The sequence below is a fragment of the Peromyscus maniculatus genome, chromosome 1 (assembly GCF_049852395.1).
Source record: "Peromyscus maniculatus bairdii isolate BWxNUB_F1_BW_parent chromosome 1, HU_Pman_BW_mat_3.1, whole genome shotgun sequence".
NCBI lineage: Eukaryota > Metazoa > Chordata > Mammalia > Rodentia > Cricetidae > Peromyscus > Peromyscus maniculatus.
Genome location: NC_134852.1, coordinates 35,898,039 through 36,038,374, shown reverse-complemented (window position 1 = coordinate 36,038,374; position 140,336 = coordinate 35,898,039). Strand labels below are relative to the sequence as shown.

The 140,336-nt window shown below is 50.0% G+C and overlaps 5 protein-coding genes, 1 long non-coding RNA gene and 1 other non-coding gene across 18 annotated transcripts in view; 1 reads left to right on the top strand and 6 right to left on the bottom strand.

Moving 5' to 3' along the window:
* The window catches only part of Dyrk1b (dual specificity tyrosine phosphorylation regulated kinase 1B), an 8,145-nt gene extending 708 nt beyond the window's left edge, over positions 1 to 7,437 (bottom strand). The window contains exons 1-12 of one of the 11 annotated variants that reach the window (XM_076574974.1): positions 7,223 to 7,437; positions 5,242 to 5,405; positions 4,319 to 4,438; positions 4,033 to 4,221; positions 3,590 to 3,737; positions 2,088 to 2,374; positions 1,376 to 1,522; positions 1,154 to 1,294; positions 839 to 874; positions 559 to 754; positions 131 to 237; positions 1 to 28 (exon numbers count right to left, since the gene is read on the bottom strand). The exon at positions 1 to 28 is cut by the window's left edge and continues 708 nt beyond it. In XM_076574974.1, the coding sequence (XP_076431089.1) occupies positions 1 to 28; positions 131 to 237; positions 559 to 754; positions 839 to 874; positions 1,154 to 1,294; positions 1,376 to 1,522; positions 2,088 to 2,374; positions 3,590 to 3,737; positions 4,033 to 4,221; positions 4,319 to 4,438; positions 5,242 to 5,304 (1,462 nt within the window). In that variant the 5' untranslated portion in view covers positions 5,305 to 5,405; positions 7,223 to 7,437. Of the gene's footprint in view, positions 29 to 130; positions 238 to 558; positions 875 to 1,153; positions 1,295 to 1,375; positions 1,523 to 2,087; positions 2,375 to 3,589; positions 3,738 to 4,032; positions 4,222 to 4,318; positions 4,484 to 5,241; positions 5,406 to 6,435; positions 6,761 to 7,222 lie in introns of those variants that run through there. The other 10 variants (XM_042273419.2, XM_042273414.2, XM_076574967.1 and 7 more) reach the window with 10 other exon arrangements.
* A 158-nt stretch (positions 7,438 to 7,595) lies between these two features.
* On the bottom strand, positions 7,596 to 16,333 carry Fbl (fibrillarin). Its single transcript, XM_006996453.4, has 9 exons — positions 16,198 to 16,333; positions 12,283 to 12,474; positions 12,076 to 12,183; positions 11,886 to 11,980; positions 10,971 to 11,141; positions 9,475 to 9,607; positions 8,432 to 8,544; positions 7,803 to 7,948; positions 7,596 to 7,702 (listed from the first exon to the last, which is right to left on the bottom strand). The coding sequence occupies exons 1-9, from the start codon at positions 16,205 to 16,207 to the stop codon at positions 7,678 to 7,680; spliced, it is 993 nt and encodes a 330-aa protein (XP_006996515.1). The 5' UTR covers positions 16,208 to 16,333; the 3' UTR covers positions 7,596 to 7,677.
* A 10,976-nt stretch (positions 16,334 to 27,309) lies between these two features.
* On the bottom strand, positions 27,310 to 74,854 carry LOC143273984 (IgGFc-binding protein-like). The gene is made up of 19 exons (XM_076574924.1): positions 74,702 to 74,854; positions 71,001 to 71,350; positions 56,526 to 57,096; positions 54,151 to 54,755; positions 51,961 to 52,522; positions 49,659 to 50,254; positions 46,329 to 46,914; positions 46,022 to 46,221; positions 43,044 to 43,185; positions 40,443 to 40,780; positions 39,630 to 40,203; positions 38,741 to 39,357; positions 37,878 to 38,418; positions 36,081 to 36,649; positions 35,186 to 35,759; positions 33,691 to 33,890; positions 29,260 to 29,643; positions 27,571 to 27,842; positions 27,310 to 27,476 (listed from the first exon to the last, which is right to left on the bottom strand). Exons 1-19 carry the CDS (start codon positions 74,754 to 74,756, stop codon positions 27,467 to 27,469), a joined length of 7,746 nt encoding a protein of 2,581 aa, XP_076431039.1. The 5' UTR covers positions 74,757 to 74,854; the 3' UTR covers positions 27,310 to 27,466.
* Positions 74,855 to 81,463: 6,609 nt separating this feature from the next.
* LOC121826948 (U6 spliceosomal RNA) lies at positions 81,464 to 81,569 on the bottom strand. Its single transcript, XR_006069107.1, has one exon. It is a non-coding gene; the product is annotated as a U6 spliceosomal RNA (small nuclear RNA).
* A 5,252-nt stretch (positions 81,570 to 86,821) lies between these two features.
* Fcgbp (Fc gamma binding protein) lies at positions 86,822 to 122,821 on the bottom strand. 2 transcript variants are annotated; one of them, XM_076574920.1, is made up of 21 exons: positions 122,729 to 122,821; positions 122,359 to 122,415; positions 120,321 to 121,568; positions 117,840 to 118,189; positions 114,205 to 114,775; positions 112,952 to 113,556; positions 109,120 to 109,687; positions 106,767 to 107,359; positions 105,221 to 105,803; positions 104,916 to 105,115; positions 103,529 to 103,670; positions 100,037 to 100,374; positions 98,915 to 99,488; positions 96,609 to 97,225; positions 95,588 to 96,131; positions 94,536 to 95,107; positions 93,636 to 94,209; positions 92,309 to 92,508; positions 89,273 to 89,656; positions 87,083 to 87,339; positions 86,822 to 86,988 (listed from the first exon to the last, which is right to left on the bottom strand). In XM_076574920.1, the coding sequence occupies exons 2-21, from the start codon at positions 122,411 to 122,413 to the stop codon at positions 86,979 to 86,981; spliced, it is 8,985 nt and encodes a 2,994-aa protein (XP_076431035.1). In that variant the 5' UTR covers positions 122,414 to 122,415; positions 122,729 to 122,821; the 3' UTR covers positions 86,822 to 86,978. The 2 variants fall into 2 exon arrangements, with proteins under 2 accessions (XP_076431035.1, XP_076431036.1); XM_076574921.1 differs by lacking the exon at positions 120,321 to 121,568 and having other exon boundaries at positions 122,729 to 122,820.
* A 9,072-nt stretch (positions 122,822 to 131,893) lies between these two features.
* On the bottom strand, positions 131,894 to 137,537 carry LOC121827997 (uncharacterized). Its single transcript, XR_013049366.1, has 3 exons — positions 135,463 to 137,537; positions 132,989 to 133,130; positions 131,894 to 132,327 (listed from the first exon to the last, which is right to left on the bottom strand). It is a non-coding gene; the product is annotated as an uncharacterized LOC121827997 (long non-coding RNA).
* A 118-nt stretch (positions 137,538 to 137,655) lies between these two features.
* The window catches only part of Psmc4 (proteasome 26S subunit, ATPase 4), a 10,103-nt gene continuing 7,422 nt past the window's right edge, over positions 137,656 to 140,336 (top strand). The window contains exons 1-3 of the mRNA XM_076574912.1: positions 137,656 to 138,260; positions 139,064 to 139,162; positions 139,273 to 139,459. Of these exons, the coding sequence (XP_076431027.1) occupies positions 138,225 to 138,260; positions 139,064 to 139,162; positions 139,273 to 139,459 (322 nt within the window). The 5' untranslated portion in view covers positions 137,656 to 138,224. The remainder of the gene's footprint in view (positions 138,261 to 139,063; positions 139,163 to 139,272; positions 139,460 to 140,336) is intronic.

The window sequence follows — 140,336 nt, the reverse complement described above, 5'->3', positions numbered from 1 at the left end:
AAGGGCGCAGAGGCTGGGAGGGTATAACCTAAAAAAACAAACAAAAACCAAAGGAATTGGCAGGTGTTGAGATCTTCAAGTTCCAAGGACCTGCCTGCCACGCACCTCCAAGGCCTCACAGCTTCAGTACCTGGGGGCTGTTCATCTCACAGTCGGTGATGGGGGGCCCGGGCCCCCCACAATATCGGTTGCTGTAGCGGTAGGCCCTGTTGTCACTGGAGGAGCCACTGGAGCCCCCTGGAAGCACAGGGAAGAAGAGAAGAGGGCGGAGCTGATAAGAGGCGGGGAGCCGGTTCAACACCTAGACCAGAGCCTGTGTGAAGGCCCTAACAGCCCAATTCTGAAATCTAGGGTCCGAGTTGTGTGGGAGGCTAGAGTCAGTTTTAGGGGCCGAATCTCAAGCCTTGATTGGGAGCTCCTGCTGGTCACGTGGGACTGTCCCCCCACCTCATCCTGGAGCTCAGAATCTGGAAGCTCTAAGGCTCTAAGACAGGCCCACTGGTGAGGTCTCCCAGGCTGGGCCCTCCCTGCAGCACACATCTGACACTGGGCACCCACCAGAGCTGGAGATGGAGCTGGCGGTGCTAGAGGAGGGGCAGGTGTCGAGGGGCGCGGGCGAGGTGGAGGCACTGCTGCCTGCCGGGCCCGTGTTGGTGGCCTCGTCGGCCGTGCGGCGGAAGAAGCCGTGCTGCAGAGCGCCCAGCGGGCTGATGCGGGCGGCGGGCTCATACTCCAGCATGCGCAGCACCAGGTCCTGGAAGCGGAGGTAGTCGGCGGGGCTGTGGCCCGGCTCCCCCGCCCGCCGGCCCCCGGGCCCGCCCGTCTGCACGCCCAGCACCTCCTGCAGCCGCCGTGTCCCGGGGCCCTGGTAATCCTGGCAGGGAGGGGGTCGGAGGGGGGGCAAGAGAGTGGCCGTCAGTGGGCAGGAGGGGCAGGGAAACACACACGGGGAAACAGAGGCACAAAAGAGGAAGAGGAAGAGAGAAGCTAACAAGAGCTGGGGGGTAGGACGGTGGGGGATGGGGTGGGCAGGGGAGGAAGAAAAGGACAGACAAGGGGAGAGAGACAGGGAAAGACACAGGGAGAGGGGAGCCCCAAGTGTGAGTGAGGGGCCACCCAGGGTGGGAGAAGTGGCACAGGGCAGGGGCCGCACCTTCCTGAGTTCCTTTGTCCTTCGTAGGGTCCAGCCACCCCCAGGCAGCCGCTCAAAGTACTTGCGAGCCTTGGGTGCCTGTTCCAGCATGGGCGCGGGCGGAATGCCCAACACCTCGACAATTCGGCTCATCTGGTCCACCTGCGGGCAGGCGGCGGTCAGGGGCGCCGGGCGGCCAGGCTCCACCCCTCCACCTCCAGCACACCCCTTCCAGGGGCACACCTCATTGGAGCCGCTGAAGAGGGGCTCTCCGGTGTGCATTTCCACAAGGATGCAGCCCAGGGACCACATGTCAATGGCCAGGTCATAGGGTGTGCCTAGGAGCACCTCGGGTGAGCGGTAGAAGCGGCTCTGGATATACTGGTAGATCTGGGGGGAGGGGACAGCAGTCAGGGCACTAGCTCCCCTGCTGGTTCCACTGGACCACACAGCTGAAGACAAGCCCCTGCTTGAAAACAGGACGCAGCTCCTAGGTGCTCAGCAAGGTTGCAAACCAGTCACTGTCTTGCTCATCAGCTTCCAGTCTTTGGCCTGCTTTAACTGTCTCCATTCCCAGCTCTGGCCCCTTCTGTTTAAGAGAGGCTGGCCATCCCATACTGAACTACACCACTGTAACCCCGCGACCTGCTCACAAGAGGCTGCAAGGCTTCTAGGTCCTCTACCTGTGCCCTCATGAACACAAGTCAGCAAAGCAGAGCTCAGGCTCAGACCTCAACTCCACTACTCTGAGAAGCTGCCTGCCCCTCAGGGTCACCCTTTCTCTTCCTTGCTTGGGTCTCCTCTGCCCCCTTCATCTCTGACCCCCTCCCTCCAGGCCCCAGGGCTCCCTCCCTATGCCCAGTGTCATCTCAGGCATCAGCTTCCAGGGCCGAAACGAAGCCGATCTACCCCATCCCACTCAAGACACCGGCCCTGCCCAGAGTCAGAGCCGCACCCGCTGGCCAAGCTGGCAGGAGCTGCCAAAGTCCACGATCTTGATAGCACTGCGCTTAGGATTGCAGAGCAGGATGTTCTCAGGCTTGAGGTCGCAGTGGATGATGCTGAGCTCGGGAGTGGCCAGAAAGAGCAGCGCCGTGCAGAGCTGCTGCGCCAGCTTCCGAGTCAGGTTCAGTGAGACCCCTCGGAAGTGTGTGTTGCGCAGGAGGTCGTACAGGTTGTAGGACAGCAGCTCAAACACCAGGCACAGATGATTCCGGAACATGAAGTGCCGCTTCAGGTGCACTGTGGGGGACAGCAGGCAGCAGATCACAAACAGACTGACGGGCAGACAGCCTGGGGCCACATAGTAAGCACCTCTGCTAGACTGCAGAGAGCCCTCAGCTGTTTGTGCACTGGACTCGGTGGCCTCCCAAAGCATGCTAATTCTCGAGGCTCACAGACCTTCCGACTGTTACCAAAAGGAAGGTTTCTGCCAGCAGGGAATAGTAAGCATGACTTCGTAATCCTAGCCTTTGGGAAGCTAAGGCAGAGGAGGATGAGTTCAGGGCCAGCTTGGTACATAGTGAAGCCTGAAATCAGGGGGGAAAAAAACCAAAGGGTGGTGCAACCTTGGGGTTACATTAGCCCAGGGTAAGGGATGGCCAAAGGGTGGTAGCATGTTTGCCTAGCAAGTACAAGGCCCTAGGTTCAAGCTCCCAGCACTGCAAAGGGAAATAAAATGCACCGTCACCTCCTCCTGGAGCTTCAGAAGATTCCATGGCCCCTCATCTCACTTTATAACACTGAGCTAGGCCTTGGGGGGCAGGAGGGGCAGGCAAGGAGACCAATGTCTTCAGATGCAGATACAGGGAGTCTAAGCTCAAGGCTCATCTGGATGACTTTAGTGAAACTCCATCTCACAATAACTAATAGAGGTCCGGGGATGCAGTCCTGGGGTGAAGTGCTTGCCTATATATGAAGCACTGGGTTTGACTCCCAGCCTGGCCAAACAAAACCCCAAGTAAGTTCTACCACCACCCAAACCCAAATGAACAAATGAACCTGCTCTCCTTTTAGCTGTGTCTATCTTTGTGGCAAGGGACACTGGCTGTCCTTTTAAGAGACTGTCAGTCCCTTTCCAGAGGAACTGAAGACTGGGACACATCATAGTCAGAGTTCCAGAGGCCAGTGCTTCTCCAATTACTAATCCTGTTGTGTGCAAACTGCTACCTTTTGTACATGACAGCACTGAGTGCCTCACTTTCCTATCTCCAGCATGTGCACAAAACTGTCCTATTCCTCACGGGGCTGGGGTGAGGTAATTAATGTCAAGTGTTTGCAACAGAGCCTGGCCCTTACTTAGTGAGCTCTGGATAAACGCTGACCACTGTTAATCAAGTGAGCAGAGAAGGAAAATCCTGACCACAGCAAGAGACGCACGGAGGCTGAGCAGCCTAAAGACCCTTACTAGCTCTGGCTCTGCATGGCACCCTGCACTCACTCAGGCCCAGGCCTCACCTATGTAGTACTTCATCTCTGTGTCGTGCTGGTTCATCAGCTCCAGCAGCCGCAGCTCAATCTGGGCCTGGTTCAGGAAGGCCTTCTTGTTCTTGATGATCTTGATGGCCACCAGCTCCTGGGTCTGGTGATCATAGGCTTTCACCACCTGTCAAGACATGGAGTGTTACCCCGGGAGGTGGGAGGCCCACCAGCCACACCTTTCCAACTAACAACTCACAGCCCAGCACTCACAGCCCTTGTACTGGATACAAATACCACAGTCCCTTGTGTGGAGTCTTGTTATTTATACTTTTACCGACACTGAGACAGGGGAACTAAGTGGCTTGAGTGACTGGCCCAGGATAGGACTGGCAGCAAGTGAGCCACTGGGGTGGAGGGAATGTGGGTAAGGTCACTGGTTGTCTGCACCCAGGCACTGGATGAGTGGGGGAGTCCCACACCTGGCCAAAGGAGCCTTTGCCAATAAGAGAGTCAATCTCATAGCGCTCTAGCCAGCGCTCGCCACTGCGCACAATGTAGTCGTGGTTGTCGTCGTCATAACCGTGGTTCAGGACCTTCTTCTCCTTTTTGGTGCTCGAGTCCTGGGGTGGTGCCTGTTGGGCCCGCCGTTTCTTCTTCGCATAGTATACCTGCTCAGGCAGCCAGGAAACCGGACCCTTGAGTGACCCAGGCGAGCAGCCAGGGCCCTTTCCAGCACCCAGCCAGGGAATCCCATTCCCCACCCACCTCATTGATGTGCTTGTAGGTCTTGATGAGGTCCACTGAGAGCTTGCGCAGGGGGGCCGAGGTCGCGTCCCGGAAGGCCAGGGGCAGTCTCCGAGGCAGTAGCCGCACATCAGGCAATACCTGTGGTGCAGAGGGGCAGACGCGGCACAGGCCTTCATCTCCCACCTCCAGGGAGAACGGTAAAGCTGATGGCCATTTGACAATGCCCACATCTGCCTAGCTCTCCACAAAAGTAGACGCTCCCCAAGGAGAGATTCTACCCTATAGGGCCTGTCACACATTGGAGTTCCCCAGATATCTGTTCATCGCGAGATGAAGAGAATGGTTTACCTCTGACCTTCCACCAAGCCTCTGGTTAGCTCGTTTGCCCTTTTTTCCCTTCTGAACCCCAGTGAACACACGAATGAGAAACCTGGGTTCTGTGCACCCGACGAGACCACCATTTTTGGGAACCAGGCCACTGATGAATTCCCTGTCTCTCCATGTCCTCACCATCAAATGAGTGTGCCCAGTTCCTAAAGCTCTTGGACTGGGGCTAGATTTCTTGGGTTTCCCACCACCCTCAGCTCACTTTCCTTCCAGGCTTTTCACTCCAGACCTCTGCTTGCTGTGGACACTAAGACTCTGTTCTGGTCTCTTGTGTGCCAGTGACAGTTCTGAGCCTGACAAACATTACACCTAATTTGCTCAACCCTCGACACCACTCTGTGAGAGATGTGTGATGGCCATGGAGCAGCTCAGGAATTCAGTCCTCACAGCAGGAGTAAGTGTGGACCCCCCAAACTCCACCTCAAACTCTTGCAGTATCACGAGGCCTCCAACATCCTCAGAGATCTTCCAACAATCCTGCTGTTGTCTGGAGACCCTTTTATCCTCAGTCTCTTTCTATCCCCAGGCCGATGAGAAACCAGCTGAATGCCTACCTGTGTGTGTTCCTGGGGCCCTGGAAAGCCAGAGAAGGGACCATGGCCTGGTGGGACGGCCATGGTGGGCTCAGAGGGCCGCAGGGGTGCGAGGCCTGGAGCGGGAGCCCGGCCGGGGGGCGCCTTCTCGCATCCTGCACCTCGGCTGCCACCGCCGCTGAGACCTGAGAACAGGTAGGAAGCAGGGAGACAACATGGAACAAGAGGGTATGCAGTCAGGGCCAAACAAAGAGGCGGGCATGAAGAAGGGGGCAGGGCGGGGGGCACCAGGTAGCGATGCAGAGGGGGCAGAGACAAGTGGCAGCTAGGCTGGCATAGCAGTGTTCCTCAACAAATGATCGGCCAAATAAAGGAGACAACATGAGAAAACGTAAAGGGGATGGTTAGAGCCAGACAAGGGTGGGGAGTGGGGACAAGACAAGGACAGGAAGACAGAAAAAGGCCAGCAATCGGGAGAGCAAAAGAGAAGACAGAAACCATGTAGAGTCTGGGCAGTAGAATTCATCTTTTCTTTGAATTTCTGATGGTCCCACCCCGAGTCCTTCAGATAAAGCCCCGCCCTCACACGGTCTTCCCTCAACATCAGTCTCTTTGGGGCCACAGAGGGCCCCATTTCAAATCTGGTCCACCCTCTAGTTCTTTCCACTCTAGAGAACCCCAGGGTCCCTCACACCGTAGCAGTCCTTGTGGACCTCCCAGCAGAATCAAGGTTATCTGAGAAGCCCTTTCTGTGTGAGTGCTATGGGTGTCTCAACCACCAAGGCACACTTTCCCGAGGACTGACTCGACACCCCACCAAGACTGCTCCCAGCCCTTTTCTAAGTAGTCTATATTTATCCCACTAGGATTTCCCATTACTCCAAGACCCCCACTCCTAAGGAAAATAAGAGGAATGTGTCATGTCTCAACAGTTCAAGAGCCACAGTCTTTTTCTCCCTTACACTGGGATCCCTCTACTTAAACCGGGTCATTCCACAGTTGAGCCTGTTCCTAGAAAGGCCCAACAGCCAAATCCCTAAATAACACGAGACTTCGCTCTCTCAAAGTGTTCTCTAGAATAAAATCTTCCCTCTAGAGCCTCCCCCATGTCAGATCCCTCCTGTCCTATGCCTCGCGACTCCAGGTTCCCTTTACTGGGGCTTCACTGACAAACAAGCTCTTCCCCGGCCCTTCCCTCCCAGCTCCCACCCCTACCCGGGTCAGGGCTGGCGCTGGGCCCACGGGGGGCTGGGGAGCGATGGGGCCCCCAGTGCGGTGGGCGAACGGCCAGCATGGTGGTGGCGGCGGCGGCGGCGACGAGAAGGTGGCCGCCTGTCCCCGGCCTGGCCGGCCTGGCCTGGCCAGCCCCGCGGCGGTGAGGGCAAGCGGGACAGGCGGCCCGGTGGGTGACAACAGCAGCCGCCGCCACCGCCGCCGCCAGGGGGGCGGGGAGAGGAGGGGACGAGGGTCAGGCCGGGGCACGCGGGGGACGGGGACAGCAGGTGGACGGGGGAGGGGCGGGCGGGCTAACCCTCGCCCTGCGGCCCGGCCCCGCCCCGCGCGGCCACCCGCCCCCAGGGACCCTGGCGGCCCGCCCCCCACCCGGCAGGCCCGCCCCGGCCGGTGGAGTCCCGGCGGGCGGGGCCCGACGAGCCCGGCAGGCCGCACCTCCCATGGCAACAACCGCGCCATTGGTTGTTGCTGCCGAGAGCTTAACCAACCAGCGCTCAGGGCAGCTGTTGCTAGGCGACAGCGAAGCGGCCAGCGCAGCCGAGCCCAAACAAAGGGCGGGAGTGGGGCCGGGCTGCCCCCTCCCAGACTCCCTTTCAAGAGGGCTCCCCCGGGCTCAGCCCCTTCCAGAAACCCAGCAGTAAATAGCCGGGCTCCGCCGCACTGGCCCGAACCCCCTCCTTTGCCTTGCTAAGTCTCGCGGGGACGGCAGGGCGGATCCCGGCTCGCCCTCCACCCAAGCGTGCCGCCCCGCCCGTCGCCATACCGTTACCTGAGGGCGTGGGTAAGGGGACGCAAACTGCTCGGGGAGTCCGAGCTCAGACCTGCCCACTGGCTGAGGGTGTCCGGTGGACGCGGCGAGCCAGGGCCCCGATTACCCAGTAATGCAACCAGCAAAATGGCGACCACAACAAACCGGCCCCCCTGTCCCGGCTCCGCCCCCACACCGCTCACGTGACTTAAGGGAGCACTGTGCGCCTGCGCCTTAAGGGCGCGGAGCCGCGCACATGCGTAGCAGCCATCAATGGAGCATGCACCATGTGACCGGATGAAACTTTCCAAGGCACCCCCCACCAAGCGCACATAAAGTTGGTCAAGGGCGCATGCGTCTCTCGGCCACAGAGCAAACAGCACCAGACAGGAGCGACAGTTGAGTCTTTTAATAGAAAAAAACTACACGTGCAACAGTAGCAACACACACTTCTTCCATCCAGACAGCTCCGAGTTTCAGTTCTTCGCCTTGGGAGGTGGCCTGTGAGAAAATCAGAGGGAGTGGAGGTGTCACCATTTTTGGCTCCCAGGTCTAGGGAGCTCAGGCTGCAAGCAAGGGCGAGGTCTCTCCTGGTACTTACCTGTACACACCCACAACCACAGCGTGGTCCCGTTCGTAGGGCTCTAGCGTCAGCTGCTCCTGGGGCTTCATGTTCTCTTGCTGCATCTTCTTCACTTCGGATGCAAACACAGCTTCTGCCGAAGCCGTGGAATCAATGCAGTTGGCCTACAAGGAGAAATGACTGGAGGTCTGCGCGTTGTTTTAAGCTAAAAGTACATCAGATGTTTGGAGTCCCAGGTTTCGCAATTATAAAACTCCATTACAGAAGTTTTAATTTGGCTTGGACTGAAAACAGGATGTTCTAATTATCTAAGGCAGTGTTTTACCTCAGGAATTTTCTTTCATGTCCTGGTAACAAACGCAGCAAACAAACTAGCTAATTTTTAACATGGTGAAAACGCCTGGGAGTTTTTTGTATTTCAAATTAAAATGTTTTGGAAACTGCACCTTGCACTTATTTAATATTTATTCTATGTAAGAATCTATTCTAAACACTTTACATGTATCCATTTTTACTTCAACCCTTAAAAGCGGACTAATAAATGAAGAAACTGAGTCAACCAGACTAAGCCACATGTCCAGGCACGAGATCCAGCACCCACCCACCACACTCAGTTGTCACCCCACCTTACATTCCAAGCCTCATACCTTAATGGAAATCACAAAGTGTCCTCCATTCCGCAGGAAGGTGTGGGCGTTCAGGGCCACAATCCGGGTTTGGTCTGGCTGCGCCACATCAGCAAAGATCACATCCACCATTGCTAGGGAAAAAGGGACAGCAGTTACAAGCAGAAGCCACCAGAGAACTTCCTGAGCCTCCCAATGGGGGCCTGTGCTCCATCACCACCAGGTTCCTGGGAGTCTCCTGCCTCCAGTCTCACTCCCCACCACATACCCTCCCTCCAAAGGCCCCAGAGGTGGGGCCAGAACCCAGTCACATCACTCATCCACTCCTCTTGTAAACATGGTTGCCACCTACTCTGTGGCCAGCCCTGGGCTGGGCGTGGGGGACACAGAGACGAGTCAGACCCTGCCCTCGAGATGCTCCCGGGTCTGGGGGGAGACAGACATGTCATCAAAAAGACAAGTAAAGGCGAGCAGTTAAGGCAAGACGTGGGCAGGGCTGTCAAATGAGGAAAAGGACCAGAGAGGCGCCAAGTAAACCGAGAAAATGCAAAGAAAAAAGAAAACAATAACCCCCTCAAGAAAACAAAAATCCCAAAACCAACAACAACAAAGTACAATGAAAAGGTGATGTTTTTATGCAGTATGATTTAAAATATTAATACATAAACAAAAATGATGGAATGAAAGTATCCTTTAAGAATTTGGAAAAGCAGATGCCAAGTATCAAGTACCTCTGGGGGAGTTCATGAGGCTTTCTACTTTTATACTAGACCTTTGAGGAGTTTAAAAAAAAAACAAAAACAAAGCCAATGGGTCATACTTGCTGTGTTCAGGGCTGGAATCTCATCAGATAACATACAGAGCACAAACCAGGGCGGTGTAAAAGGGCAGCGTGTAGAGAGGAGCCCAAGTGCGTGGCCTCAGGGAAGGAGTCAGATGAGCAGACACAATCTCTACCCGCAGCTCCTCACTCTAACTCCATCTGCTATGAGGCTCCCTTGGCCTCTCCTGGGAAACATGCAGTGCTTAGCCTACCTTCCCTGGGCTGCCCCCAGGCCCCTCACCGATAAGCATGCGGTATTTGTGTGGATGCCGAGCATCTTCAATCACAGGAATAATGTTGGTCCTCTTCTTGGCCAAGTTGATGAGGTCACGGCCAGAACGGTGGGAGAACTCAACTGCATAGACCAGACCATCCTAAAATAAACCCGACAGTGATGAGCACACACTTGCTCTCCACCATGGTTGCCAAAACTGGGCTCCTGTGCCTCTTGTAGCAGGCCCTCAGACCCTCAATCCAACCCGAACTGAGTAACTGTCATTATGTCCACAGTCCAGATGAATAAATGGGCCTGGAGATGAGAAGTCACCCGCCATGGTTATTCACCACCAACAAAGCTGCAAGATCCTAATTTATCTGACCAAGAGCCCAGAAGGACAGAGCCAACAGCATTTGCAATGGGTACCTACAGAAGTCTTGAGTTTTGTTGCTGTTTGTATTTAAACGAGGTCTAACTACATAGCTTAGGCTGGGACTACAAATATGTGTGCTTTCATACCTGGCCACGACAGGGTTTTCACCCACCAAATTAAACAGTCTATAATTCAGCCACCAGCAAGAGGTTATGAAGCGGGACACCCAAGAACCAGGTGCTCTCTGCACCAGGAACCAGTACTGCCACACAGAAACAAGTCCCCCAGTAGAATCCAAGGGCTGCGGATGTAGCTCAGTGGCAGCCTATGTGCCTAGCATTCAAGAAGCCCTCAGTTCAGCCGGGCGTGGTGGCGCACGCCTTTAATCCCAGCACTCGGGAGGCAGAGCCAGGCGGATCTTTGTGAGTTCGAGGCCAGCCTGGGCTACCAAGTGAGCTCCAGGAAAGGCACAAAGCTACACAGAGAAACCCTGTCTCGAAAAAAAAAAAAAAAAAAACCAAAAAAAAAAAAAAAAAAAAAAAAAAAAGAAGCCCTCAGTTCAACCGCCAATACGGGGAGGGGCACAGAAAACTATATTTGGGGGACATGAATATTCTGTGTGTATGTATGTGGAGCCAGAGGACAATGGTGGGTATTCTTCTTCAGGAACCCCACACATCCTACTTCTGAGAGAGGTCTCTCACTGGTGTGGAGCTTATCCATTAAACCACCCCCTAAAGGATCTGCATGCCCTAGAGATCGGCTTGTTGCTGCCCCTAGTGCTGTTACTACAAGGGCACATCACCACACCTGGCTTTTTAAGTCAATTCCGAGGATCAAAATCAGGTCATCCTGCTTGTGTGACGAGCACTTGAGTGACTAAGCCACCCTCCCAGCCCGGGGACATATATTTTTCAAGAGGGCAACCAAGACAGTTCATTTCGTCTCTGTGCTCCCAGCTCCAGTCATTTTAACACTGGCCACCCCCACCCCCACAACTCTTGGAATCCAGAACCCGGAGCAGTTTTAAGGAGCTCTGCTTCAAGCTGTCCCTCTCATGGAATGGAGGATGAACCTGGCTATACAACACGTGGTGTAGGTAAACAGCCAGGCCCAGTTCCCTCCATCTCCACACCCGTCTACTCACCGGGCCGACAATATCAGAGACGTGAGAGACGGTGGTGCCTGAGGCTGCCCCAAGGTAGAGCACCTTGGCCCCTGGCTTGATGTGGATCTGGTCTACGCCCCCCAGGATTGCTGCTGCCAGCTTGGAACGGAAGGGGTTCCAGGCTCGGTACTCAATTTTGTCATCTCCCTCCTGACAGAAGAGATGAGAACAGAAGTCAGTGCTGGGTTCTTGTGCAGGATTCCACTCCCCATAATGCTAGGAACCTCAAAGGAACAGTGTTCCAGTCACTGTGTAAGAAACCGAATACAGGTGTACAGCAGGGGCCAGGACAGAAGCCACCCTGCCATCCCATGGAGGCTGTCAAAGACTTGGGAAGAGGAGAGAACAGACAGTAGACAGAGGTGAACCCGGGTACTAGGCATCCCCTGCTGCTGTCCTAGCTCCTGTCTCAGGTGCGAGAGACAACAGTGACCAGGGCATGGGTCCTGCCTGGAGTGCTAGGTACAAACTGAACTAACATACAAACTGTTTCAGGAGATGGAGACAGGCTATACAGACCAAGCGAAGAGAGGATGTGAAACCAGAACAGAGCAAGGAAGCTGTGAAAAGGAGAAAACGGACCAGGAAGGGCTACAGCTGACCACAGAGAAGAGGACACGGGAAAGCTGGGGCTGTGAGGACTGCTTTAGAGAAGTAGGGTGATGTGGCAGAGGATAAGAAACTGGTGCGCTATGGAGCTGGGAAACAATGGGGCAAGGCCAGGGAATTGGGAGGCGGAGCTGAGACTGGCAGCATCTCTAAGGCTACTCTAAGAGCGGGCAGAGAGTCCCAAGGCACATGAACAGTGTGCACGGCCTGACTTAGGCATCAACACCCAACTGCAGGTGACACTATCGGCTGGGCTGGTACTTTGGACAGGGCTCCATGACTCACTGAAATAGAGACTCTCTTCTCCCCATATACGGATTCTCCAGGGACCAGATTCTTTGTGACAAGGGCATCCTCCTTTCCGCGACAGATAAAGACGCCTGGTGAGGGGAGCAGAGCAGAGCGGGGCTGAGGACTCAGAGTGGGGCCGTGGTCCACTTCTGGATTCACCTGCACCCCCACCCACCACACTCACCTTCATGCCGATGTGGTTCCACCATGACATTCTTCCCTGACTGGTTGCCTCTTTTGCCTCCCCGGCCACCACCTCGACCCCGGCCGCCCCCAGACTGGAAGCCTCCGCCTGCAAGAGAAAGCTGCGGGTGGAGAGGGAGGTCCCCGCCTCGCCCCTCCCGGTACCCTCTGAGAGCCTGCTCTACCTCCCCATGTCAACCTCACTCACCTCGTCCACCTCCTCCTCCTCCACCTCCTCGTCCCCTGAAGCCTCCGCCTCCGCCTCGACCTCGACCTCCACCTCCACCAAAGCCTCCTCGTCCCCCGCCAAAGCCTCCTCGTCCACCTCGTCCTCCTCCTCTACCGCCTCTGTCACCGAAGCCTCCTCTGCCACCAAAGCCGCCCCCACGGGGGCTGAAACCTGTAGTAGAAACAAAAGCAGGGACCAGGGCAATGAAGCTTAAGTTTAAACTAACCTTACCTGGCATTTTCACAAAAGTGAGAAGTCGGCTGTGTGCTCCAAGGAGGAAATGTCCACTGCAGTCAATAATGCTCACCAAGGCCACCCAATGCCCCATCAGCAGAAGGGACACACAGGAGTAACACTAATCAACAATGAAAATGGCCTTCAGTTGTGTAGTTTGGATGAACAAACCAGAGCCTCCCCAAAGTGAAGAAACGTGCTCCTACAAAACTACACCCAATGACACATGCTGCTTTTTTGAAATACCCTGAATCACTATGTAGCTCCTGATGCCCCCTCCCAAGTGCTGGGTTACAGGTCTGCACCTCTGGGCCTGGCACCATAGCCTTCTTATGAAGCATACGGCAAGGGACCACTAAAAGCAAAGCATGCCACAGACTCTCTAACTGGCTGGGGATGAGATGGAATACAGACATCCTGGTTTTCTTGGTGGGACAGCAGATTCCCGGAACTCATTTTATCCTTACTACCAGTGAGCCCTGTACATCCATGGGATTAGAGCAACAGGTTCTCTGCTGCCCTTCCAGCATCTTCAAGATCCCCTCATCTCCCTTCTTTCAAGATTGTAACATTCCTCCCAGCAGCACAGGGGGAAGAAGTAAAAAAAATCCCCAAATTTAAGGATGGGCAATGATCTAGATGGGCAGGTCAGAGCTCATTGTAAAGCAGGCACAGTAGCACAGGCCTGTGATTCCAGCATCCCAGGAGGTGGAGACAGAAGATCCCAGGGTGAAGCAACACTGTCCACTTAGCAGCCAACAATTTGCAGCACTAACAGACGTCTGATGCTGTTGCTGGGTTGGATATTTAGCTTTTCTATGATGGTTTAAAAAATGTTTTGAGTACTATGGGTGCCCCCCCCCGCCCCCCGCACAAGAGTTGATCTGAAAACATAGTTTGAAGATTAGTGTTCGCTTAAAATGATCTCACTTGATGTAAAATGTCAGATATAAATCTGCTTAATTTTTTGTCAAGGTACCTTGAGACTACATGCTATCGACAGCGTCAATCAATTCTTTTGTTTTTGAGACGAGGTTTCATCACTATGTATCCCTGACTAACCTGGAGCTATGTACACCAGGCTGGCTTCAAACTCAAGAGATCCACCTGCCCCTGTCTCTCAAGTGCTGGGATTAAAGGAGTATACCACCCTAAAAGTATTTTTAATGGTATTGAACAGTTTCATCTCCAAAACTCAGAAACATTCCCAAGCCTTATAAGAGATCCCATCCTGCTGCTTTCAACCTCCTTCTTCACAATCCACAATAAAATCAGAATACTTTTCTTTACAAAGAATTGCCGAGCCAGGCGTGGTGGTGCACACCTTTAATCCCAGCACTCCAGAGGCAGAGGCAGGCGGATCTCTGTGAGTTCAGGCCAGCCTGGTCTACAGAGTGAGATCCCGGACAGCCAGGGCTACACAGAGAAACCCTGTCTTGAAACAACAACAAAAATCCCAAACCTCTGAGGACTTTCTTTCCTTTTTTAAATTCCCCACAAGAACGTAAGGGGCATGGTCCTCCTGTGCCCCACTGCACTTGGGCTTCTGAGTGAGTGGTGCAGACTCCCCGACTCTCATCATACTGCATTTAGTACTGGCACTCTCCCTGGCCCCCACCAGTTCCAAGTGCACAATGACTTGTAATTGTTCTGGTCAGTGCAACATCCCATCACCAACAGGAAGTTCAATAAACATCAGCAAGTGTCTGGCCATATTCGCAGCCCTGCTGACTCAAGGCCCCAGGTCCCTCCCTCACAGAGAAACCACTAGAAAACCATCCTTTTCATCCAGAAGAGGATGGTGATGGGGAGGGAGTCCTGGTTCCTCCTCTTGTAGCTCATACAGGAAGATGGTCATGCCATTGTCATTCAGGACCCTAAGGTAGGGAAGGTACATGGAGTGAGTTGTAAAATCAAATGACTTTGTATACACAAGAGTACTTAGGAGAAGCTGCTGGCCAGGGCCTGACAGAACAGAGGCCTGGCAAGCTGTGGGTATCTTCACGGGGAGCAGTGGGCCGCAGTCTCAGTCCCAGATACTCAACATGGATCTCAGTCTATTTCAGGAAAATGAACAAAAAGGCTCATTACCCAGAAAGACTCTATGTCCACATATAATATGCTTCCCTCCAAGCCTTCCCACCTCAAAACTACCGACCCCAGCAGGGTGAGGTGTCACATGTCCGCAATCCCACCATTTGGGAGGGTGAGTCTGAGGCCAACCTTAGGCTATACAAGATCCCATTTCAAAACACAAACACAGAAACAACAGAGGATCTTACTTAAAAATGCCCACCAGTCTACAGCACACCTCTGCTTAAAAATCTCCCCTAGCTGGGCGTGGTGGCACAGGCCTTTAATTAATCCCAGCACTTTGGAAAGCGGGGCAGGCGGATCTCTGAGTTCGAGGCCAGCCAGGTCTACAAAGCAAGTTCCAGGACAGCCAGGGCTACACAGGGAAACCCTGTCTCAAAGAACCAAAAACCAAAACCAAACAAAAAACCAACTTCCCCAAGACTCAAACTGTCACCAAAGAATCAACTGCTAGAAATTTCTACTTCTCACTCATTTGGTAGAGAAAGGTTGGAGGGAAAAGCATTCCTTGGGGGAAATCACAGACCACAGGATGACCAACAGAACGCACAGACTAGCAATCCTACCCTACTTCACTTCATCAGATTTCCAGAACAGGGGAGCCCCAGATATTGAACACGATTGGGAGGGAGCCTCTGGGTCACTATCCCCTGCAGTGACTCTCATCTGTCCACACCAGACAAAAACCTGCAGTAGTGAAAACTGATCCTTGGGCAACGGTGAAAAGCTCATGTTAACATTACTGTAGCACAGACTGGTGTCAAACTCTTGATCTACCCTGCCTCAGCTTCCCTCGTACTGGGATTGACAAGCATGGGCGGCTACAGCACAGAGTAACATATTACCAAAAAAGCCACTTAGCATTAAGAATCCAAGAAAGAAATGAGACGCTTCTGTCAAAGCCAGAACCCTCGCCATGCAGTAAACTCATCAGAAAAAGGCGGGAAATAACATGACTATATTTTTGTCAGGCCAGGCGTGGCGGCGCACGTCTTTAGTCCCAGCACCCTGGAGGCGGAGAGGCTGGTGGATCTCCGAGTTCCAGGCCAACCTGGTCTCCAGAGTTCCAGGCCAGCCAGAGTCATATGGTGAGTCGCTCTCTAGTCCCCAAATCACCAACTTCTCCCTGCCTAGGACCCCGCCCCTCCCGGAAGCGCGACAAGCGAGAACCTGCGCACGCGAGCGCCGCCCATCATCGACCCGGAGGGCTTCCCTCATCCCCACCCCGGGGAAGCTGGGTTGAGGATCAAGGTAACGGTGACGGCGGGTGACAGTGGCTGGTGGCGGTAACAGGGAAGGCTTGAGTGGGGAGAAGGGTTCCTGGTCTCAGTCCCGGAGCCGTTCCATCTACGACCCCAGCCGGATCCCTCAAAGGCGCGCGCGGAGAGATCCGAGCCCCCGCTCTGGGTCGGGGTCCGGAGGGCCGCGCCGGCCGGTCCGGAGCGGCGAGCCTTTAGGCCTGCCTCTGGGAGCCGAGCCACCGGTCACATTCCCCGGGTCCCGAGCAGCTGCAGCCCCCGCCCGCCGCGCCTGGAGCCCCGCTCCTGCCCACGCCGCGGCCTCTACCTGGCTTCATCACTGCGTCCTGGTCGCGCGGCTCCGGCAACCTGCGGCGTCCCCTGCTCCACGAGTCTCAGGCTTTCGCACGTGGGAAGGAGCGCATGCGCGCGGCGACGCACGGCGCGTGACGGAAGCGCGTAACCCCGCCCCTTGCCCGCGCCCTCCTCCCCCGGAAGTGCACGCCTTGGGCGGGAGTTCAGGATCCTCTCCGTCTTGTTGCTGCGCTCTGGGGCGTAGAATTCAATCGCAAATCTGCCGCGGCTTCTCCCATCGCTAGTGCTAAGCACTCCAAGTATCAGAGATTATACTCACATTTTTTATTTTTCCAAACATTTGTTCATTTTTACTTTATCCTTACAAGTGTTTTGCCTGCGTGTGTGTCTGTGCACCACGCGCGCACAGTGCCCGCAGAGGTCGTCAGGGGGAGTCGGATCCCTTGGAACCGGAGCTACGGGCGGTTGTGAGCTGCTACGGGGGTGTGGGGCCCGAAGGTGCGTCTTCTGCAAGAGCAGGCTGTGCTCTTTACAGCTGGGCTAGCCCTCTAGCACAGCCTTGCGTTTGCTGATTGCTGTTGTTGATGTTGTTTGTAGTTTGAGACAGGGTTTCACAGTGAGGCCCGGGCTGGCCCGGAACTGGGGATCTCTTACAGTCTCCAGGTTGTACCTCGCTTTTCTATCTCTTTTTTCCCTTTACACTCAAAAAGCCCTCCTTCACTCACTTGCCCCAAGAACAGGCATCTCACTCTTCTGCTCCCGAGCCCTGGCCTGTTTGTTTCTGGAAATCTTCGGTCACCCTAATGTTGCTGCAGCTGCCTCTGAGTCCACTGCCCCGCTGTCGATGGCCTTGCTACTGCTGGTTCTGCTGCCTGCCCCTCCTCTTCGCATCATGGATTCTGCTCACTCTACCCATAAAAATCAACATCAGTCATTTAATGTTGCACCACCAGGGGGCAGCACAGCAGCGACCTGGTCTCCAGGAAAAGAGTCCCAACTACCGTATCACAGCATAGCCTTCCGGGCAACCGAAAGGCCCTTTGCACTAATCACAGACTTTGTGCTAGGTTATCAGGGAAAGAGTTTACCCCCTGGCCTAGGTGAAGTGGCCGCTAAGGCTTACAGAGGCTTCTGATGGCAAAAAGTCCATGTAAGCAGTCAGAGCTAGAACAGCGCCGCCCGGGCAGGACTTGTCTTTCAGAATTAAATGGTGGCCGTAGCAGTGCGGCTTCCTGGAGGTCAGTCTGGAGCATTCAAGAGCTTCCAGGCTGTGACAGCAGGTCAGGTGGCTGCCAAGAGGGGGCTGCTTGGATGGTAGTCACTCATTCAAAGCATCCAAGTGCAGGGAAAGGCTGAATTTGTCAGGGTGACAGATCACCCTAGCCTCCAATATCCTGTTTTTTAAAAAAGGACAAAATAAGCATTAAAGGGGATTCTTACTATAAAAGGATATCATAGACACTGACAATGCTTTAACGCTTACATGTGGGCTCTCTCTCTCTCTCTCTCTCTCTCTCTCTCTCTCTCTCTCTCTCTCTCTCTCTCTCGTGCACCCATGCCCACGGGTGATGTCCAAGCTCATGCACAGGCCAGGGGAGGGTGTTAGATCTCCTGTTCTGTCGTTCTCTTAACTGTTCTTGACATAGGGTCTCTTCACTGAATCTGGAGCTAGGCTGGTGAGCAGAAAGCCTCTGTCTCACCACCCCAGCCCAGAGGTTCCAGGCGTGCAGATGACCACTCATAGGTGCTGGGATTTGAACCCAAGTCCTCATGCTTGCTAGCAAGATCTCTTACCTGCTGAGATGTCTCCCGAGCTCCTAGTATTTCTAATTATTTAATTTAAAATCTTTACTGGTAAATAGGTCACATAGTATGAATTTGCCCATTTATACAATTCAGTGACTTTTCGTGTGGCATATTCATAGGAATTTTAAAACACTTTTGGCGATTCCAACATGTATAAAATGTATTGTGCTCATATTCATCCCTTTAACTTCATCTCTTTCCCATTCCTGACGACCCCTTTATTTTTCCCAACTAGCGCCCCTCCACCCCGCTTCCCTGTCTTTTTTGGTGCGGATCATGTGCAGGTAGACACAGCTGCCACGTGTTCATGACTGCAATGTCACAGCGCGTCCAGAAGACAGCATGTCACAGCATTCTTCACCACCGTCCAGCTCTTACGGTCCTTCCAGCCCTCTTCTTCAGCCTTCCCTGGCCTTGGTGAGGACCGCAGAGAAGTCGTATTTAGGACTGGACACCCATCAGCCACTATTCTCGCACTTTGACCAGTTATGAGTCTCTGCGGGAACTGTCACCGCGGCAAATGGCGGGGAGCAGCACTATTGTACGCGTAGAAACACAGACACCTAGAGGGCAGTGTTAGAAGTCCATTTAGTCCAACCCGCGGCAGACCCCACCCCGCCATGCCTCCTTTAGAGTCTGCCGTCTTCTCAGCCTTGGGCTTTTAACAAGGTTTATGGTACCAGGCACGAGCTCCTTCCTATGGAGCAAGCCTTAGATCCCATCGGAAGTCCTCAGTTGCCCCCAGTCATGCTGCTGTTGCCCCGGTGGGCATCGCTTGCCTCATCAGTTGGTATTGTTGGGCAAAACACTTGATGACTTTTCTGCCCCAGAGGGCTACAAAGCACATTCTGGTACCATGAAGCTAGCTAGCCAGCAGGGAGTAAGCTTCCAGTTCAGGTCCAGCTTGATGTATCCGTATCCTGCACCCAAAGTGTGTGGTGCCTTCAGTGATACGATTTTACCATCTAGTTCTGGTGGACAACCAAGAGAAACGGACATAGCCTGTATTGTTGGGGGACCTCTGGACCCTCCCTGACAAAAGACGCGGGCATTTTATGCACAGCCCTGAGATTTTCATTTAGTAACTTTGGCTTCTAGGAGTATTCAGAGGTATCTATTCATGTAGAATACCGCCATGCAAACACTTTTAGTTTTAATTTTTTATAAATAGTATTTTCAGTTAGTGTTCAGTTAGACCCCATCTTTTCCACATCCTCTGCTGCATCCCCATATCAACACTTTCCATACGTCATATCCCCCCCTTTAATATCACGTGTGTGTTCCCACTCCTGCTTAGCGGCCTCCCTTATCACGCTTCCATTCTTGCTTTCTGACCTCTGCTGACTTTCATTCCAATTTGAACACAGAAACCTGAAAATTCAGATCTAAGGTCTGCAAATGAGAGAATGCAGGTGGCATCTGTCTTTCTGTGCGCAGGCTCCCTCACCCAGGAGGTTATTTTCCAATCCCATCAATTTGTGCGTTACAAAGTGTGGTAATTTTAGAATCTATGCTGACTGGTTTTATGTAACTTGACACAAGCTAAAGTCATCCGAGAGGAGTGAACTTCAGTTGAAAAATTGCCTCCATAAGGCAAGTCTGTAGGGCATTTTCTTAATTAGTGATGAGGGCAGGGCTCGGCCCATTGTGGGTGATACCACCTCTTGACTGGTAGTCCTGGGTGCTATAAGAAATCAGGCTGAGCCAGCCATTAAGGGTCCTTCTCCACGGTCCCTGCCTCAGCTCCTGCCTCAGGAATCCTGCCTTAACTGCTTTAGATGATGAACTGTTGTGTGGAACTGTGAGTGAAATAAACTCTTTCCTCTCCAACTTACTTTTGGTCATGGTGTTTCATCCCTGCACAAAACCCTCAAGAATACATGTAGCTTTCATGTTCTCACAGAACTGTAACTATGGAAATTGAATACTTTTAATGTTTTCCTGCTCTAATTCCTCAGCATATAAATACCAAGTCGGTATGTCTCTGGATTGTATTGTACTAGAATGTTTTACTTTAATTTTTTGACAGAGTGTCACTGTAGCCCTTGATGGTCTGGGACTCACTGTATTCCACAGCCCCTTCCCCCTCTCCTCTAGCTCTTACCTCCTTTCTGCCTCCTCCTCTGTGATATACTCTGAGTGTTGATGGTGGAGGTGTTGATATAGGTCTGAGCACTGCACCAGGACTTTGAATTTTAAAAAGACCTTGGACTTTTAGAATGCTGAAAAATTTAAAGACTTAAGTGTTGGACCATTTTAAATCTTGATATTAACACAATAATTTGGGGGACAAGAATTGAATGGTTATGCTTAAAGTGGTAAGTTTGTGTATCAAGCTGATAAGGGATGGTGGGTTCTAGAAGAGCCCACTGTGGGTGGTGCCATTCCCTAGGCAGGTGGTCTTCGGCTGTATAAAAAAACCAGCTGAGGGCGAGAAGAGGATTCAAGATGGCGGAGACAAGCAGACGCAGGTAGGCCTGTGGCAGCGGCCCGCGGAGGTAGACGGGTCCGGCGGCAGCGGCCGACAGGGACATTTAGGCCCAGCGGCAGCTGGTGGAGACATTCAGGCCCAGCGGCGGCCCACAGAGTGGACAGGCCCTGCAGCGGAGATAAGCAGACAGAGGTGGACGGGCCCGGCGGCGGCGGCCGACAGAGACATTCAGGCCCGGCGGCGGCGGCCCACAGAAGTAGACAGGCCACTGGGCAGAGACGGGCAGACGCAGGTGGGTCCGCGGCAGGTGGAAGGGCCCGGTGGCAGCGGCCGACAGGGACATACAGGCCCAGCGGCAACCGGCAGAGACATACACGCCTGGTGGCAGTTCGCAGAGGTGGATGGGCCCTGCAGCAGTGACAGGCAGAGGTAGGTAGGCCCGTGGTGGCAGCCAGCAGAGATATACAGGCCCGTTGGCCGCCCGCAGAGGCAGACAGACCCAGCAGCGGTTGATAGGGACGTGCAGGCCCGGCGTTGGAGACAAGTGGACGCAGGTGGGCCTGTGGCGGCAGGCCGTAGGGGTGGACAGGCCCGGGGATGGAGAGGGGCGGATGCAGCTTGGAATGGGGACGCCCCTAGCCCCAACACCTGGGGAAGAGGCTATCTCCGTGGGTCAGAACCAGGGCGAGTCTGGGCACTCCGTTTGGGGACAACCCAGGGTCCAACTGCTGATCCTGTGAAACCCAACAACTTGGAGGTGTTGGTGAGACTACCCTGCTCAGCTGAAACCTATCGGGGAGAGGATTCAGATGCCTACAGTTTGAAGTGTGAAGAAACAAGATCAGCTGAGGAGTTGACAAATGAACAAAACATAACCTGGGAACACAGAAGAAGGCGCTACCCAGCCACTAAACCAGATCACCAGAATCATAAGTATATAATTCACCGACTGAAATCAGCTGTCCCTGAAGAAACAGCCCAATAGCACCAATTTAACCAAGAATCCCTACTAAACCAAGACTAAAAATTAGAACAAGAGAGGCATTCTCAGACACAGACACCACCTGCACCGCACAGAGGAAAAGATGAGTAGACGCCAGTGCAAAAATACAGGCAACAACATAAAGACCTATATGGCAACATCAGAACCTAGTGATTCTACACCTGCAAGACCTAAACATACCATGACAGAAGAAACAGAAGAGATCAACCCTAAAAATGACTTTAAGAAGATGATAGAGGCCCTTAAAGAAGAAATAAAACATTCCCTCAATGAGGAAATAAAAACTTTTCTTAAAGAGGAAATGAAAAACTACCTTAAAGAGGAAATAAAAACTTTCCTTAAAGAGGAAATGAAAAACTCTCTTAGAGAGGAAATAAAAACTTCCCTTAAAGAGGAAATGAAAAACTCCATTAAAGAGGAAATAAAAAACTCCCTTAAAGAAATGGAAGAAAAAACGAACAAAAAATGGGAAGAAATCAAAGAAAGCCAGGAAAAAGCAATTAAACAGATGAAAGAAACATTCCAAGATCTGAAAAATGAATTTGAGACAATAAAGAAAACACATGCTGAGGGAATGCTGGAAATAGAAATCCTGACTAAACGAACAGGAACTACAGAAACAAGCATAACCAACCGATTGCAAGAGATGGAACAGAGAATCTCTGACACTGAAGACACAATAGAGAAAATAGATTCGTCAGTCAAAGAAAATACTAAAGACAAAAAAGTCATAACACAAAACGTCCAGGAAATTTGGGACACCATGAAAAGACCAAACCTAAGAATAATAGGGATAGAAGAAGGAGAAGAATACCAACTCAAAGGCACAGAAAATATATTCAACAAAATCATAGAACAAAACTTTCCTAACCTAAAGAAAGAAATACCTATGAAGATACAAGAAGCTTACAGAACACCGAATAGGCTGGATCCAAAAAAAAAAGTCCCCTCGCCACATAATAATCAAAACACTAAACACACAGAACAAAGAAAAACTATTAAGAGCCGCAAAGGAAAAAGACCAAGTAACATATAAAGGTAAACCCATCAGAATAACACCAGACTACTCAATAGAGACTATGAAAGCTAGAAGATCATGGACAAATCTGATGCAGACACTAAGAGACCACGGATGCCAACCCAGACTATTATACCCAGCAAAACTCTTAATCACCATAGGCAGAGTAAACAAAATATTCCAGGATAAAACCAGATTTAATCAATACCTGTCTACAAACCCAGCCCTACAGAAAGCACTAGAAGGGAAAATTCAACCCAAAGAAGCTAAACACATCCATGAAAAATCAAGCAATAGATAATCCCACACCAACATACACCACAGAAGAAACAAGCTGGTGTAACTATCCTAATATCTAGAGAAAAAGGATGTTTCAAAAGAGAAGAAGTCTTGTGGCAATGCCTCAGTGGTCCAGGTAACTACCAGAACTCGGAAAAGTTGGTTGAACTTGGGATTGACTGGGAGGCCAAAGATTTAAAAAGCAGAAGATTCTCTCAAGATACAAATTGTGTGATAATAGTGTGTTTTGTGTGTGTGAATGAGAATTTGTAAATGTTGAATTCTAGGCTTCGACAATCATTGTCAGTGCAGATTAAGCTGCAAGTATTTATGTTCTAAAACTTAAATTATAAAGCTAGTTACGTCTTTCTAACAACTAGTTTTAATGTTTATGAGCATATTTTACCTACATTACCTTTTCAGGATGTTGAGAAAGATGCATCACAAGCACAGGCTGGAGGCTGGGGGCTAGATGGTTTTGAGGAAGAGGTCTTGGTGGACTCTTTCATAGAGCAAAGGGAAGCAATGCCTTCTGGGAAGTGAGCTAAGTTTTAATCTAGTCTTTAAGATTAGAAGTCAAAAACAAAAATATTAAGGAAAGGAAAATCTAATTGATCTTTGAAGTATTGTTATGTGGAATTGAGTGAGACTTTTGAGGCCTTTCTTCCAGAAAACAAGGACTTGGTTGTCAGGCCTATATTAGGCCTAAACCTTGGTGCCATGTAGTTGTACTTGAATCATTTCAATGGAAAGTGTCTTAGTGATTGGATCTTCTAGTGCAGTTTGGAGTTCTTTCATTTGAAAAATGTGATATTTGCATGGGATTGTTTGAATCTTGTTTTCTAGTCCCTCCCCATCACCACCCTCATAGTCTGAAGGTAGATTTTTCTCTTGATAAAGGAACAAAAAAGGTGAACATCTTGTTTGTAAATAGGTATCTAGTAACTAGTGGTAAACTTGAAATGGTAGAATTCTTTTTTTTTTTTTTTTTTTGGTTTTTCGAGACAGGGTTTCTCTATGTAGCTTTGCGCCTTTCCTGGAGCTCACTTGGTAGCCCAGGCTGGCCTCGAACTCACAGAGATCCGCCTGCCTCTGCCTCCCGAGTGCTGGGATTAAAGGCGTGCGCCACCACCGCCCAGCTGGTAGAATTCTTTAAAGCCTAATTCTAGGTAGTCTTAAGAAAATGTATCTTAATTATTTTTGAACCTGTATTCACCTTGTTTTTTTCAAATATCTTAAGTTATATTTTCTTTTTCAGAGCTGCTTCTTATTTGGGACTACTTTTTTTTTTTTTAATTGAGGCGTAATTCATAAAAGGGTATATTGTTTTGATGAGACTTTTTACAACTATGGCTGGATGTCTTTCTTTAGTCTTCCAAGAAGGGCCATTTTACTTTTTTAGAGTTACTTTTTAAAGTCATGAGGTCAACAACTTGGACTACTATGCATGTAAGTGCTAATGCAAATTAAAGCCCAAGTTGACCTCCAGCAGCAGTTCATTCTATGTTGACAGTGAGAGAACACTTTGCCTGTTAGGATACTGTTACTCGTGGACTGAAATGCTGAAAAAACCCCTCCCCCTATTTTGTTTTTTGCAAAAATCAAGGTATATTCTAGGGTTTCCTGGTTGACCTCAACAGATAAACTGAGATGATAGTCTTAGTTCAGAAATGATCTGAATGTAGATTTACAGTCTACGTGTACAGCTGGCTAAGTGAGATCGCTTTCACAGTTCTGCATGTATCCCATTGGCTCCCCATTATTCACTGAACTCTTAAAACTGGTATTGTAACATTATCACAATGTTTTGCGCCAATTTTATAAACTTTACAGTACAATATGTGTTCCTTTTCTGAGGCAAACCAAAGGTATATTTCTCAAGGTTCTGCTGCTATCAGCAGCGTTGATGGAGGATTTTTTATACATTTGTAATAGATAGAAATAAACCAGAAAAAAAGAAGAAAAAAAAAAGTGGTGGAGGAAAAGGTGAACACTGCAAGAATACTCAAAAGGGCTGAGAGTTGCAAACGCCAAGAATGGCTTTGCATAGTAAATGGAATAGAACAGCTCTGAACTATAGCTTACTTTTCCTGGTTTGGTCTGACAGAATGATTGAATGCTTTTGTACAAAAATCAGAGCCTTAAAAACAAGGATTTGGTGAGATTGTAAAATGGTGTGCCACTTTGGCAAAACAGTTTGGTGGTTGGTCAAAATGCAAAACATTGTTACTCTGTTACTCAACAATTCTACCCTTAGGAATATATCCTCAAACTACTGAAAATGTGCACCTATGAAACATGTACATGAAGGTTTACAGCAGTGTGTTGCTAATAGTAAAAAAGTTAAAACAACTCAAATAGCTATCAAGTACTGGAGAGAAATAAAATGTGGCTTATTCATACAATAGAATATTATTAAGACATAAAAATGAATGAGAAACTGACAGATTAAATGACTTTGGTGAACCTTCATAATTTCATTTGTAGATCTTTCCATTTCTAATTTATAAATACATTTGGGGTTATAAATTATAAATGTACTGCCTCCTGACAACATTGTATACTTCTATTTGATGATTTCTGTGTCAAACATTATATGGAAATGTTTTCAAGTATTTTCTGTATTAACTGTGAATGAATAGAACAAAATAAATTGCCTGTGATGGAAAAAAAAATAAAAAAAATAAAATGTAAAAAAAAAAAAAAAAAAAAAACCAGCTGAGCATGAGTCTGAGAAGGAGCCAGCAAGCAGTGTTCCTCCACTGCCTCTCCTTCGGGTTCTTGCTGGAGTTGCTGACTTCCCTCAGCAATTGGTTGTAACCTGTGAAATGAAGTAAGTCCGCGCTCTCCTTAGTTGCTTTGGCCATGCTGTCGGACACAGGGACCGAATGGAACAGAATGGAGGAGTAGATCGTCACTCTCCTCGGTGCTCTTGCTACACCCTTCTCTCTGCCTCCTGGCCACGCCGGTCGTTTTGGAAGCTGCTGGACTGTGCTCCCATCTCGATACCAGCACTGTCAATTTCCAAGTTACAGCTGCTTTCTTTGTGGCTTCAGCTTGCCCCCAAGGTGTAGCCCAGTCAGACTCTGTATCCCATTTCCCACCTGCCTGCTCTGCTCCCCTAATGCAGATGTCCCACTGAACCACTGAACTTGACCTCCTCTTCACACCTTACCCACTGTGACCACACTGCCCTCAGCTCCCACCACTGTCAGTCACACGCCTTCACTCACAGCCTCCAACTATAACACTGACCACAGCTCTCCATCTACGCTGCCCAGCACCCTAGTGGCTGAATGTGGAAGACTCTGCCTGACTCTTGAAAGAAATTTCTCTATTCACTGATTCACTATTTCTTGAACCTACCCCAGCCAGATTTTCCCTTCCACCATTCCACCAGAAACCCAGTAAGGACTCAAACCAGGAGCGTCATCCTCATCTGACGCTTAATGTGATATAATAGGAAATTAATGTGCTCCTTAAGCCTGGCTTTCAGAACCCTCCTATGTTCCTTCTCTGGTGGTTTGAGTGGGGATGGTTCCCATAAACCGAGGTCTTTGAGCACCTGGTTCCCAGTAGGTGGCGCTGTTTGAAGAGGTTTGGAGGTGGAGACTTGCTGGAGGATGTCCCTCTCTAGGGGCGGGTTTTGAGAACTCAGAGCTGTGCCCAGCTTCCTGTTTTCTCTCTGTTGGTGTTTGCAGTTGAGAAATGATCTCGCCATTTCCTGCCCTGGCCTCCTCTTGCACCATTATAGACTCCCCTCTGGAGCCAGAAGCCAAAATACAATCTTTTTCCTGTAAGGCACCTCTGGTCATGGTGTCTTGTCACAGGGTGGTGGTTTGAAATAAAATGGCCCCCAAAGGGCGTGGTGCTATAAGGAGCTGTGGCCTTGTTGAAGGAAGTGTGTCACTGTGAAGGTGGGCTTTGAAGCTTTCTATACTTAGGATACCACACAGTTTGGCTGTCAGTTGATTTCCTGTTGCCAGCAAGATGTAGGACACTTCTCCAGCACCATGTCTGCCTGCATGCCGCCACGCTCTCCGCCATGATGGACTGAACCTCTGAACTGTAAGCCAGCCACCACAATTAAATGTTTCCTTTATAAGAGTTGCCGTGGTCATGGTGTCTCTTCATAGTGATAGTAACCCTAACTAAGACACACAGCAACAGAAAATAATTGGTTCGTTTTCCTAGTATCATCTCTGTTCAAATTTTTCTTGCTGGGGGATTCCTATAGTAAATCCTCACTCGAACTTTATACCAGCCTTTGTTCTATTTAAAGGTGATGAAACCGAGTCAGAGAGGAACCAGGCAACTCACCAGACTTGTCAATGGTAAAGCCAAGATGTGTCTTTCTCTCCCCCTTCCAGGTCTCCCCCATCCAGTCATCCATCATCTCATCCATCCACTCCTCTAATCATCTGTCTCTGTGACTCTCCCCAATGCTTTCCCCCACTCTGGCCATCTGCTTCTTCGTCTGCCCGGGCACCCACACTGCAGCTACCTGTCCTCTCCTAAGACTCATCATCATCCATGTCTCCCACAGTGGGGAGGAAGTTGGAGACAGCAGGAGGCAGACACACTGGCATGCAACTTGGGTCTAGATATTTACTCAATGCTTCCAGATTTGGCCTTAGTGGCTCAACAAAGGGCAGGGACAGGGAGGGGACACACAGGACATCCTTCAGTCACTGGAACTTCTGGAAGAGGCAGGTCTTGAAGTGTCCGTTGCCAGTGATGACTGATCAGTTGGAACTGCAAGAGACAGACATTTAGCACTTCACGCTGCAGACCGAGCACCCACCCACACCACCTCTTCCCCAGTCTGGTTTCCATTCTCCATCCTCACCACGAGGAGAAGTCCTGTGCTTTCCACTTGTCCATCAGTGTCTTCCCCTGATATTTATGCACATCATTTTTCTGGTCCCCATCAAAGTTTCCACAGGCCCCACACAGCAGGGCTGCATGGTCATCTCCAACCATCACATCCAGCTGCCCATTGATTCCAAGCCGGACCTGGACCCCTGCCTTCTGATGGATGAGCATGGAGCCATCGGGCATCTTACTCACAGACACAGAGGTCAACACGTTAGCTGGGGGATCCACTCGGAGACCATTCACCTGGTGTAGGGGGAGGGGAAATGGAACCGTGAGACTTGGGTGACAATAGCTGAGTCTTCATGCACAATAACAAAGCGAAGTGGCAGGGACAGGTGCTGGAAGGGATGGGTCCTGGAGAGGAGGGTCACATGGAGAGATGGACAGGTGGGAAGACAGCTGGAGATGAGTGTCCACACACAGCTCACTGCATGCTCATGCCCATTGCAGTGTGACTCCCCAATTAACTTACTAATATTTTCAGAATCTCTTTGTTTAGTATTTAAGTTGTCAGTGGACAGAATGATGGATCAATGGATTCTTACAATATTCTAAGCTGGGGGAAGAGCTCCTTGGATCAGATAGATAAGTAAGCAACTGAGCAAATCTGGAGTTGCTCCTCAGGTTCTAGTTTCAGAATGAACTAGGCCACCTCTTCCCCGTTGCAGTGTTTGTTCACATCCTCTCATTGTCGTCTTTCTCGGCTATCAGTACAACCAGGGACTGAGTTCTTAGAGGGGACCATGGAGCCTGGAAATTAACTTGGGGAATCCCGACACTTCATGTGATATGATTGGCAAATCATAGCATCCCACCCTGAGACTAGAACATGCAGGCAGTCCAGGCTAGCTCAGTGAGATGCAGTCCTGGAGCTTGTGTTGGATCTGTTTCTGCAGAGGTGGTCAGGCTGAGGCAGGTGGCAGGCACATCCCTTCATGGAAACAAAACTGTCTAGGAATGAAGTTGAAAACCAGGCATAGGGACACTCCTCTTTAATCCCAGCACTCAGGAGGTAGACACAGGTGGATCTCTGTGAGTTCAAGGCCAGTCTGATCTACATAGGACAGCCAGGGATACACAGATACCTGTATCTGGTCTTAAAAAAATTTAGAAATAAACTGGGTGGTGGTGGCACATGCCTTTAATCCCAGCACTCAGGAGGCAGAGGCAGCAGATCTCTGTGAGTCTGAGGCCAGCCTGGGCTACAGAGTGAGTTCCAGGAAAGGTGCAAGGCTACACAGAGAAACCCTGTCTCGAAAAATCAAAACAAAACAAAACAAAAATTAGAAATAGACATTGACTTCAGGGACGAGGTGTAAACTCCTGACAGTGTCGCTGGGGTGTCTGGGGCTGTCTCTGGGTTTCCCAGATATGGAGCCAATCCATTTGTTTCCCCTGAGGCATTTGGTTTCCTGTCACTGGTAACCAGTGGAGGCTTGATTAAGACCAGCAGCAAAGCTGTGCTGTTACTCGAATGTAAGAACTCAGGCCAAGGAGACCAGGCTGACCTATAGAGACAGGTACAAATCCAGAAAGAAGAGTAGAGACCTGGATGAAGGAGACAGACCGCAAGGCCACTGGGTAGCCAGGATGTTGGCCACTGTGACAGGAAGAAGGAAAGCCCAGGGAACACATCCCTGCCTTCTGTGCCCAGGCTTACCCACACGCCCTTGCTTTGGGTCACAGTCACCATTCCATTCTTGAAGAAGACGTGGACCTTGCCTATGACCTTGTCATTGCCATGGCGAGGCTGGACATCAGCAACCACTCGGTACCAGGGCACAGTCTTCTGGAGTCCCGGGCATCGAGAAGAAAGCTCATAGACACCAGGGGAGCTGATAGCATTGCGAGCCCCATCGAAGGTGGTGAGGTTGGCCTCCACAGAGATGGAGCAGAGACCTTTGGCTGGCCAACAATCCCGGACTCCTGCTCGGATCTCACAGACGTGGCCAGACGGGCAGCCAGCTGCTCGGCATGTCAGGCCGGTTCTTGTGGAGCAGGAACAGCGCTTGGTGCAGTCTGAGGTCATCCGTGAGGTGTTCACCTGTCCACAGAAAGGGTGGATTATGTGCATTCGCGTGGGGAACCTGTCGAAGCTCCTAATGAGAAATGGTGTGTGTGTCCTCTACCCAATGGTGGAGTGTCAATGACCCTCAGACTGATTTGTCAGTAAAACATAGCAGAGGCCAGGCTGTGCTGTGGTGATATATTAGGTGTACCCTAATAAATTTGCCTGAGGATCAGAGGACAGATCCAGCCACTAGATTAGACATAGAGGCCAGACAGTGGTGGCACACACCTTTAATCCCAGCACTTGAGATCTCATGCCTTTGCTTGGGAAACACACACGCCTTTAATCCCAGGAAGTAATATGGCAGGGCAGAGAAAGGTATATAAGTCGTGAGGAAACAGGAACTTACTCGGTTTAGGCTGAAGATTTCGTACAGGTAAAAACTAGTGGCTGCCTGTTCTCTTTCTGTGATCTTTCAGCTTTCACCCTGATATCTGGCTCTGGTTTTTTTTTTTTTTGTTTGTTTGTTTTAAATTAAAAGACCATTTAAGATTCAAACAACACTGTGCCAAGCTCATGTTTTGACTGAAGAGCCTTGGCAGTCCGCCCCATCACCACCCTATCTCAGACTGTGCCGTTACTGTGAGAACAAGCCTGGGCTAATCCATTGGGGGATGAGTCACCACGTGGTGAGGACAGTGATCCCAGCTCAGGCCGCTTGCCATGGCTTGAATAAAGCCTGTTCTCCTGAACTGTGCAGGACTGTGGTCCTCAAGGTTTTGTATTAATGGTATGAAGTGGTTGGAGACTTCATCCAACTCTGGAGTTCAGAAGTTGGGACTCTGGTTAAGTTGGGAAAGTGAATGATCCTAGAAGCTCTTGAAAAACTCTTATTAGCCTATGACATGTGAGCATTATAACTGCAAGGGAATCTAGGACATGATAGTGTCTGGAACAAAAGAAAAGCGGGGGTGATGTGTGTTATGAGCAAACCAGCCACAAGGGGGCTGGGTGAGATTTGATTGATCTACTAGAAGGATACACTCCTTTCAAATGCATACAAACATGAAGACATAGTCATTGTAGGGGGAAAATGACTGGGGCTGGGCCTTGTGGCGCACACCTTTAATCCCAGCACTCGGGAGGCAGAGGCAGGCGGATCTCTGTGAGTTCGAGGCCAGCCTGGTCTATATAGTGAGCTCCAGGACAGTCAGGACTACATAGTAAGACCCTGTCTCAAAAACAGAAATTCCTTTTGTTTGTTATTGGTTTGGCAGGAGTTTGGCTGTGCAGATTCAGGCTCAGAAACCAGTGAGACAAAGCTGTAAGGACAGTACACATGACTAAGTTTTGTAAAGAAAGAACCCATTCTCCCTGGCAACGCTGAATGAGAAGGGAAGGGACAAAGTACTCAGGATGAAATGATGATAGTATCTTATTACAGTCCTTGACTCTCAAGTAAGAAATAGAAGATCGGCCTTGGGAAGCTGACTATAGATCAAGTCTCTAAGATGGCGGATCCCTGATAGACATCTTATGGCTTTTTAAGGAGAGAGACTACATGTTGACAGAAACATACAACTGCTTCCATGACGACAACATACAACCGGGGAGCCTACCCAGAGCCTGCACCATGAGCTTTGGACTTCTGTCTCCAAAGCTGTGAGCTACACAAACCTCCTTTACCCATAGAGAGTCCTCCCTAGGCATTGTCTTGCAGTAACAAAAAGCTAGTGGCCTACAGTAGCACCCTGTGCTGTCCTGTTAGGTGGCAAACAAGCTCAGAGGACATAAAAGCGGTCATTGTTTTAATCTATTATGTTCTGTAGTGATATAGTAACATATTAATTACATGAAGATATTTATTACTATAACACAGAAAAAACTTACTGGAGGAGATAAGGTGGATGCTGGGACATCTCAGTCCCCAGAGTCCATGGCCTGGAGCAAATGGCTTTCCCTGACTGGGTGTCTCTTTTCTGATCATCTTCTCCTGTTTTTTGCTTTCTCAGACCTAGGACCCTTAACCCCTTGCCCTGGGCTCCGTCCCCAAGCCTCATTCTTGCCATACCCCTCCTGGAGAGGTCATCAGATTTTATGGACAGAACACAGCGTCTGCCTCCTCAGGGGCCCTGGGTCAGAGAAGGCAATGATTACAGATGCTTGTATTGGAATAACTGGTGAAATCTGGGTGAAGTCAACTGATAATGGTATTGAGTAACTGGGAATTTCCTGGTTTTGATCATTATCATCGGCCACGTGATCGATTTCCTTAGTCTCACAGCACCCATGCTTAATGACTTAGGGGTAAGGGAGCCGCCATGTTTGCAAGAGTCTCAGATGGTTTATAGGAAGCAACAGGCACACACTCCCAAGAGAAGCTGGTGGGGCAAGCATGGCATCAGTGGCAGAGCCTCAGGAAAGGGGGGTGCCACCCCCAACACACACTTACACTTGTTCTGAAGATTGATTATTTAAAAGAACAAAAGTTTAAAAAAACACACACACACACACACATAAAACTATGAAAACTTGGCAAGAAAAAAAAATCAGTGCAGTTCTCACAACAGAGGGGTCCTTTGGTCCAGAAGCTCCTGAAGGTACCGCGTTGGAGGATGCTAAATCCACTCTATATGGTGGTGTTCTTGTTCTTGCACGTAACACACCACATCCTACTGTACACCTTAACCATGCCCAATACAATGCGGATGCTACATAAACAGTGTGGTGCTGACTAGGAGAGCATGAGAATAAAATTCTATATATGATCAGGACAGCTGTCATTTTCCCCAATATTTTGCATCCAGGGTGATTGGATTCCACTGATGTGAACTGAGATTGAGTGAGCTGAGTGTCCCACCTGTATTCCAAGGACTCGCACATTTGTATCTCTCTGTGGATTTTCCTCTGGATGCCGGCTTTACAAATCCAAAAGGGTTTAACAGTGCAGAGGTCAGGGATGAGATGGGAAGGCTCAGAAACCTGGGGATAGGAGGGGAGGTGTAGGAATGGAATGAGGGAGACAAAAATCGGGTCAGACTGGGAAGCAGATGAAAGCCCAAGGAGTTAGGTTAGGCTGCAGACCTAACCTGGGCGATCCTGGATGGCTTCCAGTAGGCAGTGAGACCCGAAGGAAGGGGCAGAAATTTGGTTCCACTTGCTCAGGTTAGCCCCGAGGCTGAGGAGCAGCTTTGGGATGCCTTCTCTATTGCACAACCTTTGTTGGAAACCTGTCTCAGACTGTCATGATCCCAAGACAAATTAACATGTCAAACACACTTAGTCACACAAAGAGCTTTCAAAAAGCATCAGCAAGGATAAATTAACTCTTAAATCCCAGAGCACACTGTTGACTGATTGGTAGCTGAGCCGCCCACTGCACTATTATAACTTCTGTTTGCTGAATGCGATGATGGGAGGATGAGGCCTATGCTCACTGGGTACCAGCTGTCCTGAGCATCAAATGTCTATGGAGCCAGGATGCTGACTCAACCACTCTGCAGGTGAAGAAGTTCAGAGAGGGAAGGTAGTGGAGGAATGCCCCCGCACCAAAGACAGCAATTCCCAAGTCCTGGGACCAAGCATGCTGCTTAAACGGAAACGTGTGTTTGCAGTGTGATTAATGCTGTTTAGATGGGGAATTAATCCTGATCATCTAGGTGGGGAATCCCACGAGCACTCATGAAAGAACTATACAGGGAGATGTCAGGTCACCCAGAGAAGCGATGGCAGAGATTGGAGTGGTGTGGCCAAGCCAAGGAATGACCGAGGCCGCCAGAGGGTGGGAGACACAAGGCAGAGATTTCCCTCCGTGACCTCTTAGACAGTGTCAGCTTTCCAGTGCTTCGACTTTAGTGCCGTGAGCTGGTCCTTGACTCCTGGCCTCCAGAGCTGTGGGCAACTTAAGCTCTCTTGCCAAGAGTCACCTGCCGAGTCTGGGGTGACTTAGCACTGCAGACGCAGCTGGGAACAGGTGGTGGCCTCCGGTGTCCCAATCCCCGAAGAGAAACCCAGAGCACAGCAGCTCTGAATGTCCCTCCAGCTCCTCCACCCCCACTGCCTGCTTGGATCCCTGCTCACCGGCATATATTGGCCATTGTAGGTGCAGCCGCAGTCGTGGGCAGGAATGCACACACCCTGGGAGAGCAGGTAGTGATTGTCACACTCACATCCTTCAAAGCAGCGAGTGGTGCATTGGGTGAGGCCAGAGAGGGCAGCGCAGGAGCCCTGGCAGGAGCTCATGCACACAGAGTAGTGGCTGTGGTCGGGACACCGGAGAGCTGGAGGAAGAGGAGGCAAGGTAGGTCACACCTGCTGCAGGACACTGACTAACCCGGCTTACTGAACTCCTAGCCCTGGCCAGGATGGTGCTGAAGATGGGAACGACGCGGTCCCCAGCCCTGTCTTACAAAGCTCACATCCAGGTTTACACATGCAGGTTTGCATTGCAGGAGAACAGTCAGAGGGGTCTGTGAAGACAAGAAATGTGAGACACAGCCAGGCCTGGAGAACGGAATGCTGGGGGAGGATGGGAAGGCACGGAGGAAGGCTGGGCGTGGATTCAGGGAATCAGCTGTAAGAAAGGGATGGGATGGGGAGGTCAGGAAGAGGGTGAGGGTAGGATGGAGTGGGCAAGCAGGTTGTCAGGATGGGCTGGGGATGTGGGGCAGAAACCTCCGATGGCATTGGGAGGCTCAGGCAGGTCAGACTGAAATGGGGAGCTCAGATAGTGGTGAGCTGGGGTGGTGGGAAGCAGGCAGAGTATCTAAGTTAGACGGGAGGTGCAAGCAAAGGATTGGGATGGCGCAAGAATAAATTTGAGAATGGGGCAAGAGAAAGACAAGAATAAGTGAAAGACACGGAGCTGTCAAAGATGAGGCGCTGGGTTCCAGCATTGAGGGCTGGCATGGCTTTCGTCACCACAGGGCCACTGGGGCAGGAGAGGAGGATCAGGCTTGGAGGGAAGTCTGATTTCAGTTGGAGACACAGCAGCTACAGAGACGTTAAGGACCACCAGGGTACACGTCCAGAGAGCACAGGGTGCCTGGGCCTAGCCTACTGATTGAGCTAGAGACGGCCAACCCCGGGCTGTTTCAGTGCCGTTGGGTAGGTGACGACCCAGGTCTCGATCCCGCCTAGGAGACTGAAGAAGAGGCTCTTCGGTGGAGCACCAGGGACCATTGTTTTGGCACTGGGTGTCTGAGGGGACCTGTTCCTACCTGTAATTTGGAAAGAGGTCTATTATCTTGGATTAGGGATCTATTGTCCATGGACTTGCACTGAACACAAGTGAGGCTGCTCCATCTGAGGGAGGGGTCAGTGAGCCACAGACTCAGGACACTCAATCCATCAGCCCCCTTCCAGGTCACTGCAGAAAGAGCTGGGAACAGCTCTGGGAAGAGGTGGATGGGAGGTCTGGGGAGGGTGGACTCTTGACTGGAGTCTGAGACCCCAGAGCCGCAAGTAAATGGGGGAAGGCACAGAGGATGCTGGAGCAGGGTTAGAGGAGGCCCAGTCACGGGCAGGGATTTCTCCAGGGCCTAGGAGGTCCCACGAGGGGCCCACAGACACTCACGGCAGAAGCTGTCTGTCCTCCAGGGCTTCACGGTTGCACCAACTGCCTGGCAGGCTGCAGTGTAGGCTGCCAGGCTACGACAGAGGTATACTTGTTTTCTCTTATGGGCACACATATTAAATACACATTGGCGGAAGTATTCCAAGGGACTCAGAACCTGGTGGCAGTCTTTGAAGGGGCCTTGGGGATTACTGATCTGTCCACAGGCTTCATTTTTCTCATATGCTTCTCTCTTCTCTGCCAAGCACACAGGGCAGCCTTGGGGCCCACAGCCTTCACCACAGCCCAGAGAGGAGCCGGGAGCCCTCCATGCAGCTCCAAAGGCCTCTACGTTAGGGGCCAAGGTGCCACTGGGCAGCACAAAGTCATCGCTTTGGTTCCCATTGAAGTTCCCACAGAGGCCGCAGATCCGTCCATAGAAGGGACTAGGGATGACCATGAGGATGTGGGCATCACCATCAAAGAGAAGCTTCAGGCCCCATTTCGTCTGAAGAAACATGTTTCGGCCTTCAACAGTTACATACATGGAGCCTATGACCACGGGCAGGGTCACAGCTTCACTCTCCACAGTCACCTGGAGGGAGAGAGCATGTCACTTTAAAGGACAGCCCTTCCTGTTCTGCTGTAGGAAGTCGTCCCTCTTAAACCCTCATGGTAGAGCTAGGTCCTTTTAGCTGGAGTGTATTTAGGCTCCCAGGGAAGGGATAGAGCCATATTTCCAGTGGGTTTCAGGGTGGGACCTTCATTTCCCCAATACCAGGTTCTGTGGTGCTCTCAAGACGCTCAAGTTGGTCAGTGTCCCCCAAGGCCCTCCAAAGTAGGGCATGACTCTAGATGACCCCATATATGGGCCTGTGTCCCTACCAGAACTCTGGATAGGTTTGTGTCCACTCACCTGTGGCCCTTTAGCCAGGACCACATCCTGGCCGTCCACTGTAACCACCACACGTTGGGGTTCACCTGCCAAGTTCTTCTCAAGCACAATGGAAAACTCCTTCAGTCCAGGTTTCGGGTAACAGACTTGTGCCAAGACGTAGGAGCAAGAGCCATAAAGGTCATACACCCGTCCATCAAGGGTGACATAATGAATGCCATTAAGGACCAGCACTGATTTAAAACTTTTGGGATGGCAGGCATGGATGCCGTCCACTATCTGGCACTCCTCATGGATGCCACAGGACTCTATCTGGCAGCTGACCTGGCCACCTGGCCCACACCCACAGAGCCGCTCACACTCAGGGCCTGGGTAGAATGTGGCACCTAGCAGGTAGTAGCGTCCATTGTGGAGGCAGCCACACTGGCCCACGGGCACACAGGTGTCACCACTGAGCACAAAGCCAGAATCACAGACACAGCCCTCACGGCAGGTGGTTTCACAGCCCTCTGGGGGCAAGAGGCTCGGGCAACTCACAGGGCAGGAGTCCCCACAGAGCTGGTAGTGGCTGTTGGCAGGACACTGGAGAGCTGTGGGACAGAAAAAGGAGAGTCAGGCAGAGGCAATGGAGGGACCGGAAGGGCTTGTGTGTAAGAAGAGCTGAGTCAGCCGGTGGCTTGGCATGGGACTTGATGTAGAGCTGTAGTGGGCAGCCAGTCCAGCCTTGGTCTGGAAGTCCCAACCCCATTGAGGCTTCGATAACGATCACACCTACAAGGCGGGGCCAAGAGAGGGCCCTGAAGACCCGAGATCCGGATGCACCGCCCCTCTTGGTTCCTGGACCCTGGACGCTGGAGGTCGACCGAGCAGAGTTCTCTAGAGAACACTGCCGGACTGCGCTATGTCTTTCCCAGACCCTGCAACCTACCTATCCCTTCATTTGTAAGTTACCCACTAAATAAACCTCCCTTTTAACTACGTGGAGTGGCCTTAATAATTTCCCCGATATAGAGCACATGGCAGGGACACTGACTTGGGACCTCAGGTGGGGGGTGTGAGAAGGGCGTGTCATCCTGACAAGTACTTCTACAAGTGACTGTCTGGGGGATAGACGGCATGTGTCTGACCAGAGCACACTAGAACCCACTAGGCAATGTCGGTGAGTGCCTGATGGGGGCCCCGGTGTGTGGGAGATCAGTCATCCTGACTGAAGAGAGTGAAGACGTGCGGACAGGACCGGAGCACCCGCTGGTCCCTCGGATATCCTCCGTTTCAGGGTGCGACTCTGCCAGTGTGTGCGTGAGTGGCTGACACTCACAGGGTGGACCTGACCCAGCAGATGTGCCTGAAGGAGCTGCCCCACACCCTCCTGATTCAGTCTGCTTGGATCTGCCAGGGACAGGTCCTGATTCCAGCTGAGGGTGTCCGATGTCTGACCAGCGTGTGCCAGGCAGTGTAGCATCTCCTACTACTGACCACTTCTGTGTGTCTAACTGTGGGAGATGGTCCAGGGGTGTGACTCACCTGGCCTCTGACAGGGTTTCTTACTGAGTAACTCTCACTGGGTCCTATCCAAGTCCACTAGCAAAAGGAAGCTCCCAGAGGGGTCTGCGCCCAGCCTTTGCGACTCTGGGTGTGTAGCTAGGTCCTTCCCTGCCCATTGGTGTTTTTCAGTATCAGGGCCAGGGTGCATCTCTGACAGCAGGTGGTGGGGATGGGCCTTGAGCTCCCCTGAAGCACCAGGACCCTTGTCTTAGAGCCCCTGGGAAGGGTTGGGGGAGACCCTGTTTGTGGGGAGCTGCACGGGTCAGTACTCACGACAGAAGTCTGGCTTCCTCCACTCTCCAAGTTGGGCCCTAGAATCCTGACAAGCCGCCACATAGGCGGCGATGGCAGGACAGAGGCCTCCTGGATGGCCCTGAACCTGGCAGGCATCCATCAAGCAAGCCTCGAAGTACTGTGTGGGCGGCACGAGGCTGTGGCAGGGTGCCAGCGGGCCTTCGGGGGACGAGATTATGCCACAGGCGTCGGGGCCACGGAAGGGTTCCTGTTGCTCAGGTGTGCAGGGCTGTGGGCAAGGCCCAGCCACGCACTGGTCACAGTTTAGGGTTCCTCCCACCTTCCAGCCCTCAGGTTTCCCAACTGCGGTCAGGTCATCCTTGGGATTTTTGTTGTAGTTCCCGCACAGGCCACAGAGGGCGCCTGCATAGGCTGCAGGCACTCGCAAGCGCACGAAGCTGTCGCCATCAAAAGCCAGGGAGAGCCCCACGGTGGTGTTCACCACCAAGCCTATGCCACTCAGATAAGCGAACAGTCGTGAATCCAGCTGGAAAGGCAGCATCATCATCTCTTCATTCACCTGTGGATGTGGGCGGGAGAAGTGAGTTGAGACCGGTCTACACAGGTTCCAATCCCGTCCGCACCATTCAGTATCAGGGATCTTAAGCACGTGACCACGGGTTATAACAATAGCAAAGAGACTAGTGACATTTGCACTCTATGCTCCGGTCAAGTAGGCACTTTTGACAGTCCCCCTACAGAGGGATAATGGAAGGCGGAGCCTGGGGAAGACACTGCTTCCAGCCTCCCTGCTCCCACAGGCTGGGGAAGGTGATTTGGGGAATGGCCCATCCCTCCTTCTCTCCTGTACAGCAGAGGCTCCTGGACCACAGCCCACTCACCTGCAGCTGCCTGGGCCAGCGGGCGCTAAGGGTCAGGCTGAGGCCATAGATGTTCAGAGTGACAGTGCGGGTGTAGCTGACAGCCTGGCTGCCCCTGTGCTCATTAATCACAGTGACACTGAAGAATTCAGTCCCAGTGGGTGGCACATGGCAGGGTGCGCTCAGCAGGTACTCGCAGGTGCCTTGGAAGTCAAACCGGTGCCCATCTAGAGTGATGTAATGGGGATCACCCCAGGCTTGGCACTCAGCTGTGCTTGTAGGTTGGCAGCCGAGCTGGCCAGAGGGCAACAAGGCACACTCCTCGCCCAGCCCACAGCTGGCAGATGTGCAGACCAGGGATTCACCTCCAGGTCCACAGTGACACCTCTTAGAGCAGGTGGCATCAGTCCAAAACTCAGTGCCTGGTTCATAGTATGTGCCGTTGGCCCAGCAGCCACAGCCACCGTCCAGGGGAACACACTGCTTTGCACTCAACACAAAGCCCTGGTCACACTGGCACCCCTCCACACAGGGCCCGTCACACGCAGCTGGAGTTGTGTGGCGTGCAGGGGGTGGGCAGCTGGCTGGGCAGGGTGGGCCACAGAGCTCATAGTGGCTGTTGTCAGGACAGGCGATCTCTGTGGATAGATGAAGGGAGAGAGAGAAATGAAGAATGGTGTTGGAGTGGTCTCTGGGGATGGAGTGGGAAAGACATCAACAGAGACAGAAGGGGACCGTCAGGGAGGGAAGCTGGGACAAAGTAGAGCAGATGGAGTGAGATGGAGAGAGAGATGAACTGGGGACACAGACAGAGACAGCCGGGAGACAGAGACAAGCAGAAGCCAGCAGAAAGACCCCAAACGGTGGGAGTGGAGCCAGCCCAGCCCTTTCCCTGGTCCCCATCACTTACCACAGCCTGCCTGAGTCCTCCAGTCCTTGATTTTGATGCCAGCAGCCTGGCAGGCAGCAGCATATGCAGCCAGTGCCTGGCAAAGTATGTCCTTGATGCCACCGCCCAGACAGACATCCAGCACACAGCCCTTGAAGAAACTTTCAGGAGGCACATGGGCATGGCAGCTGGCGAAGGGGCCCACTGTGCCAGGAGCCAGAGGTCCACAGTAGCCAGGCCCCTCATACATCTCCACTCGGTCCTCTGGGCACATTGGACAGGAACCCTGACATTCATTCCAGCAAAGAGGGTCCCACCCTGGAATCTGCCAGCTGCCGCCCCAGGTGGGCATTGAGGGTGCCACTGTGCCGTTAGGGAACACTAGGTCATTTTGGGGGTTTTTGTCCATGTTTCCACAGAGCCCACACACTGCACCATGGTAGCTGCTGGGCAGCGTGACCTCTACCCTCCAGTTCCAGTCGTAGGTGACCTGAAGCCCAAAGTCAGTCACCAGCACAGCCTTGGAGCCTCCGTGAACCACTGAAATCTGCCCACCAGCCAGGTAGACAGGCAAGGCCTTCAGAACGCCATTCACCTGGGGAGAGAGGGAGTTCAATGGGGTAAGGGAGCAGCCTATCTTGAACTGTAGCCCTTCCTGTCCTGGTTTCCTCATTCCGCCTGCCAAGGGCTTCCTCCTGACTGATATTATGGTCAACACCAGCTCTTGGGAACAAGACTGGGCATCAGAATCTGTTTTAAATCTACTTTGGAGTTGGTTGGGATTCCAACTCCGGCCTCTTTCGGGTACTTGAGCGACCGCCCTACTGAACGTACCTGGACTCTGCCGTTCCCTTTCTTGTGGACGGCGATGCTGGTGTTGTAGGCGGTCACAGTGACCTTCTTCACACTGGACACAGCAGGGTTGCCCTGGCTCTCGTGCTTGGTGATGACAGTGAACGGGGTCAGCCCCTCAGCACTGACCCCAGGACAGACACTTCCTGCCAGCAGGTAGCTGCAGGTCCCGTGGAAGTTAGCATTCAAGCCATCGAAGGACTGATAGTGAGGGTCTCCCCACACCCAGCACTTGGAATTATAATTGGGTACGCACACACCCTTGCCACCTTTCTCTCTGCATGTTTCCTGTGACCGACAGGTCACACCTTGGCATGGGTCTGCGGAAACAGAAGACAGGTTCTTGAGGGGCTGCGCACCACAAGCATGCCTGAATCTAACTCAGAATACACCAGGGATATTGGCTCTGAATGTTGCCGTGGGGTTTGGTTCATAGCATCCACATGGAAGTTCACAGCCATCTGTAGCTTCAGTTCCAGGGGATCAAACACCTTCTTCTGGACTCTGGCTCTCTGCTCTTAGGCTCAAGACCTCAGTCCCAGGACTTGCTGGTGAGATTTCTGTGTCTGGGGCCCCAACATTTCACACTTTGCCTCAGTCCCTAGTCTAAATCTCATGGCCTGAGGTGCTAGTTCCATTTGTGGGTGGTGGTGTGTTCTGCCTTAGGAATCCCATCACCGAGGCTTACCTTGGAGAGCGTCCATTCCCAAGGCTCCATATTAGTGTCACTATATACTGTCTCTAGTGTGGGAACACATACACACTCTGCGCCTAGGCATCCAGCCTGGAAGCTTTGTCAGCAGAGGGCGCTAGGGAGTCTCGGGGGAGGGGCCCCTGTCCTGACAACCTGCTCTGCTCTTCCAGGGGCTGCTGCTGAGCTGTGGGGCCTGTGGCCGGTGGACACGGGATCTCTAGCTAGTCACCAGACACACCAGGATCTCTAGCTAGTCACCAGACACACCAGGATCTCTAGCTAGTCACCAGACACACCAGGATCTCTAGCTAGTCACCAGACACACCAGGATCTCTAGCTAGTCACCAGACACACCAGCATCTCTAGCTAGTCACCAGACACACCAGCATCTCTAGCTAGTCACCAGACACACCAGCATCTCTAGCTAGTCACCAGACACACCAGGATCTCTAGCTAGTCACCAGACACACCAGGATCTCTAGCTAGTCACCAGACACACTAGGTGGCTGCTTCCAGCTGAGTTTCGCCAGCACTTGGGTGGGGGATGGGCGTTCACATCTGCAAGCCCAGCCTTGCAGGATCCTCTGCCACTCAGTGGCTGCAGGGATGTCTTCTTCAGTGAGGTCTGAGACAGTGAGGCTTAGGGTGTGGCACTTCCCAGTGCCTGCCTTCCTATGTGGTGAAGGAAACCCTGAAAGGTCACTCCATGTAGCTCCTGTTGCTTGTGTCCCTTCTGTCTCCTTACCCAATAGCAGCCAGTGCTGGTAGCACCCTTCTCCGGCTCTAGTGCTATGCTCGGTTGCTGTACATGCTAGGCAAGCGCCGAGCCACAGCCCTAAACATGGAAATCATTTGCCGTATTAAGCTTCCTTGCGATGTGACCCTGATCAATGCAGCCCATTCCTCGGTGACTCTGAAATCCTGCTCATCAGTTCTGAGTGTCTCAGCCCCACCCTCAGTTCTGGAGTTACCACTTTTTACTCATTGCGGGAGAGGGCTGCCTTCCAGGAGGGTGGTGTGAGGTTAAAATTGTGTCCTCAATTTTGAATGAGGGGGGTCTCTTCTGAGATCTGTGTTTCTCTTTCTTTTTTCTTTTCTTTTCTTTTTCTTTCTTTCTTCTTTTTTTTTGTTCTTTTGTTTTTTGAGACAGGGTTTCTCTGTGTAACATTCATGGCTGTCCTGGAACTCACTTTATAGACCAGGCTGGCCTCGAACTCACAGAGATCCACCTGCCTCTGCCTCCCAAGTACTGGGATTAAAGGTGTGTGGCGCCACCGCCGCTGCCACAACCACCACCACCACCACCAGGGGCAAGACCTGTATTTCTAAAAATCATGATCTTCTGCTCGAAGGGGATCCTGTAGTCAAGGTTCTTCCTTGATTTTGTCTCTGCCTCTGCCCTGGGGGCACCTGCCTTAGAAACTCAGTGCCCTGTTTCTCAGTGCCCCTGACTCTTGATGCTGGCGTTGGAAGCCCCATGCCTAATCCAGTGAACCAGTGGCCAACCAGGCATAGGACCTCCTGGTGCTTGAGGTTGTAAATAAAGCTGTGTTGCAGTGAGCAGTTGTATTCCAGGCCACGTGGCTTGCAAACTTAAATAATTATCACTGTGCATTTGAGAGAAAAAGTTCACCAGCCCTGCAGTCCTCCCAGGGCCTTTGACATCCATCATCGAAATCTTGCCCTGAGGTTCCCACAGCCTCAAATGCCTGAAGGTTCCCTGACACCCAGACTGGATGACCTCTTCCCTTGGCTCCTGGAATCCCAGTCCAAGGTCTGATACCTCAATCCACAGCCCTCAGCACCTCTCACCATGAAATTATGTCACCTTTAGCTCCTAGCCCCTGACCTGTGTCCCCCACACCAGCCCAGCCCCCCTTGCCCAGCACCTTTGGTGACGCAGGTCAGGATGCCTCCTGAGGGCTCGCACACCTGTCCTGGCTTGCAGCTGTGATCCTGGCACACCATGCCTTTTCCTGGGTGGCACACACACTGCTGCTGGCAGTTTTCAATGAGAACTGACTCCTCTGGCTGTGGGGACAGAGAGCATGCCATCAGTAACCAGAGGGGGTGCTGACTCTGGCGTCCCCAGCGTTCCAGGCACAGAGAGGGTTGGGGGCACAAAGTGGCAACTCTTTGCAGCGTGGTTCATTGTCAATGAGGCACAGCATGGCTTTGAGGCCCAGCTCATTCATTTATTCACTCACCCATTCTAAAATATGCACCGTTTGGAAGCAGAGTTAAATAGTCCATGGAAAGAAAGAAAGCCAGGCACAGCGGTGTGTGCCATTATCTTACCACTAGGGAGGCTGAGGCAAGAGGATTGCACAAAGTTTGAGGCCAGTCTGGACTACATAGTGAGTCACTTAGGGCCACACACCAAGGCCATCAAAAAAATAAACAAACCACAAAACAAAGCAAAGCAACCAGAGCAAAAGGTGTGGTGCGGATTGCTCTTTCCAAATTCTAGACAGCACGACTCGATGTCTTGATGTCTCATTTTCTTCATTTGCAGGCTGTAGGTAATTAATTACAGGGCAGAGCTAAGACAATACAATGGAGTTAATATAATGTGTAAAGTACAGGTGGAAGTCGAGAGGCGCCTTTTCAATAACCCAGGCCTCTCCGTAAAGGGGCGAAAGTGAGGCGAGACTGGGGTAAAGACGGTTGTTAAAGCTGAGTGATGCAGGTATTCAGTGATGTATTTCACCATATATGTGATGTGTGAGCACGCTGATCTATTGCTCTATTCTCTTGACATTGCACATTCAATTTCATAATGAAATATCTCTATCTGTATAATTCATGTGTGCACATCAGACAGGTCCGTGGTCAGTACCCCCACACATTTGCATCCATTACTATTGTTCACGGGATGAGAAGCACAGGGAAGGTACTGCCCTCAGAGTCTTCTCAGTTCTATAAACAAGGCAGAGTTTCAGCACACACACACACACACACACACACACACACACACACACACACACACGTTAAGGCAGAGCTCCGTGGTGGTGGTGGGGGAGAGGAGGAAGCCGAGAGACTGAGCAGCCGCTATAACACAAAATTTCCTTTTTGTGGTCACAGAACAGAGGAGAGGACACATCTCTCGTTGGACACTGGCCAGCTGTTATAAACTGGGGCTGGAGAAATGGCAGAGTGGTTAAGAACACTGGCTGCTCTTCCAGAGGATCTGGGTTTGATTCCCAGCACCCACATGGTGGCTCAAAATTGTCTGGAACTCCTGTCCCAAAGGATCCGATGCCCTCCTCTAGCCTCTTTGTTGACACCCACCAGGAACATACACGGTGCACACATATACAAGCAAACAGAACACTCAGGCATAAAATAAACATACATCTTAAAAACTATCATAGTCATTTTGTTAGGTTAAATTATTTGCTTTCTTGTTGTAAGTGCTCTTTCTAGTGTTCATTGTTTTGCAACTGAGCAAAGGTCTTGGAGGATCAGGTAATCTGGTTCCCCGCTTGGCAGCTGGAGGACTCTCCTGCTGCAGTGGCCTCCTTGAGCAAAAGGACTGTCACTCAGACGAGCCAGCCAGACTGAGCTCATGCCAGCCTCTGTAGTTTTGAGCACTCCATGGATCTGTGGAGAAGGTCATAGCTCGTTGTCCTGGCCCCTGAAGGTGCAGTCTAGCCAAGACTTTTTCCTAGCACAGATCTCTGTGAGCTCGCAATGATCCTATACTCATTTCTAGGCTGGAGGTGAAGTGCTTCCCCCGGTGGCCTGGTAGTGACTGTCATTGACTGATGCTCAAGAGGCAGTTGTGATTGGTGCAACCCCCCCTGCGCAGGCAATTTAAGCATGCCGGTCAGCTCGCCTAGTGAGTCAGCCGGGAGACAGTCCATCCCCTGTGGCAGATAAAAGGCCTCTTTGGAGTGGGTTTTTCTTTTTCTTTTTTTCTTCTTGCTTTTCAGTGTTGAGGGCTGAGCCGGCACACAAAGAAAGCAGCAGGACAGACGGCAGAGGGCAGTGGCAACAGAGACAGGGGAGTGGCCGTGGCAGCCGAGTGGTCGGCAAGCCCAGGTATGAAAGTCACAAAGCTGAACAGCCGAAGAAGAGGCCCGCTGACCTAGCAGAGGGCTGAGCCACGGAAGCGGCAGAGCAGCCAGCTGCTTAACAGCTGGAGCACGGGAGAAAACAGCTGCGCTGAGGATGGTGGGGGTGGCAGAATTAGGAAGGATGAAGGCATGGTGGAGAGAGGGCAGGCTATAGAGCCAGGAGAGAAACAGCAGACTCCGGTTGCCGGAAGAGTTCCAGAGAGCGTTGCGTGCCCCAGGCCTAGGATGTAACACTGGCTGCTGCCCAGGGGTAAGGAACCTTCCACCTCTTAGGCCTCCACTGTGACACTTTCAAAGCTAAGGGTCTTGTTACCCAAGTCTAAAGCAGAGCTGTGACACTAGAGGCCGCCACCTGCTCTTGTCTGCCGCTCTCAAACACCTGTGGATGCCAAGTGGCCAGGATCGTCACTTGAAAAGCTTTTCCTTTCTTACATGATTTTTATCTCAGCAGAGCAGGACTCCACCCAGCTGACTGACAATAGGCGAGTCATCTTGGCCCAGACATGGAACAAAAGGGTTAAATCTTGACTTTGGGAGCCAGGGGAGAGTTTAAAACATCACTACCCATGGTGACATTCTGAAAGGTCTTTTCCACTGCCATGAGGAGGGTAGACCAGAAGGAGGGAAACTCAGGACTGGATAAGGACCGGGTGACCCAGTCAGGGTGATGTGGGGCAGAGAGCTAGCTAGTCAGGAGGCTGCATGGTGTGAAGGCTATAGTGCTGATGAGCAGTGTGGGTCGGTTCAGGAGGAAGTCCCAGGTTCTGTCGGGACGGCTGGGTTCCTACCTCATAGTAGACCCCGTTGTGGTGGCAGCCGCATTTCTCCATGGGCACACAGGTCGTGAGGCTCTGAAGGAAGTCAGAGTCACATTCGCAGCCCTCACTGCATGTTTCCAGGCACTGAATAGGTGTGGTGATGGTCGAGCAGCCCAGGGAGCAGGTGTCTGCCAGGACCGCGTAGTGGCTGTGAGGGGGGCACTCCATCGCTGTGAGAAAGGGGTGCTGGTCAGGACTCCAGGGCAGAGGTTGGGGTTCTACCCCTCCTGCTCCCCAAGCGTCCCCTTTCCCTAGCCCTCAGTGTTCCATCACTCACGACAGAAAGTTTTGTTCCTCCATGGCTTGACATGCCCCCCAGCTGCCTGGCAGATGCTCACGTAGTTGTGGATGTGGTTGCAGAGAATGCTCAGGTTCCCACCATTCAGACAGAGATCAAAGACACAGTCTTTGAAGAGATCCTGGGGGTCCAGCAGCTTGTGGCAGGCAGCCAGTGGCCCCGTGGGACTGCTGAGCAGCCCGCAGAACTGTACCCCATGGTACTTCTTCTCCATAGCCGGGCTGCACTTTGCTTGGCAGTCCTGTCCCGGTTTGCAGGCAGGCTGGGGCATGCAGAAAGAACCTGGCACAGCCTTTGCCCAGGAGTTCCCCAGCTCACTGGGACTGACTGCCTGTGAGCCATCGGACTTCTGCAAGTCGTTCTTGGGGTCATCATTGTAGTCCCCACACAGGCCACACAGGTAGTTATAGTAGTTACGGGGGACGGTGACACGCACATTGTTGTTGAGATCATAGGATACTTGCAGGCCAAATCTGGTTTTGATTACCACATCTACGCCATGCTGGAGGGCCTGAACACTGCCCCCATCCAGCACCACAGGCATCTTCATGTTCACGCCGTTCACCTAGAAGGCGGGGAATGGCAAGCTTCAGAGGGCATGCTTTGAGACAGTCGGTCACTAAATATCCCTGGATCTAGTCTGTCCCTAGATGTCCCTGTCTGACACTGAAATCTGGAGTAACCCCATCTTTCTGACCCTCAGTTTCCATATTTGTAAAATGTGTATAACAGTGCCTTATTCTAGCCAGGACCTTGAAATGTGACCATATTTGGGAAAAGGCCTTTGTTGATGTAATTAAAAGTTACAATCTAAAAAAAAAAGTTACAGTCTTGACATGAGAACACTAAGGATCAGAGTGAACACTAAATCCAATGACAAGTGTCCTGGGAGGCAGTGGAGTAGAACAGAGGCCACAGAGAGGGTGGCATGGGAAGACTCAGTAGTCGGGAGGGAGTGTTGACATTGTAAGCCTAGGGACATCATGGAGCCACCAAAAGCTGAAGAGGCAAGAAGGCTCCTCCCCTGCAGCCTCTGGAGGGGGCCTGGCCTTGTTGCCATCTTGACTTTAGATTCCACACCCAGAACTGTGAGACTATAAACCTATGTTACGTTAGAAAAGTTTGTAAGTTACATTTTATTTCAGTATTTATTTGTGGGAGGGAGCGCACACATGTACATCAGAGAATAAATTGTGGGAGCTGGCTGTCTCCTCTCACCACGTGTGTCTCCGAGACTCAAGTTAGGTCGTCAAGCTTGCCGGCAAGTGCCTTTACCTGCCCAGTCATCTCACCAGCATGTGATTTTAAGTCAGCAAGCTTGTGGCATTTGGTCACAGCAGCCACCAGGAAACCACTGTAGGTCTCAGAGGGGTGATGACCTCACCAGCCTGGGTGACATGGTGACTGATATTGCAGGGACTGAGCCCGGAGGCACAGCCTACCCTTTACCCCTCTGTGCCCTGGGCAGAGATTCGCCTGTGTTTCTGCTTCCTGTCTGTCTAGGGGGACAGGGTGTCTTGTCTCCAGTGTGTCATCTAGGGTACCTGCTACATATAACATGTGCAAAGGCTTGTGCTGTGGACCCCCGTCCCCCGTGGCTGGGGTCCTGTTTGCAAGTCTTCATCTGGACAGTGAAGCAAAGTCAGGCTCCATTCCTCATCTGAAGATCACCGAGGGCTTTGGCTCCAACCAGGCTTGGGAGGTGCACCCCTGGTTACCACATCTGTGCCCTTCCTCATTACGCACACCCTGCACACTGGGTTTACAGAGCTGTGAGGCGACAGGGAGCGGGCAGGGGAAAGACACACTCTAGGCATGTCTGAGTGTCTTAAAGACGTGAACAACCATTCTATTCCATCAGGCTGGCCCTGCATAAGAGCAAGTCACTTAACCTCTGGCCTCAGTTTCTCCCTCTGCAGCGAGGGACAGTCGCAGGGAAGCTGGGGTTTGGTGAGATGCCAATATCGGACAGAGACTGTCCCCATGTGCCCGGAGCTGCCTATTTGTCAGGTGCTAATCTCAGAGCTTGGGGCTTGTTAGAGAAGACACTGCGTCCTGTAACCCACGCCAGGGCATGTGACAGCTCTTGTACCTACTGCTACCAGAACAATGACTGTGTGCTGCATGGGGGGAGGGGGGCGGGCGGGCGGACATTCCCACTGTATCTCAAATGCCAGTCTCCATGTGAGACCTAATCCTTCTTGTTCAGAAAAGCAACAGAATGTGGTGCAGAATCCAGTGTGCTGTTTCTTAGCAACACATATCTTGTCTTTGCTAAGGGATTTTAACACAGTGACGGGACCTTGTCTTCCAAACAAATGAAGCCAATCGTGGTGCCTTTTCTAGCTCCAGTCTCAAGGTTAAATTGATGATGAGGGTGCCAGGTGCTTGGCAGCCACTGGGCCTAGGGGCAGCATGCAAAACAGGTAGCTGCTCTACTGTTGTTGCTATGGTTGTTAAAGGGATGATGGGGGTCACAGACTATCCTCTGTCCCTGAACCTTTCCCACCTCTGAGCTTTTCTATGCTGTGACTGTATCAAGTGTTCCTTGTGGGTAGGAAACAAGGAGGTGGCTAGGACAGTGTTGGGTAGACATTTCCTGTGAATACATTTCATCCTTGAGGGAGGCTCATTAGGACTCAGAAGTTTGAAAAGGAAGCTCTATAAGACTTAGGACATAATGAGGACTAATAACTCACAAGTCACAGGAAGTTCCTAAAACTTAGCAGATTCACAAGATCCCTCTTCCCCAAGGTTATATAAGCAGCAGGGACTGCTTGGAGACTCTCCCACTTGCGGAACTAACTGAAGGTGGTGCAGAAAGCTCCAGGGTTTCAGCTTTCCTCAGTCATGACCTGTGCTGGAGTGGACTTTTGTTTTCTCAGCTTTCTTTGAGTTGTTCATGCTCTATGAGTTTATATTCCTATAAGTAACCCAAGAAACTCATTGTTAAACTTGGGTGGTATTTTTACTTTGGCCTGTCATGGGTTCCCATCTAGGGGTGAGTAGACATTTGTTCATGTCTTCCTATCAATAGTGTCTTACAACAGGCAGGGACCAGGTATGGTGGGATACATGGGAAGATGAGGAGAGGGTCAGTTAAGGGTAGAGCAGAAGGAGAGACAAAGGCACGTGGGAAAAGGCCCCAGGGCCCTGAGGCCTCCTTACTCTAGGCTTTCCATCAGTACCTCCTCTTGTTGAGGGCATGCTTCCTCACATGCTCTCGTGGTCTCTGGACACCCCCTCCTGGACTGTCCACGCTCCACCTCACATGTCCGCCCCCAAGGCCCATGTCTCCTCTGTCCTCACCGTGACCTTCCATTGATTCTGCTGCAGCTTCAGGGTGTAGTTGGCCACCTGTATGGTGATCATCTTGGTCACACTGACTTCTGTGTTGTTGCCCGAGACCGCATTTTCCTGCAGTATTGTGAACTGTTGCAGGCCAGGCCGGGTCCAGCAGGTTTGAACCAGCACATACACACAGGTGCCGATGAAGTCAAAGCGGCGGCCGTCGAAAGTGGTGTAATGGGAAGCTCCCGACACACGGCAGGTGGCTGAGTTCACAGCCACACACCTCAGGACGCCACTGGACACCTTACAGACTTCATATGGGCTGCAATACGAGGGCTGACAGGACACCAGGCCGCCCTTGTGACAGTGGCAAAGAGAATTGCACTCGGGTCCAGGATAGAAGTCCTCTTCTGCCTGGTGGTAAACGCCCTGGTACACGCAGCCACAGGAGGACAGGGGTACACAGGTCTCACCACTAAGGACAAAGCCTTCGTCACAGACACAGGCCTCCTGGCAATGTGAGCCACAGCCTCCGGGCACTGGCAGGTCTCCACAGGTCAGCGGACAGCCTCGATGACACAGCTCATAGTGGCTGTGAGGAGGGCAGTTCATTGCTGCAGGGAGAGGGCCGTCAGGATCAAAGATTTTTACTCTTGGGTGGACACAGCTGATTCCCCGATATACACAAGCACACACACACACACACACACACACACACACACACACACACACACACACACACAAAGTGGCCTTCAAGAAACTATCGTGCTCAGTAGGGTCAAGGGAACACCTTTCATCACAGTTTCTGAGCCTCAGAAATAAGATTCAGTTGTGATGCAACTGTGGTTTGTGGTCAATCTGAAATATATGTGTATATATATATATATATATATATATATATATATTTTTTTTTTTTTTTTCCCGAGACAGGGTTTCCTTGTGTAACATTCCTGGCTGTCCTGGAACTCACTTTGCAGACCAAGCTGGCCTTGAACTCACTGAGATCCGCCTGCCTCTGCCTCCCAAGTGCTGGGATTAAAGGTGTGTGCCACCACTGCCCGGCTAATCTGTGATACCTTTTTTTTTTTTTTCCGGAGCTGAGAACCGAACCCAGGGCCTTTCACTTGCTAGGCAAATGCTCTACTACTGAGCTAAATCCCTAACCCTTATCTGTAATATCTTGAATGACACAACTAACATTGGATATAAATGCTAATATGTGTTACATAGTCTAAATAAGCGTATGCATGCCTGTATGTATAATCTTTGCAGTATGTGAGTGAGTATGGCATTAGCGCCTTCATTTTATAGTATTAATAGAATATTAGTTTAGTAATTTCAAATATTAAGTAATAGTAATTAAAAATAATTACACAGTGCAGTTTAGCGAAAGCATTTAGTGTTACAATGAACAAACAAACGAATGAAGGAACATGGGGCTGGAGAGATGGCTCAGCTGTTAGGAGCACTGGCTGCTCTTGAGGAGGACCTGGGTTCGGTGCACAGCACCCATGTAGTGGTTCACAAGGATCTGTAAGTTAGGTCCCAGGGGATCTGCTGCTCTCTTCTGACCTCCTTGGGCACTGCATGCCCATCGGTGAATAGATGGATATTCGGGCCCAACACTCACACGCATAAAATAAAAATAAATAAACTTTAAAAACAACCAGCCAACCAAATCAAACCATGTCTTGCTTCCCTCCCTAAACTCTGATCACAAAGCAAAAGGAAGCACCCGGCCGAGCATGCTGGGCTGAGCTCCCTGACACAGCTCGCCAAGCTTGCATCAGGCTCTGTGTTTACACCCCAGCACCACATAAAATGGAAACTGAAAAAGGTGTCCAAAGCCCAAACCACGGGAACCAAGCCAAAGGACCTCCCCACCTCGTGTGACTGCAGACATACCCCGTGCTATGGATACCGTGGACTCTAGGCACGTTGGTCATTTAAGTGAAAGTAAAATAAAATGAAGGAAGAGGGAAGATTCTGTCTCTGGACCATGGCAGCCTCATTTCAGAACAGCTTCCCAGCTTCCTAATTGTGTCTGACAGCTGTCACTGGCCATCAATCAAACTTGGGGTCTCCAGGTGTACTCGTTCATAAGTGCTGCTGTCTATGACTTCTTAGTGTCCTGTTGCTGTCCCCGAGTTCCACGGCATAAGCAGGACTCCTTTCTCACCAGGTATCATAAAGATTAAACAATGCTGCTTGTGCGTTAAATTATGCTAATACCACTTGTATGTTAATTATGCTAACGCTACTCGTATGCTAACGAACAGACACCAGATCCAACCCCCTGGTCGCCACTCTTGGTACTCACGGCAAAGCTTCTCACTCCTCCAGGGATACACAGTGATCCCTTCAGCCTGGCATATGGCGGTGTATGTGGCCAGCGCGTCACACAGTGGCTTCGTTTGGCCTGGCATGCGGCAGCTGTCGTAGGCACACTCTATGAGGGCACTGTTGAACATGGGCACTTTCCAGCAGTGCCTGAACTGACCCTCCTTGTCCCTCAGGATCTTACACTTCTCTTTGTTCTTCACCACTGACTTGCTGTTCATGTGGGGACACCGAAGTTGTTCGTCCGTTCTGCAGCCAGGCTTCTCTGTGACCATCCACTTCTTCCCGAAGTCTCGAGGGTCGAGGGCTTCCCCTTTATCCTGCTGACCAAGGTCATCACGAGGCTCCCCGTTGAAGTTCCCACAGAGCCCACACACAGCTTTAGCGTAGCTGCTGGGCACCTTGGCGGTCACATGGGTGTCCCAGTTGAAGCTGAGGGTCAGGCCAAAATTCGTGCGCAGGACGGCGTACATGCCCCTGCGGAACGCGACGATTTTTCCACCTGCGGCTTGGAAGGGCAGGTACCGAATGACGCCGTCCAACTGAGTGGAGATGGAGGAGGACCAACAGGTCAGGGTACCAGCTCTGCCCATCTCCCCAGTACTGACAGCACTCTAAACGTCCCCACTTAGTCTGGTCTCAAGACCTTTGCATTTAGTTGTTTTCATACACATTGTTAATTAGTACTCAAGCCTTAGCTAAAATGTCATTTTGGAGAGGTGGGGGGACATTAATACCTACTAATAATTGCTTACTAATAAAGCCTTATTAGAAAGGCTCTCTTTATCTAGAGCCTTTCCACACCAACCACTGGGGATATAGAGCCCGGCACATGGAAAGTTATGTTTCCCACTTTTAATTTGCCCACCCTCCCTCTCCCCAGGGTGACAGGCCATCACCCAAATTCCCCTCCTTTAATTATGAGCTATTGTGTAAATATCCAACAACTTATTTCTCCACACAGACACACATATATTTTTTTAAATTTTCTTTTAGACAAGGTCTTTCTGTACTCACTATATAGACAGGCTGGTCTCGAACTCAGAGATCTGCCTGCCTCTGCCTCTGAAGTGCTGGGATTAAAACTTCAATATGTATATTGAGACAGGGTATCACTTTTTCTCCCTAATTGTCCTGGAACTCACTATGTAGACCAGGCTAGATTGGAACTCACAGATCTCTCTGTCTCTGCCTCCTGAGTGCTGGGATTGGTGTGGCTTTTACCACCTGGCTTTTACTGGTTTTTTTGTTTGTTTGTTTTTGTCTTTTTGTTTTGTATTGTTTTGTTTTTTGTGGGCAAGGAATGTCTGTAGACTTGACTTTACCTGTAGCAAGTCTCAAGAATGGCAGAGAAGCTATCTTTGATCACAGGACGGGACTTATGGTGGATTTGCAAAACCTATTTGGGAAAACTTGAATCAGGACAATTGGCCTCTAGGTGTGGACTTGTCCTCTGTCCCTTGCCTAGCCAGCCGGTCCAAGGCTCTGGGTTTTCAGTCCTAGTGAGTGACAATAGTGTGGCCCTCAGGGCAGCTGAGACAAGTTATGAATAGCACAGCAGATCGTCTGGAAAGAAGTGATGGAGCGGGGCCCGTCCTGGGGAGAAAGAGGGTGTAGAGAAGAGGCCACAGCCAGGCAAAAGAGCTTTCTTTTGTTTGTTGAAGTTTCTGAGACAAGATCTCACTCTGTGTAGCCTTGGTGCTGTGTGAGTGGACAGACATTCATTCATTCTGAGGGGCTGAATGAGGACCTCCATTTTCCTGCTAACATAAATGTTTGCTTTGCTCCTGATATTTCATGTCCCTCGACACCTTGCTCTGTGGACCATTCTTTAGAAAATGCACAAGTCTCTAATTCCAAAGTTTCTTGAGAACAAAACTAGGGACCACCAACATCTACTGAGCATCAAGACCTCTCTTAAGGACCCTGCAGATATAGATTCATCAAATCTCCACAACCACCCAGGGAATGGTGGCTCCTGGTGGCAAAGGGAGAGAGGCTGGACACAGTCATGGAACTGTTATCCCAAGGAGGAGTAGCAGCAGGACCTACATCTCGGGTCTGGACCTTAGCCATCCGTTGAATGAATCCCACTCCACCACCTCCCCCCAAACCACTAATCGGTCAGTGGATTTATGCCCTCCCCAGTTCCAGGACCCACAGCACTCACCAGCACTTTGCCTGGGTAGTTCCGGGGCACCTCCAACTTTACTCCGTAGACCTCCAGCTGCACAGAATGCACAAAGCTCACACTCTGGCTTCCCCGACGTTCGTTTTCCATAATCACTTTGAAGTCCGGGAGGGAGGGGTGCTGGCCACACGAGGTGGTAAGCATGTAGGTGCAGGTGCCCATGAAATTGTAGTTCCGCCTATCAAAGGTCATGTAGTGCGGGTCTCCAGATGCCCGGCAGGAGCCGAAGTATTCTGGGTAGCAACCCAAGAACCCATTCTGTATCCCACAGCGCTCCCCAGACAGACATCCTGATGTGTCCCTGCAGATCACCTTCTGGGTGGCCGCATCACAGGTGCAGCGTTGCCGACACAGGTCGTCAGCAAACACTTCCTGGCCTGGGGCCAGCAGGCGGCCCTGGAAGGTGCAGCCACAGGATGACACCGGCACACAGAGGCCTCGATTGCTCACAAAGCCTGGAAGGCACACGCAGCCCTCCACACAAGGGCGCCTAGAGCAGTTGGCCGGTGCAGCTTCTGAGTTGCAGGAGGCTGGACAAGCAGGGCTGCAGAGATCATAGTAGCTGTTGGCTGGACAGGACATGGCTGGAGGGTTGGGAAGAAAGGGTCATACTAAGGTGGGGGCTCCCCCGGACAAAGCCGCTTCCTCGGATCTCCACACTCCTCAATTAATGGCACTCATACCTTCTCGATGCTCAGGTCCCAATGGCCTCCTCTATCCCATCCCCGGACAACCAGTCAGTGGGCAAACCCTGTGACTTTCATAGTCAAAGCCACCCAAATCTGTCTCCACAGCCCATGAACCACAACAGACTCCTGCCTGGTATCCTGGTCCCCTGTCCCAAATCTGCTCCTCACAGCAGCCAGAGGAGCTGGGAATGCAGGGTCAGACCACGAACCTCACCCCCAACCTCCTGTGGCTCCATCTCGGGGGGGGGGGGGAAGCAGAGTCCTCCCCAGGCCCAGGGGCTTCCCTCATCACCTCCCTGTCCCCATCCTTCTCACTTCCCTAATGGATAGCGCCTCAGCGGACTGGCGCCTGTCCCCAGAGCCCCATCTCAGGCCTCTGCACCGACCATTCCCTCCACCATTGTTATTTTGTCCTCAAACAGATGATGCGGGTGAAAGCCAAGGCTAGACCGCCTGGATTCCAGCACCACTCTCTCCTTGCCCATGTGTTCATGAGCAAATGCCAGGAGGAAGTGGGGTGACACACCCTGGTTATGTGGATCTCTGTGATGGCTTTGCTGACTCCGCTGCCTGCCTGCGCTCCAGGGTCCGGTGTCATTGATCCCCAAAGTCTCCCGAGCCTCCGGACACTATCACAGACCTTGCATCCTTTGCTCTCTGAAGGTTTTCATAGTTGATCTGTGAACTGCCTGTCTGTCCCTCCCCACCCAGGACGGAAGTTCTGCTGGAGTGGGGACACAACCTGACTCAGTCACACTGAATCGTCATCTCTGACCTCAGGGCCCAAAAGATGGACAGGTGGGGCAATGAGCTCACTGCTGTCCCCTTTGTTTTGGGTTTGGAGATACTCAGGGAGGGAGGCTCACTGGACAATGGTGTGTCACAGTGATGCAGGCAAATTCAAACAATCTCCCTGTGGACTTATCTCCCTTCCGAAGTCCCAGGCTTAAGCACTGGGCCGGTTTCTTCCCTCACCAGCCTATATGCTTCTTCAGCATTTCTCTGAGCTGTCTGCAGGCCGCAGACACGTTCATGTGGGCTCTTACATTGTCCTCCACATCAGCAGCACGGAAGAGGCTGTCATGAAGACATGGCATGTTTGCTGACTGAATGCGTGACTGCTTTAGTGGGTGGACACCTGGCTAGTCATCTGTGGCTTAGTCCAGAGGGCAGGGGAGTCACGTGAGTGTTACAAGCGAAGATGACCACTGACTTTTATCTTGCAACTTGGCCAGACTCTTTCCTGCCAAACCTCTGTGGTTCCCTGGGTCAGGAGCCCAGATCCTCCGCCCCCTCCCCCGCCCCGTTTCTGGCTATTCCAGTCCTTCCCAGGGATTTCAAATTGAACATTCTTTTTCTAGGAAAACCCTGCCTATAACTGTATGAACCCTACCCCCACCGCTAACATCGTGTATCTCTGTCGAACTCCCCGCGTCTTATCCTGCCTCCCTCTCCATCTTGCTTCAGCGCCCTCTCATGCCTACCGCTGCGGTCTATCCCTGTTCTACCCCTATGTGTGGCCAACCTTGGGCTCACTGTAGCAGCGCTGGGGTCTCTCGGCCATCAGTGTCACCGGGCTTCCGCACAGTCAGTGCTCAGGTACCAAGCAGATTCAGCGGTTCCCTGGCCCCTCACCAACACCTCCCTACCCTGGCTGTAACTCACAGCAGTTGGTTCGTGACCTCCATTCCCGGACGGAGATGCCCAGGTCCGCACAGGCTCTAGCATAGGCACTGAGGCCATGGCACAGGGTGAGGCGTTCCCCTCTGGTCACACACATGTCATACACACACTCTTCCAGGAAAGGCTTGGGGTCCAGGAAGTCATGGCAGTCAGCAAACGGGCCTGTGGACAGAGTTAGGATGCCACAGAGACAGTCCCCCTTAAAGAACTGGGTCTGGCTTGTGGTACAGGAGGGGCAATTGCCAAAGCAGCCGTCATCACATAAGAGGTCCCCGTTATCCAGCTTCCAGCTTTTGGTGAAGTTTAGGACATCAGAAGCCTGCTTCCCATCAGGCATGCGGAAGTCGTCGGCAGGGTCTCCGTTATAGTTGCCACACAGCCCCGACACCTGGTCTTGGAAGCGCTTGGGCAGGCTTAGTGTCAGCTGGCAATCCCAGTCATAGGTGACCACCAGCCCAAAGTCCAGCTCTACCACACCCTGTGTGCCACTCTGGTACACACGCAGGCGACCGTCACTCAGGGAGGCAGGCAGGCTCGAGTACTGGTAGTTGATCTGTGGAGAGGCGGCAGCGGTCAGACCCCTGTGTTATCTCCCCTTCCGCCCTCATCTCCTCCACTCAAGTCCCCAGCTCTAGTCACACAGGACACTCTCCTCCTTGCCCTTCCTTTGTCCTTCCCAGCGGAGCCCAGGGATGCTTGCTCTTGCACCTCCAGTGGCCTGAGGTGTTCTTCCTGGGATGTGCATGAAGACCCCCCTCCGCAGCTAATGTCTGCCGAGGTGCCACAGACTCTGAGGCCACCCCTGACCACCCTTCCTGTTGCCTCTCCTCCTCTGCTTCCCAGTCCCCACAGCATCTCGCCTTCTCCTGCAGCACGCTAGTGTCCCGCATCCTCCATCTGTCTGAGCCACTAAAGGCCACCTCATGGTTTTCTCTCCAGTGCCTCCCGCAGTGCCCGGCAGGAGAGCAGGCTGGCTACAGTGGTGAAGCCAGTGTGAGGAAGGAAGCTGGCAGGTCTGGTGGCAGCAAGGGGCAGCTGCAGAGAACCAGTGAGACCAGCAGGACTCATGGTCATGAGCTAGGGAGTGAGAGATGGGAGGCTGTGGGCAGAACTAGTCAAGACCAGCAACCGCCAAGAGGACAGATCTGCTGGAGGGCTCCAGCCCCATTAAAAACCACCGCCAGTGTGCTGGTTTCCTTTCTGCTTCCGTGACACAGTGCCCTGGCCAGAAGCAACTTCAGGGGAGGAAAGGGTTTGTCTTACATGTTCAGATCCCAATTCATCAGTGAGGGAAGTGGGAGCAAGAATTCAGGACGGGAGCCCAAAGCAGCAATCATAATGAACACTGCTGGCTGGCTGGCTCACTGGCCCACATCTTAGCTCTCGTATACAGACCAGACCCACATACCTAGGAATGGTGCTGCCCACACTCAATGGCCAAGACAAACATGGGCATCGGCCAGACTGCTGTAGACCGTTCCTCAGCTGAGGCATCTCTCAGGTGACTTTAAGCTGTGTCTGGTTGACAGTTAGGGCTAGCTAGAACAATCAACGTGGGCAATGCTGGGCACAATGGGCTCAGTCCTCAAACGGTAGCACCAGCTTGCCAGTCACCCCAGGTCGTTCTCCCTATCCCGACTCCTACGTTTGGATCCCCCAGACACTAGGAGTAACTTTTGAGGATTCTAGCCTCTAGACTAAACACTTGTTGCTGACCTTAAAGTCCTTCCTCAGGTGTGAGTCCCTAGCTCTGCAAGGGCTTTGGGGTCTTGATTTATTTGCGTTTGAGATCAGACCAGTTCCATTGCTTATGTGTGGAGGAGCCCAGGTTCTTATCTAGAATCCTGACTGGTCAAGAAGTTCCTTTGGACTAGGTATCTGGTTTCCCACTCTCGTTTCTTTATTATCTATATTAACTCTGGATGCCTCTTCCTCTCTGTGTTAAGCGGCACAAGACTCTTTTTGAGCAGTCCTGACTGACATTTTGTTTGCTGATTTTTTTTTTTGAGACAGGGTTTCACTGTGTATCCCTAGCTGTCCTTGAACTCACAAAGATCCGTGCCTCTGCCTCCTGAGTGCTGGGATTAAAGGTGTGTGCCACCACCACCTGGCTTTGTTTGCTATTTTAATGTGCAGGACTGGTTGGGGTGCCCCTTGAGCGCCAGCTGGGAGGGAATCAAGTCCATGACCTGAATCTGCATAGAATGGGTTCAAGTCTCTTAACTAGTTGCAGCAGAGATTTAAAATTCTCTGTTATTAAAATTAAAAATTAAAAAAATTAAATTCCCTGTTAGGGGCCCAGTACTGCAATATAATATGGAGTCATAACTCTTAAATGGGCCATTGATTTTTATACTACTTTGCAGTTAGAATTATTTTGTTAAAACAATTATATATGCATATTGTGTGTGTGTGTGTGTGTGTGTGTGTGTGTGTGTGTGTGCATGCGCGTGGGTGCAAGAGAGAAAGAGGGAGGGAGGGAAGGAGGGAAGGAGGGAGGTAGGGAGGGAGAGAGAGAGAGAGAGAGAGAGAGAGAGAGAGAGAGAGAGAGAGAGAGAATGCAGGTGTCCACAGGGGCTAGAGTCATTGGATCCCCTGGAACTGGAGTTACCGACAGTTATGAGTCGTCTTCTGTGGATGATGGAATTTTATGTAGATAATGGAAACTGAATTTGGATCATCTGAAAGAGCAGGACATGATTTAACCACTGTTCTATAATCAAGATTCTTCTAATGGTGGAACAAATCTAAGGCATAAAGATCCCAGACATCAACGATAACCCCCTGCTGGTTCACAACGAAGACCCGAAGGGAAGGGAATCAATGTTACTATAACTTTAGGCCCCAAGTTCCCAGAAAGTCTCAGAAGATGTTCCACTTCCCTTTGCTGGACTTGAACCAGCTCCTCTTCCCTTGGAGAAGCTACTGGAGCATCAGAAGAGAACACTTCCTAGATGTGGCGGTGACTCTGCAATGGGCTCTTCCTGCAGAGACCATCAGGGCACCCAGTTTTCTTAGGGCGTCTGCTGCAGTGCGGCAGAGGGTGGCCCCACTGAGATGTACCTGGCAGGATGCTCAAATACCCAAGGCTAACCCTGGGGTTGTTGGGTCCATATCCAGCTTCTACTTACAGCCTCTTCAGTTGGTCAAAGGCTGGTAAACTCCTTGCCAGCAGTCCAGCTGCACGCTGCCCCTCTTGGGCTGCTGTATGAGCCCATGTCATAAACAACGCTAGTGAGATAACTGAGTTCCAACACTCCACATTCAAGAGATGTAGTAGCAGTAAACAGACAGGGAGGAACTCAGATTCCAACAATGACAGATGCTGCCTGGACCCCATCACAAAGATGTCCTCTTAGACACTTGAGCCAAGAAACTTAAATGAGATACAAAGCCATTCCAGGACAGCTAAGGCTCTTCTCAGCCTCGTCATAAAGACTGTATCAAACAACGAGCGCTGTACTGAATTACAGCCAGAAGCCTCCAGAAGTGTAAGGATGATCAATATCCTTCATTAATCTGGCAAGGTGTGTCTGATATTTGGCTTAAATGACAAGCAATTAAGGGGCAGAGGTATGGACCTTTCTTGATTGGTAGACACAGCCTTAGACAGTCTACGATGACCAAGAAGATAAGAAGATCAAACACTTGCTCTTGAGACCCTTTCCTCCTGCTGGGTTGCCTCGTCCAGCCTTAATAGGAGAGGAGGTGCCTAGTCTTACTGCAACTTGATATGCCATGGCTGGCTGATATACATGGGAGCCCTGTCCTTTTCTGAAGAGAAAAGAGGAGGAGTGGATGGGGATGCAGGGAGGGGAGGTTGGGGGGAGGGGCTGGTAGGAGAGGAGGGAGGGGAAACTGATCGGGCTGGGAGAAACTTAATTAGTTAATAAAAAATAAAAAAGAATAATTTTCGCTATGGAAGATAATGATTACAAATGAGAATCTTAATAAAACCCCCAAAATATAGCTATTAAAACAAAACCAACTAAACAAACAAACAAAATCAAACAAGCCACCACCTCCATCCAAAACTTGTAAAAGGAGTTGAAAACTTGGAACTGGAGCTTGGTCCCAAGGGGAGTGGCCCCATACCCTGTAAGAACAATCGCAATAGACAGCTGCAGCTAACAGGAGTCCATAATGACCTTGCTAAGGACTGAGGAGGCTTGGGGGTTCCCACAACCCCTTCGGCTTTAACCATTACTTTCCTGGAACCAGGGAACGGCTGATATGAGGTACACACTCACAAGCCCCTTGACTAACACGGGGATGTAATGACCCTTTAACAAAAAGAGCTAGCCAGGGGTGGTGGTGCACACCTTTAATCCCAGCACTCAGGAGGTAGAGGCAGGCGGATCTCTGAGTTCGAGGCCAGCCTGGGCTACAGAGTGAGTTCCAGTATAGGCTCCAAAGTTACACAGAGAAACCCTGTCTCGAAAAACCAAAAACAAAAGAAAACAAACAAAAACCAAAAAGAACTAATCCTCCTGCGTCCTGTTATGAGAACACCAGGGAAGTCCTCGAGGTAGGCTTTCCGACAGCCATGGCAGTGTAGCCTGGCTGACACTACCTAACCCGGTTTCCTGTTTGTACCAGAATGTCAGGTTTCACAGTCCAGGGAGAGACTTACTCTGTCAGCTCAACGCCTGAGACACCCTTTTCCCAGAGAGGCGGAAAGTGCAGGCAAAGGGACATGGGGCTGGTGTGTGCTTAGAAAGAGGATTTTCCCCAAAGCCACCAGAGTGCTGACCCCGCAGAAAGGGATGATGGGATTCCAGAGGGAGCCTGTAGGTGTTCTTCTAAAGATGGAACACCGACTCCCCACTTAAAGCCATGTATTGTGTGACAGGAGGTGCTGGAGGGAATCCGAACCACACCTCCAGAAAACAGTTTTTAAGTGCGAGCTGATCACCTAACAGGCGACTATGGTAGTATTTTATTTGTACTGAAATGTAATTTTCATTGTATGTTAATAAATAAAGTTGCCTGGGGGTCAGAGCTATTAGAGCCATAGAAAGAGTGTGGTGGTGGTGGTGGTGGTGGTGGTGGTGGTGGTGGTGGTGGTGGCACACGACTTTAATCCCATAGATCTCTGTGTGTTCAGGGATACAGCCAGCATTGGAGACATATGCCTTTAAGACCTGGAGGGCTGTATTTACAGGCAACGACGAGGCAGTCACGTGTTTGGGTTTACAACCAATGAGAAGGCGGAACAGAAAGACTATTTAAAGACAGACACATAGGAAGTAGCTCTCTTTCGGGGAGGTAGGAGCACCGCAGGAGGAAGGGTAAGATTTCAGCTCTGAGCTCTGACCTCTCGGCTTTCTTTTTTACATTGGTTCTGTGTTTCTTATTTAATAAGACGGTTGGTTACATCTACATTTGGCACCCAACATGACAAGAATCCATTAAAAACTGCTTGGCTTGGCAGCAGGTCCGGTTTCCCACAAGGGTGGCCGGCTCCCTAGGCCAGGCCCAGGTTGACTTGGCCTCAGGCGGGGCTAACCGTGAACTACTTGCTTAAAGCCAGAGCTACAAACAACTCAGGCCTGCCCTGCCAAACAGGGCCCCTGCCTGTAAAGCCAACGCACGTGGTCGGAGCTTAAGGAAGCCAGAGCCAAGCCTTGACTCGGCTCAAGAGGGAACACGTGGCTGGATTTAAGCTTTAGCCAGCTACGCTTTCTTGAGTCTCTCTCTCTCTCTCTCTCTCTCTCTCTCTCTCTCTCTCTCTCTCTCTCTCTCTCTTCACACCTCGGACATTAGGTGGCTGTTTTGAAATTCCCTCGGATTTCTACTGTTCTACGCAGATTTGGTAAGTCACAACATATCAAATATTTTAAAGTAAACTATTTAAAAGAGAATTTTTTCCCACATTTTTAAAAAAAATAGGTTTTATGTGTACATTGGAAGAATGGGTTTTGTTTGAAATTTTAGGCAGTCTGACGATGGAACAACTATATGAGAAGATTAATATTGATCAAATTATGCAGTTTATTACTATGCTTATCCTCATTTTACTATTTAAAAAGATAGTCAACTTAAGTGCCAGGATGACAGCTTTAGAAAAACTTGTTAAACCTGTAAAAATTCAGACAGAAGAAATTAACAGTGAAGCTGTTTCAAGTTTGGGTCATAAAGTTACAGAAAGAAAGCCTGTTTTCACACAGTCACCCTTAATTTATCCTGTAACCGTACAGCAGTTGCCTGATCAAATGACTACACAAAATATTTGGGCTCCAATTGAAATGTTGGGTTTACGAAGGTTTAAGGAGGCAATAGTATCTTAAGGCATGCATTCCCCATATGTAAAGCAAATGTTAAACTCTTGGTCAACATACAAAAGGATTGTACCACAGGACTGGCAGGAGCTGGCACAAGCTGTTCTTGAACCCAGCCAGAGGCTTCAGTTTTTAACTTGGTTCAAGGATGAGGCTAAAAACATAGAAAAACAATGGAGGGATAAAGGAATGCAAGTTTGCCAGGATCAGCTTATTGAAAAAGGCCAATATGATTCAGTACAAACACAATGTTTATATGATATCCAAACCCTAATTTTTTTTTTAAAGATTTATTTATTTATTATATATATAGAAGAGGGCACCACATCTCATTACAGATGATTATGAGCCACCATATGGATGCTGGGAATTGAACTCAGGACCTCTGGAAGAGCAGCCAGTGCTCTTAACCTCTGAGCCATCTCTCCAGTCCCCCAAACCCTAATTTTATGTTGAACGACAGCCTTGAATGCATGGGACAGAGTTGAGGAACCAGGAAAAAAACTGAGTCATTTATAAAGGTTATGCAAGGCCCAAAAGAATCTTTCACAGATTTTTTTTTACAAAGACTGGCTTCAGCAGTAAAGAGAATGGTCCCAGATTCAGAAGCTAGTAAGATAATAATTGAATCTTTGGCCTTTGAGAATGCGAATGCAGCATGCAAAAGAATAATCAGGCCGTTAAAGGCAAGATCTGCACCTTTGGAAGATTGGATTAGAGACACAGTTAATGTTGAGGCTCATGAGCATGATGATACGTGGGTAGGAGAAGCAATTTCAAAAGGTTTGAGGAATGTTAGATGTTTTGGATGTGGAAAGCAAGGACATTTGAAAAGGGACTGTAAACAAGTCATTCCTAGAAACAATGTTTCTTCAAGGAACAATGAAAACAGAATGCCCCTTCCTTCTGGAGTATGCAGAAGGTGTGGTAAGGGAAAACACTGGACCAACAAATGTAGATCAACAAAGGACAGACAGGGTAATCCTTTGCCTCAGTCTTTGGGGAAACTCCCAGAGGGGCCTCATGCAGGCCCCCATAGCAAATCTAGTTCAAACCTTTCCTGCAGCCATAGAGGAAATCCCTGCTCTGGAGAGCGATTAAATAACCAAATGCCTATTGGAATAAATCATGCTGGTCAAGATGGATGAAACAGAGAGAATAGGAAATTAAGGAGAAAACATAAAGAAAATTTTTTGGCAAACTTCTATTAATGAACAAAGACCAAAATTAACGATAAAAATAAATGGTGTTTGTTGTCTGGTCTGGTAGACACAGGTGCGGACGTTACCATAATTGCACCAGAATTTTGGCATCCAACTTGGCCTCTTCAGGAGGTAAACGTTCAACTGTTAGGAATTGGGACATTATCTCAGGTGAAACAGAGTGCAAGATGGCTGGAATGTATAGGTCCAGAAAGACAGAGAGGAAAATTAAAACCATATGTGGCTAACATAGCTATGAACCTGTGGGGTTGAGACTTGTTGCAACAATGGAATACTCAGATTAACATCCCTCCAATCTCAGAAACAAATTATAAACTAGCACATGTTTCTGAGAGAAATATTAGAAGATATTATTCTAATGAGTGGTTACTAGCCATCCATATTATACAAGAACAGGGCACAACAACTGATGATCTCCCAAAGACACCAACAGCTCTACCTTTAAAATGGTTAACAGACAAGCCTGTATGGGTCCACCAATGGCCCTTAACAACAGAGAAACTCCAGGCTTTAGAAGAGCTGGTAGAAGAACAGTTAAATGCTCAGCATATTGAAGAATCAACCAGCCCTTGGAATTCTCCTGTATTTGTTATTAAAAAGAAATCTGGTAAATGGAGAATGGTAACAGACCTTAGAGCAATTAACAAAGTAATTCAGCCAATGGGCTCTCTACAATCTGGAATTCCTTTGCCTACTCTGTTACCAAAAGGATGGCCTCTCATAGTTATTGATTTAAAAGACTGTTTCTTTTCAATACCCTTACAAGAAAAAGACAGAGAAAGATTTGCCTTCACGGTGCCTACTTATAATAATTCTCAACCAGTTAAAAGATTTCAATGGAGAGTCTTCCCACAGGGAATGTTGAATAGCCCAACTCTGTGCCAATATTTAGTACAACAGCCTTTGGAAGTGATATGTAAAAAATTTCCTAAATCTATAATTTACCATTATATGGATGACATTTTACTAGCTGACTCAAATGCAGATACTTTAGAAAGAATGTTTGAAGAAGTAAAGACAATTTTGCCTTGATGGGGATTACAAATTGCTCCTGAAAAGATACAAAGAGGAGATTCTATTAAATATTTAGGATATAAAATAGAGCTACAAAAAATTAGACCCCAAAAGGTGCAAATTAGGAGAGATTGACTACAGACTCTTAATGACTTTCAAAGATTATTTGGAGATATTTCTCATCTATGAATTATTGTTGGGGTAAAAAATGATGAATTGAATAATTTATTCAAAACCTTAGAAGGTGACAAGGACTTAAATAGTCCAAGAGAATTATCACCTGAAGCTGAGAAAGAATTGGCCTTGGTAGAAAAGAAAGTACATGAAGGGCACATGGATCGTATTGATCCAAAGCTGGATTGCATTTTGGTTATTTTACCTTCTAGGCATTCTCCTACTGGAATATTAATGCAGAGGGAAGATATTATATTGGAATGGATATTTTTACCAAAGAAACCAAATAAAAAATTAAAAACTTATGGGGAAAAAAATCTCTGACTTGATTTGGAAAGGAAAATTGAGACTTCATCAATTAGCAGGAATAGACCCAGCAGAAATTGTCGTACCTTTAACTAAGGAGGACATTGAAAAATTATGGGCAGAAAGTGAACCTTAGCAAACAGCTTGCAGTAATTTTTTTGGAGAAATTAACAGCAAATATCCCAAAAGTGATAGAATTGATCTTATAAAGAGAGCTGATTGGATTTTGACTTGAATTGTATGGCAAAAACTCATGTCTGGAGTTTGTACATTTTATACAGACACCAACAAACAAGGAAAGGCAGGTTACAAATCAGAAAATTTAAGTAAAGTGGTTCAAAGTCCTTATAATTCAGTTCAAAAATCAGAATTGTATGCTATTCTGTTGGTATTAATGGATTTTTCAGACCTCTCAACGTAGTAACTGACTCTCAGTATGCTGAAAGAGTGGTATTACATATTGAGACTACAGAATTTATCCCTGATGCTTGAGAATTAACTTCACTATTTATTCAATTACAAGATACAATCAGGAAAAGGAGTCATCCTTTATATATAACTCACATTCGATCCCATACTGGTCTGCCAGGCCCTCTAGCACAAGGCAATGATGAGATTGATAAATTATTGATAGGAAATTGCTAGAGGCCTCAGAATTTCATAAAAAACATCATGTCAATAGTAAAGGTTTAAAAAAGGATTTTTCCATAACCTGGCAACAAGCCAAAGAAATAGTAAAGAAATGTCCTACTTGTTCCTTCTACAATCAGACACCATTACCAGCAGGATGTAACCCAAAGGGTACTCAGAGGAATGAAATCTGGCAGATTTCATTTTGCAGAATTTGGAAAATTGAAATATGTACACCACACCATCGATACTTATTCAGGATTTCAATGGGCAACTGCTTTGAGTTCTGAAAAGGCTGATTCTGTAATCACTCATTTGCTAGAAGTTATGGCCATCATGGTATACCTGCACAAATCAAAACTGACAATGCTCCATCATATTTCTCTGTTAAAATGAAACAGTTTTTTGCTTATTACAATATAAAGCATATTACAGGTATAACACATAATCCTACAGGTCAAGCAGTTATAGAAAGATCAAACAGAACTCTAAAGGATATGCTAAATAAACAGAAAGGGGTAACAAAACCCCCAGAAATAGACTGCATAATGCTCTATTAACTTTGAATTTTCTCAATGTCAATGAGAAAGGAACAACAGCTGCAGAGAGACATTGGCTAATAGAAAAAACTACAGAATTAAATCAGCCTATATACTTTAAGGATGTGCTGACCTCAGAATGGAAACCAGGGTATGTATTACATTTTGGACGAGGTTTTGCTTTTGTTTCTACAGGAGAAGATAAGCTGTGGGTACCATCAAAATTGATAAAGGTTCGATTTGAACAAGAGAGACCTCTTAATTAGAGGAGGTGATAGTTCATCAACCAGCATGAACATCCAATTTAAACTAACTTGTATCAATAACACATGCCTTTTCATTTAATCAGATAATAACTTGCCAAAAGGAAACATCCCCAAAATTAGTCTTGGGGAAAGGTTTTTGTTTTTGTCTTTTAGGAGAATGAAGGTTAAGGAATCTGAAGAACACTGGACAAATGAGACAACTGAAGAAAAGGGACAAATCATCTATCCCAAGAAACAGAATGAAACGGTGTATGGGTATATATTATCTAAAAAATTTTATGTCTTCCTAAATGTTTGTTTCTGCTTTTCTCTAAAGATTTAACACTATTGGTCTTCTAATAGTCCCAGTTCAATTAAAATTTAAAGCTGACTTTGGAGTTGGAGAATGGCTCTCTCCTTCTTTAAACTCAAGCATGTTGTTAAAAGGAAAATGCAAACTCCCTGTATCATGCCAGAAGAAAAGAGCCATCTTCTGCTGTGGGACAGGACAAAAGCCAAATTAATTAAGGGACTATTCTATTACTTATCTCAACTCTTTGATTCTATTCTGATTCTTTAAACTTTTCTTAAAGTATGAATTTTATATCAAAATTTACAAGATTTATATATATATATACATACACACACACATTTTAAACTTTGTTAAGATATGAATGGTCATATAGAGTACTAACTAATTCCAGAAAAAATGCTTCAATTAGCTGCATATATATGTCTTTGTGTTTGAGTCTCTTATTAGTTTTCTGAAGGAAATCACAGCCAGGCCTAATATCAACTGAAGTCTCCAGAAAGAAGATGGGGCCCCACAACAACAACAATTCCACATGGATAATAATAATATCATTAAGCTGACAAACATCATCTACAGATCAACTTTGAACTACAAGGTGCTCAGAGCAATTTTGAAATGACTAGCTGAGATGATCCAGTCTCAAAGACTACTTGAATAAGACTTGAGATAAACCCTGAACTTTGGCATTATAGACAGACTGGATAATGAAGGATATAGTTACCTTTCCTAGAATTTGACAATTAACCTAAAATTTTTCTTTCAAGATAAAGATAACTTCGCCCATACCCAGCAGGAAGCAATTTTAAGAATAAGACGCCCACATTCCCAAAGAGGTGGTGTGGGGCGGGTGGTTTTTTGGTCTTTTTAATGGGTTTTGGGTCTGGGATAATTTTCATTTTTTAGGGGGGTTGGTTACAAGTTGTTGTCAACGGTTAGGAAAAAGGCTAAGCAAAGGAGATTAGATTTAATATTCTTTTTTTTTTTTAAAAAAAAAGGAAAGAAAGAAAAGAAAAAGACAATTACTAGTTTTAAATACTTTACGTTGGATTGTATTGTTTTGTATTGTATACAAATTTGAAATTGATATTGTTAGAAAATGCTAAATTTATATTTCTAATTGTGTTTCTGCCATTCATTTAACAATGTAATGCAATTTTCTGATCTTTGAACGTTTTTATTACCAACTATTAGGATATAAAGAAATGAAAGTTAGTAGTTAGACATTACAATAGAACTTGTAGTCATATTAGATATGTTTTAAAAATTGAGCAGATATATTTTAGATAGACAGGTCATCTTCAGACCCTTCAGAGATCTACAGAATATGGCATTTAAAATGTTTTAATAACTTAGAAATATTTTCTTTTTTGAGACATGTTGGCTCCTGGCAGCACCAATCTATTTCAGAGAAAATATGCACATTGAAGAAACTGCATATGAAGTTAACTTTCATTGTGGCAAAAGTTAGCCACTGGACAACAAAGTATCCTCGAATCAACTATTGACAAACAGGACAGACAGGACATGAAACAAAGGACTACTGATTCTTGCCAAAACAAGTTTGGTTATGGCTTTATCAAAAGGCATCTGCTGAGGCCAGGACAATATGGCCCCACCCCTGAAGTGGCCTTCGCAATCTGGAAAAGGTACAGTGCCCTTTTCTTCAAAAGCAGCTTAATAGGCAGAGGGCTGATGGCTTCTGTTGTGCAATGGAACAGCGACTGAAAGCTCACGCCTCTCAATAATAGACTGGCATTTAATCGAGTGATGTGGAGAAGCAGGGGATGCTGAGATGAAGCCATATATACACAGCCAAGAAGAATGGACAGCTGAATTCAAAAACCGTCACCATTTTCCAGAATTTAAAATCCTGGATCATGACATTACACTAGTGGAATTCAGGTGTTTCTGGTACATGGACTGCTCTCACCCAATGTGAGGTTGAACTGTTGACCTTGTGTACATCCTACTTCACAAATGAGTCTGTCAGATATGCTAAGCCTATAGGCTGAAGATGATGCCCCAACACTGCGGAGAAACCTCAGGTGACTGTCCAGGCAGCTGGCTGTTTCTGTCACCTCACAAATTTTTTGGAAGTTGCTTGCATGCATTTCCTGTTTTTATTTTTGTTAGCTAATATTATTTTTTTCTTGGGTCTCTGAGGGAGTTGAAGATTAGTTAGTTATAGTTGAAGATTAATTAGGATAGAAAGTGAATTAGATACATTTTGGACTTACCAAAATAGGATAGATAATGGAATTATTTTCTCTGCTTTGTCAAATACAAAGGGACTAGACATTGTTTAGGTATTTGTTACTTGTATATATTGTATATAGTTATTGTACTTTTGTATATGGTTTTTCTTTTGTTAGTTATAACCTTTTGCTTTTTTTCTTTTTATTAAAATAGAAAAGGGGAAATATGGTGGTATTTTATTTGTACTGAAATGTGATTTTCACTGTATGTTAATAAATAAAGTTGCCTAGGGGTCAGAGCTATTAGAGCCATAGAAAGAGCGTGGCGGTGGTGGTGCACGCCTTTAATCCCAGAGATCTCTGTGTGTTCAGGGATACAGCCAGCATTGGAGACATATGCCATTAAGACCTGGAGGGCTGTACTTACAGGCAGTGACGAGGCAGTCATGTGTTTGGGTTTACAACCAATGAGAAGGCAGAACAGAAAGACTATATTAAAGATAAACACACAGGAAGTAGGTCTCTTTTGGAGAGGTAGGAGCACCGCAGGAAGAAGGGTAAGGTTTTAGCTCTGAGCTCTGACCTCTTGGCTTTCTCTTTTACATTGGTTCTGTGTTTCTTATTTAATAAGACAGTTGGTTACATCTATAGGCGACCTTATAATATTCCCGTTGTGACAGAGTAGTGTCACTTTGTTCAAGACATAAGCTGCTGATGAAATTGCCTAAGACATCCACCCCACAACCGAGTCCTTACAGTCCTCTGAGTATCTTACCAGCATAAATGCTTTGCTGTGCTGCGTTTAAAAGAGGCTTTTAAAAGATTTGTTTATTTAATTTTATGTATATGAGTGTTTTCTAAATGTAGTGACCAGCATACATACAGTGCCCACAGAGGTCAGAAGTGGGCATCAGATCCCCTGGAAATGGACTTCCAGGCATGGGTGCTGGGAACAGAACTCCAGTCATCTTCAAGTACAGTAAGTGCTCTTAACTGCTGAGCATCTCTTCAGCCCTGTTTTGCCTCTTAATTTTCATTCCCTCCTCAGGCACTCTCTGTCTGCCTCTGTAGATCAACAGACATCTGTACGGCAGTGGACCAAAACTGCTCATACCAACAGCAGGTCGCCTCACAAGATAGGTCACCACGTTGAGGTCGCCCCCAGTTGAGAACTACTGTCCGCAGTGGCCAGGACATACCTTTGGGTAGAAGTGATCACTTCACGTCTAGATCCGGAGCTAAAATGATGATCGTTCAAACCAGGCCTTAAGCACCAGTGCCTGCTCTCTTCTGCGCACACCCTGAGCAGCTCCTGTTTCCTGCCCCTTAAGCTCACAAAGTTCCTGCTAGTCCTCTGGAGAGTCTTCAAGGTCATTTCTTCTACCCGAAGTAACCACACCTAGTCAGTCTTTCTGTGCGCGCCCCCACCACCCATCTCTTTGGTTGGCATATTTGGATGCTGGTAGAGCCAAGGCTTGACTCCTTCTTCGGAACTGGTAGCTCTAAGGCCTTAAACTCAAAGCCCGGGGGAACTCACCTGGGCAATGCCTATTTCTCCATAGGCCAGGGACACAGTGTGGTTGTAGGCACGCACGGTGACAAAGCGCACGTAGGAGACTTTGTTGGTGCCCCGGTGCTCATTCTTGGCTTCTACCTTAAAGGCCAGCAGGGATTTCTTGGTGCTGTGCAGCTCAGCCATGGTGTAGGAGCAGGTGCCCATCATGTCATAGCGACGGCCATCGAAGGTGGTGTAATGGGGATCACCCTGGGCGCGGCAGACAGCTGTGGACTCTGCCACACACCTGGCCTTCCCACTCACCATCTGGCAGCGCTGCCCGGATGTACACTGAATGCCTTGGCAGGAAGCCTCTGCTGGGGAGAGCCGAGCTGGGGAGGGAAGAGAGTTAGAAACAGAGTTAGAAATGTTCGTGAGGTCAGAAACCTGGGGTCCTCCTTCAGTGTGGACGATGGGCAGTTGGCTCACAGCCACCCATTTTACAGGTATAGAAACTGAGGTTTGCAGTCTCATGGAGAGGGATTCTCTGGGTTTCCTGACACCCCAGAGTTTCTTTTTCTTTCTTTTTTTTTCTTTTTTTCTTTTTCTTTTCTTTTTTTTTTTTTTTTGGTTTTTCGAGACAGGGTTTCTCTGTGTAGCTTTGCGCCTTTCCTGGAACTCACTTGGTAGCCCAGGCTGGCCTTGAACTCACAGAGATCCGCCTGGCTCTGCCTCCCGAGTGCTGGGATTAAAGGCATGCGCCACCACCGCCCGGCTACTTACTTTTTTTTTTTAAAAGATTTATTTATTTATTAGGTATACAGTGTTCTGCCTGTAGTCAGAGAGGGCACCAGATCTCATTACAGATGGTTGTGAGCCACCATATGGTTGCTGGGAATTGAACTCAAGACCTCTGGAAGAGCAGCCAGTGTCCTTAATCACTGAGCCATCTCTTCAGCCCCACCCCAGGGTTTCTGATTTCACTGTTTAACACAGCTTGGCCCAGAGGAGTGGCAGGGAGTGAAGAGGGACCAGGAGCAGCCACTGAAACATTCAGCTGTTCATGGTTCCATTTCCCTCTTCCTTGTCTTCCCATCTGCTGGAATGAACAAGGACAGGAAATGGAGGACAGGACGGGTGTGTGTGTGTGTGTGTGTGTGTGTGGGTAAAGCGCTTGCTGTGTGAAAGCTGGGCACGGTGGCATGCACGGGTGTCAGCTCAGTGAGACTGAAGGGAGCAGTGACAGGCAGGTCCCAGGGCTGGCTGTCAGCCAGGTCTGCTGAGGGAGAGCTCCAGGTTCAGAATCTCAAAAGGGAGGCATCAGAAGAGGATACCTGACAATGATCCCTGGCCTCTGCACATGTGTGCTGGGGTATGTATATCTGCATACACACATGCATGCCTGAGTGTACATACCTGCTTACACACATGCATGCCTGAGTGTGCATACCTGCTTACACACATGCATGCCTGAGTGTGCATACCTGCTTACACACATGCAGGCCTGGGTGTGCATACCTGCTCATACACAGATACACATATGCATGCCTGAGTGTGCATACCTGCTTACACACATGCAGGCCTGGGTGTGCATACCTGCTCATACACAGATACACATATGCATGCCTGGGTGTGCATACCTGCTTACACACTTGCATGCCTGGGTGTGCATACATACAGATACACACATGTTGTAAGTGCCCCTTGAAGTGGGGTGGCATTTTTGCCAGGATAAGGAAGCCCTGGTCTAGGTTCCCAGTTGGAGAAGACAGTCTGGGAAGAAACAGCCCTTCCTGGTCAGCCTCCAGCCCTCAGAACTCTCTCTTCTGACCCCCCTGAAACAGCTCACCCCTCACCCCACACCGGCCTGACCTTCTGCCACAAGGAAGTGCATTCATTTGTTCCACTCTCACCACAGTCCTGGTGTGGGTGGGTGTGGGGGGTCAGGCATTATCCCCACTTCAGAGTCTCAGAACCTGAAGCCCAGAGAGGTGGGGTGGCAGGCCAAAGGTCACACAGGCACAGCTGGGGTTTAACCCCAGGCCCTCTGGCTCTGGCCCTGTGTTCTCACAACCCTGAGCTACCTGCTGGCATCTTCTGAACGGGCTGAGCCTGAGACCGCACACAGGGCCAGACCCTGTCCCTTAACCACGCCAAAGCACATGAAGCACCCAGGGAGGCTGGAGTGCAGACGGCCCCGTCTCGGGGTCCTCACTGTTTGGATCTCCAGACTTTGAGCATCAACAGTCCTCCATGAGGTGTGCAGTACTGCAGTTAGCAGCGGCTATAACTGTATCAGTTACTGAGGTATCAAAATATTGACCAGCCCCTTCCCAAAGATCCCCCCGCCCTGGCCTCCTGGGTCTCCCCAGGGAGCACAACCTCCCCCAAAACCAACATACGAAGGCTGGTGCTGGAACAGTGGGGGGATTCTCACTACAGTGCTCTGCTTCATGTGCCCTGCGTCACTCTGGCTGGTAAAGATTTTGAATCTTGTTCTTGACTAAAAGGGGAGAATTAAAAAAGGATGCCAGGGCTGCTAAGGTGAAGGTGGGCAGGCCAGCTGGTCCCAGGAGCCAGGGAAGAACATGCAGGAAAGGTGGGGAAAAGGTGGTCAAGGGAGGTATGGGAGTGAGCACAAAGCCCTCGGTGTCCAGGGCTCCAAGAGGGCCACAGCAGCGTCATGTCAGTCCAGGCTGGGCTTGGCACTTAAAGTCCGCTCTGCACCGGTGTGCTCAGAGTGGACCAGCACAGAATGTTGGGAAGTGTGCAGTTGGCCACCTTAGCCTTGACACTGGCGCTGGCCGTGGCTGACTCCCTGCCCTTCACTGTGTCCTTCTGGGAGGTGTCATCCGCCTGGCTGAGGATGGTGACAGAGGTGATGCTCTCTGACAGACTGGAGATGAAGAGGTGGAGAGAGGCCGTGCCGTACCCCGGCTGGTCATTCTGCAGGAAGGCTGTGAGGAATTCTTCCCCACCAGTGTTCCTGGAGTTCACTGTGGCCTCCTGGGTCACCCCTTAAGAGAACGCAGGTGTGGGTCCACTTTTTCGTCCCCTTACAAACCCAGCCCGCTGGCCTGTACCTGAGAACCTCTTGAGATAACTCCCCTCTGCTCCCACGTCCCTCCTCACTCATGCGGCGCTCATCCACACGCCGTTCTGGCTTTCGCTGCCCCAACACCCGAGCGCTTTGCACAGTGCTCTGGAACTCAAATGCAGCGGGGCCAGAGGAGGCCCAGAAATGAGTGAGACCGTCCAGAAGGGGACCGTGGACCCTGGAGCACCAGGCTCCATCTAGAACAAGTTGCCACCATTCTCTTTTGCTGACTGGGATTGTGGTTTGGTGGTGTCTCATTTTTCATGCCACATCTTCTACCTTCCAGATGAAACTGTTTGCCTAGCTGAAGCTTTATACGAAATCTCCGACCCATTTTTTTTTTAGTGTTGTGGGAGCTTCCAGTCTGACTGGGCTCAGTTGCCAGCATGGTTTCTTTCTTAATAGGTCTGTGTGGTGAGAACCAGAGGATGAAGGGAAGTATAGACAAGTCTCCTAAAAAGAGAAGCAGCTAGCTAGACTTGCCAACACGCTAAACATGGGTGAGGGAATCCTAATTTTTCACAGGCTCTCAATCCCATGTCGGCTAGCCTGGGGGACACTGAGGATGATTTACGGAAGGGTTATAGATGAAAGACGCTGGCCCAGGCAGGCAAGTTTCCCAGATATGGACAAGGACATGACTTACCCCATAGGAGGGATGCTGCAGCCCAGAGTGCCCAGCAGCTCCATAGGGATCCCATACCTGCAGCAGGGCGAGATGGAGGCTCTTATAAGGCTGTCCTGTGGTCCTGTTGGAGACTCATGGAGATGGCAGAAGGGGACAGTCCTGGGACTGGGGCTACCTGAGTGCAAGGAAGTCTGAGGGAGGAAATGAAGTTGGGTAGATAGACCAGGTGTGTGTGTGTGTGTGTGTGTGTGTGTGTGTGTGTGTGTGTGTGTGTGTGTGCATGCAGCTTCTAGCCAGTACATTGGGAATTCAGAATCCAGGGAAATAGGTAGAGGAATCAGGTATTCAGATGCTGCGAAGGAAGAGATAGATAGAAAGAAGGGCAAGAGGAGACTAGCTGTCATACTTCCATGGAGAAACCCATTCCTTCCCACCTGCAGGTCCCTGGAGCTGCAGGATCAGACTGTGGGCTGAGTTATATAGTGGAGTTTCTCATTCCCTCAGGCCACACCACTGGCCACACGCCAGGAAGACGATGCCAGCTTCCTGGAAGAGGCTGCTGATATCAGGCCGGGAGGAATAGTGAGTCCTGAAGTTTTGTGGAGGGTGGAGGATGAGTCTGTAGCCTGTGCTCCGAGATGGGTGAGATCAGCCAGGGGCAGCACTCCAGGCAATGGGAAAATTGGGTCCGGGAAGAGTGGTGTCCTTAGGGGAACAGCTGGGGAGTAGTGTGTCCGCAGAAGCCTGGGGTCCCTTGAGCAAGGTAGTGGGGACTGAAGGGTGAGGTAGCATTGATTATGTTTGTTAGCTTGCTGGCAAGATTCCTATCTTTGGTCTTTACCTATAACAACATCTAAAGGTCCATATCCGGCTTCTGGCTCCTTGCAGTCCCCATGGGCTGATCCCTGGTCCCAAGCCACCCACATCCAAATCCCAGTGAAGGCAGTTTCTAGGAATGTGTTGTCTGAAACCCTGACTAGTACTGTTTGGTGAGGTTATGGAATCTGAGGTTTGGGACGTGAGGCCTCACGAATCGAAGCAAGGCCTTGAAGGTTATCCATGCCTCTGTTTCTGTCCTGCTCTGATGCTTGTCTGTTTGATGTACCCAGGCACCCCTGCTCCCGCTTTGGATGGAGTCACTCCAGCCATGATGCTCTGTGCACCCCCAGAGGCTGTACTCTCTCAGACTTGGGCCCAAATAGTTTCTCCCTCTTGTTACTTCTCTTAGTAAAAAAAAAAAAAAAAGTAACAGATACAGAAAAATTGGTCCAGAGAAGAGGAGTCATTAGATAACTAAAACTGACCGTGTGGTTCTTGTACCTTTGGAAGGGTTTGGAGACAGAAGCCAGAGAAGCCCCAGAAGGCAGTAGCAGAACCTATGGGCTAATGTGATGGAAATTTGAAGGCCCAAATGTCACCAGAAATATGGACAATATAGGCTGTACTCACGAGGTTTGGGCAGAAATAAGGACTTGGGAACTGGGGTAAAGGCCATTCGCACTACATTCTGGCAAAGATTCTTGCTCTATGCCACTCATGAACTGAATCTAAAAGGAATGGAGTGATTTGTTTTCTAGAGGAATTATCTCTGGTTGCTCCTAATCAGGCCTGTGGTGGGAATGGAGGGAGAAAGCGGGGCAGGGAAGCGGGAACAATGTGTAGCTTGGGGCTCGAGAGCATTTGAAGCCACAGACAAGGTGAGTGTAAATAAAGCCAATGTAATTGTTCAAAATACCGGTGCTGTGGGATGTTCTGTATGGCAAATGTGTTGCTCTGATTGGTCAATAAATAAAACACTGATTGGCCAGTGGCTAGGCAGGAAATAAAGGCGGGACTAACAGAGAGGAGAAAAGAAAGAACAGGAAGGCGGAAGGTCACTGCCAGCCACCTACATGACAAGCAGCATGTGAAGATGCCGGTAAGCCACAAGCCACGTGGCAAGGTATAGATTTATGGAAATGGATTAATTTAAGCTATAAGAACAGTTAGCAAGAAGCCTGCCACAGCCGTACAGTTTGTAAGCAATGTAAGTCTCTGTGTTTACTTGGTTGGGTCTGAGCGGCTGTGGGACTGGTGGGTGACAAAGATTTGTCCTGACTGTGGGCCAGGCAGGAAAACTCAAGCTACATACCGGTACAATTAAACAGAAGCTTCACATGGTAGGAAAGGTGCCTCAAGGAAGACACTGCTCCCACCACGCTTGATTTCCAGGCTATGAGATGCATGGAAAGGATCTTCTTTAAAAAGAGAAAAGTACAGCCACAGGGGTGCCTTGATTGAAGATGTCCATGCAGGGAAATGTTTCTCTGGCTCAGAGGCACAGGAACTAAGAGGCCACTGTAGCCAAGGTCCAGATGAACTGGGCCACATCTTGAGTTGGCAGCCAGAACTTGGTATCATGCATGTGGTGCTGGATTTGCAGGCATGCACAAAAATGCAGTAGCGATGTGGTTGCAGAAGCTTGCACAAGGTTCCAGAGAAAAGCTCCTGTTAGGTTCTATGTGGCAGAGACAGAATCTTTGGAGGGCGGTCCTCGTAGGGCAATGCCTGAGGCAGTAGAAGTGAGGTCCAAGTTGCCATGGACACCCTAGGATGGCAGTGGTGCCATAAGTATTGCATGCATATTAAGAAAAGCTACAGGCACTGACTGGAGTCAGAGTGAAAGGTCAAGTGTGCCAGGTCATTGGGATAAGTATGACCAAGCCCATAAGAACCCAGATGGTGCCAATGATGCAACCATGTGCTCTAAATTCTGGTCTCTAGCTACAGTGTTTATAAAATATTCGCCTTACTGGTTTGGGGTACGGCTTTGCTCCAGTCCGTCCTTGCTAACCGCCTCCCCTACTGCATTCCTCTCTTGTAGAACGAGAATATTTACTCTGCACCATTGGGTGTTGGTAGAATGTAAATGCTTTATTACTTAAGGGCTCATAGCTAACAGTGCCTTGAGTCTTAGAAGAGACTGTTGACCTTGTGACTAACTGAGACTGTTGAAACTTGGGGGGATTCTTGAAGTTGGATTACTCATTTTGCACGATCAGATGGCCAGGCATCCACTGGGACCAGAAGTGGACTGTTAGGGAATGGACCTGAAATGCCCCCAACCGATGTGTTCCAACATGAGGGTCTTTTCACTGCGGTCACTAAAGTATCTGAAATACACAACCTAAGGAGGGAGCTGAAGGTTTGTTTTAGCTCACAGGAGTGGTGATTTTAGTCCACGGTCACCTGGGTCCATTGCTTTTCAGCCAGTGGCAAGTCACTCACATCGTGGCAGTGGGACATGGCAGAAGAAAATGGGGGGTAGGGGTAGGGAGCTTTCAAGGGCATGCCCTCAGTGACCGACTTTCTTCAATCAGGCCCTGCCTCTTAGTCTCCACCACCTGCCAATAATTCCATAAAACTATAAACGTGCTAATGGATCAATCCACTGACAGTGTCAACCCCCTCACATTCACGTAGGGAACTGAGGCTGGGCAGACAGATGCGAAGTGAAGGAAACTGTAGCGGTGACCTGTAGCTTTGTCTCCGACCGTCGAAAGCGCTCTTTGAGTTGAAGGTCCAGTTTTGAGGAGCTGCCGTTGAGCTCCTTCTGCTGTATCAGGAGCTAAGTGCCAGGGGCCTATCTCAGCTGCCACACGTGCACACCAGTGAGGGATCTGCATCCTCTAAAGAGTCTGGCTTACTTATACCCCCTGCACTGCGGTTCTGACCCTCTCTTGTGAGCTTTTCAAGAGGATCATGGGAAGAAAAGCCCTAAAAGGGAGATCCAATGTACTATGAAAGGACCACATTACTCCATGACTATTCTATCCACCTCGTAAGTATGCGTAAAAACCTCTTCCACAAATATCAAATCTGGATTTCATGCTGCTGTCTTCTCATTTGAGTCTGCCTGTCCCAAGCTCTCGGGACTATGCCATCCTTGTGCCTTGCTTTACTTAACAAACTTCTTAAACTATGATTTCCTTCAAGAACAAAGAACTGAGGGAAAGTCCATCCGAGTCATAACTCAGGTAGCAGCATGAGCACAGGGCCATGCTTTCTGTGTGAGTCTCAGGCTCCGTGTGCGCTCTCCATCCTGGCTTGCTCTGCAGTTCTTTTTTCTGTGTGGGGTTTTCAAGGACCTCGTGGAGGAACTTCTCAGGCACGGGCCACAGCAGTGTTGCACTCCATCAACCTGCTGTTGTTACAGAGAACCACCTAGTATTTAATGAATGTCTCTATGCTGAATATGGGGAACTGGGACTTTCCACTCCCACCTCCGAGTTATACGGAATAATAATGTCTTGCTAAAGAGGACATGGCCACCGGAGAGGATACGGCCATCAGAGGCTGGTCTTCCACTTTCTTGTGTCTGATAAAAGCTAGGCCAGCCACATGAGACCCTGTGGAGATGAGACAACTCTGAAGTGACACCATAGTAATTAGCACATCATGGTGGCCAGGCTCGCCCTTCAGAACCTGTCTTGCAGTCCTTTGCCTGCAACCCTGTCTGCCTCACCTTTGGACACTAAAGACCACCCTCGCTTGATCTCTACTTCCACCTAGCCACACTATGTCTTCTCTTTCTCTCCCAGGCATAAAAACCCCAGAATGGCAGACGCTCACATTTTACTAAAGTCTCATGTAGAATGTGTGTGTGTGTGTGTGTGTGTGTGTGTGCGCGTGCGCGCACACACACACACAGGCGTGAGTAGTTTGGCTATAAGCCCTACCTGAAGCAGGCCCAGGATCTCAAACTCATCCCTTCCTCACAGGCTGAGTCAGATGCCCAGATGTCTTGATGTGGGGGAATTATCAACCATGCTGAGGGGTGGGTGTGGCTCTGTTCAGCCTGGGCAGACTCTAATTTTGCTTTCTCTAGGTCCTTCAGTCTCTGGCCCCAGGTGAGCGAGCACTCTTATGTCTTGCCATTGTAAGGGGACAGAACTGGCAGGATGCCCAGTCTCTGGGATCGTACTCAGCCCTGGTCCCTTGGTTATAGCATGTATAGATGGAAGCACAAGGGAGAGGGGACGGAATCTGAGGCTCCCCAGGTGAAGAGGCTGCTCTCACCTCTCTTCCCTAGCCCAAGGCGTGAGTAAGGAACACCTTTCTCCTCCCAGTGTCCTGTTTTTCTCTTCTGGATGTGGAACCAACCATCCATCCCCCGGGACTTGCCCTTTGACTACATCATTTAAAAATGGAACCAAATTTGATCCCCAGTTGCTTAAGAAAAAAAACAAAATCCACTTGCACTTCCTGTGTATCACAGCTTGGCTGCAATGGTCTGAATGCTGTGGAGGTCTGGCCTAAGAACGGGACTATAGGTTTGAACACTGTCTTCTGCCTGTATCTCCTTTCCCAGAACTCGGGCCCACGGACAAAAGTTCCTCATGTTCAGATCTTTATGGCCTTAAAGGACAGCCCTGACTGTAAAGCTGTAAGTTGGATCCTGATTCAAATGCTTTATTCCTGTAAGCAAACCTGTTTCATGACTTACCATACTTATCACTGGATAAACATTTCGTGGGGAATAAAATTAAGCATAATCTCATTTATAAGGGTACAATTTGAAAAACATTAGAAGGTCCCTCTAAGACTATTCCCCCACCCCTGCTCCTGAAAGCTTTTCACTATTCCTGGTTGTAAAGGATGATCATCCAAATGGGAAAATGGAAGGATGAACAATTAGATGCTAAGTCCTGAGATCTACATCCTAAAAAGGACTGGCTCCGGAGCCTGCAGATGCTGGGATCAGGGGACCAATTCTAAGACACTGGGATCCACAAGTTCGTGGGTTACCACTAGGTAGTTCTCTGTTAAGTGGAAAATACTGTAAAAAGAACAAATGTTCTGGGCTCATCTTTCCATCACAGCCTCAACAGTGAGGCTCCTGTTGGAGAATATTATTTTAAGTTGTGTTTCTTTTGTTTATATTTTTGCATTTGTTCAACTCTGTGAAGTTGTGTTACTGTGCCTGCCTAAAACATCTGATGGTCTAATAAAGAGCTGAATGGCCAATATCGAGGCATGAGAGAGAAATAGGCAGGGCTGACAGACAGAGGGGATAAATAGGAGGAGAAATCTGGAAGGAGAAAAGAAGCAGCCAGAGAAGGAGGAGGACTCCAGTGGCCAGCCACCCAGCTACACAGCAAGCCACAGAGTAAGGGTAAGATTTACAGAAGTAAGAGAATGGGAAAAGCCCAGAGGCAAAAGGTAGATAGGATAAGTTAAGTTAAGGAAAGCTGGCAAGAAACAAGCCAAGCTAAGGCCGAGCATGTATAATTAAGAATAAGCCTCTATGTGTGATTTATTTGGGAGCTGTGTGGCAGGTCCCCAAAAGAACAAAAACAACCAACATCATCAGGCTCCTGTCCAGCTTGTGCCACTGTGTTCTCTCTTCCCTGGGTCCTTATGAGGAAACAACCATTCACTATGACCTCCAGCTCCACAGAGAAAGCTGCTGTGTCCCAAGCTGCAGTACAGGGGTAACACATAAAAGCCTTTTCCCCCTCTGTGTATTTTCTCTTCCTTCTGCTTTTTCTTCCTGGTAGTTGGTAGTAAGTGACTTTTGCAGTCAAGTGTCCCTTGTCCTTGGAAAGCTTCATTGTCATGGGAGTTCTTGCGGGACTTTAACATGCTGGATGTGTTAGCCCATAGCTTAGACTCTGAAAAGGCAGATACTGCCCAAGGCCCGCAATAGACAAGAATATACCCTCTCACAGCATCTGGACAGCTACCTGTTATTTATTTTGTTCTGCTGTTCAGCTTCCCTTTTCCATATTCAAGTTCATAAAAATACGGACTTTTTTCACGAATTTGTGTGTCTTCCTTATGCAGGGGCAGGCTAATCTTCTCTGAATTGTTCCAATTTTCTTATACATGCTGCTGAAGCGAACACTCCACTTCCTTTGAGTACACTGGTAGACTTTGTCATGTTTCTCTGCCTCATTAAGGAAGGAATCAGGGTAGAAAGGAGCCAACAAGCAGGGAACAGACATAGAGAAGGGTATAGGATGTGATTTTGATAAGAAAGAGCAAAAAGAGCCAGGTGTGGTGGCACACGCCTTTAATCCCAGCACTCAGGAGGCAGAGGCAGGCAGATCTCTGTGAGTTCAAGGCCAGCCTGGTCTACAGAGTGAGATCCAGGACAGCCAGGGCTACACAAAGAAACCCTGTCTCGAAACATCAAACCAAAAAAAAAAAAAAAAAAAAAAGGAGTGGGGGCATAAAAAGAAAAGACAATATTTATGAACAAGGAAGGACTGTGGACAGTAAAGACAGTAAAGTGAGATTTCTGTTTTAAAGTGAAATGACTGGATTCTTTCCAAAATGGAAAAGGAAAGACGAAGACGAATCAGAAACCTTAAGGATGTTGCAGGTCTAGATAGGTGGACAATGAAACTTGAGGATTATATGTAACACACACACACATTTAAAGAATTCAAATTCCCTGCAGGGCAGTGGTGGTGCATGCTTTTAATCCCACACCAGAGAGGCAGAGGCCAGCCTGGTCTACAGAGTGAGTTCCAGGGACAGCCAGGGCTACACAGAGAAACCCTGTCTCAAAAAACAAAACAAAAACAAAAAAGGGTTTAAAGTTCATAAAGTCAAAACTCAGCATACTGATATAAAATGGAAACCCGGCTCTTTATTTAGAACAAGGAGGTTTTCTTAAGATACTGATCTGTTCTTGGTAACATTTATAAGAACCGGCTTAAAGAAGAAACGTTTCATGCTTATCAAGATAATTACTGTGTTTTCTATTGTTTATCAGGCTTTTTAACTGTGTAGGAACCCGAGTCTTTAATAAAATCAGGGCCTATTTACATGTTTATTTTGAATGTTACAGAGAAGTTGGAATGAGGGCCCACCACTTCCTCTTTGGGATGGATGCAAGTTTCCTGGGGGGCGGGGGCGGGGTGTTCAACCAAAGGATGGTGGTCCAAGCTGAAGAGGATAAAGGGACTAAGAAGATATCCAGTATTTTGGTCCTTGCCCTGCAAGGTCATCCAGGACCTCGGAGATGACATGGCATCTCTAAAGTGGCCCTAGAACTCTGATATGCCACCTGTCCTGTTGATCAGAGAGGCGTGGGGTCACCAGAGGTTAGATGCCAATGGTACACATCCTGTAAAGAGGAGAGTCACCCAGGGAAGAAATGTCCCCTCTGTGTCCCAGAGAAACCACATGGTCAGTGAGATCCTGATAACCTCTGCAAAGAGACAGAGGGCCACCTTCAAACCCCTTGAGAGTAACCCTACTGAGTCAGGATTATCTTAACAGTAAAAGAAGGGAAGATTGAGGTCAGCCAGCTGCTGACATGAGACCTGCATGGTCTCAAACGCCCAGCAGGAAGTGTAACTCAGGAGAGTGGTCAGGCTTGGCAGTGAGAAGGCTTAGCAGGATCGGACTTCCCATCGACTCTGCCGACCTGAGTTTAATGAGGTTAATCCGTGGGATTCTCGGGGCAAAAGGGGGTGGGTTGGGGAGGAGGTTGGGGGGCAGGAGGATGGAAGAGGGGGATCTTTGATTGGTGTGTAAAATTAATGAAAAATTTTAAATAAAAAAAGAGAGAAATCAACTCCCACAAGTTGTCTTCTGACCTCCATGTGTGCTCTCTGGCTCTCTCTCTCTCTCTCTCTCTCTCTCTCTCTCTCTCTCTCTCTCTCTCTCTCTCTCTCTCCCTCCTTCCCCCTCCCCCCAATGTAATAGAAAGTAAAGTTAACTGATAATAGTAAAGGTTCTACAAGTGCCCAACTAGGCTTCTGACCTTGGCCTGGTTGAGCCGAGTGCTCCTAAGGCCCTCGGAGGATAGCACTTCTGATGGTCAGTTCCAGCCCACCTAAGTCCTCCAATGGCTGCCAAGCATCAAGGGCATTACTACTTTGGTTCACTTGTCCTTCAGAAAACCCCATTTTTCAGAAAGTGTTCATGGTGAACACTCATGGTGAGTCCTATTCAGAGCAGACAACCAAATGAGAACTTACATATCTTCTTTAAAAGAAACCTCAAGGGCCAACATCAAATGAACAACCTATGGACTCACCATCCTAACTCCTGAGTTTGGAGTTTTCCTCATGGGATGTGTCTGATAATGCTTATGCTCACTTGTACCTGTGCCTCACTAAATTAATCCTTTCTTGACTGCTTTGAAAATTCTTTTAAGATACTGTATTTTTTCTATTAAAAACTAATTTGTTAAAACAAAACTAATTTGTCTCTGAGTGAATGGAAATCCGCTGTTTAGGATCTCCTCTGTTGGGGATACTCTCTTAGGGCAATGTCACCACAGCTAGGTCTGTCTCAATCTACAGTCTCCACCTTATTCCAATCTTGAAAATATATCCACTAACTTTTAGCCCTGGGACCCTCGGGGCGTAACTGAGTAGCTAGCACATACTCAATGGTCATAGCTCAATCCATCTCCCATCCTGGTTCCCTTTGCTTCATGGGGGCTTCCAGAAAAACAAAGCAAAACAAAACAAAAACTAAACATCCAGATCCTCCTCATGGCACGACAGGCTTTTGATTCCTGTTCTCTTCCCTCCTGGATGTTCCTGTCCCCGGGGTCCCTTTTACTTACTGCTAGAATTTCCCAGTCATTTCGTGGATGGATGTGACCATGGCTGGCCTCTCTGTTCCTCTGGTAAAATGTATGTTCAATCTGCAATTTTGGTCCCTGCTTCCTTTAATGGCTGCCCTGGTTTGGTTCTTTCAGAATTCAATAAATTTGGCTTCAGATGGTCATATGATGAAGATATTGATCCATCTCTCCTGGATCAGATCTTGAAGCATCATACTCTACACTAGATCAAACAGGACAAAATTTCTGTGGGACTTTCCAGCCAACAAAATATGCAGCTATTTATGTCAACAGTTTATGTAACTGCCTTGGTTACCAACAGAGACAGCAGTGACACTGGACTCATAGGCAGGGTCTATGTCTTAGGAAGTTACTGAAGTAAGAGACCTCTACTTTACCCTCTTATAAAAGTACAAGGGTCCACATTGATTGAGGGAGAGGATGAGACCAGGTAGACAGATAAGACTAATTGATATGACTAGTTAGGATCGCGTATCATTGTTGGTCATGGTAGAAGAAACAGCAGCTGTATCTTGGAGGCTGTGGCTTTTGATCGCCAAAAATGTCCCTTGGTGACTGAACATCCTTGATGCTACAGTTGGGTTCTTCCCACTATATCAAAAACAGAGACTTTGAGGAATTTCCCAATTGCCACATTTGGACTTTAGTGGAGGGTTTGCATGGTTAAAAGACCCTGGCTTCATTATAATATAATTTGCATTACAACTTTGTCCTCCTGCCTCCCCGGAGCTTTTCAAGGAATCATGGGAAGAAATACCTTTAAAGGATGAATGGGTGCACCATGATTTGGGAGAGAAAAGCATCCTCTTATTCTCATGAAAATATATCATATATACACTCATATCTCATATCACTTATCTCCTATCCATATAAACCTCTTACAACCATAACAAATCTGCCATCTCTTGCTGGTATCCCCATCTCAAGACAGCCCACTGTAGGCACTCTGATGTGTATCCTCACTTTGCTTTGCCAAATACAGTTCAGCTTAAAGTGTTAATGTTTCTCAGCTGAATTCTTTCCTTTGAGAAGAAAAGAAATGAGGAACTCTCTAGTGCAGTAACAGAATCAGCTGCCCAAAGGCCACCTCTGAACATGTGTTCCAGGCTCAGCCACAAACATGCAACAGTTTGAGGGACACTTCATATCCAAAGAGTACAGGGTCTGCAGCTTCTCTTCACTCTGCTGCTCTACCCAGGCATTGCTGCCCTGTGAAGAGACAATTTGCTTCTACTCCACCCTCACGTGCACTGCCCAGGTAGAAGGGATAAGACTCCCAGCCCTTGCTCTTTAACGCCATCTTGGCATCCTTTCTCCCTCGTCCTTCACCTCTAATACTGAAGTCCACAGTCATACTGAAAGATGTATTCCCATCCTTGTGATTAGCACCACTAACTCCCAAGCTCTCCCAACATGCTCCTCCCATCACGATTCTTCTCCAAAATCAAGCAGATCCCATGAACACTGTGGCTTCTCAGTACCTTGCTTTCTGCTTGTCCAGTGACCATGTCCTCAAACCAAGCTGTCAATCCCATGGTCACACTATGCTTTGTGATGGGAATTCAGGGGCGTTGGTGATAGCCCTGGAGGTCCTAGGCCACTGGAAAGGAGTTACTCATTTCTAGATAGCATTAGCTCCTGAACTACAGTCCCTCCAGAGCCTCAGCTCTGCCCACGGGCTTCCATATCTCCACCTTATCCTCTTTAGTATGAATACTCCAAGCATCGTTCAGTCCCAATCTCCATTAAGCTGTCTATAAACTCCTGGTCCAGCACCTCCTTATGACGATACTGCCCTCAGCATCCATCCACATCCCTACCCACCATCATCACACACCTTCACCCACATCCTCAAACTGTAAACTGACTCCAGCTCTCCAGCTACTCTGTGCCTACCTCTAGAAGCTGAACGTAGAGGATAAAACCCAGGACCACTCCAGCTAGGTTGTAATAATGCTCCTCGAAAGAAATCCTTGTACTTACTGTCTTTATTCCATCTCTGCTTCCTGGACTCAATCCAACAAAGCTTTCCCTTCCACCAGTTGACCAAAAGTCACAAAAGACCTCCATGTTACTAAAACCAGAGGTGCATTTTCTGTCATCTTAAAGCAGTGGTGTTTGACGTGCCCTTCTGCCTGCTTAGCATGTGTGTTCTCTACCTAGCTTTCCATGGTCTCCATCAGCTTCTCAGTTCACTTTTACCAACTCTGTGAGAAAATACCAGCCTTTGTTCTATTTAAAGGTGATGAAACTGAGTCAGAGAGGAACCAGGCAACTCACCAGACTTGTCAATGGTAAAGCCAAGATCTGTCTTTCTCTCCACCTTCCAGGTCTCCCCCATCCAGTCATCCATCATCTCATCCATCCACTCCTCTAATCATCTGTCTCTGTGACTCTCCAATGCTTTCCCCCACTCTGGCCATCTGCTTCTTCGTCTGCCCGGGCACCCACACTGCAGCTACCCGTCCTCTCCTAAGACTCATCATCATCCATGTCTCCCACAGTGGGGAGGAAGTTGGAGACAGCAGGAGGCAGACACACTGACATGCAACTTGGGTCTAGATATTTACTCAATGCTTCCAGATTTGGCCTTAGTGGCTCAGCAAAGGGCAGGGACAGGGAGGGGACACACAGGACATCCTTCAGTCACTGGAACTTCTGGAAGAGGCAGGTCTTGAAGTGTCCGTTGCCAGTGATGACTGATCAGTTGGAACTGCAAGAGATGGACATTTAGCACTTCACGCTGCAGACCGAGCACCCACCCACACCACCTCTTCCCCAGTCTGGTTTCCATTCTCCATCCTCACCATGAGGAGAAGTCCTGTGCTTTCCACTTCTCCTGGGAGCCAAGCACATCATTTTTCTGGTCCCCATCAAAGTTTCCACAGGCCCCACACAGCAGGGCTGCATGGTCATCTCCAACCATCACATCCAGCTGCCCATTGATTCCAAGCCGGACCTGGACCCCTGCCTTCTGATGGACGAGCATGGAGCCATCGGGCATCTTACTCACAGACACAGAGGTTAACACGTTAGCTGGGAGATCCACTCGGAGACCATTCACCTGGTGTAGGGGGAGGGGAAATGGAACCGTGAGACTTGGGTGACAATAGCTGAGTCCTCATGCACAATAACAAAGCGAAGCGGCAGGGACAGGTGCTGGAAGGGATGGGTCCTGGAGAGGAGGGTTACATGGAGAGATGGACAGGTGGGAAGACAGCTGGAGATGGGTGTCCACATACGGCTCACTGTGCATGCTCATGCCCTGACACAGATGTGGAGGTCAGCTGGCACCTTGGGAGTTGGTTCTCTGCTTCCATGTAGCTCCAGGGACCAAATTCAGGTCCCATAGGCTTGGAGGTTCACTTCCCCACTCAACCATGTCCCTGGCCCCATAGTAACTTATTAATCTGTGGAGAGTATCTTTCTGTATACATTGATAAGGATAGAAAGAGGAGGTGTGGAGGCATGGATCAAAATTTCTCCACAACTTTCCAAGGTCTGGTGCAAAACATTTTTTACCAGACAGATTAACCAAGCAGGAATTCCAGACTTAGACTACGAAGTCCTAGTTTTTAAAGTGGAAGACCCCCAGGTCGCCTGTAAGTAACTGGATCTGCAGCAGAAGCAATTGTGTCATCTCTTCTTGGAGGGCCTGTGTCTGAATGAAGACAATGGTCCCAGCAGTGTAACAACCGTGGGACACTGTCAGCTTCTTTTCAGGGCTGCAGACTCGGCAGCCTTGTGATCGTTTTCCAACTTCTGCCTGTCTCCTCGATGGCTATGAGTGGCTATAGATGCTGGAAGCAAGGAGGGGAGAAGGGTGGATACGGAAAAGGACACACAGAGACTCACTCCGTGGATGGGAAGTCTTACTGGCTACAAGCTTTGCGGTAAGAATTGGTTCAGTCGTGTCAGGGACCCAGCCCAGGGCTTTGAGAAGGGCTGAGTTTATTCACAAAAGCTGAGATTTCCTGGCACCTCCGGGCTATCAGGCTATCTAGGTACTGGCAAGAAGTGGTGATCTGGACTGGCGTGGGTCCCGGTAGGCTGTGCTCGCACTCCCAGGAGGACAGCAGTGGCAGCCATTTTTGCCCATGCTAGGCAGACAGTGCCGATGTAACCAGCCTCACTGGAAACGTGAAGCGTGCTCATACGAACCTCCCTGAGCACACTTCCCAGGCTTTGTTGTGACTATTGCTGGAGGATGTGTGGACTCTGTGATTCCAGCAGGGGACTCCTGGGAGTGAGTGCCTGTGTCCCTACGATTGCACTGGACGGCTCCTTCCCGCTGGCTGGTTTTGCCTCCTGTCCTTTACTGGAATCGTTCTTAGTTATTAGCACAGCTCTACACTGAACCCTCTGAGGGAATCACAGTGCCTCCCTGAGAATGGCTCCATGTGACTCCAGCCTGGCCAATCATAGCATTCTATGCTTAAGACCACAGCGATACATTCCAGGAGGGGACATGTGGTCCAGACCTGCCTAGTGAGATGCACCACTGGGACCTTTGTTGGATGACTTTGTGCTGGGTGGCAAAGACGGCACACTATAGGCCTAGGGCAGATGCTGATCACCTTTGCCCCCGTAAGAGGAAAGCTCTGAGAATGAAGGTGATTAAGTGGTAAACAAGTCTGAAACCTCAGGTGTAACTCCTGACAGTATCGCTGGGGTGTCTGGGGCTGTCTCTGGGTTTCCCAGATATGGAGCCAGTCCATTTGTTTCCCCTGAGACATTTGGTTTCCTGTCACTGGTAACCAGTGGAGGCTTGATTAAGACCAACAGCAAAGCTGTGCTGTTACTCGAATGTAAGAACTCAGGCCAAGGAGAGGGACCCAGGCTGACCTATAGAGACAGGTACAAATCCAGAAAGAAGAGTAGAGACCTGGATGAAGGAGACAGACCGCAAGGCCACTGGGTAGCCAGGATGTTGGCCACTGTGACAGGAAGAAGGAAAGCCCAGGGAAGACATCCCTACCTTCTGTGCCCAGGCTTACCCACACGCCCTTGCTTTGGGTCACAGTCACAATTCCATCCTCGAAGAAGATGTGGACCTTGTCCACAACATTGTCATTGCCATGGCAAGGCTGGACATCAGCAACCACTCGGTACCAGGGCACAGTCTTCTGGAGTCCCGGGCATCGAGAAGAAAGCTCATAGACACCAGGGGAGCTGATGGCATTGTGAGCCCCATCGAAGGTGGTGAGGTTGGCCCCCACAGAGATGGAGCAGAGGCCACGGGCAGGCTGGCATTTCCGGACTCCTCCTTGGAGCTCACAGACTTGGCCAGATGGGCAGCCAGCTGCATGGCATGTCAGGCCGGTTCTTGAGGAACAGCAACAAAGCTCACTGCAGTCTGAGGTCATCAGTGAGGTGTTCACCTGTGCACAGAAAGGGTGGATTATGTGTATTTGCATGGGGAACCCGTCGAAGCTCCCAGTAAGACATGGTGCGTGTGGTAGAGTGTCAATGGTCCTCAGAGGCCAAGCAGTCCACACCATGACCACTCTGTCTCCCCCTTCAGATTGTGCCTGGGTACTGTGAGAACAAGCCTGAGTTAAGCCAACTGGAGAATGAAAGACCACATGGAGATCCTGATACTGGCTCAGGGTATTTGCTATGGTTTGAATATGGCTTGTCTACCTGAACTCATGCCAAGAGTTTACTCCACAAAGTGTTACGTATAAAGAGGTTAGAAACTTCATGTTTAGAAGTGAGGACTTTGGGGGTGATTAGATTAATAAAGTCACCAAGGTAGAATGCCCATGATTGAAACATGGTGGCTTTTAAAGGAGAGAGGGACCACACACTGACAGAGGCATACACATGCTCCCGCCATGGCATCATGCAGAGGGGGCTTCATGAAAGCCTGCATCATGAGTGCTTTTTAGACTATTAGCCTCCAAAACTTCGAGCTTCATAACCCCATTTTCTCCACAAAGTAGCTTGCATTAGCTGTTTTCTTACAGCAACAAAGCAAATGCATTAGTCCAGAAACCAAACAAACTTCATGGTGAATATAATACACAAAAGCAAAGTGAGGGGATAGAATCCTTGGCCCATACTGGAAACACATGGTTCTAAAAACAACTAAAACTGGCCTAAACCACCCATTAGAAGCGACTGGTAACACTGCACGGGCTGACTTTATATGTAGAGTAGGCAGTGCGTCCCCACAGTGTGCTGGTGCGAGAGCAGAGAGGACACTGCCCTGGGAATGCAGTTCTGTGTGTCACAGGCCCCTGACTTGAACACAACTGCCACCATGTTAGAGACACCATTCTGACCTTAAAACGTAGGCCCCAACGCCTGCCACCATGGAAAGAAGACCTAATCCATGGGAGAGACCTGGTCCCTAGTTCCAGAAAAGTCCCTAAACCTTGCTTTTTGGTGTCTTTAGTTCTGCTTCTTACTAACTGAAGTGTGACAACCAGCATGTGATTTTAGTAGATAGAAGACAAAGGGCTGTAAGATGTGAGGCCAAGAGATTTGGACAAGTTCCCCATGCAGATGCCGGCTGACAAGAACGACTTGTTTTCAGCTTTGTCTATGTGCTGGTCTCTGGAGGCCTCACCTCAACAACACATGAACCTTCTCCGTGTCTCCTCCCTCACTAGTTGCTCCTCCTCCATGCCTGTGTCTGGCTCCTTCAGCTCTCCCAGACCCCTGTTCTTGGGTCCTAGGCTCTGCAGATAGTTTTGTCTTCTAGCTACCTTCTACATCTGCTGATTTCATCAGATTCTATGAAAGCAATGCAGAGTCGGACCCTCACTTGGCCCCTGGCCCAAAGAGAAGTAATTGCTGTAGAAGACTTTACTGGAACAACTGGTGAAATATGGTTAAAATCTACAGATTAGATAATTGCATTGAGTCAACATTGCTTTCCTGGTTTGGATAATCGTCATATAAATACATTTCCTTATTTTTAAATGTGAGTTTAGGAGGCGCAGGTAGTCGTTCAGGAATAGGCTAGAAGGTAGGTGAAGGGGGCCAGCACTGGGATGGGGAGCACAGCTGGATGTGGGAGCCCCAGGAGGCTGCAGACCTAAGCCAGAGGATCCCTGATGGCTTCCAGGAGACAGTGAGAGCCAAAGGAAGGAAGGAAGAAGTTGGGCTCCCTTCGCAGCTGGCACATGTTGACTAGGAACAGTCTCTCTGTAAAATGGGAAGAACAGCAATCGTATCTCTCTGCTGGACTGCTGTGACTACAAGACGAATTAACATGTCAAACACACTTAGTCGCACAAAGAGCTTTCAAAAAGCATCAGCAAGGATTAATTAACTCTTAAATCCCAGAGCACACTGTTGACTGATTGGTAGCTGAGCCGCCCACTGCACTATTATAACTTCTGTTTGCTGAATGCGATGATGGGAGGATGAGGCCTATGCTCACTGGGTACCAGCTGTCCTGAGCATCAAATGTCTATGGAGCCAGGATGCTGACTCAACCACTCTGCAGGTGAAGAAGTTCAGAGAGGGAAGGGTAGTGGAGGAATGCCCCCGCACCAAAGACAGCAATTCCCAAGTCCTGGGACCAAGCATGCTGCTTAAACGGAAACGTGTGTTTGCAGTGTGATTAATGCTGTTTAGATGGGGAATTAATCCTGATCATCTAGGTGGGGAATCCCATGAGCACTCATGAAAGAACTATACAGGGAGATGTCAGGTCACCCAGAGAAGCGATGGCAGAGATTGGAGTGGTGTGGCCAAGCCAAGGAATGACCGAGGCTGCCAGAGGGTGGGAGACACAAGGCAGAGATTTCCCTCCGTGACCTCTTAGACAGTGTCAGCTTTCCAGTGCTTCGACTTTAGTGCCGTGAGCTGGTCCTTGACCCCTGGCCTCCAGAGCTGTGGGCAACTAAGCTCTCTTGCTTCGACCTGCCGAGTCTGGGGTGACTTAGCACTGCAGACGCAGCTGGGAACAGGTGGTGGCCCCCAGTGTCCCAATCCCTGAAGAGAAACCCAGAGCACAGCAGCTCTGAATGTCCCTCCATCTCTTCCGCCCCCACCTCCTGCTTGGAGTCCCTGCTCACCGGCATATATTGGCCATTGTAGGTGCAGCCGCAGTCGTGGGCAGGAATGCACACACCCTGGGAGAGCAGGTAGTGATTGTCACACTCACATCCTTCAAAGCAGCGAGTGGTGCATTGGGTGAGGCCAGAGAGGGCAGCGCAGGAGCCCTGGCAGGAGCTCATGCACACAGAGTAGTGGCTGTGGTCGGGACACTGCAGAGCTGGAGGAAGAGGAGGCAAATCCATCAGCTAGACTGTGCCTTTAAGAATGTCCACTGCCCGCCCCCCACTTCTGTCTCTGTGCCTGGCTCTGTTACCTCCATCTGCTTCTCTCTGCCGCAACCCTGTCCTACGTCAGGCTCAGGGGTGCATCCAGTTACCTTGAACAGAAATGTCTGACACCTCGAATCACCATAGAGCCTCAAAAACTGTTTCTCTCAAGCATTTGCCACAGTCCAAAAACCTAACACGATGTTGAGGACACAAGCGCCGAAGAGCCTGTGCTAAAGAACTCGCGCCCAGCGCGCTGAAGAGCTACGGCTCAAGTGGTCCTGGCTCATGGCTCATTGAGAAAATCAGGTAGAGGCTTGAATGGGATGGGGAATCACAGGCAGAGGGTTGAGACCAGGACAAAAACAGGCAAAACTTTGGGCTCTAAGTAGCCCCAGGATGGCGAGGCTGGCATCTAATGGGCACTGGAAGAGAGAAGGGTCAGGCTTGGGAAGAAACGCTGCATTCAGCTCCAAGGGTCACCAGAGATTACCCAGGAGGCCATGGATACACCAGCCTAGTACTCAGGAGGAAGTCCAGAGCTGGAGACAGTGTCTGCTGTCATCACTGGGACAGGTGCTACACTACGGAGTGATGATGGCCCTGGGTTTAGGTCCTGCCCTCAGGGGACTGAGGGAGACACGGCTCTGCCATGAAACAAACGTCAGTGGCCACGGTCTTGTCATGCAGAGCCTGACAGGACTTGTGCCTGCCCTGCAAATTGGAAGGAAGTGTGTGGACCTGGATTGGGGCGTCTGCTAGCTGGAGCCTTGCCCTGAGGATGCGAAAGGACACAGGATCTGAGGTAGGGGCCAGTGAGCCACAACTCAGGACTCCTGTGGGCTCTCAATCCATCAGCCCCCTTCCAGGTCACTGCAGAAAGAGCTGGGAACAGCTCTGGGAAGAGGTGGATGGGGTCTGGGGAGGGTGGACTCTTGACTGGAGTCTGAGACCCCAGAGCCACAAGTAAATGGGGGAAGGCACAGAGGATGCTGGAGCAGGGTTAGAGGAGGCCCAGTCATGGGCAGGGATTTCTCCAGGGCCCAGGAGGTCCCAAGAGGGGCCCACAGACACTCACGGCAGAAGCTGTCTGTCCTCCAGGGCTTCACGGTTGCACCAGCTGCCTGGCAGGCTGCAGTGTAGGCTGCCAGGCTACGACAGAGGTATGTTTTGTTGCCCTTATGGGCACACAGGTCATACACGCATTGGCGGAAGTATTCCAAGGGACTCAGAACCTGGTGGCAGTCTTTGAAGGGGCCTTGGGGGTCTCGGATCTTCCCACAGGCTTCATTTTTCTCATATGATTTTGTCTCCTCGGCCAAGCACACAGGGCAGCCTTGGGGCCCACAGCCTTCACCACAGCCCAGAGAGGAGCTGGGAGCTCGCCATTCAGCTCCAAAGGCCTCTGCACTGGGGGCTACTGTTCCATCGGGCAGCACAAAGTCATCACTCCAGTTCCCATTGAAGTTCCCACAGAGGCCGCAGATCCGTCCACGGAAGGGACTAGGGATGGACATGAGGATGTGGGCATCACCGTCAAAGAGAAGCTTCAGCCCCTTGCTTGTCTGCAGAACCATGTTTCGGCCTTCAGCAGTCACACTCACGTGGCCTTTCGTCACAGGCAGGACCACAGTTTCACCATCCACAGTCACCTGGTGGAAGGGTCAGTTAGGATGAGGGGGAGAGCACCTCAGTGTAGGGCCGGTACTCACAGTCCCTGCGTAGAGTGTGGTCTATCCCAGACCTTCTTGGAAGCCCCTTAGGAGCTAAAATCAGGCCCTGTTAAGCACCCAGGTTGGGGCCGTGACTACAATAGATTCCGAGATGGGACCTTTACCCACAAACCCGGAACTATTAGGGTGTGGCAGTGATGTTCCCATACTCTGGAGCCCTCCAAGGTCTACTGAGACCCTATAGGGTGAGGCCAAGGTGGGGTCAAGTCCCTACCAGAACTCTGGGCAGGCTTGTGTCCACTCACCTGTGGCCCTTTAGCCAGGACCACATTCTGGCCGTCCACTGTAACCACCACACGTTGGGGATCACCGGCTGAGTTCTTCTCAAGCACAATGGAAAACTCCTCCTCTCCAGGTTTCGGGTGACAGACTTGTGCCAAGACATAGGAGCAGGAGCCATGAAGATCATACACCCGTCCATCAAGGGTGACATAATGGATGCCCCCATTAGCCAGGCAGTGGCCACAACCAGTGGGATGGCAGGCCTGGATGCCGTTCTCTATCCGGCACTCCTCATAGGGCTCGCAGTCTGCACCGTCCTGGCAGCTGACCTGGCCACCTGGCCCACACTCACAGAGCCGCTCACACTCAGGGCCTGGGTAGAATGTGGCACCTAGCAGGTAGTAGCGTCCATTGTGGAGGCAGCCACACTGGCCCACGGGCACACAGGCGTCACCACTGAGCACAAAGCCAGAATCACAGACACAGCCCTCACGGCAGGTGGTTTCACAGCCCTCTGGGGGCAAGAGGCTCGGGCAACTCACAGGGCAGGAGTCCCCACAGAGCTGGTAGTGGCTGTTGGCGGGACACTGGAAAGCTGTGGGGTAGAAAAAGGAGAGTCAGGCAGAGGCAATGGAGGGACCGGAAGGGCTTGTGTGTAAGAAGAGCTGAGTCAGCCGGTGGCTTGGCATGGGACTTGATGTAGAGCTGTAGTGGGCAGCCAGTCCAGCCTTGATCTGGAAGTCCCAACCCCATTGAGGCTTCGGTAACTGTCACGTCTCACTTGGCCTCTGACAGGGTTTCCTACTGAGTAACTCTCACTGGGTCCTATCCAAGTCCACTAGCAAAATGAAGCTCCCAGAGGGGTCTGCGCCCAGCCTTTGTGACTCTGGGTGTGTAGCTAGGTCCTTCCCTGCCCATTGGTGCTTTTCAGTATCAGGGCCAGGGTGCATCTCTGACAGCAGGTGGTGGGGATGGGCCTTGAGCTCCCCTGAAGCACCAGGACCCTTGTCTTAGAGCCCCTGGGAAGGGTTGGGGGAGACCCTGTTTGTGGGGAGCTGCACGGGTCAGTACTCACGACAGAAGTCTGGCTTCCTCCACTCTCCAAGTTGGGCCCCAGCAGCCTGACAAGCCGCCACATAGGCGGCGATGGCAGGACAGAGGCCTCCTGGATGGCCCTGAACCTGGCAGGCATCCAGCAAGCAAGCCTCGAAGTACTGTGTGGGCGGCACGAGGCTGTGGCAGGGTGCCAGCGGGCCTTCGGGGGACGAGATTATGCCACAGGCATCGGGGCCACGGAAGGGTTCCTGTTGCTCAGGTGTGCAGGGCTGTGGGCAAGGCTCAGTCACGCACTGGTCACAGCCTGGAGTTCCTCCCACCTTCCAGCCCTCAGGTTTCCCGGCTACTGCGGTCAGGTCATCGTTGGGATTTTTGTTGTAGTTCCCGCACAGGCCACAGAGGGCGCCTGCATAGGCTGCAGGCACGCGCAAGCGCACGAAGCTGTCGCCGTCAAAAGCCAGGGAGAGCCCAAAGGCAGTGTTCACCACTACATCTGCTCCACTTAGGTAAATGCTCAGTCGTTGGTCCAGATGGAAGGGCAGAGCAACGAACTCTCCGTTCACCTGCGGGGCGGGCGGGGAGAGAGTGAGAGGTAAGACACACCAATAGTTTTGCATGTTTCCACCACTTACAAGATAGAGATTCAAAGTAGGTTACTGCCCTGCTATTGTTAGGGTAATGAGATGTGGCGTGGTGGACTCTTTTGGTTTTGTTTATTTTCTGTTTGTTGCCTCCTGTAACAAGGAGTGAGTATGGCAGGCTAGGCTTCTGCAAGTCTCTGCAGCCCTCTGACCCCAGTCTCTGAAAGCTGAATTAACAGAAGTGAACCAGCCCCTCACACCATCTCCCTGGTTCTCTGTGCTCCCGTCAAGTAGGCACTTTTGACAGTCCCCCTTCAGAGGGATAATGGAAGGCGGAGCCTGGGGAAGACACTGCTTCCAGCCTCCCTGCTCCCACAGGCTGGGGAAGGTGATTTGGGGAATGGCCCATCCCTCCTTCTCTCCTGTACAGCAGAGGCTCCTGGACCACAGCCCACTCACCTGCAGCTGCCTGGGCCAGCGGGCGCTAAGGGTCAGGCTGAGGCCATAGATGTTCAGAGTGACAGTGCGGGTGTAGCTGACAGCCTGGCTGCCCCTGTGCTCATTAATCACAGTGACATTGAAGTATTCAGTCCCAGTGGGTGGCGCATGGCAGGGTGCGCTCAGCAGGTACTCGCAGGTGCCTTGGAAGTCAAACCGGTGCCCATCTAGAGTGATGTAATGGGGATCACCCCAGGCTTGGCACTCAGCTGTGCTTGTAGGTTGGCAGCCGAGCTGGCCAGAGGGCAACAAGGCACACTCCTCACCCAGCCCACAGCTGGCAGATGTGCAGACCAGGGATTCACCTCCAGGTCCACAGTGACACCTCTTAGAGCAGGTGGCATCAGTCCAAAACTCAGTGCCTGGTTCATGGTATGTGCCGTTGGCCCAGCAGCCACAGCCACCGTCCAGGGGAACACACTGCTCAGCACTCAACACAAAGCCCTGGTCACACTGGCACCCCTCCACACAGGGCCCGTCACACGCAGCTGGAGTTGTGTGGCGTGCAGGGGGTGGGCAGCTGGCTGGGCAGGGTGGGCCACAGAGCTCATAGTGGCTGTTGTCAGGACAGGCGATCTCTGTGGATAGATGAAGGGAGAGAGAGAAATGAAGAATGGTGTTGGAGTGGTCTCTGGGGATGCAGTGGGAAAGACATCAACAGAGACAGAAGGGGACCGTCAGGGAGGGAAGCTGGGACAAAGTAGAGCAGATGGAGTGAGATGGAGAGAGAGATGAACTGGGGACACAGACAGAGACAGCCTGTCTTGTATAATACTAAAAGGACCAGCCTTAATATTATACTTCCCAGGGGCTCAGGAGAGAAACTACGAACTGCGAGAATTATTTTCGGGAAAAGAATCTAAGTACTCCAAGCTCTTTAGTCCACTTGCTTTGATTTATCTGGGATAATATCCTATCTACACAGCTTCAGTTCTGCTCTTGTGCCTAGCTCCTTTCTTGCCTGATTTCTCTCTACCTTTATCTACTGTTCCTGTAAGTTCTATCTTAATTCTCTCATCTTAATTCTGCCTCATCTAGTTCCTTTTCATCTCATTCTTACCCAGCTAGTACTTACCCATCTGACTCTTCCTCATCTTCCATCTCGTCCACATGTTCTCTCTGGTCAAAATCCTCCTTACCCCTCTCAGTTCTCTGTCCTCAAGTTCTCCACTCCTCTCTTCCTCTCTGTCTCCTTATACCCCTAAGTCCTTATCTGAAAATACAACTCCTTTTTATCCCTTTGACCCCTATCTCTCAAGCTGTTTCTGTTCCCACTGTTTCCGGTGAGTGGGCTCCATCCCTAGGCAACTTGGCTGGTCAATTTCCATCACAGCTGGATGCACCTGTAAGTTGGGACCCTTTGTTCTGAGTTAATTGTTAAGGGTGGATCTAAAGCTAGAGATAAGTCTTTGGAATGGAGAAAGTTAAGCATAATTGGCACATCCACCAGGCCTTCTCAAATGGGTAGTCTGGACGCTTAAGTCTGTTCTTAGAGAGTACAGAGGTGTCTCTGATAAGGTACTTTCCTCGGTCTGGGGATGGACCTGGCCGGATGCTACCAATAATGATAATTACAGGGAGGCTTGAACTGGGGTTCTGGCTGAGCATAGCTGTCAGTGCAGAAGGTTATTTAAATATTCCTAGAAGTGGTTAGGTAAGGAATTAGAGGTCTATAAAGTTAGTAAGGGTATAAAAAAGGGAGGGTCCGAGCTAAATTGTGTGAAGCTATTACTTAAGGTCCACCTGACCTAGGCAGTGTCTCCATGTGGAATTTCCCTTAATATCAGGAGACTTATTATGTGGTGGTCTGGACTGTTATTCCTGTTAGTCCTTGAATGTGGCTAAGGGAGATTTCTGATTCCAGTGCTGAAAGGAAAAAAATGGATGGGCCTGAGGGAAGGAAGCCTTTCTTGAGGCTGTTCTCCAAATACCTCGAACGTATATGTCCAAATAGTGATCAGTCCACACTGTTAGCAATTCTTAGGAAAGAATGGATTGGGAAAGCTATGAAGGCACACATGATTTTCATAACAGAAGACTGCTGGTATATAACAAGCCAAATAGCATGAAAAGCTCCTTGGAATTTGGCTTCCTCTGAAGGAATTCCTTGATCCCTCCAGGTAGTGGTTTTGTCATAACCAGCTGAGTTCTTATATTCCTGCAGCCCGTAGCAAGCCGGGAGACAAAGACAAGCAGAAGCCAGCAGAAAGACCCCAAACGGTGGGAGTGGAGCCAGCCCAGCCCTTACCCTGGTCCCCACCACTCACCACAGCCTGCCTGAGTCCTCCAGTCCTTTATTTCAATGCCAGCAGCCTGGCAGGCAGCAGCATAGGAGGCCAGTGCCTGGCAAAGTATGTCTTTGTTGCCACCACCCAGACAGACATCCAGCACACAGCCCTTGAAGAAACTTTCAGGAGGCACATGGGCATGGCAGCTGGCGAAGGGGCCCCCTGTGCCAGGAGCCAGAGGTCCACAGTAGCCAGGACCCTCATACTTCTCCACTTGGTCCTCTGGGCACATTGGACAGGAACCCTGACATTCATTCCAGCAAAGAGGGTCCCACCCTGGAATCTGCCAGCTGCCGCCCCAGGTGGGTATTGAGGGTGCCGCTGTGCCGTTAGGGAAGACTTGGTCATTTTGGGGGTTTTTGTCCATGTTTCCACAGAGCCCACACACTGCACCATGGTAGCTGCTGGGCAGTGTGACCTCTACCCTCCAGTTCCAGTCGTAGGTGACCTGAAGCCCGAAGTCAGTCACCAGCACAGCCTTGGAGCCTCCGTGAACCACTGAAATCTGCCCACCAGCCAGGTAGACAGGCAAGGCCTTCAGAACGCCATTCACCTGGGGAGAGAGGGAGTTCAATGGGGTCAGCTTCCTTTCCCACTGTCCTTCTCCTCTGTGAATTTCTGTTCTAGATGTCTCCCTCCAGCAGAAGACACCCTGGGCTGAAATCTAGGTCTATACCAGCAGTTTTCAACATATGGGTCGTGACCCCTTGGAGGGGGTCAAATGACCCTTTCACAGGGGTCACCTAAGACTATCGGAAAAACACAGATATTTACATTATGTTTCATAACAGTAGCAAAGTTACAGTTATGAAGTAGCAAAGAAAATAATTTTATGGTTGGGATCACCACAATATGAGGAACTATATTAAAGGGTCACAGCATTAGGAAGGTTGAGAACCACTAGTCTAAATGAAGGCAGACATCGTGGGTCTACTTTGAGCTGTTAGCAGAGGGCTATGCTTAATTTCCTGTGATTTCCTCCCACGTGGTTAATGTCTGTATGAAAACTGACACTTTTCAGCTCCTAATACTGCTAATAATATCAGGGTTCATCTGGCCTCCTCCCCCAGGGTGTTCCCGGGACCATCCTGTTTAGCATACCCGGACTTTGCCGATCTCATTCTTGTGGATGGAAATGTTGACATTGAGGGCGGTCACGGTGACCAGTCTCACGTAGGACACGGTAGGGTTGCCCCGGTTCTCATTCTTGGTGATGACAGTAAAGGGAGTCAGGCCCTCGGCACTGACCCCGGGACAGTGAGTTCCTGCCAGCAGGTAGCTGCAGGTGCCCTGGAAGTCAAAGTTCCAACCATCGAAGGAGTGGTAGTGAGGGTCACCCCACAGCCAACATGTGGAATTGTAGTTGGGCACACACACGCCCTGACCGCCTTGAACCTTGCACGTCTCCTGTGGCCAGCAAGTGACACCGTGGCATGGGTCTGTGGCGAGAGGAGAGAGAACATTGAGGGCTGCCCACCACCAGCATGACTGCTCCCGGCATCCGTCCAAGTCTGTGCTAGGGATATCAGCTCTGATTGTTGCTGTAGGTGTGATCAGATCTCAGTGTCCTGACACCTAAGCCTAGGCCCCGAAGTGCTGTGTGTAAGACCAGGCCCTGAGAAGCCAGCTCTAGGGGTCCAAGAATTTTGTATCTTATGCCTGTGGTCCCCACATCTACGTCTCTCAGCTTGGCTATCCCACAGTGCAAAGCTCCATTCCTGAGTGTCACATGCAGCCCAGGAGTCTCATTTCTGCGGGCTTGTCCTTTTTTTCCAAGACCCCACTTATGTCACTCTCTCTGCGGCCCCAGCTTTGTGTCCAGGCATCCAGCCTTCAAACTTGCTCCTCTGTTTCCTGTTCAAAATCAGCCTGGAAGCTTTGTCAGCAGAGGGCGCTAGGGAGTCTTGGGGGAGGGGCCCCTGTCCTGACAACCTGCTCTGCTCTTCCAGGGGCTGCTGCTGCTGCTGAGCTGTGGGCCTGTGGCAGGTGGACACGGGATCTCTAGCTAGTCACCAGACACACCAGGATCTCTAGCTAGTCACCAGACACACCAGGATCTCTAGCTAGTCACCAGACACACCAGGATCTCTAGCTAGTCACCAGACACACCAGGATCTCTAGCTAGTCACCAGACACACCAGGATCTCTAGCTAGTCACCAGACACACCAGGATCTCTAGCTAGTCACCAGACACACTAGGTGGCTGCTTCCAGCTGAGTTTCTCCAGCACTTCGGGGGATGGGGGTTCACGTCTGCATCTCCAGCCTTGCACGATCCTCTGCCACCCAGTCTGAAGCAGGCTGAGGGTGGAAGCCTTGTAAATCCCGCAGCGTTTGGGATTGGTGGGGTTCCAGTGAAGTTTGTGTTCCCCTCCCCTGAAAGCAGTCAGTCCCCTTTAGAAGTGCGACTTGAAGGGAAGGTGGTGGACTGCTCCTACACTCTAAATGCTATTGTTTCTGAGGAATGACCAGGACGGCAGAAGAGCAGCCGCCTCTGAGGCGGGCGGTGGCAGAAACATGCTCAAGTCTCAGTAGTGAACAAACAACAAAACTCTCTCTGTCTGTCTCTGGGTCTCTCTTTCTCTCTCCAGCAGCCATGTGGGTGCTGGAAGCTGAACCCAGAGTCTCTGAGAGACCAGCCAGTGCTCTTAACCACCGAGCCATCTCTCTAGTCCTAACCCTTAATTTTTAGTCCTCTTTTCTTTTTCTCTACTTTTTAATTCACTATCTTTGATCAAGTAAGTTTTCTCTTTCTCACCCAGACCATATAAAGAACAACAACAACAACAAAAACCATATTAAAACAAAAGAGTAAGTAATCCAGTGAGCAGGAAATGGACAGGCACTCTTCAAAGGAAGGACACAAATAATCAGCATGTCAGCCCAGTCAGAACGCCCGTCATCAGGAAACAAGCAGCTGCTAGGAGCAACCTCAACTGATGCAGCCACTGTAGACATCAGTATGAAGTTCCTAGTAAAACCCAAACTAGGACCCAGCTCCACCACTCCTGGGTATGTACCAAAAGGAGTCCAAGAAACCATACAAGAGAGTCTCCTGCACATCCATGTTTGTGATGGCACAGTTCAAAACGGCCATATCATGGGATCGGTGTAGATGCCCATCAACCAAGAGGATATGTGTTGTACGAAATGAGGTACATACACCCAAAGGAGCTATACTCAGTCATCAAGAACGTGATTATGTCACTTGCAGGAAAATGGAGAGAACTGGAGGTCAGTGACGTCATGAGTGTAAGTCTTCTCTCACATGTAGAAGTTAGGAAGGAAAAAGGATGTGAAACTTGAAAGTGGGGGTGGGGGCCGATGGAGAAGGGGAAGGAGAGGGAAGAGGAGTAACAGTAATGAAAGGCTGTCTGGATTGAAATCACAGACCCTCCTCCTTTCTGTAATTGACACACGTTAGTAAAGTGTAGATATAAAGAAAGCAGTGCTGCGTGGGGGGGGGGGGCAGTGGCACACACCTTTAACCCCAGCACTCGGGAGGCAGAGCCAGGCGGATCTCTGTGAGTTCAAGGCCAGCCTGGTCTACCAGGACAGTCAGGATTACACAGAGAAACATGTCTCAAAACAAACAAACAAACAACAAAAGCCAGCCAACCAACCAGCAAACAAGAGAAGAAAAGAAAGGGAAAAGCATTGCTTCTATATGCTGGTGGGGGGGGAATTAGAGCTCTGTGTATGCCAGGCAAACCCTCTCCCCTGGATCTCACCCGAACACACAAATCATTCAGTGCCTAAAGCTTTCCCCATCGGGATAAAGAGGTGGCATCCCTCTCCTGACAGGACTCTGCTGTCCTGTTCATCACTCTGGGAGTCTCAGCCCAGCCTTCCAGTTACCAGTTCCTACTTTTCACCCCTCCGGGTTCTCTGCCCCGCATTTTAAGAAATCAACTCAAGGGAGGTCCTATGTCCCAGCCTTAGACTAGGAATCCTCCAAGACGGAACCCTTAGAAATTCTGAAGAGCCACTCGAAAGGCTCTGCCCTGGCCCAGTACCCCTGTGTTCTAGGAGACTGCTGAGCTCCCAGCAAATACACAAAAGAGTTCAGTGTCCTTGGTCATCAGGGAAATGGAAGTTAAAATGACGAATCTCTCCTAACTGCCCTTTAATGGTGGTGTCCAAACCTAGTCCAATGAGCCAGTGGGCAAGAAGCCGGGCCTCCTGGTGCATGTTGTTGCAAATACAGCTGTGTTGCCGCTCTGCCCCTCCATACACTGGTCGCTTTATATCATAAGGGCCGATATTACAAGTTGTGCTTAAAGCTCTGTGGCCTGCAAGCTTAAGTGTTTACCATAGGGCCCTTGAGAAAAAGCTCACCAGCCCTGCAGTCCTCCCAGGGCCTTTGACATCCATCATCGAAATCTTGCCCTGAGGTTCCCACAGCCTCAAATGCCTGAAGGTTCCCTGACACCCAGACTGGATGACCTCTTCCCTTGGCTCCTGGAATCCCAGTCCAAGGTCTGATACCTCAATCCACAGCCCTCAGCACCTCTCACCATAAAATGACGTCACCTTTAGCTCCTAGCCCCTGACCTGTGTCCCCCACACCAGCCCAGCCCCCCTTGTCCAGCACCTTTGGTGACGCAGGTCAGGATGCCTCCTGAGGGCTCGCACACCTGTCCTGGCTTGCAGCTGTGATCCTGGCACACCATGCCTTTTCCTGGGTGGCACACACACTGCTGCTGGCAGTTTTCAATGAGAACTGACTCCTCCGGCTGTGGGGACAGAGAGCATGCCATCAGTAACCAGGGGGGGTGCTGACTCTGGCATCCCCAGCGTTCCAGGCACAGAGAGGGCTGGGGGCAGCTCTAAGCAGTGTGCTCCATTGTCAGTGGAACAGATGCCCAGTGTGGCTTTGAGGCCCAACTCACTCATTTCTTCATTAATTTTCATTCATTTATTCATTCATTCTTTCCAAAATGTGCACTGAATTGCCGCTGCTTGTTAGGGGAGCAGAGTTAAGTAGTCAGTCAGAGCAAAAGTTAGGGGGGCAGAGCTAAGTAGTCAGTCAGTCAGAGCAAAAGTTAGGGGGGCATTGCTCAGTTGAGCCTGTTCCACCGTTTCCGAGCCGTGTGGTGGGACAACACTGCTTAACTTCCTTATCCCTCAGCGTCCTCATCTGAGGGACAGCTAGGAACGGGACCAATCCGACGAGGTAGAACTGAGTTCATAGCATGTGTAAAGTAGAGATGCAACCACAGAAGGACCTCTCCAATCATGCAGACTGGTTTGGAAAAGTGAGTCAAGATGAAGCTAGGCTTGGGGGGAAAGCTGATTGTTTCTGAAGCTAAGTGATGAAAAGGAGTGTAGTGATTCCTTCCAGTATTCTCTCAACAAATGCACATTTGAGAATTCCCACAATATGAGTGTGTGTGTGTGTGTGTGTGTGTGTGTGGTGTGTGTGGTGTGTGTGTGTGTGTGTGTGTGTGTGTGTGTGTGTGTGTGTATGATGTACAGACATAATAAGTAAGTTCATGATAAGCACCATGCACACATCTGCTCCCAGGACTATTGCGATTCACAGAGGGAGCACTGTCCTCAGACTCCTCACTCCTGCAAGGAGACAGATTGAGCAAACACACAGGGGTCCCCTGTGGGAGAGAATGGGGAAGCGGAGGGAGGGAGCGCCCGGTGTAACAAACGATCTCATCCTCGTGACCTGGAAGAACACTTCTGCTCAGATCTGGGATTCAAAGGTGAGAAATGATCTGGGGAGGCAGTGAAGGATTGAAAACTTCGGGACCCACGATCATGTTTTAAAAGACCTTTCCACAGTTGTGGGGAGGGTATAGCAAAGGAAGCGAAGTGGGGACTTGGAAAGGACAAGTGGACCACAGCAGGGTTGCGGGTGGACGGAAGTGAACACAGAGACTGAATGGGGGGAGGCTATAGTGCTGATGAGCAGTGGGGAGGGGAACCCAGAGGGGGCCCTGGGCTCTGTAAGATGGCTGGGTCCTTACCTCATAGTAGACCCCATTGTGGTAGCAGCCACATTCCTGGATGGGCACACAGGCTTTGCCGTTGTACAGAAAGCCGGAGTCACACTCACAGCCCTCGGCACACACTTCTGGGCACTGCTGTGGGGTACTGAGAGCCCAGCAGCCCAGGGAGCAGGTGTCTGCACAGACCTCATAGTGGCTGTGAGGGGGGCACTTCATCGCTGTGAGAAGAAAATGCTGGTCAGCGTGCAGGGGGGGAGGACTGGGGAGTCTACTTCTCTATGCCAACCTCCCCGCTCCCCACCCCTCAATGTCCTGTAACTCACGACAGAAAGTTTCAGTCCTCCATGGCTCCACTTCTCCCCCAGCTGCCTGGCAGGCGCTCACGTAGGCATGGATGTTGTTGCAGAGAATGCTCAGGTTCCCGCCACCCAGGCAGAGATCAAAGACACAGTCTTCCAAGGGGCCCTGGGGGTCCAGCAGCTTGTGGCAGGCAGCCAGTGGCCCTGTGGGACTGGTGAGCAGCCCGCAGAACTGCACCCCATGGTACTTATCCTTCAGCTCAGGGCTGCATTCAGTGCCACAGCTGTCCCCTGTGCAGGGAGGCACTGGCGCACAGGGGGAGTCGGGCACAGCTTCCTCCCAGGAGTTACCAAAGTCACTCGGGTTGGCTGCCTGTGAGCCATCTGGCTTCTGGAAATCATCCTTGGAGTCCCCATTGTAGTCTCCACACAGGCCACACATCTGCTGGTAGTAGTTGCCTGGGATGGTGACCCGCACATAGTACACAAGGTCATAGACCACACGCAGGCCAAAATCAGTTTCAATCACAACATCAGACCCATGTTGGGAGACACGGATCTTGCCTCCATCCAGCACTACAGGCAACTTCATGTCCACGCCGTCCACCTGGAAGGCAGGGAATGGCAAGCTTCAGAGGCAGTCAGTCCCTGAATGTTCCTACCTGACACTGAAGTCCATGTGACCTCATTTCTCTAGGCCTCAGTTTCCATATTTGTAAACTATATACAATAATAGTGTCTTATAGTGGGTGGAAGGTGGTTTCCAAAAGGCAGGTCTACCCAGAAGCTGGAGAGATGGGTCAGCAGTTAAGAGCATCCACTGCTCTGTCAGAGGGCCAGGGTTCAGACCACAGCACCCACATCCAGCAGCTCCCATCTCCTGTAACTCCGCCAGCAGACCTGATGTCCTTTCTGTCCTCTGTGGTCACTTACATGCACGTGTGCACACACAGAGAAATAAATAAAAACATAAGTCTACCAAGAAGCTCAGAAAGCAACCATATTTGGAGAAAGATCAACAGATGTAATTAGAGTTATTGTCTTGAAGTGAGATAATCATAGATCAGCCTGGACTCCAAGTCCAATGACAAGTGTCCTATGAGGAGAGGGGAGGGGAGGGGAGGGAGGGGAGGGGAGGGGAGGGAGGAGGACAAGAAGGGAGAGGAGGGGAAGGGAGGAGAGGAGAGAGGAGGGAAGGGGAGGGGAGGGAGGGGAAGGGAAGGGAGGAGATGGAAGGGGAGGGGAGAGGAGGAGAGGGGAGGAGAGAGGAGGGGAGGGAAAGAGAGGAGAGAGGATAGAAGGGGAGGGGGAGAGGTGGAGAGGGGAGGGGAGGGGAGGGAAGGAGAGGGGAGGGGAGAGGAGGAGAGGGGAGGGGAGGGGAGGGGAGGGGGAGGAAGAGAGTCAGTGGGACAGAAGAAGAGTTCTAGCCATATTGGAAAAGGTCCCCAGTTCCTGGCCTCCTCTCTCTGGACTTTGCACAGTACCTCCCCTAATTTTGCCATTTTCTCCTGGAGCTCTGCATACTCTCCCCACGAGGGGGTCTCCATCCATTCTCTGCCTCTGCTCTCACCTTGACCTTCCACTGATTCTGCTCCAGTCGCAGGGTGTGGTTGGCCACCAGGACTGTGATGGCCTTGGTCACACTGACTTGCCCGTTGCCCCAGGCCTCATTCTCCTGCAGGACAGTGAACTCGTGTAGGCCGGGCCGGGTTCCACAAGTCTGCGCTAGCACATACACACAGGTGCCCATGAAGTCAAAGCGGCGGCCGTCAAAGGTGATGTAATGAGGATCTCCTGATGCCTGGCAGGTGGTAGTGCCCACAGCCACACAGCCCAGGACTCCGTTGGATGGTTGGCAAGCCTCATGTGGGCCACAGGATGAGGGCTCACAGGAAACCAGGCCACCTTCCTGGCAGTGGCAAAGAGAATCGCATCCAGGCCCAGGGTAGAAGGTTTCTCCTGGTGGGTGGTACGTGCCCTGGTGTACACAGCCACAGGAGGCCAGAGGCACACAAGACTCACCACTGAGGGCATAGCCCTCATCACAGACACAGCTCTCTCGGCATTCCGTGCCACAGCCTTGGGACACTGGCAGGTCTCCACAGGACAGCGGGCATCCGTAGGAACACGGCTCGTAGTGGCTGTGAGGTGGGCAGGCCAGGGCTGCAGAGAGAGGGCCATCAGGGTCACTAACTCTTTCAAAGGGACACAGTGGATGCCCCCAGTTTACACACAAGCAAGGGACCCAGCTGCAAGGTGTCTGTATGTTCAGTGGGTCCAGAAGAACAGTTCCTATCACATTTGATTAGATCCTGTCAATTAATATTTGTTCTAACAGTACTGGAATTGGTGACTAACGGCTGTCCAAGTTGAGTATAAACTTTGTGTATGCATGTTTTAGACACGCATGCCCATGTACGTGTGAGTAATCTCTGCGGTGTATCTGTGGATGTGTCTTTCCTTTTCACCCCTCCCCCTCCCTCCTGCCCCTCTCCTCTGGCTTCTTGCATTTTCTTCTAACTCAGAACCTCTGACTTTCAAGCAAAGCATTCCACCATTCTCTAGTAGTAGCTTTCATATTATAGATGTACATACACAGACACACACACACCACACACACATTAGACAGACACACAGAGACACGCCATACACACACCATACAGACACACAGACACACCACACACACACACTACACAGACACATGTACCTAGAGTTTTCCTGCCTGGCCCACAGTCAGGACAAATCTTTGTCACCCGCCAGTCCCACAGCCGCTCAGACCCAACCAAGTAAACACAGAGACTTATATTATTATAAACTGTATGGCCATGGCAGGCTTCTTGCTAACTGTTCCTATAGCTTAAATTAACCCATTTCTATGAATCTATACCTTGCCACATGGCTAGTGGCTTACACACACACACATACACACACACCACACACACACCACACACACACAGACATACCACACAGACACACCACACACACACACCCCACACACACCGCACTACACACACATACACATACCACACTACACACACCATACAAACATACACACACACACCACACAGACACACACATACACACACCACATTACACACACACACACCATACAAACAGACACAGACACACACACACGCACACCACACAAATACTGTAATAGTGGTTTTAAATACGATACCATGTTGATCTTTGTGGAATGGATGATGGACATAAAGGGTCTACTGTCCTAGCATGCTTTGAGGTAGGTTCAACTTTTCCCACAATGAAAGGTTCTTAAAGGTCAAAGATTACCACTTGCTGGGAGTTTCAGTGTTTGCAATTAACTTGAGATGGAGCGGCTAGAGGTGCATACTCCACTCAGAGTTCAAATCCCCCTCCCAGGGCAGGGAACCTGGCGGCATTTACACAGTTTGGCCTCATGCTGGAAGCTAGTCAAGCTGCATGTTAATGTACACCACTAAACATGTGCAGTATAGGGCATCCTCAAGTCAAGTTTAAAACTCAGGACATGGGTACATGGCATTCCAAATCTCTGCAAAAGACAAGCTAAACTGCTTGCCAGCCCTTCCCGCACCCACATCTGAAGCAGAGACCTGCATGGGTTAAGTGTGGAGATGGGACCACGGACAACTGCAGAGGGGTCCAGGCTCATTCTAAATGCAGCACACTGCTTCTCCCTGACTGACCACTGGCGCTGGCAATCTGACTTGAGATCACCATACATGCTCAGTCCCCAGAGTCATTGCATGCTGTTGTGACTTCCTAGCTGTCTTGAGTGCAGGCATGTAGCTGCAAGTTGGTACTCTTCCATGGTATCATCACAGTACCTTCCTCACCAGGCACCATAAGGATTAAACGATGCCACTCGTATGTTAATGAACAGACATCAGACCCAACCCCAGGTCGCCACCCTTGGTACTCACGGCAAAGCGTCTCACTCCTCCAGGGATGCACAGTGCCCCCAGCAGCCTGGCATGCAGCAGCATATGCAGCCAGGGCATCACACAGTGGCTTGGGCTGACCGGGCAGCAGGCAGAGGTCATAGACACAGTCACGTAGAGCACCCTGGGGGTCCAGCAACTTGTGACACTCCCTGAAGGGACCCTCAGGATCAGCAAGGATCCCACATTCCTTTTTGCTTTGTTGTTGCTGGGTCACAAGGGAGTCCAGTTGGGGACAGTCGCCAGGGTCAGTTGCTGAACAGCCAGGTATAACCTCCTCCTGCCAGCTGTTTCCAAAGTCCAGTGCGCTGGTAGCTTGGCCTCCACCCCTCAGAGCCAGGTCATCAGATGGGTCCCCATTAAAGTTCCCACAGAGCCCACACACAGCTTTAGCATAGCTACTGGGCACCTTGGCAGTCACACGAGCATCCCAGTTGTAGGTAACAGTCAAGCCAAAGTCTGTGCGCACGACAGCATCATTGCCCTGGCGGAACACCTGAACTTGCCCGCCTGCAGCCTGGAAGGGCAGGTACTGAAGGACGCCATCCACCTGGGTAGAGACGCGGGAAGAACAACAGGTCAGTGTATTCGTGCTTTCACTCAGCTGGCTCCAGCCACCCCACCCTCCTTGGTTCCACCTCAGGGCTTCACAACAGCCATTCCCTCTGCCTAGCACATCACCCAGTGCTCCTGATCTTCTAAACTGAGATCCAAGTCTCTCCTGCTTTCAAAGCCGGCCTCACCTGTCTCCCTGGTACCCGACAGGCGCAAGTGTTTGAACACCATCCAGAGCTGATGGTGCTGCATTGGGAGGCTCTGGAACCTTTAAGAAGTGGGCCAAGCTTAGAGCAGGACAAAGCTGGGAGGAACGTTTTACAGGATATAGCCCACTGACCTCTCTCTGCTTTCTGGCCCACTGAGATGTGAGCGGACCTCTCCTCACATCCAGTTAGTATGGGGCCAGTAGCCCTGTCTTCCTACCACACTGTACCGTATCCCCTCAAACCACGGGCCAAAACGAATCCCTCCTTGCGTTGCTTCTTGTCAGGCATTGGGCCATGGAAAGAAGAGTGACTAACCCACCGGGTAGCTTTCCCCGTTTAGTCTAGCCCCAAGGGCTTTGCACTCGGCCTAAACACCATCCACCAAGCCTGCTGCTTTTGCTTATCCTTCTGGGCTTGCCTGCAGGTCAGACCTCTCACACGGAATGTCCTGCGAGACCTCGGCCCTGCCAGCGCCTTACCCATCATTACTCAGCCTCTATTGTCTCTGACTTTCCAGCCCTTACCTCCTCTGAGTCTTTTCTGGAACAGCACTCACCACTTTCCAGCCTGCTCTCTGCATGCCAGCTTTTCACTGCCAAGCCTCTCATGGCGGCCTCAAATGATCTAGATGATCTGAGTCCCAATGTTCCCTAGTCAGTCTCCCAGCACAGCCCTGCCCCTGCATCTCCAACCATTCGTGGACTCGAACTCACAGAGCTCAGTCCTGTACTTGCTGTCCCCCAGCTTGCAACATTTTCACTCGCTTCCACATCCCAGTTCTCAGACAGCGGCAAAGGTCTCCGGTATAGTCCACTCAAAACTAAGCTCTCTACCCACTTGGCCCACTCATGTCCACCTTTCTGACCCACAGTTCCTCCTGCCTCTGTATGCCATCTCCAGTGTTCCTCACGGGAATGCTCTCTTCATCTCAGTGCTACTCTAGTCTCTTCGAGACGACCCAGCCTCAGGCTTCCTAGCTGATCTCCCGTCTGCCTGGAAGACGCCTCCATTGGCCTGGTGGTGTCTTCCCTGTTCTCCAGGCCGTGCCGGAATTCAAAAGCTTGGTTCTAGCTAGCCCCCGCCCCATCTCTTTGCTCGCTGTCTCTGATCTCTCCACTCAAGCTCCATTAGCATCCTTGCTGCTCGTCACCGTCACCTGCTCCAGCTTTACGTTCCTCCCCACCTGTTCCCCGTCTTGCCTAATAAACTCCTGCGGGCGGAGAGGTAGCTCAGTAGTTAGCAGCATGGACTGCTTTTACAGAGGACTCAAGGACTGACTTCAGTTCCCAGCATGCATGGTGGGTAGCACATTGCCTGTAACTCCAGCCCAGAGGGATCCCACACTTCTGGGTCCTCTGCCACGTAGGTTCACAACCCATGCCCCTCAGTTAAAAGTAATAAAATCATTTTTCAAAGTATGAATTCCTGAGCAAAACAGCAGGGTTCCAAATTCTAGCTCGTGGGTATCTCAAACTCACTCAGGTCTTCTCAGTATCACACAGCTGTGTCTCAGGAGGTGACTTAACCTTGTGCTGACATTTTTAATCTAAGAAATAAAGCTTGCCTGAAGATCAGAGGACAGAGCCAGCCGCAGAATTAAACACAGAGGTCAGGCAGTGGTGGCACACAACTCAAATCCTAGCACTCAGAAGGCAGAGATCTGTCTGGATCTCTGTGAGTTCAAGGCCACACTGGGCTACATGAGATTGCTCTAGTCTAGGAGAGAAACAGAGCCAGGCAGTGGTGGCACACACCTTCAATCCCAGTATTCGGGAAGCACCCACGCCATTAATCCCAGCACTAGGAGGGTTGGGATAGGAAGTGAAGGGGCTGGGCAGAGACAGGCATAGAAGGCAGGAGGAGACAGGACCTGAGGCATTTGGCTGGGGACTCAGGGTCATTCAGTCTGAGGACTCGTGGAGTCGGTGAGGTGAGACGTGGCTTGCTTTGTTCCTTTGTTTCCTCTGATCTTGCAGCGTTTACCCCAATATCTGGCTCTGGGTTTGTATTATAAGACCATTTAGGATTCATACAACATAACCTCTCCGTGTTTCAGTTTTTGTTTTCAGCCAAAGTTGAACTATTTTCCTTGCTTGCTGTGGACAGGAGGTGAATGAACACGCACTGTTCCTTTAGCCCACTGAAGTTAGTGGTAACATGATGTGTGTTAGGTATTAGGAGACAAGCCATGGGCAAATGCCACGTCAGAGAGGTGAGAGAACAAATACTGATGAATAATTATTCCCTCTCCTTATCTGGAGCCCCTGTACTTACTTATGGGCACGATTTCCTTCGCTCTAAGATTGCTTTGGAGACTAGGAGCAAAAGCATGTGAGGGGTACGTGGGACCTGGAGCACAGGGAGTTCTCTCTGTCAGCCACTTCCAATGTTTCTATTCCTCGACCCAGGGGATGGGCCAGACTCCAACTAGTGCCCTCACTTCTTTATTGTAAGTGTCAGCCATCGTGTGGACACCCGGCGCCCCGCTTCTCAGTTCCCCTCTGGTGTCTACAGAGAAATGAGTGCTTCTCTACTCTCGGTGGGGCTGGGCCCTTCTGAAGGCCGTCCTGACACTGTCGGAGCTGCTCCATCTTGCTCCCAGAGGCCGGTGAGGCTCCGGGTTATCCTCCAACAAGCACATGCAGCTAGATACCGGCATCCATATGCCATCCGCTCTATGATCCACCATCTTCCAGAAAATGCACAAGTCTACAACTCTCAAGTTTCAGAAGACAGTCAACCACCACCACCATCTCCTGGGCACTTCACGGGCACCAAGGCAGACATGAGGTCATCAGAGCTCCACAACTCCCCAGCCAGTGGCTGCTGCTGCTGCTCCAGGATGAAGCCTCTCTTTTCCCCATCCTTTCTCAGAGGAAAATGCAAAGGCTACAGAGAGTCAGAGCTGAGGAGAGATGGCGCCGCCTGGCTCCTGGGCCTCCCCTTAAACCACAAGATTTTTTAAAAATCAGCCCCTTCCACCCCAACTGCAGCCACTAACCTTCAGGGGATTCACACCCTCCCCCAATTCCCTACCCGGGGGCGCTCACCAGCACTCTTCCGGGGTGCCTCCTGCGCACAGCCACCTCGACACCGCGGGCCACCACCCGCACAGCTCTGGTGTAGCTCACAGTCTGGCTTCCTCGGTGTTCATTCTCCACCAGCACCTTAAAGTCAGGCAGCGCGGCATCCTGGCCGCACGAGCCCACCAGCAGGTACGCGCAGGTCCCCATAAAGTCAAAGCGTCTTCCATCAAAGCTCACGTAGTGCGGGTCTCCCGATGCCTGGCAGCTGGCAAAGTTGTCTGGGTAGCAACCCAGGAGGCCGTTCAGCACACGGCAGCGCTCCCCAGAAGGGCATCCTGATGTGTCCCTGCAGATCACCTTCTGGGTGGCCGCATCACAGGTGCAGCGCTGCCGACACAGGTCGTCAGCAAACACTTCCTGACCTGGGGCCAGGGGGCGGCCCTGGAAGGTGCAGCCACAGGATGACACAGGCACACAGTCGCCACCACTGGCCACAAAGCCTGGAAGGCACACGCAGCCCTCCACACAAGGGCGCTCAGAGCAGTTGGCCGGTGCAGCTTCTGAGTTGCAGGAGGCTGGACAGGCAGGGCTGCAGGGATCATAGCAGCTGTTGGCTGGACAGGACATGGCTGTGGAAGGACAGACGTTGGTTGGGTCAGGCAAGGGCGGGGGCTCCCCCAGACAAAGCCGCTTCCTCGGATCTCCACACCCCTCAGTTAATGGCGCTCATACCTTCTTGATGCTCAGGTCCCAATGGCCTCCTCTATCTCATTCCCGAACAACCAGTCAGTGGGCAAACCCTGTGACTTTCATAGTCAAAGCCACCCAAATCTGTCTCCACAGCCCATGAACCACAACAGACTCCTGCCTGGTGTCCTGGTCCCCTGTCCCAAATCTGCTCCTCACAGCAGCCAGAGGAGCTGGGAATGCAGGGTCAGACCATGAACCTCACCCCCAACCTCCATCTCAGGAGAAAGCAGAGTCCTCCCCAGGCCCAGGGGCTTCCCTCATCACCTCCCTGTCCCCATCCCTCCTACTCTCCTACCCATGCCCATGCCTTCTCTGTCTCAAGCCCCAATCTCTCCAAACTCTCCCTGTCCAATGATGTGTCTGTCCCAACCTTAGGCTAACTTTGGCAAGGCTTGGATGTCTTGGCCAACCTGTGTCTCTGGCATTGTCCAGCATCAGGCTGAATCACAGTCATGACTCAGATACTGAGCAAATGCAAGGGGGTTCCCTGCCTTCACCATGGGCTTCTCATCCTAGGTGCTACTCACGGCAGTTGCTTGGCGACCTCCAGTTCCCAAGAGAGACACCCAGTTCTGCACAGGCCTGGGCATAGGCGCTAAGGCTCCGGCACAGGCTGAGGCGTTCCCCTCCAGTCACACAAAGGTCAAACACACAATCCTCCAGGAAAGGCTTGGGGTCCAGGAATTCGTGGCAAGCAGAGAAGGGGCCTGTGGACAGAGTTAGCATGCCACAGAGACGGTCTCCCTTATAGTGCTGGGTCTGGCCTGCAGTGCAGGAGGGGCAAGTGGTGTGGCAGCCGTCATCACACAGGTAGTCCCCATCATCCAGCTTCCAGCTATTTGCAAATTCCAAGGCATCCGGAGCCTGTTCCCCATCAGGTGTGAGGAAGTCGTCGGCAGGGTCTCCGTTATAGTTGCCACACAGCCCCCACACCTGGTTTTGGAAGCGCTTGGGCAGGCTTAGTGTCAGCTGGCAATCCCAGTCATAGGTGACCACCAGCTCAAAGTCCAGCTCTATAACACCTCGTGTCCCACTCTGGTACACACGCAGGCGACCATCACTCAGGGAGGCAGGGAGACGGGAGCGCTGATTGTCAATCTGCGGAGAGGCGGCAGCGGTCAGACCCCTGTGTTATCTCCCCTTCCGCCCTCATCTCCTCCACTCAAGTCCCCAGCTCTAGTCACACAGAACACCCTCCTCCTTGCCCTTCCTTTGTCCTTCCCAGCGGAGCCCAGGGATGCTTGCTCTTGCACCTCCAGTGGCTGAGGTGTTCTTCCCGGGATGTGCATGAAGACCCCCCTCCGCAGCTAATGTCTGCCGAGGTGCCACAGACTCTGAGGCCACCCCTGACCACCCTTCCTGTTGCCTCTCCTCCTCTGCTTCCCGGTCCCCACAGCATCTCGCCTTCTCCTGCAGCATGCTAGTGTCCCGCATCCTCCATCTGTCTGAGCCACTAAAGGCCACCTCATGGTTTTCTCTCCAGTGCCTCCCGCAGTGCCCGGCAGGAGAGCAGGCTGGCTACAAGTGGTGAAGCCAGTGTGAGGAAGGAAGCTGGCAGGTCTGGTGGCAGCAAGGGGCAGCTGCAGGGAACCAGTGAGACCAGCAGGACTCATGGTCATGAGCTAGGGAGTGAGAGATGGGAGGCTGTGGGCAGAACTAGTCAAGACCAGCACCCGCCAAGAGGACAGATCTGCCATCACGGTGGCATATCAGTCAGCATAGCAAGATCTCTGCCCAGGGGCAGCTATAATTCAAGCCCTGGCACATTCCGAGCTGTGGGCAAAGTGGCACATGTTCCCGAATGCCTCCTCCCTCTCTAAGAAGCAAGGAGTTGGCTGTCTCTCTGCTCTGTGACACACCTTCACTTTAGAAGGGCCTCATGTCTGTCCTCCACCTCGCCCCCGCCAACGGCCATGAAATAAGCTCATTTTTCCTGACCCTGTCCATGCTGGAAGACCACAGGGGAAGACACAGCCACACAGCATGAGCAAACAGTGCGAGCTGAGGAGTCAGGCTGGGAGACAGGAGGCTCTGCCGAGGGCTGGGGCTGGACTGGAAGCCTCGAGGAAAGGTTGTACGGAATTCTGCCAGCCAAGGAAGTCTCCCCAGAGAGGGGAGAGCTGAGTCAGGCCTGGAAGGAGGAATGAGAGCCCCGGCTATTCTGCAGGAGATAGGAGGCCTGCCAGTGTGAGGCCAGTGGGTAACCCAGCGAGCCCTGTCTCAAAGCGAAAGGGAGAGAGCTGGAACGCAGCCCAGCAGTACAGCACTCAGCATTTGTGTGTGTGTGTGTGGGGGGGGGCATTCAATAATCACATTTCAAAAAATTCAGCATTTTTTTTAAAAGGACCAAAAGAAGTAGTTTCTTGTGTGAAGGAGAAAAAACCAATAGATGATGTCTATGCACACATTATCAGTTTTATACTATGCCCTTTTATGAAGTTCTTTGTGAGTCTCTATACTCACTATGTGGACAAGGCTGGCCTCAAGCTCACAGAGGCACCTGTCTCTGCCTCCCAAGCACTGGGAGGCACAACTAACCTATGAGGGAAAGAATCAAGACAGGAGACATTGCCTGAAGAACATCTGGAAAGCTGCGGTAGGATCGTCCAAGGTGATGGAAAGATTCTTTATCTTAACGGGGGTTTTGTTACACGTTTGTCAAAACTCTGTTGAAGTGCATACTTACAGTGTAGGATTTTGTTTTTTTGGGGGGATGTGTGTGAATTGAAACTGGGCCTTTCCAGGTGTGATGGTACACTCTGGAGGCAGAGGCAGGCAGATCTCTGAGGTTCAGGCCATGCTGGCCTACACAATGAGTTCCAGGCCAGCTGGAGTTATGTAGCAAGAGTCTAACTAAAATAAAAATTAAAACAGAAAGGACAAGTGCTCTGCCCTGGCTGTGCACCCAGTCCTTCATTTTTTTCAGAGTCTAAATGGGTGCTGCACCACTGAATATAAATATATTTATCTGAAAACAAAGCAAAAATTATGTAAACATTGCATTCTAGTCAATGATACGTATGTTGAAGTCATTTTGGTGATGTGTCCTGATGTCTGTAATTGGGTTTCAAGTACATAAAAAATGAGCCTGTCAATCTGACAGGAATGTACAGATGGGTATCTGTGGTAAATGAAGAATAATTAAAATATTGAGAGTCTATGCAGGGGCTGATATACAAGTGCTCACTGTCTAAATTACCTACCCTTGGTTCAAACATCTGAAATCTGAAATAATGAAATGAATCTGATGCTTTTTGAGCATTAAGAAGACATTATACATGGGTTCAGTCCCTGATACCAGAAAGGAGGGTGAATAAGATTTTAAAACTGTGTGCACTGAACACCATGTATGAAATTATCTTTAGGCTTTGTGTTAGGAATGTATGGAACCTAAATGGATTTTGTGTTTAGGCTTGAGTCCCATCATAGTATGGACATAGAAATATTCCAAAATCTTTAAAAGTTCAAAATCTGAAGCACTTTTGGCCTCAAGCATCTCAGACGAGGGAGTCTCAACCTGCACAGTGACTTGTTTAGAGACTCCCCACTGCCATGGTGGGGAAGGGGGACAACTGCTCTTGCTTTGACTGCACAGCAGTGTGTACCAGACTGAGCACAGAGACCTGGCCTCCAGCTGCATGTGTCCCTTTCCAGTGTTTACTAGGGAGACCTCACCTGTGCCCGCTCACAATACAATGCCACCTCAAAAAGATGCTGTAAGCATTAAAGACAGAATGTAACACACACACACACACACACACACACACACACACACACACACACACACACACACACACACACAAAAGCATGTACCCAGGAGCAGACCTGGCACCAGCACACCGTCACCGTCACCAGTGGTGACTGGGCTGCACTAGAGATCCTTTGTTGCTGGACAGTGACATCATTCTTTTTCTATTTTCTCTTTTCCCATTTGCTTTTCCAAAGAGCACCTGATTGTCGTCTTCCTAACCGGTCACTAAACAAAACATCCTTAACGCTTGTAGACGCGGAGTCAGTGAGGGAAGGTTTTAAAGAAACGGTTTCCATGTCTCACCAGTTCCCTACCACCTCACCCACAGAAAGGCTGAGTTTGGGGTCAGAGCAGGGCTCGGGCTCCTGCTTTTGACTGGTGGCTCACGGGTACTCAACCCTGAACACTTACCCTGGCGAAGCCAGTTTCCCCACGAACCAGCGACACCGAGTGGCTGTAGGCGTAGACTGTGACCAAGCCCACGTAGGAGACTTGCCGGCTGCCGCGGTGCTCATTCTTGGCCTCCACACTGAAGGCGGGCAAGGTCTCATCCTCTCCACTCAGCTCAGCCATGGTGTAGGAGCAGGTGCCCATCATGTCATAGCGACGGCCATCGAAGGTGGTGTAATGGGGATCACCCTGGGCGCGGCAGACAGCTGTGGACTCTGCCACACACCTGGCCTTCCCACTCACCATCTGGCAGCGCTGCCCGGATGTACACTGAATGCCTTGGCAGGAAGCCTCTGCTGGGGAGAGCCGAGCTGGGGAGGGAAGAGAGTTAGAAACAGAGTTAGAAATGTTCGTGAGGTCAGAAACCTGGGGTCCTCCTTCAGTGTGGACGATGGGCAGTTGGCTCACAGCCACCCATTTTACAGGTATAGAAACTGAGGTTTGCAGTCTCATGGAGAGGGATTCTCTGGATTTCCTGACACCCCAGAGTTTCTTTTTCTTTCTTTTTTTTTTCTTTCTTTTTTTCTTTTTTTTTTTTTTTGGTTTTTCGAGACAGGGTTTCTCTGTGTAGCTTTGCGCCTTTCCTGGAACTCACTTGGTAGCCCAGGCTGGCCTTGAACTCACAGAGATCCGCCTGGCTCTGCCTCCCAAGTGCTGGGATTAAAGGCGTGCGCCACCACCGCCCGGCTACTTACTTTTTTTTTTTTTTTTAAAAGATTTATTTATTTATTAGGTATACAGTGTTCTGCCTGTAGTCAGAGAGGGCACCAGATCTCATTACAGATGGTTGTGAGCCACCATATGGTTGCTGGGAATTGAACTCAAGACCTCTGGAAGAGCAGCCAGTGTCCTTAATCACTGAGCCATCTCTTCAGCCCCACCCCAGGGTTTCTGATTTCACTGTTTAACACAGCTTGGGCCAGAGGAGTGGCAGGGAGTGAAGAGGGACCAGGAGCAGCCACTGAAACATTCATCTGTTCATGGTTCCATTTCCCTCTTCCTTGTCTTCCCATCTGCTGGAATGAACAAGGACAGGAAATGGAGGACAGGACGGGGGCTGTGGGTAAAGCGCTTGCTGTGTGAAAGCTGGGCACGGTGGCATGCACGGGTGTCAGCTCAGTGAGACTGAAGGGAGCAGTGACAGGCAGGTCCCAGGGCTGGCTGTCAGCCAGGTCTGCTGATGGAGAGCTCCAGGTTCAGAATCTCAAAAACAAACGGACAAGATGGGGAGGCATCAGAAGAGAATGATCCCTGGCCTCTGCACATGTGTGCTGGGGTATGCATATCTGCATACACACATGCATGCCTGAGTGTACATACCTGCTTACACACATGCATGCCTGGGTGTGCATACCTGCTTACACACATGCATGTCTGGGTGTGCATACCTGCTTACACACATGCATGCCTGGGTGTGCATACCTGCTCATACACAGATACACACATGCATGCCTGGGTGTGCATACCTACAGATACACACATGTTGTAAGTGCCCCTTGAAGTGGGGTGGCATTTTTGCCAGGATAAGGAAGCCCTGGTCTAGGTTCCCAGTTGAAGAAGACAGTCTGGGAAGAAACAGCCCTTCCTGGTCAGCCTCCAGCCCTCAGAACTCTCTCTTCTGACCCCCCTGCAACAGCTCACCCCTCACCCCGCACCGGCCTGACCTTCTGCCACAAGGAAGTGCATTCATTTGTTCCACTCTCACCACAGTCCTGGTGTGGGTGGGTGTGGGGGGTCAGGCATTATCCCCACTTCAGAGTCTCAGAACCTGAAGCCCAGAGAGGTGGGGTGACAGGCCAAAGGTCGCACAGGCACAGCTGGGTTTAACCCCAGGCCCTCTGGCTCTGGCCCTGTGTTCTCACAACCCCCGAGCTACCTGCTGGCATCTTCTGAATGGGCTGAGCCTGAGGCCACACACAGGGCCAGATCCTGTCCCTTAACCACGCCAAAGCACATGAAGCACCCAGGGAGGCTGGAGTGCAGAGACGCCCCGTCCCGGGGTCCTCACTGTTTGGATCTCCAGACTTTGAGCATCAACAGTCCTCCATGAGGCGTGCAGTACTGCAGTTAGCAGCGGCTATAACTGTATCAGTTGCTGAGGTATCAAAATATTGACCAGCCCCTTCCCAAAGATCCCCCCACCCTGACCTCCTGGGTCTCCCCAGGACCCTTCTTATAAGCTCATCACAAACCGATAGAGCGCACAGTAGGGCTTCCTGATGCAGTGCTATGGATGGTTGGGCCTTCAGTCACTCTTGCTGGTAAATATTCAGAATGGTTTTCTGTAGGGGTAGGAAGGGGCTGAGAGGGATTAAGGAAGTGTGCCGTAGAGGACAGACATGAGATGGAAAGGTTGACTAAATCAGGAAGCCAAAGAGGAATAGGTAGGGAAGGCATGGCCAGGAGGCCAAGGCCAGGCAGGGCTCATTTCCCATCACTCACTCTGTCCACAGGCAGCTCCTGTCCCATAGCCCACAGCCTGGGCCAGCCCGAAGGTGAGCAGCCCAAAGCTGGTGGAAGCCTCAGCCGTGTGCATCTTGTCTGCAGTGCCGAGGTCCACTTCCGCATAGGAGAACTCGCTGCCTGGCACGGCCACCCACGTGAGTTTGGCTCCCAATGCCTGCCCATCCATGGTTAGCTCCCTGGTGGCTTTTGTCTGTGCGACCACCAGGGCCACACCCTCGGTGCCTGGCACACTCTTGATCACATAGGCAGGGCAGTAAGCTGCCACATCTGGGATCAGGACCAGGTAAGGGTCATAGGTCACTTGGTCCTTTATGGCCCCCGTGCCAAAAAGCATAACCTGGATGCCCACATCTGCAGACAGGTAGAGTGGCCGGGTCGGCCGGATCTCGAACTCAGCCACATCACCCATTTGGAGGCCCCGGGAGCCAATGGTGCCCCCATGGTTGTATGTCAGTTTTGTGGTCTGGCTGGCTACAACATAGGCTAGATCATAGCGGGACTGGGAGGTCAGAGGGGGGACCACATAGTGGGTTCCCCAGGCAGATGTGGGTAGCAGTTGCTCCACCACATGGTTGCAGTCCGTGTGCTTCTGGGCACAACTGTGGCCAGAAAGAACAGCCACTGGGCTGCTGGCTGTGACCCTTGACCCGGAGAGATCTGATGTGCTCTGTAGCTGGGCTACTTCATAAGGCTGCAGAGTCACACTTAATACACTACCAGCTGGATGGAAAGTGCCATGGAATGTCACTCCTGCCTTTAAGCTGACAGTGACCGAGGCACCTGCTCCGCCAGCCACCACAGCAAACTCCTTTGCATATTGGGCAGAGATGCCAGGGGGTGTGAGCACAAAGTACTCTGTGCCCAGGGCTCCAACCGGCCAGAGCAAGGTTAGCTCCGCTGTTCTGGGCTTAGCATTTAATGCCTGCACAGAGATGGGGTGGTCAGAGTGGACCACTACTGCATGCCGGAAAGTGCCGCCGCCAGTCATCTCTGCTTTGGCATTGATGTTGACCATGACTGACTCCCCAGGCTTCACTGTGACCTTCTGGGAGGTGTCATCCGCCTGGCTGAGGATGGTGACAGAGGTGATGCTCTCTGACAGACTGGAGATGAAGAGGCGGAGAGAGGCCGTGCCGTACCCCGGCTGGTCATTCTGCAGGAAGGCCGTGAGGAATTCTTCCCCACCAGTGTTCCTGGAGTTCACTGTGGCCTCCTGGGTCAACCCTTAAGGAAACGCAGGTGTGGGTCCACTTTTTCGTCCCCTTACAAACCCAGCCCGCTGGCCTGTACCTGAGAACCTCTTGAGATAACCCCCCTCTGCTCCCTCCTCACTCATGCAGCGCTCATCCACACGCCGTTCTGGCTTTCGCTGCCCCAATACCCGAGCGCTTTGCACAGTGCTCTGGAACTCAAATGCAGCGGGGCCAGAGGAGGCCCAGAAATGAGTGAGACCGTCCAGAAGGGGACCGTGGACCCTGGAGCACCAGGCTCCATCTGAGACAGCTTTTGCTGGTTGTTAATATGAAAGACTAGAGCCTTTCAAAAAATGCCACCCATTTATATTTTTCAAGAAAAGCTGTTTGGCTAACTGAAGTTCTAAATGAAATTTCCATCCAATCTGTGTAGTTTCTGTCTTAATATGACTAGGGGATTTGTGTGAAGTGGGTGGAGGGGGAAAGGGATTGTAGGAATGTGGACAGAGTGTCTGTGAGAACTAGAGGGTAGGGGGCTCTTCAGTGTGTGTGTGTGTGTGTGTGCGTGTGCGTGTCTGTGTGTCTGTGTGTGAATGAGAGAGAGAGAGAGACAGAGAGAGAGAGAGAGAGAGAGAGAGAGAGAAGCATAAATGAATTCTATCGTATTTCTTGCATTACCTAAGGGCCTCTTCAATTTCAGCTGCTTCTCTCTCATTTAAGTTAGCCTTGCGGGATGGCACTAAGAGGGGCCAAAACTTGAGGGTGCTGACCCGGGCAAGCAGCGTTTTCCCAGACATGAATGGGGGCTTGATCTGACTTACCCCACAGGAGGGTTGCTCCGGCCCAGAGGGCCCACCAGCTCCACAGGGATCCCATGCCTGCAGCAGGGCGAGAGGGAGGTCAGAGGATGCTGTCCTGTTGGAGACCATTCCAGATGGGACAGAAGGGACAGTCTCAGGACAAGGACCACTGGGTGTAAGGAGGGCTCAGGTGGAAGGGAAGTTGAATAGATAGGACCAGATAGGTTTGGGGTGGGGGGTGAGGCTGGGCGTGAGATGGGGAGGTCAGGATCAAAGGCAATGGACGGGGTAGCCAGGGGTCTGAAGGTAGCGGTAAAGAGGTGGTCTAACACCCAGATCCAGAATAGGGTGTTAGTTGCCCCCTTCTGCAGAGAACCTCAGCCTTTCTTACCTGCAGGTCCCGGAGCTGCAGGACCAGATTGAAAGCTAGGCTATATAGTGGAGATTCCTGGCTCCTTCGGCCACACCCTGGGTCACCTGACAAGCCCATGATGCCAACTTCCTGGAGGAGGAGGATGCTCTCAGGCCAGGTGGAATGGGGAGCCCTGAAGACCTGCCAAGGGTGGAGGACGAATCTGTAGCCTGTGTTCTGAGAGGGCTGAGAGCAGCTGGTGGCTACACCCTGGGAGCTTATGGATCAATTCAGTCCTGGAAGGGCGTCGTCCTTGTGGAGACAGCTGGAGAGCAGCACGTTGAGATCCTGGGTCCCTGGGCAGGGGTGGGGTAGTGGTTAGGGTTTGAAATTGAGATGGGAGGTGGCAACTCGTCCTGTTTGCTGGCTCACTGGCCAGATTACTTTCTCTGACCCCTGCCAGAAACAACAGTAAAGCACTCACATCCGGGCCCTAGCTCCCTGCGGTCCCAAGCTGAGCCTTGGTTCCTAGCCATCCCACATTCTTTCCAGTCACCAGTGGAGGATGGTGTCTGGGGGTGGGCAGGGGTGTGAGGCCTCGGCCCAGGCCTGTGATGTCTATCCTAACGTGCTTACCCCAAGTCCATCGAGGTCTCCCGGGTTTCTCACCTAGGAAGTGGAAACATGGAGACGCGGCTTTGCCGGGCTCCTTGAGGTTCTGAGGGCTCTTTAACTACTTGTGGCAGGGAAGGGGTAAAGCGGGGAGGCCTGGGACTCAGGCTGTGTGTGACTAAGGCCAGAGGTCTCCATTTCCTGATTCCACAAGACCATGAGGGTTTCACTTCCTGGAGAATTATTTGGTTTGGGATTTTTCAGCTTTCTGTGGTTTTGTCATCCCTCTCCTTTTTTCCTCCCTTTCTTCCTTTCTTCTTTCTTTTGTACCCTTAGAAGGGACTGCTTGGACAGGTTTTGAGTGACTCTGTGCCTCCCCATTACCCTGCAGCTGGCCTGAGATGAGGCATGGGGCAGGTGGCAGAGCGAGAGGCAGGGTGGTGTGGATCTTCTAGGCTGGGGTCAGCGTGTCTCATGGGCCCTGCCATACTCGCCTGATCCCTCTTTGGAGATGAATGTTTGCCGAGGAGTCTCCTCAGGAGCAGCAGCTGCAGAGCCCGGCTGGTGTCCTCTGTCAACACCTCCTCCCACTCCTCCTCCCTTATCTCGGAGGCCCAGACTTCTGTGCACCTGGGTGGGTGGAGGATCTTCTCCCTCTAGGGCTGTGACTTCTCATACAACCACTCAGCGACGGTTTTCAGAGGGGAAGATAAAGCTTTGGTACTGATAGGGCCCTCAAGTCAATCAGGCAAGAGAAGTGAGTAAATAGGAGGCTAACTGGGAGGCTGGATGGCAGCCAGAGATAAGCAGGAACAAGTGGGTGCAGGCTAGGGGTGGGAGTCATGGAGAGTGAGGACTTGGGGGAGGACAGAGGCATAGTGTCCTCAGGGAAGCCCTCTGAGTGCCAGGAGAGAACATGGCAGAGTCCCTGAGGAAAACATGGCCTGGGAAGAGAAGATACCAGGACTCCCAAGGATGAAAGTGATGTTAAATGAAGATGACAAGCCACTCTATGTGGTTACCTCTCTTCCCCTTTCAGACCCTCAGAGAAATGAGATGTGGGGAGGAAAACATGAGGGCGTGTTCTCAGAGACAACTCTGACCCCCTTTCCACACACTCCTCTAAGCCTTAATGTCTCCCCTGACTGAAACCAAAGAGAAACCCACCCCTTTGATCACTGCTCTCTGCAGATGGATACCTCAGAAATAGGGTGGTGGAGCAAGTCTTATGAACATTGTAACTTGGTAACTCCTTGGGACCTTGTCTGTTACTCCTTTCAGGGTTCAAAGTGTGTGTGTGTGTGTGTGTGTGTGTGTGTGTGTGTGTGTGTGTGTGTGTGTGTGTGTGTGTACTCATGCATTGATACAGCCCTGTGCCCTACCCCAGATTATTTATATTCTCAGGAATCTCACTAACAATCCCGGAAATAACCTGCAGGGACACTTCCTTATAGTCAAAGAAATCATATTCATCCTGACCATGATAGCTTTCCTCTGAGCCCAAGGGTGTTTAAATTTGAACCTTTGAGCCTCTCCTTATATATGAGGCAGGCAACCCCATTCCAGACCCTGGGGGAGCCTCTGACTTGTCTGGGCTCTACAAGCCAGGACACAGGGCAAATGGTTTACTTTGTCCAGCTAAGGTCTGGTTTTGCTGGAAGTTTCTAATTGCATTCCTTCATACTCTGGACCCAATGATCTGACTTGTCCATGCACAGAAACTGCTCCAAGTTTTCCAGTGATCCGTCACTTGCCACATGGTTCTAGCTCCTTCTCTGTAACATCAAACATCAGTGTTTCCTCCTTGAAACTGTCTTGGCTTCTATATCACTTTCTGGATTTTGTGATACTTGGGTCTGTTTCCTACGTGCGCATCTTCAATGCTGGTGACTTTTAGATTCCTTTTATGGTCTTTCTATTATTCTTCTCCAGAATGCAACCATGCTTGCCCATGCTGTTCAACAGAACGTCCAGTGATGATGGACACTTCCTCTCCTCTGCCTGTGGTAGACAATTCAGCTGTTGCACTCATGAGGCTACTGAGCACTTGAAACGTGGCAAGTGTAATGGAGGAGCTGGATTTTTTAATTTAGTGTAATTTAAAACGAGGACCTGCACCACTGTCCACATTTGCCACCACACAACACGAGAGCTGTTACTACACGGGCTCTATCCATCCACTCATCAGGATGCTTATTTGCTCTGCCATCCACATACCTAGTCATTTACTCTTTATTTCCTTTTCATTCCTTTGGTTTCCTTATAGACAACTGTTCTGATGTGATCCATGAGTCTATTTTTTCCAGTATCTGATTAAAATAAGATACAATACTAATAAGTAAACAAACCATAAATGTATATAGCTCATTAAATCACCTCAAATAAATACACCCTTACAATCTTCAGGCGAAGTCTTATAAGCCAGGTGAAGTCTTTAGCAAGAACATTCCAGCATCCCAGAGACACTTTTCATGCTCCCTACCTCTTGAAAGCTAGTGACCAGTTTGGCTTCTAATATCATAGGTTATTTTGTTTTTTGAATTCTGTGTAAATAGAATCATGTTTGTCTTGTTTTGTGATTATCTACTTTTAATCAGTGGCTTCTTGGCCCAAGTAACTATATTTTATTTTCAATGTGACATGATATTCAGTTTTATGAAAACATACTTATCCATAAACATTTGGGTTGTTTTTACTTTAGCTAATGTTTTTGTGCATGTACACAATTTCTTTGGAAAGTAGTGTGACCTTCCAAATTGTAAATTTCCCAGGTTACTGGATTAAGGTTTAGATTCTGTCAATATTTTCTCAAAACTAAGGCACTAATTCAACTTGCACAGTAGGTATGACCTGATGACCTGGAACTGGAGTTCCAGAGGGTTGTGAGCCACCGTGTGCATGCTGGGAGCCAGACCTGGCTCCTCTGCAAGGCAGCTGCCGCTCTCAGTAGCTGCACCATCTCTCCAGACCCTGGCCTGCGGTTTCAGTCTGTGCTCGTCAGTGAGATTGAACACATTTTCACGTGTTTATTGGCCATTTGGATCTTTCCCAATATTTTTCATTGCTTGTCTAACTGATCTGTATGGATTCTTTCTATAGTCTGAACATAAACTGTTTGTTGGTTATGTATTTTGCAAATATTTCCCCCTTCTCTGTGATCTGGCTTTTAATATTCCTAAGAATGAAAAAGGATCTTAATTTTCATAAGTCTATTTTGGAACTGGCCTTTTCTTGTGACAATATTGAGTATTCTAATCCATGAACATTGTTTTTCCATTTATTTATATCTCAATCTCACCAGTATTTTGAAATTTCTCAGAATACAAATCTACTTATTCTGTTAGATTTACTAATGAATTTTAACTTTTTCTGGTACAATTATAAATGGTAGTATGCTTTTAATTTTAGATTCCATGCTTTCATTGTTAGTGTACAGAAACGCATTCAGTTTTTGTCAAGTTGGGCCTTCTTGTTTTTCCCAAAATTTGTATCTCTTCCTTTTCTCATATTCTTGCTGTCTTCCGAATGGTTCAGAGCTCAGAGTTGGTTCTCTCTTTCCATCTTTTTATGTGTCTTCTGGGGAGCAAACTCAGGTCATCAGGCTTATGTGGCAAAGGCCTCTGCCCATTAAACCACCTCACTCATCCTTGGCAGTCTTTGAACTGCCAAATGCCCTTTTGCACCGGCTGAAACCACTTTACAGTGTTGATACTCATTCTGTTAACGTGCTGCGCCATGTTTGTTGTGTTGCATGTGTTGAAATGTCCTTGCATCTCTGAAATTAACCCCAATGTCATACTAATTAGAATGATCTAATTGATGTCTGATTCTGTTTGCTAATCTTCTGTTGAGGATTTTTTTGTATCCATTTATCAAGAATATTGGTATTCCTTTCTTCTATTCTGCCTTTCCTTTTGTTTGTTTGAGACAAGGTCTTTCTACATAGCCCTGGCTGCCCTGGAACTCACTAGGTAGACCAGGCTAGCCTCAAATTCACAGAGATTTGACTCCCAAGTGCTGGATTAAAGGCATTTGTCACCACACCAGGCTATTCTCCCTTTCTTTTTTATTATGATTTGTGATGATCAGTTTTCATTGCCAACTGGTCTGGATTTAGAATCACCTAGGAAACAGAACTCTGAATGTGTCTGTGAGGACATTTCTAGCATGTTTCAACTAAAGGTCTCTCGGTATCTCTCTCTCTCTCTCTCTCTCTCTCTCTCTATATATATATATATATATATATATACATACATACATACATATATAAACATTTTATATACATTATAAACATTGTATATACACATTTTATATGTATTGGTGTTTTGCCATGGGTGTTGGGTACCCTGGAACTGGAATTACAGACAGTTGTGAGCTGCCATGTGGGTGCTGGGAACTGAACCCGGGTCCTCTGGGAGAGCAGTCAATGCTCTTAACCAATGAGCCATCATCTCTCCAGCCTACTAAGGAATACTTTAACTATTCCTTTTTATTTAGTCTGGGACCCTACTATAAATGTTGGCAGCCACTACTACTGATTAAAAGGACTAGAGATACGCTGGGCACCAGCACTCATGTCCCTATGTGCTGATTGTGGCTGCAATGTGACTAGCCACCTCATGGTCCCATTGACAGGCCTTCCCCACTGTGACAAACCATTCCCTTAAACTGTGAGATAAATAAACTTATTTTCATGAGTTGCTTTTCTCACAGCAATGAAAAAAAATAACTAACACAGCAGTCTGGTACCTAGAATTGGGGCTGTTGCTGTGACAAACCTGATCATGTGGTCATGTGATCATGTGATCATGGGCCTTTGGAACTGATTTTCTGCAGGAATGTGGAAGTATTCGGAAAGCAGTTTAAAGAGCCCTAGATGAAGCCAGGCAGTGGTGGTGCATACCTTTAATCCCAGGAAGCAGAGGCAGGTGGATTTCTGAATTCCAGGCCAGCCTGGTCTACAAAGTGAGTTCCAGGACAGCCAGGGCTATACAGAGAAACCTTTTTCGACGCTATACCAGAGTGTAACAGGATATTCTGGCCGGTGTTGGAAAGATGACAAAAAGGTGGGCAGTGAAAACTGTGCTCGAGATCTCAGAGGGAGAATAAAACTAAAACAACTGAACCGAGGCCCATGTGTTACATTCCGTTAAAAAAACCAAATCTGCCTCAGGAACTCAAGTGAGGCTGGATTCAAAAGCAATAGACTAATTTGTTTACAAGAGGAAACTTCAAGACAGCATTCAGTTTGTGTATGATCACTGCTCTCTGCTCTCATCCAGGTTTAGAGTGAGAAAGATCAGCAAAGGGGTCAAAATGGTACGAAAAGTACGCTCTTGGCAAGGCAAGGACATGGACGAGTTTAAAGTTGCAGACAAGTGGGGTGAGGAGAAAGCAGTCATGATTGTTAGGGAAATTAGCACGATTAAGGAGAAATCTTGAACGCTTCACTGTGATAATAGGAAAGCTGCTTTTAGGCAAGAACTACCTTATAAAAAGCTCCTGTGTGTAAAACTGGAACTCCTTTTGAGAGACTGACTGAGAACACAGCTAAAGGGGTCTTCTGCTCAAAAGTAACCACCCAAGTGTTTCCCAGGTCCAGCTGCCAAGGTACACAGACTACAGCTGCAGTGGAAGACAGCCAGATCACATCTGAAGGCGACAGCGGCCTGGCCAAATGGTACTGGCTGGGCATGCGTGCAAAATACAAGACCAGGGTGGAGAGACAGCTCGGCCGTCAAAGGCGAGGCTCACAACCAAAAAACAGAAGAGTGATGGGATCGCAGAGCCTTGCTCCAAGGTTCCAGAAAGCTGCTAAGTTCAGGCTGTAAGTGTTACAGCTCTGAGGGGAAAAGATTCCCCAATGCAAGTGTCGCAACTCTGAAGGGAAAGGTATCCTGACAGTTGGGAGCCAAGGAATACCACAAAGTCACACTGCACAACAAACCTCACACAAGAAATGTATTGGGAGAGACACAAGAGAGCGGCCGCCTCTGCTGGGGTGAGAAGCAGCAGAGAACTGAGTGGGAGGCAGCCTTATACAGGGTTCTTGGGAGTGGAGTTTTCCAGAGTGGGCATTGGTGGGTTTTCAAGTTCAGGGATTGGTGGGTTTTCAAAACCTGGAAGTGAGCTTGGACTTTTTACCCTACACAAGCAATGTGTGACAGAGTCAGATGCAATGCAAAAAGTTCCATTATGTACGGTAGTGAATGTGAAACCTAAGCTGCAGGGTTGGACATTGGAGATGCTAGGACCATGGAATGTCTCTCCAGGAAAGTTGTAGTCATGGAATGAAACTGGCCCAGTGGAGGGGGTGGATATCACCACATTGGCTACAAGTGGCGAAGCTGGAGGAACAGGGTTACCTACAGCTGTTGGAAGTGAGATGATGCTACCAAGAGCCCAAGATGGCAGGCATAAAGCTTAAGATTTGGTGTTTGCTCTACTGGATTTCTGTCTTGCTAGGAGCCAACCCCCCCCCCCGCGCCCCAATTTAGGATGGGAATATTTACCATGTCGTTGTATATTGGAAGTAGATAACTTCTGTAAAACAGATGCTTAGAGTTAAGGAATTACCTAGTCTCAGCAGATGCCCTGCCTTTACTATTTTGAGTAAATGTTAGAAACTGCTAAGTTTTTGGAGACTTTTAGTGACGATCTAAATTTATTTTTCATTGTGAGATAAATATGAGACTTTTAGGAGCTAAAAATGAAATGCTATGATTTAAAAGTGATGTTTTGGGTGCCAAGCTGACAAGGGGAGGGCTTGAGACCGTCAGTCTTCACTGTCAGGTGGACTGGATTTAGAATCAGCTGAGACGCACTCCCGGATATGTCTGTGAGGGCGTTTCTAGAGTTTCATTTGAGCAAAGACCCACCCCCCACTAATGAGATAGAACCATTCTATGGCCTGAGATCCCAGGCTGAACAAAGATGAACAGAGGAGAAAGTGGACTGAGTCTTAGGCTCACCTCTTTCTGCTCTAACTGGACCCACTGTAGCCGGCCACCTCACACTCCGCTACTGTGCTTTCTCCATCAAAACGGACTGCACTCCCTCAAACCAGGAGGAAAAACAAAGCTTTCCTTCCTGAAGTCTCTTTGGTCAAGTATTTTTTTAAACAGCAGCAAGAAAAGTAACATGACATTGTGTCCATGTCATCTATGGCTTGGTATCCGTGGCGTGCTGGCCTTGTAGGATGTGTTAGAAACTTAATTTTCAGACCAATGCTGTTGTTCATACTAATCTACAAAGATCCTCATCTGTGGTGTCCGAGCTACAGTGGTCTGTGGTGTCAGATGTAATGTCTCTCTTTGTCCAAGCAGTGGTTTAACCTGTTCCCAGTGCTTGACGACAGCAAAGGGAAGAGGCATTAGGCATCTGCTTGCTGATATTTATACACTCACAGTTCATCGAGCGTCGACTGGAGTCCTGACAGGTCCCATCAGCTCTGCTTTGACAGTCAGCCACTGTCAACAATGCAACGCCAAGTCATACCAAACAAGAAAAAGGAACTGTTAACACACAGTAATATGAGTAAGTCTCAGAATAATTAGACCAAGTGAAAGAGCACATGCTGTTTAATTATATAAATTTTTGAGGTGTCGTTTTGAAGGTAGAGGGAGAATATAAAGGGACATAAAAAGAACATTAGAGTGTAGAAGATATATTTATCATCTTAATTCTGTTGATATGTATGTACAAAAATATTAAACTGTACCAAACTGTACACTTTAAATATGTGCCCATGTATTGGGCAGTAAGACAGATCAGTGGATAAAGGGGCTTGCCACTGAGCCTTACCACCTGACTTCTACCCCAAGGTCCCACATGGCAGAAGGATCAGACTCCCACAAGTTATCTTCTGACCTGCACACATGTGCCCTGGCATACACACGCCCCCAGCCCCTAAATAAAAAGCAATAGAATCTGAAATATGTATTGGTTATTACAGATTGGTTGTAGCTGCTTCATAAAGGTATTATTTAAGAAAGTGAAATAGATGTAAGTATACCAAGTTATATGGATAATCTGTATACTAAAAGGGAAAAAAGAGCCAGGCGGTGGTGGTGCACGCCTTTAATCTGAGCACTTGGGAGGCAGAGCCAGGCAGATCTCTGTGAGTTCGAGGCCAGCCTGGTCTACAAAGTGAGATCCAAGACATGCACCAAACAACACAGAGAAACCCTATCTCAAAAAACATAAATAAATAAATAAATTTAAAATAAGAAAAGGAAAAAAAAGAATAAAAACGGAAATCAAAGGCTTACATAGGCCTGTCACATTATACAGATCAGAAGTGCCAATATTGTTACAATGCCAAGTCTTCCTGAATGCAACCCACATACAAATTCTAGCAGAATTTTTGGTATATCATGAAAATATGCAAATCATACACATATGTGTGAAGAGAATCTGGGCTAAGAGTGTGGGCAGTTCTTAGAAGTTTTCTTTAACTCTGAAAATTCAACCTGAAAAGATTTTTGAAAAGGTTTTTTTGAGACAGGATCTCACAGCCCTGCTATGTAGATCAGGCCTGCGCCTGCCTCTGCTCCCAAGTGCTGGGGTTAAAGGCGTGCACCATTGCGCCTGGTCTTATTTTTTCCTTTTAAAGTATTAGTTTGTGAATACTTCACTAAATCTTTTAAATTGTATTATAGCCCATAGTGAATGTCTCATAGTGGACAGATGGCTTAGAGTTAAAATACTAACTACTCGGGCAGATGACCCAGGTTCAATTCCCAGCTCCCACATATCACAACCAACTGTAACTCCAGTCCCAGGGGATCAGACATACATACAGGAACAGCACACACACACATGAAATTAAAAAATAAAATGAAAAAAAGTGTTTAAGTTTACTTAACCCAGTAACAGTCGTTAGAGACCAACTCACAGTTGGTTTCCCCCAAGTTAACCTTTCTTCGTTTTACTATTATCCTCACTCTCTTCTGAGAGGTTCAAGCCTTCTTCCATCTCTCTCCCAGCACGGGGAAGGTCTCCATTCCGGTACCGTTAGAGCAGTCCTGGGGACCAGATGAGTGCACACCACGCCTCAGACGGTGGGAGAAGCACAAAGACGCTTCTCTTTTAACCGGCACAGTGTTACGTTTTAAATGAAACGCCAACACTGTAAAGTTCAAAGACTTTAATTAAGGGTCCAGTCCCCCGTCATTTTGAGGGTGTGCTGGGTATCAACACATGTAGCAGCCATCTAGCACTGAACTCCACCCACCCCAGCACTCAGCCTTGGACTTCTCTGAAGCGTCAGGCCTAGGAACCATGAGCTGACACTCTGGCCCGGCTGTTTTAACTGGAACTGGTGCCAGGTGCGTTCTGTAAATGAGAATGCCTTCTCAATCAGCCTGGCGATCTTCGTTTTCTTGTTTGCCTGCTCCTGTCTACTGAGCCTCTCCCAAGGCCCTAAGTTCCAGCTACGAGACCAGTTAGGATTTCTTTGCCATGGTGGTGGAGCAGAGAGAAAGCAAGCTCTGGGCTTAAAGCTGAAGAGATGAAGTGAAGTGAGCCTTCTTGATTCTAGCTTCCCTGTGTGTTGACTAGCCCCCGCGGGCTGCTCTGGGGAGTGCCATGAAGGGTCTTCATAATGCAGTACAGGGAAAGGTGGGTCTAGCTTGCAAAACTCCTGAGAGCATCGGATCTCCTAAATCTTGAGAAAGACTGGCTTACCTGTGTAAGATGTTGGACACATCAATAATAACTATCGACGATGTTACGACTCTGGACTCTGACTTTAATGCCATCTCTGTGATTTCTTACTGAGTGCGTGGCAAGTAACTTCACCTCCTGAGCCTGGTTTCTCATGTAGGACCTGAGGACATAGGGAAGCCAGAGCTCTCACTTCAAGCACCACTCTGAGGATTAAATCTGGTGGTATGCATAAAGCACTTAAGAATCATTAGTGTAGCCAGTGTGGTGGTGCACACCTTTAACCTCAACACTCAGGAGACAGAGGCAGGTGGATCTGAGTTCGAGGCCAGCCTGGTCTAAAGAGTGAGTTCCAAGCCAGTCAACAGCTATAGAGAGTGATCTCAAAAACCAAAACTGAAACAAATTACACAACTACTTCTTATTTCTGCCATCAACTTTCTAAGGCTGCTATGGAAGATAAGAAAATGAGGTAAAGTATGTAACAGGGTCCCAGACCTTAACACAACTGACTCCATGATGGAAGTGCCATTCAGGCTGTAAAACTCCGCACACAGACAGTACCACTGGCCCAAACAAAACCCTAGACCTAATCCATCAAAGTCCATGGCTCTGGGAAAGTCAAAGTGCTTTTTGGGCTCTGAGTTCTGCTTCTGGCTAACTCTTCTTGTTAACTGAAGTATGTCAACCAGGATATGGCTTTGTGCTTAGAAGCTCATCCTGAGAAAGGTCCAGTGCTACACTGAGATCCTAAACACCCAGTGTAAAGACTTTATTGGCTTAAACTCATATCCAAGCTGTCTTCTCTGGGGGATATGCCACAACAGTGCTGGTCAAGGACCACACAGAACTGGGCATGGTGCTTGGAAACTGGAGTGACTAGAAGCAAAGGGCGGATCATGGATTTGAAGTCATAGATTTTAAGCTGTAAGGTTATGGAATGTCTAGTAGATATAAGGTGAAAGGTAGAATTAAAAAATTGTCCATTCTTTTCTTCTTGTTTTCCCTTTGAGGAAAATTAAAAATGTTTGGACTGTAAACAGAGAGGCTGGGCCAGGTGTGACTAACCTCTGAGTTTCTGAGCATAAAGCTGGCACTGGGCAGGAAGCACTGGTGTTGTGGAATATTTAACTATGTAGAGATGTGTTGCATTTGTTTATGCTGCATTTGTTTAACTATGTAGAGATGTGTTACATTTGTTTATGCTGCATTTGTTTAACTATGTAGAGATGTGTTACTGTTTTACCCTGACTGCCTAAGGCTTCTGATTGGTCTAATAAAAAGCTTAATGGTCAACAGTTAGGCAGTAGAGGGATAGGCAGGGCTGGCAGGCAGAAAGAATAAGGAGGAAGAATCTAGGCTTGAGAGAGAACAGGAGGTAGAGAGGGAGACACCTGGGGTCACCCAGGCAGGCAGCTGGGACAAAGAGTGGAGAATTCTGGGAAGTGGAAGGCTGAGGCAGAGAGACACTGCCAGCTACCGCCATGACAAGCAGCACATGAAGATGCCGGTGAGCCACGAGCCACGTGGCAAAGTATAGATTAATAGAAATGGGCTGAACATAAGAGTAAGAGCTAGACAATGATAGGCCTGAGCTAATGGCCAAGCAGTTTAAATAATATAAGCGTCTGTATGTTTATTTTATAAGTGGGCTAAGGGACTGCCGGGGTTTGGCGGGACCCGGCGAGAAAACCCTCCAGCTACGCTTTGCCCCTATGGCCTCCAATTCCGCTCAGTTACAAAAGCTCATTTCCATGTCTGTGAACATGTTCATGGCGCATGGTTGTGGGGAGGCTGAAGGACAACCCTGGTGTCATCCTCAGGAATGCCATCTGCCTCCTTTAAGTTTCTTATCGGCCTGGGTGCACTAATTAGACTGCACAGGAGCTGTAGGGTTCTCCCTTCTCCATCTCCTCAGCACAGGGATTACATGGGTTCCGAGGAACAAACTTAGGTCTTCACATTTGTGTTCTACTGACCGAGCCATTCCCTCAGCCACCAATTCCACTCTTGAGTATAGTCCCCAAATAAATGTATATGTTTACTGAAAGAAACATATTTGGATATTCCCCAGTGGGAATCTTTCAAAAATGGAAACTATTTTTTACACATAACAGAATCTCGCCAATATAATGATAAGTTTCTAAAAAGATAAACACAATATACTGTACAGGTCTGGAGAAAATTCAAAATTCAAATTCAATGACATCTTTGTCAGCATGAGTGAATCCTTTTACTGGGGGCAAAGGGAGTATGGGGTGCCCTGGGAGCGGTTGTGTTTGGTTGGTCGATCTGGGTAACAGCTCTGCAGTGCAGTGTGCATTGTATTGGTGAACTGTCACGTGCTGTGGGAGCGCATTAAGTGGGCCCTCCATTCCAGACCCAGACATGTTTGTCTCAATCTGTCTTCCGCAGAGCCCTGTCTGAGGGGAGGCTGATCCCTCTAACTCTGTAACTAGGAGAAAGGAAAACAGCAAGAAGCTAAGTGTGCTTACAACCACTGTGTCCAGGAGCGGGACTGGAGAGACGGCTCAGTGGTTAAGAGCACTTTCTGCTCTTTCAGAGGACCGGGGTTCCATTCCTGGCACCACTCAGAGGTTCGCAACAGCCTGCAACTCTAGTTCCAGGGTTTCCATTGCCTCTTCCGACCTCCAAGGGCTTCTGTGTGCACATGGTGCACACGCATACACATGAATAAAAATAAAATCATAAACACAATGTGTGGGGGCCAGTGAGGTGGCTTTAGTGGGGGAAAGGTGCTTGGTTGAGTTTGATTTCCAGGACTTGGGTGGCAGAGGGCAAGAACTGATCTGCAAGTTCTGGTGCATCCCACCCCTAGAATAAAAAATGTAAAACAACAGCCGCAGCAAACCCTTGTGTCCTTGTGAACGCCTGGAAGGCACACACTTGCACCAGAGGCTCCTGCTGTTTATCCGGTGGTATAAAAATGGCTGAAGTGGGAAACGGGAGCCCAAGCTCAGCCGTGGGAGAATCCCCTACCCAGCTGGAACTCTCAACCAAGCAGAGGTGGTTTCTGCCAGGTGACTGGAGGCACCAGCTTTGATGTTATCTACCTGCTGCATGCGTTTGTTCTTTTCCTTGGAAGCCTCGCCTGAGAGGATACTTTGTTCCAGCCAAGTGAGCCTGGCTGCCTCAACGGGGCTTCCCGAATCATTTTTGATGGATGACTGACTGTAAGTGCCCAATCTGATGATGTTATCTGTATGCGTTTGCTCTTCTTGGAAGCCTCCACTAAGAGGATACTCTGCCCCACCCGGGGCTTTCCAGTGGGGATTCCAGCCGCCTTGATGGGGTATCTCTAGTCTAATCTCTGCTGAATGTTATAAACTCACAATTTGATGATGTTTCATTATCTGCTATTTGCTATTTTTCTTTTGAAATATATACATTATAGCTATTTATATATACACATATATATGGAACACTCATTCAAAACTGAAAAACAGGATAAGGCCCTGGGCCCACAGTTTTTAAATTTTTTTTTTCCCTCCAAAAATAGAGTTTCCAATTCTTGGTAGGGTTTGCACCCAGCAGTAAGTTTCCATTTCTCTGAACCATGTACCACTTTCCCCCATATATTGTGGGCCTCTCCACACCTGTTACACCACAACAAGGAGAGAACACTGGGGTGCCCACTCTTACCCTAGCCAATCAACAGTTCAGTTATTTCTGTGCTGGTGGACCGAGACGAAGGTCTGCTTACTGAAGGGCCACATAAACATCATTAGATCAACGGAAGAAAGGCGTGGCAGTCACCAGGTGGGACACCGTAAACCCAAATAACACCCCAACCTCCCCTAGCGGTCAGAGGTCTCCCTCTCTCCGTGTCTGCACTGCTTGCCACTAAACTTCACTTTTACTTTGTGTGGAACTCTTTTCCTGCTTTTTAATTCTTCAGCTGATGGAGGAAAGGAACCCACCTGCTGGCCAGTATCACAGCTATCGTAGATCATTCTCCATACCATCGAGAACGTACAGGGAGTCCAGTTTGCGCAGACTTACGCCTGCTCCCTATTTACACTCTAATAAAAAGTTTACTTAACAAACACTGTAGCTGTTGTGTAGTGTGGTAGCGTATGTCCCTGGACCAGGAGCACAGACAGATCCAGGTTCCAACCATGCTTTGCCATCTCTGCCAGTTGCTCAAGTGACTTTAGGGCTTGACACCTCTTTCTTTTCTGTAAAAGAGAACATAGTACATACCAAGAATTTTAGCTGGGTTTGCTTAGCATATCAAAAGGCCCCAAGCTCCATTACCAGCACCTGGGAGGGAAATAATAACAACAATAATAATAATTCAACAGGAGGCCGGAGAGATGGCTCACAGCCTGTAACTCCAGTGCCACAGACTCCTACGCACTCTTCTGGCCTCCGTTGTACTGCATGCACGTGCACAAACTCACGCTCTAACACACACACACACACAATTAACAATAAAATCCTTTAAAAAAAGATTTATTGCTATTACTTTTAATTATGTGTAGGTGTGTGTATCTGCAAGTGGGGATGTGCGCTTGAGAGCAGGTGCCCGCAGAAGCCAAAGGAGTCAGTTACCACGTCTACGCTGAGACCCGAACTCGGGTCTTCTACAACAGCCTCAAGTGCTCTTCAGCGCTGAGCCATCTCTCCGCCCAACTCCACCCCCCCCCCCCCCCCCCCGATGAAGAAGAAAGAAGACGGAGAAAGAGAAGAGGAAGATTCGACGGGACCGGCAGGGCTCTAACGCACCCGCAGCTGCCTCATTTTCTCCAGCTCTGGTGCGATCTGATTGGCTCCTCGCCGTTCCGTGGCCTTTGCTTCCGTCCGCCGCCGGTGGCGGCCAGAGGACTGTCAGAAGAGATTCTTCCGTAGAACCGAACTCAGGTCCCACAGCTCAGCTGAACGTGAGAACGCCCTCTGACAAATCTCCGCAGACCGTCTTCAAGAGCAGCGCGGCCGCGCCACCTACTGGAGAGAAAGCCCCACGACGCGCGAGCCGCCGCGGAGCAAGACGGCGCCGGAGGAGAGCGGCTGCGCACGCGCGAACCGCCTCGCGGGCCCGCAGAGCACGGGCGCACGTCTTGGGGGCGGAGCCCAGGGCCCAGTCTTTCCCGCCCTGCCTGCGATTCCCGCCCAGCCTGTCCGCCCCCGGCCATACCTTAAACTACGTTTCCCAAGATGCTCTATGCGAAGGACTTCCGTTGGCGTCAGCGGAAGCCGTGACTAGCCGGGCTGCACGGAGGCCGGCTTGGTCACTATGGAGGAGATAGGCATTTTGGTGGAGAAGGTTCAGGTGCGGTGAGAATCTGGGTTTCTTTGCGCGAGCTAGGCCCAAGTGGCGTGCTGAGTGGATTCCGGGAAGGCAGGCCGGCACTGGGTGGCTTCCGAGGCCTCGGGGTAGAGCTTGGCGTGGTCCCGAGGCCTGGCTGGGTGGCCGTGTTCTCGGGAGGGCGGCAGAGCTCCGAACAGCAGAGCGGCAGGGGAAGTGGCGTTAAACTCAGAGACTCCTTAAAGCCGAGCCATTTCGAGGCCGGGAGAGCTGTGCTTAGCAGCTTTTCGGTTTGGGGCTTGGACCAGGTGGAGAAGGATGTAGTGGGACCCCGTGGCCCCGGATGTCGGTGGCCAAGTGGCTAGTGGACCGACCGTGGTTGGGGCTTGGACGGGGAGGCGTTAAGTGTTATTTGTGGCTTGGCTGAGTGACCTTTGGCCTTAATGTGAGTTGGGAGTCTGACATGAAAGCTTTGCCGGGGAAACTGAGTAATGAAACTCTGGATGTGCTCTGACCTTAAAAACCATGTGAACTCCTGAGGGGACCGGGATGCTGGGGTCTGGTATCGGAGTTTGCTGTAACATTTGCACCCTAGTTAGGGGGCATTGTAATAGCAGACGGGAGATGTTGACGTGAGCAGTGTAAGGGGCCTGATAGGAGAAACCTACAATGGGGATTGAGCAGTTCCTGTATTCATTTAGAGAACTCGAGTTCGGTCAGGTGCTAGAGCCTGAGTGGCTTGGGGGTGAAATGGGGAGAAAGCACTGGAGTTGATTTCAGGAGGTGATTCTCGACTTCCAACGCCAAGTTTTCCTTTTCATCTGTAGGATGAGATCCCAGCACTGTCTGTGTCTCGGCCCCAGACTGGCCTGTCCTTTCTGGGGCCTGAACCCGAGGACTTGGAGGACCTGTACAGCCGCTACAAGGTGTGTTCAGCCCTGACCGGGACCCTCATGGGGCCCCCATCACAGACTGCGCCCACCTTCCAGTCTGGTGCAGCAAGGCCTACAGACAGCCCTTTGCTCTGTGCTTACAGAAGCTGCAGCAGGAGCTGGAGTTCCTGGAGGTGCAGGAGGAGTATATCAAAGATGAGCAGAAGAATCTGAAGAAAGAATTCCTCCACGCCCAGGAGGAAGTGAAGCGAATCCAGAGCATCCCGTTGGTCATTGGTCAGTTTCTGGAGGCTGTGGATCAGAACACAGCCATTGTGGGCTCTACCACAGGTGAGTGGTCGGGCAGGTTGGGGGCCCCTCAGTGGCTCTTCTGTCTGTCCAACACCTGATTCCTCCGTAGGCCAGGAACTGGGAATTGTCACGTCCTAAGGATAGCAAGGCAGGGTGATGTAATGGCCAGAGGATCGACTAGTCCAAAAGAAGATGTGTATTTTATTTCCTGAGTGGCTCTTTGCACCTCTCAATTCATGTATGCATATATATAAAAGTTTCGCTAGCCAGGTGATGGTGTACACCTCTAATCTCAGCACTGAAGAGGCAGGGACAGGGAAGATCTCTGAGTTTGAGGCCTGCCTGGTCCACATAGTGCATTCCAGAACTACATAGAGAGACCCTGTCTCCAAAAGAAAGTCCAACATGATTATTTACCCTGTATGTGCTGTACCTCCGATGTTTCTGTTGTAGTCTGTTTGACTTAAACGGACTTACGGTCGTGACCCGTTGAGCTTATTTCACCACTGCTGGGTTAGGAGCTGCGCTTTGAAAGCACTGGCAGCACGTTAAAACTCGGGGCTCTGTAAACTTGGGGCTCGGCATACAGTAACTGCTGTCGGTGAACAGAAATCCATGCCCTGCCCTTACACCGGCCTGCTTCTGGCCACTGCTGCTCCGGACTGAGCCATGTGCTTAGAAAGGTTCTACATAGAGGTGTATGATCACTTGGGATTGGACAGCTGGGCTATGAGGAAGCAAGGGAGAACGATGTCCAGGATGAAGCCTGAAGAGGGTGGGCCCCCCGAGATAGTGTGGCTGGAGGGGAGGGTTTGCAGGAGACAGTGAGGGAGTTGAGGTTGTTTTGGGAGATGTCTAGCTTCATGTTTTGCTGTGCATTACTAGTGTAACTGCAGGGAGTATGGGAGAGGAGGGA

Excerpts from the sequence above, each read along its gene's own strand:
- LOC143273984 (XM_076574924.1), bottom strand. The coding sequence starts at position 74,756 with ATGGGATCCCTATGGAGCTGCTGGGCACTCTGGGCTGCAGCATCCCTC. Across the intron at positions 71,351-74,701 it reads TGCAGCATCCCTCCTATGGG|CTCGGCTCTCCCCAGCAGAG; the intron begins GTAAGTCATGTC and ends TTCCCTCCCCAG. Across the intron at positions 50,255-51,960 it reads GAGGAGTGAGAAGCTTTGCC|CAATGAACTGCCCTCCTCAC; the intron begins GTGAGTACCAAG and ends CTCTCCCTGCAG.
- Fcgbp (XM_076574920.1), bottom strand. The coding sequence starts at position 122,413 with ATGGGATCCCTGTGGAGCTGGTGGGCCCTCTGGGCCGGAGCAACCCTC. Across the intron at positions 94,210-94,535 it reads TCCTGGCTAAAGGGCCACAG|GTGACTGTGGATGGTGAAAC; the intron begins GTGAGTGGACAC and ends CCCTTCCACCAG. Across the intron at positions 87,340-89,272 it reads CCCAAAGCAAGGGCGTGTGG|GTGAATGGTCTCCGAGTGGA; the intron begins GTAAGCCTGGGC and ends CCCCTACACCAG.
- Fbl (XM_006996453.4), bottom strand. Across the intron at positions 11,981-12,075 it reads GGAACCACATCGGCATGAAG|GCGTCTTTATCTGTCGCGGA; the intron begins GTGAGTGTGGTG and ends TCCCCTCACCAG. Across the intron at positions 7,949-8,431 it reads ACTTTGTGATTTCCATTAAG|GCCAACTGCATTGATTCCAC; the intron begins GTATGAGGCTTG and ends TTCTCCTTGTAG.